The sequence below is a fragment of the Nicotiana tomentosiformis genome, chromosome 8, assembly GCF_000390325.3.
Source record: "Nicotiana tomentosiformis chromosome 8, ASM39032v3, whole genome shotgun sequence".
NCBI classification, from domain to species: domain Eukaryota; kingdom Viridiplantae; phylum Streptophyta; class Magnoliopsida; order Solanales; family Solanaceae; genus Nicotiana; species Nicotiana tomentosiformis.
In genome coordinates this window covers 93,259,839-93,375,055 of record NC_090819.1, presented here as the reverse complement: position 1 = coordinate 93,375,055, position 115,217 = coordinate 93,259,839, and the positions used below count along the sequence as shown (strand labels likewise).

Below are 115,217 nucleotides of genomic sequence, written 5' to 3'. Positions count from 1 at the left end.
GATAATCCTTCCTAATTTGTGTTTGACAGTAGATTAATTGGTCAAACTTCTCAATCCAACAAATATAAAACAAAAATAACATTTTTTGTTTAATAAAATTTATGAGTTCCTACAATAATTGTGTAATATATGTAAATAATAATTAAGTTTATAATCAAATATTTAGGAAATTTTTTAAGAATAAAACTACTACTATTTAGATTCTATAGATCTGGCCCTATATGGGTCCCATCAGGACATGTTCAAGGACGCTCCTCCTTGAGAAGAAGAATTTATTGAACAAAAACCAAAAATTTGAAAAGGGAGCAGAAGCGTTATTGGGCCACGTGGCACGTTACCAAAAATATGACCGTTGTAAAAGAACAAAGAGAAAAATCTTGCCCCCTCGGCCCCTCTCTATATTCAAATCTAAAAATTCAAAGAAGTCACCGTTCATTCATTTCCCGTTTTTAGCCGTCCACTCTCTTCTTCTTCTTCTTCTTTTTCTTCAATTTTTTCTCTCTCTTTTTCTCTAGGGTATACAGAAATGGGGATCGCAACGGAGAATCAACCACAGCAACAACACAAGGTAATTAACAACTCAGAACAAAATACAAAAATCAAATTAATTCATAATTTTTTTTCCTTTGATTTTCTTACGTAATTTAATTGATGTGATTATTGTCCTCTTTCATTTCGAATTTAGGACTTGAATTTGAAATGTATTTGAGTTATCTAGGGTTTTACATTGGACAATAGCTTGATTTGTGCTTACATTTTTTCGTCTTAATAATTGGGGAAGATTTATAGAAATTCCCAGCTTCGGCTCCAATATAACTAGGGTTTCCTTTTAGATGATATGAGAAATATTTTATGCCTTGGTGGTGGTAATGGTGAAACGGTATTATTAAACTGCTTCTAGGATTTGAAATTTTCGTTTATATATAAGAATTTTGGGGGTGAATCTTCACACAGCTCCAAACCATAAAAAGAAGTTAAGATTTTGGACTTATGACTTGGTCCTGGATTTATACTGTTTCTGAGTTTTTGTGCGGATTTAATTCAACAGAAATTAATGGTTATAACTGCGTTTTTTTTATTCTTAGTAAACTGCTCTTTTTATGGACTACAGAATTTTCAACTTCTGCAGGCGTCACCAGAGGCATCATCAGAGGCAGATAAAAAGAGGTGGATGCTTAATGATTTTGACATTGGGAAGCCTCTTGGAAGAGGAAAGTTTGGTCATGTATATCTAGCTAGGGAAAAAAGGGTCAGTGCTTTAAGAAAGATACAATGTTTTTACTATCAATTGCTTCAGATTTATGCTTTGCTAGTTGGCTCCTTCAATATATTAGTTTTGCCTGCTATAACAGTGCCTGTTTATTTGGGGGTTCTATATCAGTAAATTTCTGTAGCATCTAATGCTATCATTTAATAGTGATAGTTAATGGGTGAGAGGTTGGGGATGATATCTTATGGACATGAGATAAATGATTTTTCGAACTCTATTAGACAGACATTACATTCTGCAATCACATTTCCAATACTTAAGGTTAGTTGTTTCGTGAAAACAGAGCAATCACGTTGTCGCATTAAAAGTGCTGTTCAAGAGCCAGCTAAAACAGTCCCAGGTTGAACATCAGCTTCGTCGTGAAGTTGAGATACAAAGCCACCTTCGTCATCCAAATATTTTGAGGCTTTATGGTTACTTTTATGACCAGGTAAATTAAGGTTCCTTCTATAACCTCTTCTGCATTGCTTGTTCTCATTTTTTGTTCTTAAGATTAACTTCCAGGAGACTGATGATAGTGCTTACTATTGCAGAAACGTGTGTATTTGATCCTGGAATATGCTGCCAAGGGTGAACTCTACAAGGAGCTGCAGAAATGCAAATATTTTAGTGAACGGCGTGCTGCAACTGTTAGCTCTTGTTGATTTACAGAACTGCTTATACATTTATTATTGGACTTGTAGGATTTCCTTTTTTCAAAATCTTTAATTTGAGAATCATGAGAAATCAAGTATCCGAAGTCTAAAGAAAAATCATTATTGATGATCCAAGACCATACATATTGATAAAAAGAACTGCTATTTATTTGCTGAATAGACAGGCAGATTGAAAAAACCATGACTATGCTTAACAATAAAACACTCTGAAAAGCCCACATACGGCGAAAACTTTTTGTTGCCGTTGGAAAAAGAATAAGTCCCGTAAATGAGCAGATGTGAAGTTTTTCTTTCAAAATTTTCAGTTTTGGTCTCATTCTAAATAGCCTTGAGTGTGAGCAGATTTATTTATCTTCAACATTTAATTACATTCATGCCCTCACCATCCTAACTACTTTTGAACTGACCAACTGACCATAAATTTTCTTATTTTTCTTTATCTTGGGTCTTGGAGCAGTATGTTGCATCGTTAGCCCGAGCCCTAATATACTGTCATGGGAAGCACGTAATACACAGAGATATCAAGCCGGAGAATCTTTTGGTTGGTGCACAGGTATATATTTGGCAATAACAATTTATAGTGTGCATTGCAGTTATAAAATGATGGAGCTTGAAATAGTTTTTTAAATGTTTCTGCTTTTAGGGTGAACTCAAAATTGCAGACTTTGGGTGATCAGTGCATACCTTTAATCGGAGGCAGACTATGTGTGGCACTCTAGACTATTTGCCACCAGAGATGGGTATGTGTGTTCTATGAGATATACATTGTGTGTTAATCGAAAGCGGTCTATGTGTGGCACCCTAGACTATGTGTCATGTGCAAGAAGTTACAAAAGCATGGTTCATGTTATACGAGATATGTTGGAAGTTTTATTAGTATCTTTTTTTCTTCTTCTTTTTTCAAAAAAAACTTCTTCTATTTTACGTTTCTGTTTCATGGCATGTATGAGAATATAGCTTAACAAATCTTTTGACTGCTTTTACATGTTTTATGATACGTTGGTTGCTGAACTTGCAGTGGAAAGTGTGGAGCATGACGCAAGTGTGGATATTTGGAGCCTGGGTATCCTCTGCTTTGAGTTTCTGTATGGGATGCCTCCATTTGAAGCAAAGGAACACTCAGACACATATAGAAGGTGCGCTTTTCTCCCAAACGTAAACTAAAAATTTCATGAGAAACTTAAATAGGAAAGCACAAAAAAGGAAGAAGACTTTAGAAGAAATAGTACAATTTATGCACAAGTCTTCCTTTTAGAAAAATAGTGAATTCTTTCATAAAATGCTACAACTAATGTTCATGGTACAATTTTCAAATTGTGCATGGATAAGTATGAAATGGCAGAAGAAATTATTACACATACAATGAACACAAGCAGTACAATTTTCAAACCTTCCGTCATTAGCTAAATCTTGGTATGCATAGTTTGAAATGGCAAAACAACTTTTATGAATATTACCAGCTTAACACTGGTAGGTATATTGATAAGGTTTCCAATCGCACAGGATTGTGCAAGTGGATCTCAAATTTCCTGCCAAACCAATTGTCTCATCAGCTGCCAAGGACCTCATTAGTCAGGTTTTTCTCTAATCCATTTGAGATGCTTTGAAAAACTGCAGCATGTAATCTCGGGCCTGACTTGTTCTTTATAATTTATTATGTTTGTGGGATATAGATGCTTGTAAAGGATTCTTCTCAGCGTCTGCCCCTGAAAAAGGTCCTGGAGCATCCTTGGATTGTGCAGAATGCAGATCCTTCAGGTGTTTATAAGGGCTGATGAAGACATCTTTGTGGCGGACTAAATTAATCTATGTGATCTTAAAACTGTGACGTAAAATAACCACACCCACCATGTAAAACTGTGATCCCCCTTGCATTGCCTGGAAATGAAAGGGGTTTCTTTACAAAAGATATGTAGTCATTTTTTGCATTCTTTTCTCAATGTTGTATGTAATCGTAATCTCTTTGTTGTTACTCGGATCTTGTCCTGCACTCTGATCTTGCTAGTGGCTAGACAACATTCTCTTGACTCCTGTAGTCCCGTTTGAACTCTTACCTACTCCTATTAACTGAAGCACCAATCCAATTAGAATGCAGCGGTAATTTTACTTCCTTTTAACCAACTTTGCCTCACAAAGCTATATGGAGTGAAACTGATTTCCTTCCAAAAGAACATGGGTAGGTTATTATTTGCATTATCGGCCATTCTTGTAAATTGGTAGGTTTTGCAAATATTTGGGTGGGGGTAATGTGCATTTCCTAATCACTAAGGCTTAGCGCTCTTTTCATTTCAGAATTACTTTATCATTTGCATAAATGAATAGATAATTTTCCCTAATCAAAGTTTATTTAAATTAAAATGCAATCAAAGTCTAGCTTAGATGTACAATCTAGTAAGATAATTCAATTGTGTTGTCTGGGAGTCAAACCAGTCTTTTGATACTTCAAATGAGGAGAAGTTTGGATTTTGCAATGATACGTTGAAAAGAATTTAGTTTGGCATGTGGTTTTAGACCTTTTCCTCATATCGGAGCATTTAAACGTTCAAACATGGGAAGGGTCCAAAGACTTGCCCTATCCAGTACCCGGCAATTTCTCAGCATGAATAAATTTAGGTGAACTCAAGATGCAACTTTGAAATTCTTGAATCAGTAGTTGATATTTCTGTAGGTACAGAAACTGAGACATACACAGCAGCATTTTTCAAGTGTAAAATGCAGAGAGGAGAAAACCAAAAAATTGGGAAGCAACACCTCCACAACATACAAATAAATATGGTTCATAAATCATGAATACAACGAAGCTTTGGCGCAACTTCACTAGATACAACAAAACCTTCAAAATACATCTGTTACTGCCCACAGCTGAGGCACGGTAACAGATCCAAAACCTTCAAATAAGTTCCTACAACGACCCGATTAATCTGACATTATGGTAAGCATTTGCAGATTCAAAGGTAGTAGAAATAGCAACTAGAGTGAGTACTGGTGAGAAAAGTTACTGCTCTAGTGTTATAGGATGCTTTTATTTCATGCCATGCTAGTGTTTTGTTTACCTGAAGTCTCACTGTCATTATTATCCCCATCTAGTAACTGAGTTGGTGGGTGCTGCCCCTTTTGCACTTCAACAATGTCTTTTGTGCTCAAGAAGCTTGGCTGATTGGTCGATGAAAGAAGCCGTGCCCACATCCTGTCAGTTATGACCACCTTATTTTGCTTCTCAGTAATGCGCTGCACAGCGAAGATGCTGGTTAAGCTTGTGAAAATGGTGAGTGAAATGGCTTTGAAAGCCGAATCAAAATAAAACGAGTGCTCAAGACATAATTTTTTGATAAGGTAAGGCCCACGACATAATTGATTGAATGGCTTTTGGTTCCCCTTTCTGCCACCAAGTCACACTAAAATGATCCGAATAGAGCATAATATTGCCAGTGACAAAACCAGCCTTTACATAACATGCACACAGCTGTTGCGGATATCAACTATGCCAAGAAACTAGATCCGAGATGCTTTGTCATATGGAGTCACCCCAAGAGCAAGGTGGAGAGTTCTTGGAGGGAGGGAGCCCGGGGTATATCGGAAACAGCCTCTCTACCCCAGGATATGGGTAAGGTCTGCGTACACACTACCCTCCCCAGACCCCACTAGTGGGATTATACTGGGTTGTTGTTGTTGTTGTTGTTGTTGTTGTTGTATGCTTTGTCATATGGGAGAGGTCAGTGCACCAGAACCATGAATACAGAACAATGGGTTGCTGATACCAATCTTAAAGAAGGTGCAAGTGCATCTTACTAAACAGTAGAGCATACTTTCCGGAGACTGTTTAACATACTCATTGAAAGGCAGCAAAAAATCTCCTCTGACGTTATGAAAATTCAAGAAAAACTAAACTGGATTTTAGACTCCAAATGGACGATGCCAGCGTTGGAAAAGTGATTATAGCAAGGAAATCAAACTTTTAAGAACATGAGTTGTTGCATCCTCAAGCTAAACCTAAACCCTAAAAGCAGTTATTGAACCGGAGGCTGTTTAACTTAAAGCAGCTAGGAACTAAGATTTATGCCTAGTGTGTGATAACTCACAGCCAAGTCCCAATCAGATTCCAATTGCCACAGGGACGGAAGTTGTCGATACCTTGGGGTTAATCAAGAAGCAGCGGAGATACAACTAGAAAGATCAACAACCAAACGTAGATACTTACATTGAATGGAATATATGTTTGACGACCATTGACAACCCCCGAGGTAAAGCCTGTATACCCTGCCATAGCTCCATGAACACAACTTTGAGCAAGAATCGTGCAATATACATTGTCAGATGCATTACTCGGAACAGCACGAATCATGTAAGTTGGGTCTGCATAACAATGTGATTAGCTGGTTAGCATCATAAGTTTTCCAAACTAAATCAGCCCTTCAGATGGTTGAAATTTTCTCACCTATATATTTAAGAGTAATGGGTATCCTAAGTTTTTTTTCAAAATGATCCTGCAAGAAGTAAAGAAATGGTGAGTAGAATGCTAATACATAATACTACCTAATATAAATAATTTCAGTCACAATTTCCCCATAGACTGCAAGAAAATACGAAAAGAAAAGTAGGATCAAGAACAATTTTCCATGTTGTTGGATCATAGCAATCTTAACAAAGGATAAGCGGCAATCTAAAACTCATGTGCTGCAGGGTTCTTTCAGTAAGAAGTTCAACAAAATATCATGACTGTTAGATAGTCGGTGTTCAAAAGAAGATTTAGGCGACCAGCCTCTGTACAAAATATATAATAACATACCATTCCTCAAAGCGATAGATAGACAACAATGCATTCAAAAACAAAAATAAAAAAACATATAAATATAGAATTATAATGCCTCACGTTTATTTCTTATGTTGTTCTATATGGTGTTTGCTTTATAAGATGCAAACCACTACTTGGTGGTTACATGCAGGGGCGAAGCTACATTTAAGGGTGGTTAGTTGACCACTCTTCGTCAAAAAATTACATTGTATATATAGGTAAAATATTAGATTTTAGAGGTATATAACATATATTGAATACCCTTTGTCAGGGAATTTTTTTCACTTCTTTCTAGTTTGAACTTAGAGAAATTCCTGGCTTCGCCACTAGTTACATGAATTTATTTGGTGAGTGTAGTTAAAAAGTACAAGTTCTTATTAGAGGCACATGAGCATTTGTGAATATCTGGTAATCATTCAGTGAATAATTCTGTCAAACAAATTCTTCCTCGTTTCCTTATCTTTTTTAGGAAGATATGCAGCTTATTTTCTGGAAAACATGTATAGTATGAACTTCAGTACATCTTCATCGACTGGAGCGGATGTAATTTTCTAAAACAGATTATATTAGCTCTCACAAACCCAAAAATGCGCATACTCAAGTAGAGACGAGCACACTTAATCACCTAAAGAGAGAGAGAAAGCAAGATCAATCAGTTCTGCATTATGTATAACTATAAGATTAGGGACAACTCTGTCTATAATGACCATTACCCTGATTTTCTGGGATACCCACAAACCAACATCTTGCAGAAGCTTGTTTCCTGAAGCATCTTGTTCGCTTCTAGCATGGGAATTTTCTTCTGCAAGAAGTTCCTGTCCAGCTCCTTCAGCTATCACAATAACCATGTGCCCATCTTCTCTGAGCCTTTTCTTAACGAATTCGAAGAGACCACCACTTCCTTCAAGATAGAAGGGTGACTCTGGAATCAAACAGCAATCAACATCTCTGCTCGCCAAAGTGGCATACATTGCAATGAATCCTGCACCAATTTTCCAGCAAATTGAACTGAAATCAAGACTTCTGTTGTTTGTTGAAAAGTACAATAATATATGGACTTTGGAAGCATGGAGAAGTTTGGGCAGTTAAGCATTGAGAATATGACTTGAAAAAAAAGAAGAAGCAATTTGTGGTCTCAAGGATGTGCTTACCTTTATTTATGTTTTCCAAGAAAATGTTGGACATATAGAAACTCACTTTAGTAATTTGTTATCAATAACAGCTATAGCCTATCAAGTGATGAGTTTTGCAGCTAACCATGCAGAGAAGAGCTTATTATTCAACAGCAAAATGAACCAACAATGAAAGTGCCTGATAAGATTTGTAGTGAAGATGGGCATAGAACAGTCTTTACGTGAACTTGGTAAGAGAAATTCTATACTGGGCAATTTGCTATGCATCGAAAGTTTTTCAAGACTTTGTAAAAGCATGTTACCACTATAGCGGCCCATTAGCTTCACCACACCGATACCGTTCTCAGCACTTTGAGCTTCAACATGCGCTGCATTGATGGCACGTTGAGCCTCCTCTACGGCAGTATCAAAGCCAAATGACTTGTCGATGACCTGATAAGAGAACAAACTAGTTTTCACATAAGAGCATTCCAAACTGAAGAGCACTATAAGCTACTAGTTGCTTAAGTCAAATGGGAGGGGAAACTACCAAAATGAGATCTCCGGATATTACACTGTACTTTTACTATTCAGTAAAATTTATGCTTTGCACTTTGCAAGAAACTTTGGAATAACTCCTTTAGGTTGCTAAATTGTTTATCACACCAGAACAAAATATAATCAATTATAATAAGAGGAAATGAGAAATACTGGAATATCATTGTCAATTGTCTTTGGTATCCCAGCAACAACAACTTTGAGACCACGCCGCCTAATTTCCTGCAAAAATGGAGTAGGATTATACTAAGAATGCTCGCCAGAACCAGTAGTAAGGTATATTCAAACATGTTGAATCTCTGTGCAGATGATGAAGCTGAATGCAATAATGTTGACATGGTACGACAGGCTTGGAACAAGATATTTGATTCAACAGTTGTAGAGTGATACAGAATCCCCTCAATAGACTAATTTGAAAGAATAGATTGTTAAGCTTTCAGCAAAAATGTAACTATATTGCCCTCAAGTTGAAAATTAACTCATGTTATCGGGTGGGTAAGTACCTGGCCTCTTAATTTGCAGAACCTAACATACCTCATAAATGACAGCGGCTCCTTTTTGAGTCCCATCGCCACCAATTATATAGACCTGAACAAATAAGATGCTCATTATATCAAGTGGAAGCTTTTGTGCAGGACAGTCGTCATCATAATATTTTTGCAATGAAATCAAAGATGCCTCAGACGAAGTCTGACTAGCAAATTGCAAAAATATAACAATGGATATTTCTAAAAGTCATTAATGTTGTTGTAACAGTAAAATTTATCAATAAGAATCTTTTCCTCTTTCCTTTTTATAGAAAACATACTACTCAACTTCTTTTTCAATTAAAGAAGATGCTTGTCTCCATGATACCACTTTCGTCAATTACACAAAGCTTTTTCTTGTGACCAATATATTAACTTTCTTCCTAAATAAGTTACTTTTGCAGATATTAGTAAATCCACCTCAAAGAGAGGAAGGGACCTAAAGAAGATAAGGTACTCCAAGATTTGACAGCAGACATATATTTGGACAAACTTTTGTAGTTGAGTACCTGATTTATTCCATGGTCCTGTATGCTGTCAACTATCTTTGTGGTATCATGGCCTCCTCGTGACGTCCCAAGGATTGTACCACCACGTTTATGAATATCATCTACAAGCTTTGGTGTCAAATTGATAGTATTTTTTGCGTAGAAACCTCTGTAGCCTCCCTATGAAGGAAAAAATGTACTGTTAGCTGCAGACAAAACAGCTTATCAAGCATAAGGAAGTTGAAATCAGCCAACTCACTTCTATTCCAAGGACTTTATCTACACCATACATATAGTCAAGGCTATGTACAATTTCTCTGATCACTGTGTTTAGACCAGGGCACAAACCACCACATGTAACAATACAAGCACGAACATCATCTGAACTGAAATAAACCTGAGATACATTGAAGCTTTCTTCTGAGTGAAAGATTGCATATCAATAGTTCTGCTGGTAAATGGCAACAGATTGCATATTTCCATCCTTGAAGAAAGTAGACATACCTTCTGACGGGGACCAGCACGCCGAAAATGTAGTCCTCGTGGACTGTCCTTATGAACAACAATCTACAAAGTGATCAAACAAATTCATAACAATTATGACAAGGAAAGAGCAGGGATTGATGAGCAAAGGAGCTCTCTCTAACAAAAATGTTTCCCTATTGGGGTAAATGGAAAGAGAAGCCGACAAGGAATATAATGTAAAATAAAGGGCTGATTGAATATCTTTGTCCACAAAAGACAACTAAAAAAAGAAGAAGCTCAACACACTTTTTTGCTCTTTCACTGCAATGGTGCAGGAGAATGGAAACTACTGCAAGACTGAAGAAATGATTCAGGATGCAAAGTTCACTTTGGACTCTCTATAGACACTCTAAGGAGTCAGCCACGTCTTCCTTTTCAGTAGCTTCTCTACCATATTTGCAATTAGTTCTTACTCTGTTTCACATGTACTTCAGTTTTTTGATCCTTTAAGGAAGACACTTTTATTATAGAGTACGTTTTTTGAGACATCATTGCTAGCAGTGGAATGAAAAGTGTCCGTAGAATCTTGAGAAGTGCTAAATCGACATAATTTGGGCTCTGTTGATCTCCAAAACCAACATCAGACAATGATGGTCCTCTACTCTTGCTTTCCAGATAGTTATATATAGGTCATTTGTATGACTAGCATCCCACTTTGCAGAATCACTAAGTCAATTTTCGCAGATCGATGTAACTATCTATTATCTGTCATCCGTTTTACCATTTCATTAACCATTGAAAAGGAAAGAAGGACATATTTATGAAAGATATTTATATATATCGTCAGAACAAGTTAAAAGAAGATTGCACCTTTTGAGGAACTGTATCATCCATGTCGACAAAGTACTGCCTGAAATCATGAAGACAGTTCATAACTTGTCAAGGGTCAATGCGTAATAACTGCCATATTGGCCTAATAGCATAAATACAAGAAAAGTTGATAATAGACTCACTTCACAACTGAGTATGCTGGATTAGATTGCAATGGGTTATCATAAGTCTGTCATCAAGCAATGGAATGAAGAATAAAGTCGAGTTAGTAGATACGCCAACATCTAGAGCAGAAAACATACATAATTGAGTATAAAGGCAACAACAACAACAACAACAACAACAACAACAACAAACCCAGTGTAATCCCACAAGTGGGGTCTTGGGAGGTTAGTGTGTATGCAGAACTAACCCCTACCTTGTGGCGGTAGAGAGTCTGTTTCCGATAGACCCTAGACCCTGGCTCAGGAAAAGCATAGTCATAGGGTTGAGCATAAATGCAGATACACATTTTAAATAGTTGAAATCAAGCTTTTTGTGTCTAAAAGATACAAATTTTATTTTCTGAGTGAAAAAGTGAAGACAACTCTTGCAAAAAGTAGAAGTGAATCACTCCAACAAAAAAAATATGAACGAAACAAAATGAGAGTATAGTAAGTATATGGACTCCGTATTAGAATCAACTTCAGAGAGAGAAGAAAGCAAACAAATAGTAGTGACAACATTAAAAAAAATGTTTCCACCTAGAAAAAGCTATGACCAGGGTGATAACAACGCTCATTTAAAGAGCTCTTATGTAAGAGAAAGCCGGAACCTCAACCATGAAGAGAAAGTGTATGTATAAGAAAAAGAGAAAATGCATTGTTTGTGTGATCTGAAAGAAACTTAAAGACAGTCTGAAATCTCAATTTCCTGCTCAATGTAGAACGTGAGAAGTTCATAGTAAAGTCTCAAATGGAATAAACTATAACTACTTGCTAAACATGCATGATGCTAGTGTGCCACAAAGCATAATAACTCAGGGTATTAAAATATTTCCACATGAGCTAGAGTTAACATCCTTTTTCTTCATGAGTCATTTGGTGTTGTTGAGGAATTTATTAGTATATTCCCCAACAGCTAATGCCTATTCCCTCAATGTCTCTCTCACTCTATCTCTCCATCTCAATCAAGATAAATAAATGTGGAATTTCTTTAGAAAAATGCTCCAGGTGGATGTCCACCCCTTTATATTCAAGAGCGCAAATCATCTGTACGATGTTAGATATTCCAATAATTAGATATCACTGAGTTGATACAAATATGATTTCAATGATCCCATGGTTTGCAATTATCTACAAACAGATTTGGATCTCGGAACTTTTGGACATGAATGTAAGTTCATATATCAAATCGTTCCACTCCAAGAACTCACTAGAATACAACAACGCGTGATGCATGTTCAAGCAACATCTCTTATTCTCTTATTCAAATTTAGAATTTCCAACAACACCTTGCTTTACAGTATATCCTCCAAACCATATATATGGAAATGCCGCGAAAACGTTCTTTAACATAAATGTAAGTTCATAGATCAATTCACTCTTCCTCAAGTCAGAATGTCCTTGAATAAATCAAGAAATGTAACAGCTCCTTATCTTCACGGAGTCAACTTCCAAAGGACAAAAATGATATCTCGATTTTCACCTTCATTTTATATAACTTTAACCTTATATCAGTTTACCCCCTACTAATTGAGAAGAGAAATTCTCTCTACATATTTTAACGCATAGCCTCATCTAACTTTCTTGTCAAAATATTGGAATAGTAAAAATCCAGAAACTGCCTTTGCTCAGTAAACTGTCTAGAGGACATGTGTTCCTCATGCCAACTATACTTTTGTTGCTAAAGCTCCACACACACACAAAAAAAAAAAAAAAATGTCCATGAGACTATGATATTAAAGTATATTTGGATGTCAAAAATCAACCTTTAAATTTTATGTACTGGATTCCATCAACCACCACATAGAACACATTCATGACTGTTATTCCCGGGGGGGGGGGGGGGGGGGGGGAACTAAAGAGTGCAATGATAGTAAAAAAGTTAAAGGTGCAGGCTTTTCATTTCAACATTAGTATATGTTTATGGCATAGTGTAAGCAGATCAAAGCTTGCAATAAAAGGTAGATCAACTCAAAAAGAAACATTATAACATGTAATAATTCCACAAATCAACGGATCCCCCTGAAGCAGAAAGACATACAAATAAAGCAGCCATTTTAACAAAAGCCATTGAATAGACATTATCAAGACTCAAAAGTGCAGCAACCAAACAAATACAGAAATGATAGATTTTCATAGTTAGAAAACAAAAAACTAAAAGAGGAGAAAAGAAAGTAAGTACGGGAAGATGAGGGATGTAATCAGTCAAGTGAGGGACATCTTCAAGTACGTAGCCATTATCTCCTTCTACCACCTTCATTTGGTATTTACTCTCTATCCCCATCTGATCTACCAGTTATATTAACACTACTTCAATGGTGAGTCCAAAAAAAGTTCAAAGTTTGTATTTTTAATTTGCAGCAGAAGTTGTGTTCAACCCAAAAAAAATCCAAGATTGGTTTTTGGTTCTAACTGTAAGAATGAAATGGGAAAAATAAAATGGATAGTTAGGAGTTAAGTGCGAGAAAGAAGGTATAAAAAGAAGACGAGAATTGAGGATTCCCTCATTCATTCAATATATGAAAAAGGAGCGAGTCAGAATGGGAATGTTCAAACTTCAAAATGACAAAAACCACAACGCTATGCCGACGGTATTGGAAAAACTGTATGGGAATAGGTGACTTCAAACATCTAGAATTCTGGTTGGCTGCTAGTATAGCGTTATATACTTTTCATTTTCGAGATCAAACTGAAGTTTAATAATATCATAAACTGTATTTTGCCTTTTCTTCTCTAAAAATAATAATTATAGAAAAAGAGAAAATTTAAACGATTTATAGCGATTATTTTTTTCAATATATATTGCGCTTTGAATTGTTACTACTCTATAAGATTGTAGTATTGTTTTCACATTTGCATGAAATCTATCCTTCTTCTTGACCCTTCGTAGTCTTCACCTTATTTTTCACCAACTTAATTTTGACCAAAAACTTTGAGGTGGTAAGTAGGAGGGTTAATCGTTCGGTTAGGCCGATTATATATAAAATAAAATTTATACGATATCAATTTTTCGATTATTTTATTTGTATAATTAAAATTAGACTTTTCGAAATCGTCTTTGTCATCTCGATTTCGTTTCGGCATTGGTACGGTTCAATTAATTTGAGTATCTTTTAAAAAACGTCATGCAAGAGTCACAAGTAGAAGTTAGAGTATGATACCATGCATACTTGTATAGGAGTTTGGCAAAACTTCTCTAGATATTTTTATTATTAAAAATGTGATGAATAAAGGGCACATGAAAGATGCCACGACCCGGAATTTTCACCTTCGGGACAGTGATGACACCTAACATTTCACTCGCTAGACAAGCTAACGTTCACTACTAGAAATTCGGCAAAAACCGACCGCGGCCGGTCAAAAAACCGGCCAAAAAACCGACCAGTCAGTCGATTTTTCAAAATATTTTATTTTTAATTATTTTTTTACGAAACCGACCAACTTTGGTCAGCTTTCTTTGGCGCAAAAATGCGGGAAACTATTTTTGAGTCCCGCGAAATTTATTTTTCAAGAAACCGACCAATTTTATTTCGTTTTTCATTTAAAATAAATTAAAATAAATATTAAAAAACCGACCGCAATCGGTCGGTTAATTCGGCCGGTCATTTTAAAAAACCGACCGAATTCGGTCGGTAATTTTAGGTCGGTTATTTTCGTGCGAAAATACAATTAAAGAGTATAAATGAAATAAAAGACAGTCTTAAAAAATGCACTAATGGTCTAGTGATAGAATAGTATCCTGCCACAGTACAGACTCCAGTTCGATTCCCAGATGGTGCATTTTTTAATTACATAATTAAAATACCGACCAACTTTGGTCGGTTTTTTCGGTAATTTATTTTTTGAATTTAATTGACCGACCAAAGTTGGTCGGTAATTTCCGACCAACTTTGGTCGATATGCCCTTCCGACCTTCAAAATACCGACCACACATTAATGGTCGCGTTTTGGACGGTTATTGGCCATTATCGACCTACTTTGGTCAATTTTTTGAACGGTTTTTCCCGAATTTCTAGTAGTGGTTAGAGAAATTCTTAAACCATTTTTAAACAGTTCAAATAAATAAACCAACTAAACTGAGATAAAACTAAAATGAAGTGTGAAGTAGCGTAATAACCAGCATATCTAAATACAACCCGGATCTGGAGTTACAAGTTCACGAGCTTCTAAAGGTTCTACACATAGAGCCTGAAATAAATACGACTGTTTCAAATGAAATGAACAGAAAATAAGGAAAGGGGAAGGGGACTTCAAGGTCTGCGGACGCTAGCAGATCTACCTTGAGTCTCCAAATAGGCCAATCTAAGCTGATGCACCTCACGTACAGCTGGGACCAGTACCAAAATCTGCTCAAGAAGTGCACATTGTAGTATGAGTACAATCGACCCAATGTACTCCGTAAGTGTAGAGCCTAATCTCGACGAGGTAGTGACGGGGCTATAATAGGACACACACGCAATTAAACCTGTATAAACGAAGATATACGTGTAACATAACAACAAATAGAGATTAAACACGTACTATTGGGAGGGAAAAGGCGAAATGGGTACAAGGTACGACAACTACAACAGGAAATGACAACATGAGACGGTCAAATAAACCATCAACCAATGAAAACGGATAAACATAATGAATAAAGATGGCACGATATCACCCATAGTGCTTTTACTCTCAGCCTCACCATGAAATAATAATAATGGCACGGCATCACCCTTCGTGATTTTACTTTTAACCTCTCCATGAAACGATAAATACAACACGATATCACTCTTCGTGCTTTAACTCTCTTTCTCACCATGTATTAATCAGTAAATGAAGCAATAAACGATACGACATCACCCTTCGTGCTTTATCACTCTCTCTTACTATGTAGCAATGAATATAAACATTTGGAAGATAGGATAAGCAAGAAGAAAATTTACGTCCACAACGATTCCAAAAATACCGAACCTCAACTTCCAAAAATACTCAATCATCACACATAGTTCATAAATTCGGAAAGAACGATCAATTAAGTAATAAACTAGTCTAAGCATGGATATCATAATCAAAGAAGACAATAACTTACAAGGAAACAAGTCCCACCCGCATGTTTTAACCCAACAATAACGCATAGTAACTCGTCACCTCAAATATACGTTGTACCCACACATTTAAACACGTAGAAAATAGGCAAACAAGTCCTAATCCCTCAAGTCAAGGTTAACCACGACACTAACGTCACTTCGCAGTCAATCAGAGCTCTACCAGGGCCTTCCTCTAGAATCCGCCTCTAAACCAACCGTAACTAACCACAATCGACTCGATAACTTCAAATAATGATAAAGAGAATCAATTACAATACATAAAGATAGAAATTTTACACTTTTCTTTAAAAGTCAAAAAACGTCAACCTCGGGATCACTTAGTCAAAACCCAAGGTTCGAACCAAAATTCGATTACCCATTTAACCCCGAGCCCGGTTATGTAATCTGTTTTGAAATCCTACCTCAATTCGAGGTCTAAATTCTAATTTTACAAAAATCCCTAATTCGACCCAAATTCCCAAATTCTACCATGAAAATCCTAGATTTAAGGTTAAAATCTTATGAAATATAGTGGGTAATTGAATGAAAGTAGGTTAGAGTCACTTACCAATGAGTTGAGGAAGAAAAGCTCTTGGAAAAATTGCCTCTAAGGTTTTTAGGGTTGAAAATTTAAAAGAATGAGAAAAATCTCGTCTATCTTAGTTTTTACCGAGCTACAGATGTCGCAATTGCAATATATTATTGGCAATTGCGAATATCGCAATTGCGAGAAAGAGGTCGCAAATACGAACTCCTCTCAAAAGCCCAGTCATCGCAAATGCGATATTTTTGGTCGCAAATGCGAACCCCCAGCTCTCGCAAATGCAGACCATTTCTTCGCAAATGCGAAGACTGTGAAGAACTATGCTGAGTCGCAATTGCGACTCTGCCTTCGCAAAAGCGGAATCAGCAAGTTCGCAAATGCGAGGACCCCCCCCCCCCAACCTGCCCATGCTCGCAAATGCGAGATTTGCAACAGAAACATGAAGCAAAAGGCATCAACTATGATTCTAAGTCATAATTCACTTTGTACCCTATCCGAAACTCACCTGAGCCCTTAGGGCTCCAAACCAAATATGCACACAAGTCCAAAAATATCATAAGAACTCGCTCGTGCGATAGAAATACCAAAATAACATCTAGAAATATGAATTGGACACCAAAATGAATGAAATTTTCAATGAAACTTAAGAGTTTTCATTTTAACAATCAGACGTTCGAATCACGTCAAATCAACTCCGTTTTGCACCAAAGTTTGCTGACAAGTCATAAATATAGTAATGAACCTATACCAAGCTCTGAAACCAAAATTCGGACCAGTTAGCAATAAAGTCAAACTTCAGTCAAATTCATAAGTTCTCTAAACCTTTAAACTTTAATTTTTTAGCAAATTGCGATAACTCGAGTTAGGAACCTCTGAATTCGATTCTGGGCATACGCCCAAGTCTCAAATCACGATACGGACCCAATGAGACAATCAAAATATGGATCTGGGTTCGTTTGCTCAAAACGTTGACCGAAGTCAACTCAAATAAATTTTTAAGGCACGAATTCACATTTTAATTAGTTTTTCACATAAAAGCCTTTGATGAAAATACACAGACTATGCACGGGAATCGAAGAAAGCTAAAAGGATCTATTTGAGGTTTCGAAATACATAATTTAGCGGTTAAAGCTCTAGATGACCTATCGGGTCATCACAAAAGACGGCTAGGATAGACATCTATCTAACTGTTCTATTATATGTAGTATAAAATAAATTAGGCAAAGACAAAAAATCTAACTCACAAGACTGAAAAGATATTAATCAAAATTGGATTCATGAACCGAGTATACTAAGATTAAGTATCTAATAAGAGAAAAAAAAAAGTTATCCAATACCTTGTGGCTCGCTACTCAAGATTCTATAACTGCTTTAGTTTTAAAATGAGCAGTAGAATAGTTTCAATAGGTTCCCAAGTTGGGCTTTGGGTGTCAGTTACCTGTTGGCCTGTAGCTGTTTCCATTACCCAGGCCAAAGGAAAAAACTTTTTATGCTTTATTATTTTGAAATTTGATATATGAAGTATATTTTATACATATAAATTTATTGGGTAGAGTTCAGTATTTTTTCGATTTACTTTTATAAAACTAAAAACTTACACTAATTATTCAATTAGTTATATATATAGATTTATATGAAAATATACAATTTTATTAAAGAAAACCTAATAATTGATTCGATATGACTCGATCAATTTAATTAATTCTTAAAGAACTATTAACACTCCTAGTTGTAAGAATAGACATAAATTTTGGAACATATATTTGCCACATGACTATAGGCTATAAATATCACGACCCGGAATTTCCACCACCGGGATTGTGATAGCGCCTAACATTTCACTTGCTAGGCAAGCCAACGTTAGATGTAATTATTAACCAATTTTAACAAGTTTCAAATACGATGTCAATAAAGGAAAAATTGAATAGTCTGAAACATGGTAAATAAACTAATAAGTGCCGAAATCCAAATACAAATTGCGGAACTGGTGTCGCGAACAAATGAGCGTCTAAGATACTACAAATAACGGTATGAAATAAAAATGAATGTCTGAATCAAATAAACAGCTAAAGGAAGTAGAAGGGGATTTCAAAGCTACGATCGCTGTGCAGCTATACCTTAAGTCTCCTCTAGATAGCTGGATCCGAGCAAGTCTATGGTACGCCGCCAGAACTAACTCCGGTATCTGCACAAGAAGTGCAGAGTGTAGTATGAATACAACCGATCCCATGTACTCTGTAAGTGTCGAGCCTAACTTCGACGAAGTAGTGACGAGGTTAAGGCGGGTCACTTACATGAACCTGTATGCAATAATAATAATAATAACAGAAAGACAGGAATGGAAGTAAAGCATGTAACTCATATCAACGAACTCAAATTCAACTAGCAGAGAGTCCCGAATAACCAATCATATAACTCATCTCAACAACCGAGACTAATCCAACAATCACAACAAATATAACTTCTATCAACATATTGCGGCGCGCAACTTGATCCCACAATATAAACTCTAATCAATCCGTTGTAGCGCACAACCCGATCCCACAATATAATCATCTGTCAACATCATAGTCCATCCTTATTCCGCCTTTTCAATTCATTTCCTTTCAATTTTCATTGCGGTGTGCAACCCGCTCCCCAAACAATGTCAATTAACAATAGTAACTCAGTAACTAAGATTTACAGGAAATCATACATCAAGAGAACAAATGTACGAGCAACTTGGAATAACATGATAATCAAAGAGACTCGAACTAGTCGGATGTCTCAACTTTATCAACTCAACGGTATCTACCTTTTAACAATTCATACAAGTGAAACTACATCAATGAAAGCAACAAATAATACGAAACTATAAGGCAACAAGGCATAAGACAATTTAGATATATGAGGGAAACAAGCAGAAACAAGTAGTGAATAAGTATGGAATCAGGGAGGGGATGGACAATCTAATACAAGAAATGCTAAATGGCTATTAGCAATTATGGTATGGAAGTCGAATAAGCATGTAACACTTAAGACATGAAACAACATATACTATGAAGCAATGAAGATAGGGAAAGCAAGTTATGTAACAGTTAGGACATGGAATAAAGTAATTAATAAAATACGGGAAAACATGGAAACAAGAAATTTAATGGCGTATATAAACTCGTCACCTTGCATATACGCCGTTGCACATGTAATTCACATAGCACATAGTTCAAGGGTTCTTAATTCCCTCAAATCAAGGTTAGACCTAATACTTACCTTACTCCGCAATCAACTTAAGGTTCAACCACGGCCTTGCCTTTTGAACAAGCCTCCAGACCAACCAAAATCTAGCAAATTATTAATCAAACGATTCAAAAGAAGCCTTAAAAACTACCCACGAATGAAAGAGGTTCAATTTAGATCATTATTGAAAACGTCAACAAAAGTCAACCCCGAGCTCGCTTGGTCAAAATCGAAATTCTGACCAAAACCCGAATACACATTCACCTCCGAACCCAGTTATGTAATTTGTTTCGAAATTCGACCTCAATTCGAGGTCTAAATTCCAAATTTACAAAAATTTCTAATTCTACCCAAATCCCTAATTTCTACCATGAAAATCCTAGATTTGATGTTGAAAATTTATGAAATGTAATGGGTAATTGAAAAGAAGTAGATTAAAGTTACTTACCAACGAATTTAGGAAGAATTGTTTTTTTGGAAAAATCACCTCTAGGATGTTTAGGGTTGAAAGTTTGAAAGAAATGAGCTAATTTCCATTTCCCCCCTCTTTTACCCAGCTGCAATTATTGCAATTGCGACACATAGTTCGCAGTTGCGATAATCGCAAAAGTGATCAACCCTTCGCAAATGCGAAAAAGTCACTAAGCCTGTTTTCGTCGCAAATGCGATAATTTTATCGCAAATGCGAACCAAGGCTGTCTGCAAATGTGAACAATACTTCGCAAAAGCGAAGCAGTACCAAGTTAGTCCGTAGTCGCAATTGCGACCAAAACCTTCGCAATTGCGAAGATACAGAGTCCGCAAATGCGAACTCTTCCCAACCCAACCCAACCCATGCTCGCAAAGGCGACTCATTGTTCGCAAAAACGATGCTCTCATTTGCGAGCTAGACCTCGCAAATGCGAGATTTGCAGTCCACCACTAGAAACAAACATGCATAAGCTATTCTTTTAAGTCCAAAATCACTTAGTAGCCTATCCGGAACTCACCGAGCCCCTCGGGCTCCCAACCAAACATGTACACCAGTGTAATAACATCATACGAACTCGCTCGTGCGATCAAAATACCAAAATAACACCTAGAACTATGAATCAAATACCAAAACGAATAAAATTTTCAAAGAAACTTAAGAACTTTCAATTTTTCAACCGAACGTCCGAATCACATCAAATCAACTCCGTTTTGCACCAAATCTTGCAGACAAGTCAAAAAATACTGAAATTAACCTTTACCAAGTTCCGAAGCCGTAATCCATATCTAGTAGCAACAAAGTCAACCTACAGTCAAACTTAAGTATTCTTTAAACCTTAAAATTTCTTGTTTTCAACAAATTACGTTAAATCAAGTTAGAGACTTCCGAATTCGATTTCGGGCATACGTCCAAGTCTCAAATCACGATACGGACCCACCGAGACCGTCAAAATACTGATCCGGATTCGTTTGCTCAAAACGTTAACCGAAGTCAACTCAAATGAGTTTTAACGCACGATTTCACATTTTCATCAAATTTTCACATAAAAACCTTTCGAAAAAAGACACGAAATGCACACGCAAATTGAGAAAGACTAAACGAAGCTATTCGAGATCTCGGAGCACAGAAATAAAAGGTAAAACTATAGATAACCTATCGCGTCATCACAATAAACCATGATGTGGACCTGCTACGGGGTGCATGTTTAAAAGGGCCTAAAAGAAAAAGCCTTAGAGGTGCAACTAAACCATTTTATAAGCAGGAATTGACCGGCATGCAAAACTCTAGAAGGCTAAGACTTGGATCTTTAAAAAAATTAAGTATGACATCCTAAGCTCCTTTTTTCAGGAATTAGAATTGGAACAACTTTATGAAAAGTCTATAGGACAATTTGTTTGAATATAGGCCAAGTACATAGTCAGCACTTAAACTTGCCTCTAAATATCATTTAGATAACTAAGCAAAACCTATGACCTATTGAACACTTGATCTAGGCTCAAACTGTTTCTATTGAACACAAATTTGACAATTATAAACCAACTTCAATGCGTGAATACACTTGCTATTGACATGGCAAACACAATCAATGAAAAAAAGTACATGTCACCAAATAAAAAGTCAAAGATTAAAAGAGAAAAGAAAGTTTGAGACTTGAGGAGTTGATTGGAAATGAAGATCCGATAATATTTTATCTTTCCAGCAACAACTTGTCTTTTTCGGCAAATGGCTTGACAAAGGCAATAAAAGGTAATAAAACCCGATAAAGGCTAATAAAGTCACGAGAAATCTTGGGATCTTATGTAACGTTAACGGTCATATCTTGAATTGATCCTTATCCGATCACAGGTTTGTATCCGATGTCAACATGATTGAATCACTGTTAACTAGTCATCTTTGACATGTGTTGCTTTCTAATTCACCCAACTTCTGAGATCGATTTTTACCATATACAGTATATGCTAATTGCAAACGATAAATTGACGAAACTAGCAAATATAGCAATATTAATTTCACATTATCTTCTTATAGGATAATTGAAGCACAGACGATCCATATTGGTGTCAACGACTCTTTGAGATTAAGGTTTAATGATGATGATATGTTTACTTATGCTCAGTTAATTAGTCAGTTCAGAAATTGTATGTCATTAATTAAAAAGGTAAAAAAAAAACGTCTAGTGTTAGACAATCTCAAATGATTGAATATTGAAATGAATGGGTTTAAATAATGATATCGATGATTAAAATGCCAAAGTTAGTAGTTTGGGATCGCGACATACTTATTGTTGTATGTTATAACGAAGTTCAAGTAATTTTATCTTCTCTAAGTCACATTTTCATAAGTATTCTTGAATTGATGTCATGAAAGATTTTTTATTTTTTTTTCATAAAGAATCTAAATCGATGAAATGATATTATAAGTAATGACCTACTACATGGTATAAGAGAAATCATACACATGTAATAAGAAAATTCTTTTAATTAAAAAAATCATCGCGCGTTGTGAGATCCTTCACAATAAAGTGAAATAATTTTATTATAAAGTGTAAGAAACTTTAACTTTATGACAACGCAAGGGAACAATAGTTTACTGTACTTATAGAAAACCAATCAATTCATTGAACCGAATAGTCATCCTTAACGCTACTAATCCAATTTATTTGTATTTCAATGACAATTCCAAACTTAAAACATAATAATTTACTCAAATAATACCCAACTTATATACATGAACAATTATAATGCAACACGTGTGTAAATAATCATAACATGTTCGTACGTAAACACGTGTTTATGTAAATATACATAAATAATCATAACATGAAGAAAATGATACATAAAATGTTCGCACTTTTGAATTACCATAATAAATATACTACAACGATTAATATGTGAGTGTACAACAATATATGACAACATGATATTTTAATCAAATACTAGCTAAGTGTTTATGTAAATATACATAAATAATCATAACATGAAGAAAATGATACATAAAATGTTCGCACTTTTGAATTACCATAATAAATATACTACAACGATTAATATGTGAGTGTACAACAATATATGACAACATGATATTTTAATCAAATACTAGCTAAGCACTTAACTACATAATTATATACAATATGTGATTCCAATTGATCAACGGCCTCTTCATCAGTGTAATTCCATCATCAATATTCAAATGAAAAAAACTAGCGTGTTCCAACGTATATTTTTTGAATGAGTATACTCGAAATAAAATGTTTGAAATTTAGACGAGAGAATCATTGTCACGTATATGTGTCCAGCGTATACAATTTTTTGTAAAATCATTCTACCTTCAGCTGCAATAGTTGGAAATATTGATCCCAAATTATGCAGAGGAAAAATTACCACCCACCATATGTATCATATATAACATCTAATTCAAGTTATGAAATAAAAAAGATAAGCAATTAACTCGTATGACAAGAGTGGGTTGCTCTAGTGATGAGCACCCTCCACTTCCAACCAAGAGGTTGTGCGTTCGAGTCACCCCAAGAGCAAGGTGAAGAGTTCTTGGAGGGAGGGAGCCGAGGGTCTATCGAAAACAACCTCTCTACCCCAGGGTAGGAGTAAAGTCTGCGTACATATGTTGTTGTTGTTGTAAGCAATTAACTCGTATATAGGGGTGTACATAGGTTGGGTTGATTCTACCTTTTCAATTACCAAACCAAATTAATTATGTCGGGTTATTATATCAAAAGACCAAACCAAATCAATAAAACTTGACTTTTTCAATCTCGATTTTTCCCAAGTTTTTGGATTTTTTTCCTGGTAAAATCTTCGTAGCACAAAACAAATAACTTGTGCTCCAAATATTTCTTTATTCTTAGTTAGATACAACTATATAAGGTGTTTTCCAAGAAAATAATACAAAATATGAAATGTGTTATGACATTATCCTAAAATATTCAACAATAAAGACAATAAAATCACATAATATAAATATTGCTAATTAAAAAATCATAATAAAAATAAACGTAATCTAAAAGTATTAAGTCATGCTAAAATAAGTAACTACTAAGGGAGTATTAATTACATGACTAAACGTTAAAGAAAAAATAAAAATGGGTTATGCATTTTTATCTAATTCATTGCAAAATTAAAAATAGATATCCAACACATTGTCATTTCTTTCGTTAGCATTAGTATTGATTTAATTTTGGTTTGGGCTTTTGTTAGCATTATTTGAGTTACTAACATTAATGGCTATAAAACTTATTGAAAAATTCAAAAGTTCTAAATCCAACTTTAAAATAATACCTTAAAAATAAAATTATGAAAAAGTTTAAGAAATATTTATAAATTACATCACAATAAGTATATTTATGTATTAAGTATATCTAAGTTTTCTACACATGTAATGTCGAGTTGGTTTGGTTTCGACTTGACCTTTTTTGGGTTAAAATCAAACCAAACCAATTATTGTCGGGTTTGTTTTCCAATATCAAGCCAAATCAAATCGAATCATAGTTGGTTTTTTTTTTATCGATTTGACTCGAATTATTGATTTGGTGTGATTTATCGATTTTCTTTATACACCATGCTCGTATATCCTTCCTACAAATACCATCAGTAAGCTAGTTTTTCCAGTATCAGATATGAGAATTAAAATTTACAAGCATAACATAGGTGATAACTTTTCATCCGGATAACTTAGTTTCTGCGCCTAAAATAAATGATTTCCTCATTTACTTGTCAGATGCATGTGGTTTGGAGACTCGGTGGCGGCTTAAGGTAAATCAACTAAAGCGAGTAATTTAGGCCCCTTATATTTTGGGTCCCCAATTTTCTAATAGTAGGTTTACAATTGTTTTATTGTAACGATCCGACTGATCGTTTTGAGTATTATAACTCCGTTTCCCTATTTATTACTTCTTCTATACTCATTTGTTGTTATGTGACTTGCCGGGATGGTTGGTTTGGTTCCGGGGATGCTTCAGAATGAATTGGGACACTTAGTCCCAAGGTTGAAAACCGAAGTCGAAAGAGTTGACTGGATATTGACTTATGTGCAAATGACTCCATAATGGAGTTTTGATAATTCTGATAGCTTCGTATGGTGATTTTGGACTTAGAAGTGTGTCCGGATATTGATTTGGAGGTCCGTAGGCGATTTTGGCTTAAATTGGCGAAAATTGGGAAAATAGAAGTTTGGAGAGTTGAGACGTTTGACTGAGAGTTGACTTTGTGGTTACTAGGCTCGGATTTTGGTTTCAAAAGTTGGAATAGGTCCGTTGTGTCATTTATGACTTGTATGCAAAATTTGAGGTTAATCAGAGTTGATTTGATAGGTTTCAGCATCAATTGTACAAGTTGGAAGTTCATTAGTTTCAATAGGCTTGAATTGGGGTGCGATTCATATTTTTAATGTTGTTTGATGTGATTTAAGGCCTCGACTAAGTTCGTATCGTGTTTTAGGACTTGTTGATATGTTTGGTTGAGGTCCCCGGGGGCCTCGGGTGAGTTTCGGGTTGATTGCAGATTGAATTTGGCCTTGTAGAGCTGCTGATTTTCTTGTGTCTAGTGTTCTTATACACATTCGCGAGAGAGGTCTCGCGTTCGCGAAGAGTACCTGGGAGGCAGGTGAAGTTTGTTCTTCGAGTTCGTGAAGAAGGCCACGCGTGCCCGAAGGTATTTTGGGTTTGTGAATCGTGATCGCAAGAAGGGAGCCGCGTTCGGGAAGAAGAGAGACAGGCTGGGGGACCTCACGCGTTAGGTCTACGCGTTCGCGAGGGGGGTCTTGCGTTCGCGTAAGAGGAATTTTGGCAGCTGAACATTTTGTGCTTCGCGAAAGCGAGACACTTTCCGCGTTCGCGAAGAAGGAGCATTTGGGAAGAATATAAGAATTCAAAACGAGGGTTAGAGTAAAATTTTATAATTGAACTTTGGGAGCTCGGATTGAGGCGATTCTTGGTGGGATTTTCAAGATTTTGATTGGGATAAGTGATTATAACTCGGATTTGGTTAATACACATGAATCTATCATTGTTTTTATCATTTAATTAGTGTTTTGAGTTGAAAAAATTGGGAAAATTTGTAAAAACTTCATAGGCTTTAATTTGAGGATTTGAAGATCGAGCTATGATCGGAATTGAGTAATTTTGGTATGGTTGGACCCGTAGTTGAATGGGTGTTCGGATTTTGTTAGTTTTGTCGGATTTCGAGATGTAGGACCGGGGTTGACTTTTTAAGTTGACTTTTTGACTTTTAAAAAAAAATAGCTTTATCATATGTAATTAATTCCTATAGCGTGTGTTGATTTTAACGAGTTGTTTGTGGCTAGATTCGAGGAATTTGGAGGCCGATTTGCGAGGCTAGGGCTTGTTGGAGTATAGATTTACACGGATTGAGGTAAGTAACACTTCTAAACTTGGTTATGAGGGTATGAATCCTTGAATTACGAGTTATGTGGTTGGTGTTGAGGTGAAGCACATGCTAGGTGAGGGGCGTGTGAGCGTGAACTGTAAAAATTGTGACTCGGTCGATTCCGTAGAACTGTGTAGTCATATAATCTTGTTATTATTCATGTATTCTCCATGTGTTAGTGAAATTGAGCTGTGATTTATGTTAGAAATCATGTTTAGTCTATATGCTGGTACTGTTGGGACCCACAACGGTTGTTCTTTTATTGTTGAGTTATTTGCTTAAATTGCAGTCATGTACTCAGTGGCATTCATCATTTGCCTATCATATCTCAGTCTTTGTTACTATTTATTATTACATCATTTATCATTATTTTGGACTGATTGACATGAGTGTTGTGAGCTCGAGAGACTGGAGAGATTGATACCTGAGTGAGACCGAGGGCCTGTTTGTGAGCGACATTGATGGGATCGGGCTGCGCATCGCAGCGAGTATTATTGATTCATGATGGGATCGGGTTGCATGCCGCTGTAGGTATTACTAATTCATAATGGGATCGAGTTGCACGCTGCAATAGGTTTATTAGCGCTTGGGCAAGATCCGCCCCTCCAGAGTCTGACATACCAACAGTGAGCGCGAGTAATGCACAATACTGAGTGACTGAGTGTGATGAGTGAGAGTTGAGGCAGACATATTGAGTACTCTGAGAGTGGAAGTACGTGAGGCCATCATTGTGATGCGTTACATGTGACATGCACATTGACATGTAGATATAGAGATGCAACATTTTTCATATCAGTCATACTTGGCATATTTCATCCGTATTGAGCTTAAACTGTTAATTACTTGAAATCATGTCTCCATTTATGAACTGTCTATAAATTAATTATTGGATTTCCTTCCGAGTTATTATTCTGATTGTATGGATTTGGACTGTACCTTTCTGAGCTCGTCACTACTTTCAGCCCAAGATTAGTCTTGTTACTAATTGAGTACATTGGTCGGTTGTGCTTATACTACACTCTACACTTTGTGTGTAGATCCATATACCTGGCATGTCGGTTGCTAGCATTGGAATTTTATCAGTTCGGAGACTATCTAGGTAGCTGCCTTGGCGTCCACAGACCTTGACTTTTCCCCTTTTTCTTTTTAGTTTATTTATATTGTTCTACGTTCCTAGACAGTGTTTTAGTAGTCAGACCATATTATTATATAGACGCTCATGTACTCGGTGACAACCGGATTCTGGGGAATTTTGTAATGAGTTGCTGTGTTTTCTTCCAGTTATTTTGAGATTTTTATCATTCAATCTTATTTCAGCATTGTTTTAAATTAAAGAGTGTAGTTATTGTGAGTTGTCGGCTTGCCTAGTATAGCGATATGTGCCATTACGACATGTGAGATTTTAGATCGTGACAATTATTATATATGTTAGTTTCTTGCCTTAATTTTCCTTAAAAATTAAGTACTTAGTAACTAAAGGAGAAGTACAATTATGTGGGACTATTTAACATAACTTGGGAAAAAGAATCTTTATTTTGCTAAATATATCTTTATGGTAATCACTCTAATGGCAAATATTTTCTTGCCTTATTTACACTTTGACCACTAACTTCATCAATGGACGCAATTTTTTAAAATCCTTTTTTGATTTCTCTTCAAAGAGTTGGTATTACACTTTCATATTCTCTTTATCCAAGTTTTGGGAGTACGATTCTTAAAAATTAGAGTCAAGAATCGTAAACATCTTCTTACCGAGTCTTTTCTTTGTTTTCCTCTACGTTTTAAGCATCGCTAATGTAACGATCCGATCGGTCGTTTTGAGCTTTAACATTTCATTCGATGGTTTAAGACTTTGAGTAGCTTCATATCTTTAGCATTCCGTTCGATGGTTTGAGACTTTGAGTAGTTTCATATGATGTATTATGACTTGTGTGTATGGTTGATTTTTTGAGTGGTTCTGGATTGATTTGGAAGAATGACTCTCGATTTGGAAGCTTTAAGTTGGAAGAGTTGACCAATGTTTGACTTTTGGGCAAAAGGACTCAGAATTGGGTTTTGATTGTTCCAATAGGCTCGTATGATGATTTTAGACTTGTACTTATGTTCGGATTTGATTTTGGAGGTTCCTAGAGGAATTTGACTCTATTTCTCAAAAGTTGGCAATTTGAATAACTTAAGAGTTCATAAGTTTGACTAAAAGTTGAATTTGATATTATTGAACTCCAATTGGTGTTTCAAAACTTTGGATAGGTCTATATAGTTGAATTGAACGTGTGTGCAAAGTTTGGAAGTAATTCGAAGTGTGGAAGTGTGATTCAGACACTCTTTTGAATGAATAAAAATTTAACAACCTAATAGAAATTCGTGTGTGCAAAGTTTGGAAGTAATTCGAAGTGTGTAAGTGTAATTCAGACACTCTTTTGAATGAATAAAAATTTAACAAACTAATAGAAATTCTATTCGGTTTGAGCCTCGCTTCTTTGTTGTATTGTTCTTGTGGGTATTTTGAGGCTTTGGATACATTTGAAAATTGAATTTGTACTTGTTGGTATGATTGAATAGGGTCCCGAGGGGCTCGGGTGTGTTTTGGATCATTAGTTGAAAGACTAGTTAAGTTGAGGATTTGGAGTTTGACCATGATCAATATTGGGTCAAGATGACCTCTTTTCACTTCTCTTCCCTGTCAAATCAGTCTCTGCGACTCTTCCCAGTCTAATCACTCTTTATCTGCAGACACTGAGAATCATAATTCATCCTGTCAAATCATTATCTCAATATCATAATTTTCCCCATCAAATCAGTCTCATTCAGCGACTTTCACACAATCATACTCTTTCTGTGAATCAGTTAGTCCCAATCTTTTAACACTTATGGCAAATAAAAAAAAACAATGACCCAATCTGTGGTGCATGTTTACATGAAGGGAATAGAGATTGCCCAGGGTGTGAGTTAATACCAATTTTGCCTAGAAGAATTCGACTCTATTTCTCAAAAGTTGGCAATTTGAATAATTTAAGAGATCATAAGTTTGACCAAGTGTTGACTTTGATTTTATTGAACTTCAATTGATGTTTTGAGACTTTGGATAGGTCTACATAGTTGAATTGAACTTATGTACAAAGTTTGGAAGTAATCCGAAGTGTGTAAGTGTGCTTTAGATACTCTTTTAAATGAATGGAGATTTAACAACCTAAGAGAAATTCTATTGGGTTTGAGTCTTGATTCTTTATTGTGTTGTTCCCGTGAGTGCTTTGAGGCTTTGGATACGTTTGAAAATTAGATTTGTACTTGTTGGTATGATTGAATAGGGTCCCGAGAGGCTCGAGTGTGTTTTGGATCATTGGTTGAGAGACTAGTTAAGTTAAGGATTTTGAGTTTGACTATGGTCAATATCGGGTCAAGATGACCTTTTTTCACTTCTCTTCCCTGTCAAATCAGTCTCTGCAACTCTTCCCAATCTAATCACTCTTTATCCGTTTCATGTTTTGGACTTCAACGCGGTTCAGTTGGATGGTGATTTGACTTATGATGTGGAGCCGGTGGCCATTTTGGATCGGCAAGTTCGAAAGTTGAGGTCAAAGAGCATAACATCAATGAAGGTGAGGTGGAGAGGTCAGCCAGTCGAGGAGGCTACTTGGGAGACCGAGCGGGAGATACAGAGCAAATATCCATGCCTATTTGAGACTCCAGGTATGATTCTAGTCTCATTCGAGTATGAACATTTGTTTAAGAGGGGGAGGATGTAACGACCCGACCGGTCATTTTGAGTATTATAGCCCCATTCCCCAATTTATTGCTTATTCCATGCTCATTGGTTGGAAGCCTAGGTTGAAAGAGTTGACCGAATATTGACTTATATGTACATTTCTTCGAAATAGGGTTTTGATGGTTCCGATAGCTCCGTATGATAATTTTGGACTTAAGAGCGTGTCTGGATATTGATTTAGAGGTCCGTAAGTGATTTTGGCTTGAATTGGCGAAAGTTGGAAAAATAGAAGTTTGGAGAGTTAAGAAATTTGACCAAGAGTTGACTTTGTGGTTACCGGGCTTAGATTTTGGTTTCGGAAGTTGGAATAGGCCCGTTGTGTCAATTATGACTTGTGTGCAAAATTTGAGGTTAATCGGAGTTGGTTTGGTTTGTTTCGACATTAATTTTGAAAGTTAGAAGTTCATAAGTTCATTAGGCTTGAATCGATATGCGATTCGTAATTTTAGTATTGTTTGATGTGATTTGATGCTTCGGGCGAGTTCGTATGATATTTTAGGACACGTTGGTATGTTTGTTTGAGGTCCCGGGGGACTCAGGTTTGATTCAGATCATGTTCGGCGCATTTCGAAAATTAAAGACTGCTGAATTTTGTTGTGCTGGTTTCCTTGTATGCAATCACGTGTGGGGGTTTGCGATCGCGAAGAGCTATTTGGCGACTGGTGGAAGTTGTTCTATGCGATCGCGAGAAGGTTTATGCGATCGCGAAGCTTGGGGAGTCAGTGAATCGCGAACGCATGAGCTTGGTCGCGTCTGCGAAGAAGGAAGGAGAAGACTGGGAGTCCACGCATTTTGTTCTTCGCGATCACGTGAATGGGTCCGCGATCGCGTAGGTTGACGTGTCTGTGAAGAGCGTTCGCGATGGTATATTCGCGTTCGTGAAGAGTACTTTGAGGGCAGCTGAATTTTTGTTCTTCGCGATCGCGAAGAGGAACATCTGGGCAAACTTTTAAATATCAAAAATGCGAGTTAGAGTTATATTTCATAATTTGATTTTGGGAGCTCGGATTTAGGCAATTCTTGGAGGAATTTTCAGGGTATTGATTGGGGTAAGTGATTTTAACTCGGATTTGGTTAATATACATGAATCTATCATTATTTGTATCATTTAATTAGTGTTTTGGGTTGAAAAATTGGGAAAACTTTTTAAAAACTTCATAGGCTTAAAATTGAGGATTTGAAGGCTGAGTTATGATCGAAATTGAGTAATTTTGGTATGGTTGGACTCGTGGTTGAATGAGTGTTCGGATTTTATTAATTTTGTCGAATTTCGAGATGTGAGCCCGGGGTTGACTTTTTGAGTTGACTTTTTGACCTTAGTTAAAGATAGTAGATTTATTAATTGGAATCGATTCCTATAGATTTTGTTGATAGTCTAACGTTATTTTTTGCTAGATTCAAGCCTTCCGTGTCGTTACGCATGGGAAGGGCTTGCTAGCAGAGTGATTTGATTTTCTTGAGGTAAGTATCTTATTTAAACTCGAATGAGGCACTAGTTTCCTGAAATGTTGTGATAGCTACGTGCTATTGGGTGCGCACATGCGTGGGGATGAACCCACGTGCGAGCATTGGGATAATTTATTCATGTTCAGATTGTGCTCAGGCTCTTATAAGCCTAGGATTGACTGTTAAGCTTTAAGCTATAATATTTCTCATATTTGTTTACACATTTGTGTGAACTATTTGAGCCATGTTTGAGGCTATATAGAGGTTTAATCCCTAAACGAACATGATAAATATTTTTCTGTGATGAAATTTCCGATTTAAGCTATGATAGAACACTTTGCACATGCCTACACTTTAGCATGTCATTTATACCAGTCTAGGAGCATGAGGATATTTATTCATTCATCAAATACATGTATACTTATTTAATTGCTCATGTATGATATGTTTGGACTGAAGGCGTGTGACCACGCCGGGCGGATTGTGCTATTGTGTCTGTAACCACACCGAGCAGATTGTGTTATTGGCACGTGAGTTGTTGGTGCAATACGTGAGTTGTTCGTGCAAACCCATATATTGATATTATTGGCACGTGAATTGTCCATGCAGCATGTGAGTTTTCCGTGTGGGTTCTATTTTTAGCACGTGAGTTGTTCGTGCAACACGTGAGTTATCCGTGCAGCGTGTGGATACGGATCCATCCCCCTAGGGTCACCCTCTCATGTTTCTCTCTTGATGGTGTACACACGGTTATTGAGAATATTGATCAGTGGTTTGGAACAGATATGGAAGGTGGAGAGAATCTGGCTAATGTTGTGTTGGATTTTACATTTCCTTGATCATTTATATGATTTAACTACTTATCACCTCTACATGCCATGATACTGTCTGAGCAGAGTATTTGAGAAAATGTACACATGCACACACGGATGTTTTCTCACGAAACTTGATGAGTTAGTTTTCAATATTGTTCTGTGCCAGTTTAAAAGATGGAACTACACAGGTGATAGCTAGTATCATTAAAAATTTATGCATATACTTCTGGGCACGTCGTTTTTTAGCTTTGGAGCCTTATCTATTTGGAGACTATCGAGGTAGCTGCCTTGGCGTCCGCAGACCCTGATTACTCTTCTTTTTAGTTTTATTTATATTGTTCTACATTCCTAGACAGTGTTTCAATAGTCAGACCATGATATTGTATAGATGCTCATGTACTCAGTAACACCCGGATTTTGAGAAAATCTGTATTGAGTTGCGGTATTTTCTTCCAGCTATTATGAGATTTTACTTACTTAAGCCTATTTCATTATGTTTTAAATTAAAGATGCATGTTATTTGTGAGTTGTTGGCTTGCCTAGTATCGCGATAGGCACCATCACGACACATGTGATTTTGGGTCGTGACATAACACTTAGGCAAATCAAGAAAACCACCATCCAATTTGTGGTTCATATTTATATGAAGGGGATAGAGATTGAACAAGGTGTTGGTTAACACCAATTTTGCCTAGAAGAATTCGACTCTATTTCTCGAAAGTTGGCAATTTGAATTACTAAGAGTTCATAAGTTTGACCAAAAGTTGACTTTGATGTTATTGAACTACAATTGGTGTTCTGAGACTTTGGATAGGTCTATATAGTTGAATTGAACTTGTGTGCAATGTTTGGAAGTAATCTGAAGTGTGTAAGTGTGATTCAGACACTATTCTGAATGAATGAAGATTTAACAACCTAAGAGAAATTCTATTCAATTTTAGCCTTTATTCTTTGTTTTGCTATTTCCGTGGGTGCTTTGAGACTTTGGATATGTTTGAAAAATGGATTTGTGCTTGTTGGTATGATTGAATAGGGTTCCGAGGGGCTCGAGTGTGTTTTGGATCATTGGTTGCGAGACTAGTTAAGTTAAGGATTTGAAGTTTGACTACGGTCAATATCTGGTCAAGATGACCTATTTTCACTTCTCTTGCCTGTCAAATAAGTCTCTTCAACTCTTCCCAGTCTAATCACTCTTTATCTATAGACTCTCAGAATCATAATTATTTGGTCAAATAAGTTTCTCGGAATCATAATTCTTCTCGTCAAATAAGTAGCATTATGTTACTCTCACACAATCATACTCTTCATGACAGTTAGTTAGTCCTAATCTTTTAACACTTATGGCAAATCAAGAAAATAACGACCCAATCTGTGGTGCAAGATTACATGAAGGGAAAAGAGATTGCCCAGGGTGCCGGGTAACACCAATTTTTCCTAGAAGAATTCGACTCTATTTCTTGAAATTTGACAATTTGAATAACTTAAAAGTTTATAAGTTTGACCAAGAGTTGACTTTGATGTTATTGAACTATAATTGGTGTTCTGAGACTTTGGATATGTCTATATAATTGAATTCAAATTGTGTGCGAAGTTTGGAATTAATCCGAAGTGCGTAAGTGTGATTCAGACACTTTTTTGAATGAATGAAGATCTAACAACCTAAGAAAAATTCTATTCAGTTTGAGCCTTGATTCTTTGTTTTATTGTTCCTGTGTGTGTTTTAAGGCTTTGGATAAGTTTGAAAATGGATTTGTACTTGTTGGTACGATTGAATAGGGTCCGAGGGGCTCGGGTATGTTTTGGATCATTGGTTGAGAGACTAGTTAATTTAAGGATTTAGAGTTTGACTATGGTAAATATCGGGTCAAGATGACCTCCTTTCACTTCTCTTCCCTGTCAAATCAGTCTCTGCAACTCCTCCCAATTTAATGACTCTTTATCTGCAGACTCTCACGATCATAATTCTTCCCGTCAAATAAGTCTCTCAAAATCATAATTCTTCCCGTCAAATCAGTCGCATTCTGCGACTCTCACAGAATCATACTCTTTTTGTCAGATAGTCCGTCCCAATCTTTTAACACTTATGGAAAATCAAGAAAACAATGATCCAATTTGTGGTTAATGTTTATATGAAGGGAATAGAGATTGCCCAAGGTGCCTGTTAACACCAATTTTGCCCTGAAGAATTCGACTCTATTTCTCGAAAGCTGGCAATTTTAATAATTTAAGAGTTCATAAGTTTGACAAAGAGTTAACTTTGATATTATTGAACTCCAATTGGTATTCCGAGACTTTGGATAGGTTTATATAGTTGATTTGAACTTGTATTCAAAAATTAAAAGTAATCTGAAGTGTGTAAGTCTGATTCAGACAATGTTTTGGATGAATGAAGATCTATCAACCTAAGAAAAATTCTAATCGATTTAAGCTACGATACTTTGCTGTGTTATTCACGTGGGTGTCCTGAGTCTTTGGAAAAGTTTGAAAAATGGATTTGTATTTATTGGTATGATTGAATAGGGTCTTGAAGCGCTCATGTGTATTTTGGATCATTGGTTGAGAGACTAGTTAGGTTATGGATTTGGAGTTTGACCATGGTCAATATCGGGTCAAGATGACCTCTTTTCACTTCTCTTCCTTGTCAAATCAGTCTATGCAACCCTTCCCAGTCTAATCACTCTTTATCTGCAGACTCTCAGAATCATAATTCTTCTGTCAAATCAGTCTCTCGGAATCATAATTCTTTCTGTCAAATCAGTCACATGCTACAAATATAACACAATCATACTCTTCATGTTAGTTAGTCAGTCCCAATCTTTTAACACTTATGGCAAATCAAGAAAACAACGACCCAATATGTGGTGCATGCTTACATGAAGGGAATAGAGATTGCCCAAGGTGTCCGTTAACACCAATTGTTTCTAGAAGAATTCGACTCTATTTCTCGAAAGTTGGCAATTTGAATAATTTAAAAGTTCATAAGTTTGACCAAGAGTTGACTTTGATGTTATTGAACTCCAATTGGTATTCTGAGACTTTGGATAGGTCTATATAGTTGAATTGAACTTGTATGCAAAGTTTGGAAGTAATCCGAAGTGTGTAAATATGATTCAGACATTCTTTTGAATGAATGAAGATTTAACAACCTAAGAGAAATTCTATTCGATTTGAGCCTCGATTCTTTGTTGCGTTGTTCCCATGTGTGTTTTGAGGCTTTGGATAAGTTTGAAAAATGAATTTGTACTTGTTGGTATGATTGAATAAGGTCCCGAGGGGCTCGAGTGTATTTTGGATCATTGATTGAGAGACTAGTTAAGTTAGGAATTTGGAGTTAGACCATGGTCAATATCGGCTCAAAATTACCTCTTTTTGGTGTTTTGAGTGCGCGAGCAGGTTCATAGCGTATTTTATGATTGATGCATGATTTGTGTCTGGGAGGTTCCAAATGAGTTTGGGGTACTAAAACGAAGATTTTTTCGTTGCTGATTTTTTTGGTTTGAATAATTACCAAAATATCATTTATGTCCCTGAAGTTTTCAAATTTTCTTTAAAATTTCAAAACATCTTATCTGCCTCATTTCAAGGCCAAATTTGGTGATTCAAAAGGCTATAATATTACAAGGATTACGTTGGGATTATCAAATATCAGTTTCAGTGTCATGTAGAATCTGATTCAAGTTGGAACAACTGCTGCATTTTTTTACTTGTTCCCAAATTTAGTCATTTTTTCTCACAAGGTTTTGGAACTCGGATTTGGGCGATTTCTGAGGAATTTTTCATGATTTTGATTGGGGAAAGTATTTTTTGACTCGGATTTCTTTATATTTCACGATTACAACCTTCAATTTAGCGATTGTTTGATGAATCAAATTAAGAAATTTGGGAATTTAGTCAAAACCTTTCTAAAACAGAAATTGATGATTTGAGGATCGATTTGAGGTCGGATTTTGATGAAATACATATATTTGGACTCGTATTGGAATGGGCGTTCAGAATTTATGAGTTTTGTTGCGTTCCGGAGTGGGGGCCTAGAGTTGACTTTTTGGGTTGACTTTTTGATTTTAGTTAAAGGTTGAAACTTTATTATTCGGAATCATTTTCTCTAGCTTTTATTTATGATATTAAATTTTTTTGGCTAGATTCGAGCCGTCCGGAGGTTGATTTGCATGGGAAAGGCTTCTTAGAGTGTTGATTTAGCTTACTTGAGGTAAATGTCTTGCCTAGATTTGTTGAGGAATTTTTCTTAATAAAATAATACTGTTTGCTACATACAGGGTGATGTATATGCGAGATGACTAGTGTATATGCATGTGCCAGAGTCATCCATGCTCGGGGTAGATTATACGATTCTTTGTGCCTTGTAGGACTATGTGATTTTCTTGTCTCATATTTTACTTGACTTCTATAATAATATGAATATGAATTTCAATGCTAGAAGCCATGATTCAGTTTGTCATAACTAGATTAAATTTGACAACCTCTTTGTTAAATTATTGATGTACTAAATTCGGTTATCACTATACCTAATTACAAAATACATGTCTATGACCGTAATTCTGAGGTACTTAGGTTCCATACTTTTTTTGAAAAGTATTTTGAGCTTTGTCAAGATATTTGAACAATATGGTTCTTGAGGTTTATTGAATTGTTTATTGGTTCTAGAGTTGTGATTTATATTCACGTGGTATATTTCCTTAACCAATCTTTTTGATGATATCTATGCTTCCTACCTTACTTGTCATTGGTATAAATGTGGTTGGTGAGGAAGAGTGTAAAGCACAAAGGGTGATGCCATGCCATTGCATATACATTATCATGTAAGGAAGAGTGTAAAGCACTAAGGGTGATTCCGTACCATTTCATATATATTATTACACACGAAGGATAATGTCGTGCCATTATTTTACATTATCATGTGAGGAAGTGTATAAAATACGAAGGGTGATGCCGTGCCATTATATATACATTATCATGTGAGTAAGAGAGTAAAGTATGAAGGGTGATGTCGTGCCATTGCATATACATTTATTTCTTCATTCCAAGTTGTCATTGTTGCACCTATGCTTTCTATGTGACTTCTTATTGTTGTCACGTCTTTGCCTCCTACCTTAATTATTATTGTTCTATCCACGCTTTCTATCTGTTTATCTAGTCACCATCATGCTTTCCGTCTTGTTTGTTATATTTACACCTATGACTTTTCTCGTTGCTGTGCATCTAAACCTTCTACTTTGCTAAATAGTGAAATTTATGTTCTCCTACCTTAATTGCTATCATTACTTCTGTGCTTCCCACCTTGTCTGTTACCATAATCCGTATGATTTGCCTTATTCGATATTGCTACCTGTGTATTTTCCACTTTGTTTTTACTGTTATTGGCATTTATTTTACTTTGTTGGTACCGTTATACATATGCTTGGTTAGGATGAGATAAATGCACGAAAGATGTTGGTGTACCAATTATTTTGACATACATTTATATATTTGGTGAGGATGAGATAAATGCACGAATGGTATTGCCGTTCCATTTGACTTGATATCTTGAACACATTCCTCATACTATGAAGATTTGTTAATTTACTATGTTGTTTGGCGGTTACCTCTTTAAGAAAAGGATGGGTTGTGATATTGAGAAAACTAACTGTGATTTTTTTAGTAATCATTTACTGCTTCGAATATTTATTCTTGTACTCTTCTATGTTATTTGTAGTGTTGTTTCTATTGCGAATCTAACTGAACATGTTATAATCGTGAGTATCTTCTGACAAAAAAATCTCGCCACTATTTCACCGAGGTTAGTCAATATACTTACTGAGTACATGGGGTCGGTTGTACTCATACTACTATTATGCACCTTGCGTGCAGATATTCAACGAGGGGTAGCTACAGAGTTCGTGGGCCTAGTATTGAAGACGTATCAACACTCCAGATACAAGCTACCATTTGTTCGCAGTAGTTTAGGATTTCTATTTCTGTTTATGTAAATTTCAAACATATGATGTATCTTTCCTCAAACTGAAATTGTAATCTTATTTGTAGTCACTCGTGACTTGTACTACCAGTCCTTGAGAAGTTATACATAATTCAGTTATTTTATTCTTTTTGTTATTGATCTTTCATTTGAGTTACCTTATTCTATGTCAGACTTACCTAGCACTGGGTTAGGCGCCATCACGACTAGATGGATATATGGGTCATGACAAATAAGGAGCGTCAAATCAATTATGACATCAAGATTAGCATCTTGATTCAAATTTTATTGTTTTAATTTATATTATTTTTACAGCTAAAATTGGATAAAAGTTGAATGTTCTTTAAAACGTAATAGTCATACCAATATTGATAGCGTAGACTTATTTTTCAACTTAAAATATAAAGAAAAATAGTACAAGTAAAAGATAATACAAAAAATTAATTATTTCCAAATACCTATATGGCTTATAGAATAATATTAACAATTTCTACAACAATCGCCACAATGGAAAAATATTTTTCAAAATTAAAATTAATAAAATCTTACCTAAGATCAATATTATCTAAAAAACTAAATAGATTAGCTATATTATCACATGAAAAAGAATTATTAGAAGAAATCGGTAAATTAATTTTCCATTTAAAAAATTTAAGACAAATTTAAAGCCTCTTATTGAAGTTTGGCTTTAGGCCACCAACTATATTGAGCCGGCCTGGGTTTGGTCCTCTCTTTTTTCCAAAAGTATCAACTTCGGTGCAACAAGCTGTCGTTACTCTCTCTCTCTCTCTCTCTCTCTATATATATATATATATATATATATATATATATATATATATATATATATATATATATTAAGAATTTTAATACAAATTTTGGGGTTTCTTTTGACGTATCCTCCCCAACACACACACAAAAAGAAAGAGATAAGTCAAAACTCAAATGCAATAAATTTTGTGAAAAAAAGAAACATAGGTATGATATTTTAGTTTAAGATATTGTTATGTCACAGGTTTATGGAGAGGTATATATATATATATATATATATATATATATATATATATATATATATATATAGAAACTTAATTACTAGTAATAGCAGTTGATAGAGAAATTCAACAAAATTTGCATGCGCGTTCCAATAGAACTTGGTTGTTCCAAATCATAATACTGCCAAATTCAATAGGATATTAGAGATATCCGTAGTGCGATGTATATTGGTTGGCAATTGGCATATGCAATTTTTGTGATGTCCCGAATGGCCATTTTGAGTTTTAGCTTTTATTTTTGCGTTCCGAGACCTCGACTAGCTCCGTTTAGGGTCCCCCGATTTGCGTGCGCAGTCCGTCTCTTAAACCAGAAAGTTTTTATGTGAGAAATTAAAGAAAATATAAAAATGTACTTGGATCAGTATTTTGTCGATCCCGGTGGGTCTGTACCGTGATTTGGGACTTTGGCATATTCCCGGAATCGAATTCGGAAGTCCCTAACTTAATTTAACGTGATTTGTTGAAAACTAGTAATTTAAAGGTTTAAAATTTTTTTTAAGTTCGACCGTAGGTTGATTTCGTTGCAACCGGGTTCAGATTTTGGTTTCGAAAATTGAAATGGGTTCATTTCACCATTTATGACTTGTTTGCAAAATTTGTTGCAAAACGGAGTTGATTTGACGTGATTCAGACGTCCAGTTGTAAATTTGCAAGTTCTTGAGTTTCTTTGAAAATTTCATACATTTGATGTTTGATTCGTAGTTTTAGGTGTTATTTTAGTATTTTGATCGCGCGAGATAGTCGGTATGATATTTTTAGACTTGTGTTGATGTTTGGTTTGGAGCCCCGGTGGCTCGGGTGAGTTTCAGACGCGTTTCAGAGTGTTTTGGAGAGTGTTAGTGTTGTTGGTGCTATCAGGTACTGCAGGCCTCGCAATTGCGAGGTGGGAGATAGCATTTGCGATGTTTGACCTTTTCTGCTAGGCTCACATTTGGGAACTCTGTGTTCGCATTTGCGAAGGTGTGGCTGGGTGAGCTTTCTCGCATTTATGATCAACCTGGTCGCATTTGCGATGTGCCAACTGTTCGCAATTGCGAACATTAAGTCGCATTTGCGACTGTAGCAGGGATGTGGGTTCTTCGCTTTTGCGATGGATCTCTCACATTTGCGGAGTTTGCAATTGCAAACCCTAGGTCGCAATTGCAACAACTACGACCGGACAAAAGCTGAAGGACGGGATTTTTAGCCTCATTTTCATATTTTTGAACCCTAGGCTCGGTAGGAGGCGATTTTAAAGTGAATTTCATATACAAACTTTGGGTGAGTGACTTTAATCCATTTTTAATCATATTCCATCAATTTATCTTAGATTTTAACACCAAAATCATGTGAATCAAAGTGAAAAATTGTGAAAACTTCTCAAGTTTTTTTGAAAAATAAGAAATTGAGTTTTGAGAGTCGATTTGGACTTAAATTTTGAAACTAATCACATATATGAACTCGTGGGGTCATGGATAGTCGGAATTTACCATTGGACCCGGATTTTGACCGGGCAAGCCCCGGGTTGACTTTTGTACACTTTTTGGAAAAGGTGTAAAGATCTTAACTTTATCTATTGTAATTGATTTCCCTAGTATTGTTTGATGATAATACGTCAATTTTGGTTAGATTCGATTGGTTTAGAGGAGAATTTTAGAGGGAAGGCCCCAGTTGAGCTTTGATTTAATTGCCGAACCAGGTAAGTGTTGGGTCTAACCTTGATTTGAGGGAATAAGGGACCCTTGAAATATTTGTTATGTGAATTACGTGTGTAACGACATATATGCGAGGGGACGAGTGTATATACGTCGTCAAAATATTTTTTTCATGTCTTCTCATATTTCATGAATTATCTCATTCCATGCCTTATCTGTTATATGCTTTAATTGCCTTCCATGCCGTAATTTGTTACTTGTTATTAATTTTTCTTGTATGAATTGTTCGTCCTTTCTATGACTCCGTGATTAATTTCTATTTGCCTTAATTGTCTTACTTGCACACCTTAATTGTCGCATACTTGACTTGCCTTGTTGCTTTTTGTATTATTTGTAGCACTCTTTTGATTTGGACATGGTTCCTTTATCGCTTTGCTTTCACATCCTTTGATTGTAGACATTCTTGTAAATTGAACTATTGGATTGGTTACGTTTATTGATATTGTTTGTGGATCAAGTTGCATGACGCAACGATTGTGATATGGTGTAATAAGGGAGGATTACAGCATTGATTCTGATGCTATGGTGGGATCGGGTTGCGTATCGCATTGGTTTACACATGATTCTTGCTATTGATAAATGATAATATGGTGTAATAAGGGAGGATTATAACATTGATTACGATGATATGGTGGGATCGAATTGCGCGCCGCAATGAATTGTATACGTGATTCTTAATATTGATAAATGATGCTATGGTGAAATAAAAGGAGGATTGTGTGTGCATGGTGGGATCGGGTTGCGCGCCGCAATGGATAATGTACGTTATATTTGTTGTTGTTATTGTGTTGGTTTCCAGCATTTTTATATAAAATCATAAGATCGGTTATTCTATGTTCTCTGATTTCGAGGATTGAGTTCTTTTTCATAAATTAACTACCTTACTTTAATTTCCTGTTTTCCTTCCCTTTTATCGTTATTATACTGCATACAGGTTATTGTAGGTGGCCCGTCTTAACCTCGTCACTACTTCGTCGAGGTTAGGCTCTGCACTTATAAAGTATATGCGGTCGATTGTATTCATACTACACTTTGCACTTTTTGTGCAGATTTCGAAGTGGGTCCTAGTGGTGTTCAGTAGATTTCCTCGGATCCAGTGTTGTCGGAGACTTGAGGTACAACTGCTTGGCATTCGTAGCCCTGAAATCCTCTTCCCTTCTTTCTTTACTGTTTTCTGAGTTCTAAAATAATATATTTTATTCAGACCATGTTTGTAGCAATATAGATGTTTATGTACTTGTGACACTAGTTTCTCGGTTATGTTTAGACTCGTGGTTCCATATTATTATTATACTAGACTCAGACTTGTTCCGTTTTCATTGATAATAGCCCGACGAAAATGGTTAAAATTAGTTAATTTTCTGTTCACGTCGGCTTTCCTAGCAAGTAGATGTTAGGCGCCATCATGACCCCCAGGCTGGGATTCCAGGTTGTGACAAGTTGGTATCAGAGCACTAGGTTGCTTAAGTCTCACGAGTCATGAGCAAACTTAGTAATTTCTGGAGGATCGGTACGGATACGTTGTACTTATCTTCTAGAGGCTATGAAGTTTAGGAAAAAAATTTAACTTCTTTATTTCTCTATCGTGCGATTTCATTCTATCATTGATGATTGAACCATTCTATTCTTGTTCTCTCGCAGATGGCGAGAACACGCACATCATCAGTTGCCGGACAGGAGCCGGAGCCCCCCTGTTGCAGCTACAGAGGTTGAGGCCGAGGCAGAGGTAGAGCTCAGCCTAGAGCTCGAGCAGCAACACCCATAGTGGATCCTCTAGTTGATCATGAGGAGGAGGTTCCGGCTTAGACCGTACCCGTCAGACCAGCTCAGGTTCCGAAGGGATTCATACACAGTCTGGTGCTTCAGGACGCTCTAGTCTACTTGTTGGGCCTTATGGAGAATGTGGCACAGACCGGTGCATTTTCAGTGGAACCAACTGTCTCTCAGGCTAGGGGAGGAGCATAGATTCCCGCTACTCACACTCCGGAGTAGGTAGCTCCCTTATATCAGACCCAACAGCCCAGCCGGTTGGGGTAGTTCAACCGGTTGTGGAGGCACAGGCTGGGGATAGGCCTTCCATGTCGTCTGAGGCCTTATTGAGGCTGAATAAGTTTACCAAGCTCTTTCCTATTTATTTCAGCGGTGCTTCTTCTTAGGACTCACAAGATTACTTGGATCGTTTCTGCGAGGTGTTGCGCAACATGGGTATTGTTCAAACCAATGGGGTCGACTTTGCAGTGTTCCAAATGACTGGCTTTGTCAAGAGACGGTGGAGAGATTATATGTTGACTAGACTAGCCGGTTCACCTGCACTTACCTGGGATCAATTTTTATAGCTATTTCTCGAGAAGTTCATTCCTTTTACTCCGGGATAGGATTACCGTAGGCAGTTTGAGCATGCTCAGCAGGGTAGTATGACTGTTACCCAGTATGAAACTCGATTTTTGGACCTAGCTCTCCATACCATTGTTTTACTCCCTACTGAGAGGGAGAGAGTGAGGAGATTCATTGATGGACTCACTTTTAGTATCAGGCTACAGATGGACAAGGAGATTGGAGATGATATTTTTTTCCAGAGGGCCATAGATATTGCTAGAAGGATCGAGATGGTTCGCGGTCAGAAGAGGGGGCCGGTGTCTTATAAGAGGCCTTGTCATTCTAGTAGTTTCAATGGCACCTCATCTGGACATAGAGGTACTTTTGGTAGAGGTCATCCTCCTAGGCCATTTCAGTCAGCGCTTCAGGCATCTCACAGTGCCTCGGATAGTCGTGATCCTTATGTATCTCATTTTGGGCAGCCAGCCTATAGTGCACCATAGGCTCCTATGAGTGCGCCTCCGATACAGAGCTACTACCGTGGTTATCCTGCCCGTTCGGGTCAGTTTTAGCTTCATCAACCACAACAGTAGGATAGGTGTTTTTAGTGTGGGGGTACCGGTCACATCAGGAGGTACTGTCCGAAATTGTAGAGCAACATGCCACAGTAGAGTTCTCATGCCATGGTTGCTTCACTGCCCACTCAGCCAGTTAAGGGCAGGGGTGAGGCTGCCAGAAGTGGAGGTTAGGCCATTAGAGGTGGAGGTCAGGCCATTAGAGTTGGAGGCCAATCAGCTAGAAACCGTCCGAGAGACGGAGGTCATGCTGGTGGGGGCCAGCTCTAATTTTATGTATTCCCAGCTAGACCTGAGGCAGAGTCATCTGACGCTGTTATCACGGGTATTGTTTCAGTTTGCCATAGAGATGCTTCAGTTCTATTTGATCTGGGCTCTACTTATTCCTACGTGTCATCCTATTTTGCTTCATATCTGGTTGGGCCTCGTGATTTTTTGGGTGCTTCTGTGTATTTGTCTATGCTTGTGGGAGATTTTATCATTGTAGACCGTGTCTATCGCTAGTGTGTGATTACTATTAGGAGTCTTGAGACTAGTGTAGACCTCCTACTTCTTGATATGGTAGACTTTGATATTATTTTGGGCATGGATTGGCTGTCACCTTAGCATGCTATATTGGACTATCACGCCAAGACGGTGACCTTAGCCATGTCGGGGTTGCCTCGATTATAGTGGAGAAGGACTCCTGGCCATTCTACCAGCAGGGTTATTTCATATGTGAAGGCTCGGCGTATGCTCGAGAAGAGGTGTCTAGCTTATTTGGTCTATATTCACGAGTCTATTGCGAAGTTTCCTTCCATGGATTCGGTACCTGTTGTGCGTGAGTTTCTAGAGGTGTTTCCTGCAGATATGTCGGGGATGCCACTGGACAAAGATATTGACTTCTGTATCGATTTGGCTCCAGGAACTCAACCCATTTCTATTCCACCATACTGTATGGCCCCGCATGAGTTGAAGGAACTGAAGGAGCAGTTGCAAGACTTTCTTGATAAGGGATTCATTAGACCCAATGTCTCGCCTTGGGGTGCGCCCGTGTTGTTTGTGAAGAAGAAGGATGGTTCAATGAGGATGTGTATAGACTATCGGCAGTTGAACAAAGTTACTATCAATAACAAGTATCCGTTGCTGAGGATTGATGACTTATTTGATCAGTTTCAGGGTGCCAAGGTAGTTTTGAAGATTTATTTGAGGTCTGGCTACTATCAGTTGAAGATTAGGTCATCGGATGTCCCTAAGACAACTTTTCGGACTCGATATGGGCATTATGAGTTCCTAGTGATGTCATTTGGGTTGACAAATGCCCTAGCAACATTTATGGATTTGATGAACCGGGTGTTTAAGACCTATTTGGATTCTTTTGTGATCGTATTCATTGATGATATCTTGATCTACTTCCGCAGTCGAGAGGAGCATGAACATCATCTTTGAGTTGTGCTTCAGACTTTGAGAGATAATCAGTTATATGCCAAATTTTAAAGTGTGAGTTTTGGTTAGACTCGGTCACCTTTTTGGGGTATGTTGTATCGGCCGAGGACATGAAAGTGGATCCTAAAAAGATTGAGGCAGTTCAGAACTGGCCTAGACCTACTTCAACTACAGAGATTCGGAGTTTCCTACGTTTGGCGGGTTATTATCGCGTGTTCGTGGAGGGGTTTTCATCCATAGCAGCCCCATTGACTAGATTGACCCAGAAGGTGATCCATTCAGGTGGTTGGATGAATGTGAGTTGAGATTTCATAAGCTTAAGACTGCTTTGACTACATTGCCAGTGTTGGTGTTTCCCAAAGACTCAAGATCCTACATGGTGTATTGTGATGCATCACGTATTGGGCTCGGTACAGTATTGATGCATAATGGCAAGATGATTGCATACGTGTTGTGACAGTTAAAGGTTCATAAGAAGAATTACCATGTTCATGACCTAGAGTTGGCAATCATTGTTCATGCATTGAAGATTTGGAGGCACTATCTCTACGACGTGTTGTGTGAGGTGTTCACGGATCATCGGAGTCTAAAATATTTGTTCAAGCAGAAGGATCTCAACTTGAGGCAGCGAAGGTGATTGGAGTTGTTGAAAGACTATGATATCACCATTTTGTATCATCCTGGGAAGGCCAATGTGGTGGTCGATACCTTGAGTAAAAAGGCTGTGAGTATGGGTAGCCTTGTATACATTCCAGTTGATGAGAGGCCGCTAGCATCAGATGTTCAGGCATTGTCCAATCAGTTTGTGAGGTTAGATGTTTCGGAGCCCAGTAGCTTGCACAGTCTCTCGGTCTTCTTTGTATGAGCGCATCAGAGAGCGTCAGTATGATTACCCACATATGCTTGTCCTTAAGAATACGGTGTGGCACGGTGGTTCCAAGCAAGTTACCATTGGAGATGATGGGGTGTTGCGGATGCAGGGTCAGATTTGTGTGCCTAATGTGGATGGGCTTCGTGAGTTGATTCCTGAGGAGGCCCACAGTCTGCGGTATTCCATTCATCCGGGTGCTGCCAAGATGTATCATGACTTGAGGTAGCATTATTGGTGGAGGAGAATGAAGAAGGATATAGTTGCATATGTGGCTCTGTGTCTAAATTGTCAGCTAGTAAAGTACGAGCATCAGAGGCCTGACGGTTTGCTTCAGAAGCTTGAGATTCCCGTGTGGAAGTGGGAGCGTATTATTATGGATTTTGTTGTCGGGCTCCCACGGACTTCGAAGAAATTCGACACGATATGGGTTATTGTGGACAGTTTGATCAAGTCGTCACATTTTATTCTAGTAGCAGTTACCTCTTTTTCAGAGCAGTTGGCTGAGATCTATATCCGCGAGATCGTTCGTCTCCACGGTGTGCCGGTGTACATCATTTCAGATCGGGGCATGCAGTTCACATTGAACTTTTGGAGGGTCGTATAGCGTGAGTTAGGCACGCAGGTTGAGTTGAGCATAACATTTCACCCAGACGGACGGACAGTTCAAGCGCACCATTCAGATATTGGAGGATATGATTCGCCCTTGCGTTATGGATTTCGGTGGTTCTTGGGATCAGTTCTTGCTACTTTCAGAGTTTGCCTATAATAACATCTACCAATCGAGTATTCAGATGGCTCCTTATGGGGTATTATACGGGAGATGGTGTCGTTCGCCAGTTGGTTGGTTTGAGTCGGGGGAGGCTCGGTTGTTGGGTATCGATTTGGTTCAGGATGCCTTTGAAAAGGTCAAGATGATTCAGGATCGACTTCACACAGCTCAGTCCAAGCAGAAGAGTTATGCAAATCGTAGAGTTCGTGATATTGCATTCATGGTTGGAGAGAGGGTATTGTTCTAAGTTTCACCAATGAAGGGCGTGATAAGGTTCGGAAAGAAGGTCAAGTTGATTCCCAGGTACATCAAACCCTTTGAGATTCTTGAGAAAGCGGGGGAAGTGGCCTACAAGCTTGCATTATCACCTAGATTATCAGCAGTTCATTCGGTGTTCCATGTGTCCATGCTTCGGAAGTATCACGGTGATATGTCCTATGAGTTAGATTTCAGCTCAATCTAATTGGACAAGGATTTGACTTATGACAAGCAGCCGATGAAGAGGTCTAAGGGTTATCCTTAAGTTCCAGTGTAATGGAAAGGTCAGCCGATCGAGGCAGCTACGTGAGAGTCTGAGTCCGACATGCGGAGTAGGTACCCACACCTTTTCACCAGTTCAGGTACCTTTCTATGTCCGTTCGAGGACGAACGTTCATTTTAGAGGTGGAGAATGTGATGATCCGATCGGCCATTTTGAGTTTTAGCCTTTATTTCTGCATTTCAAGACCTCGGCTAGCTCCATTTAGGGTTCCTCGATTTGCGTGTGTAGTTCGTGTCTTATTCCGAAAAGTTTTTATGTGAAATATTGAATGACATGTAAAATTTTGCCTTAAAACTAATTTGAGTTGACTACGATCAACGTTTTGCATAAACGAACTCGGATAAGTGCTTTAACAATCCCGGGGGGTCCGTACCGTGATTTGAGACTTGGGCATATACTCGGAACCGAATTCGGAAGTCCCTAACTTGATTTAACGTGATTTGTTGAAAACTAGTAATTTGAAAGTTTAAAGAATTCCTAAGTTTGACCGTAGGTTGATTTTGTTGCTACGGGTTTGGATTCAGCTCCGAAAATGGAAATAGGTTCATTTCACTATTTATGACTTGTCTGCAAAATTTTGTGCAAAACGGAGTTGATTTGACGTGATTCGGACGACCGGTTGTAAATTTGCAAGTTCTTGAGTTTCTTTAAAAATTTCATACATTTTGATGTCTGATTCGTAGTTCTAGGTGTTATTTTTGTGTTTTGATCCTGCGAGCGAGTTCGTATGATATTTTTAGACTTGTGTCGATGTTTGTTTTGGAGCCCCGATGGTTCGTGTGAGTTTCGACCGTGTTTCAAAGTGTTTGGAGAGTGTAAGTGTTGCTGGTGCTATCAGGTACTGCATGCCTCGCAATTGCGAGGTGGGAGATCGCATTTACGATGTTTTACTTCTTCTTCTAGGCTCGCATTTGCGAACTCTATGTTTGCATTTGTGAAGGTGGGGCTCGGTGAGCTTTCTCGCATTTGCGATCCGCCTGGTCGCATTTGCGATGTGCCAGTTTGCAATTGCGAACATTAAGTCGCATTTGCGACTGTAGCAGGGTTATGGGTTCTTCACTTTTGCTATGGATTTCTCGCATTTGTGGGGTTCACAATTGCGAACCCCAGGTCACAATTGCGACACCCGTGACTGGACAAATGCTGAAGAACAGGATTTTTAGCCTCATTTTTATATTTTTGAACCTAGGCTCGGTAGGAGGCGATTTTGAAGATGGAATTTCATCTACAAACTTTGGGTGAGTGATTCTAATCTATTTCTAATCATATTCCATCAATTTATCTTAGATTTTAACTTCAAAATCATGTGAATCAAAGTGAAAAATTATGAAATCTTGTCAAGTTTTTTGAAAAATAAGAAATTGAGTTTTGGGAGTCGATTTGGACTCGAATTTTGAAGCTAATCACATATATAAACTCGTGTGGTCATGGGTAGTCGGAATCTACCATTGGACCCAAGTTTTGACCGGAGGGGCCTCGAGTTGACTTTTATTGACTTTTTGGAAAAGGTGTAAAGATCTTAACTTTATCTATTGTAATTGATTTCCCTAGTATTGTTTGATGATAATAAGTCGATTTTGGTTAGATTCGATTGGTTTAGAGGAGAATTTTAGAGGGAAGGCCCCGGTTGAGCTTTGATTTGATCGCAGAGCGAGGTAAGTGTTGAGTCTAACCTTGATTTGAGGGAATTAGGGACCCTTGAACTATATATTTTGTGAATTACGTGTGTAATGGCGTATATGCGAGGGGATGAGTGTATATACGTCATCAAAATAATCATTTCCATGTCTTCTCGTATTTCATGAATTATCTCATTCCATGCCTTATCTGTTACATGCTTTAATTATCTTCCATGCTGTAATTTGTTACTCGTCATTAATTATTCTTGTATTGAATTGTTCGTCCCTTCCATGACTCTATGATTAATCGCTACTTGCCTTAATTGTCTTACTTGTACACCTTAATTGTCGCATACTTGACTTGCCTTGTTGCTTTTGTATTATTTGTAGAACTCCTTTGATTTGTATGTGGTTCCTTTATCGCTTTGCTTTCATATCCTTTAATGTTAGAGGTTCTTGTAAATTGAACTATTGGATTAGTTACATTTATTGAGATTGTTTGTGGATCGGGTTGCACGCCGCAATAGTTGTGATATGATGTAATAAGGAAGGATTATGGCATTGGTTCTAATGATATGGTGGGATCGGGTTACACACCACAACGGTTTGTATACTGACGAGCGCCAAGCACAACATGAAAATTAATGTTCGCTAGCCAAAGACAATATAGTAAAAAAAGGGGGTTGGATTTAAATAATGTTCGAGTAATTTCTGGCTTAATTGCTAATCAGGAAGATCAACACTTAATTTTGAGTAATTACTACTATAATTAACTACTAAATTAAGATTACTAATAATTAGACCCCATCACAGAGAATGAAAGTTGAACTAATAGGTGTAAGATCGATATTCAGGATTTAACTCTGTTTAAATTCACTTCTAATGTTCTAATGATTCTCACAAATTCACTCGATGATTAGTTTAAACGTAAGGTCAAGATTCCTCTCTCGATTAAATCTGAACTCTACAAAATAAACTAATTGAAGCACTGTGAAGATTTGCAAGAACACGTTAATAGACTAGTCTTTAGGAAAACGTCTCTCGAATATTCTCCTAACTTGGTTTAATCAACAATTCAAAAATCTCTCTCGATTACTTAGAAGAATCACTAAATTAAACCAAACCAAATAATGCATAATTAATCACCAAAATATTTCTTTTTCGATTAAATAAACTGGTAAACAAATTTGCAATCAATTCAAAGCACCATAAACGAATTCATGCAATTAAACTAGATGTGGAGAAAGTCATCACAAATAAGAACATAGAAAATATCAAAGACAAATTTAGAATACAAACTCTCGTTTTACACCGCTTGTTGGCAATGAAACGAAGTAGAAAACAATTGGCACGATATTGAACTGGTTGCGCCGCACAAAGCGACACACCTTGCGTCGCGACACACCTTGCGTCGCCCCTTTGATGAAGGATTAGGCAGCCACTAACTTTCCAAAGCGACACACCTTCACTTTTGTCTCGTATGATGAAGGATTAGGCAGCCACTAACTTTCCAAAGAGTTTGACATTAAAACCTTTGCTTAATTGCACTTTTTTGTGCCTCACGTCATCAGTCATGGCATCTTAGGCAATAATTTTGGGGCTTTGAATATTTTTTTTGTTCATTTTTCATGTACATCTCAGTCCTCGACTTTCGAACTCGATGCGGCTTAACTCTTGAACTTTTACTCAAAATTCGAAGTTTTTTTAATTTATTTTAGCTCCAAATTTTTTTCTGTGCCCGCATTCTTAACTTACACAATAAAAAATATATAATGAGTATATATTGTCTATATTTTAGCTCAAATACAATTAACGTGTCAAATAATAGGCGTAAAGTAACCAAAAATTCATATTTCTAGCCTACCATCAATACCCCACACTTAAATCATTGCTCGTCCTCGACCAATCAAACTACACTTCGCCTAAAGATGACCTTTTCATCAAACAACTTCCCTAACCCATCATGCCAAGAATATTTAAAGCAGACTAAGCACCATACCGTAACATCCTAACCTCAAGACTTAACTCACAAGCACCACGTATTTTTCAAAACTTGCTCACTTACTCTAATACAGAGGCCAAAGACGTGACCTTTCCTTTGCAAATCATGTGCCCTCACAACACACATAGAGATAAGTTCCACATACAATAAAATTCAAGAACAAATAGGAACTCAAAATTGAAAGAATTCACTCACTCTCAGAATTAAAATTCATGTGCCACAGAAGACGTACCATAGGCTTGCCCATAGTGTAATACTCTACTAATTTGAGCTCATTCAGTCAAAGATCAAGTAGGACTTTAATTGGTGGTAATTAAGGCTGCGGAACAGGTATGATACATATTGATATTAGTGACTACACCGCCTTAAGTATTTTAATACATACAATTTCACAATCTAAATCACACACTCACGTTGAAACAAACTCCAACCTTTACAATATAATAACATCAAGCTCCCAATTTCTTTAAGCACAAACAAGATGAGAACTATCACTAGCAAGGAATTAATTTTTTTTTCTTTTTAATACATACACAATTTTTTTTCTTTTTAAGGTCTATTTTTTTTATCCTCACGCAACTTCATTTTTCTCTTTCTTTCAATTCCTTACTTGGTAGCTCTCACAAATTTTCAAACAATGTACCTTTCTCCATTTTTTCTCAGTTCCACTCAAAAACCCAATCATACCTCCACTTAGCTTTTAACAAGTTCATAACAATTTCATGCGCTTAAGAGAGGTAAAAAAGTTCAAACAGATAGTTAATTCAAACAAAAAGGGATCAGGTTTGTAGTGTAGTTGCCAACCAAAATAGGATTACATGCTCAAAGGGCTAACTAGGATACACACAATTAGGTGGATAAAATATATATTTGGCTAAACAAAGAAATACCTCTATCATATCCTAGACTGAACAAGACTGCTATTTCTCTTAGCAAACACACATGACAAGTTCCAGACATCAGCTAACATGTACAGAATATCAACAAAAACCTCACACACACATATTGGCACATAACTCACTCAGGGTCGGATCTATCCTGACTCTCTAGTCAAAGCAGTTAAACAGAATCAAAATCAAACAATTTAAGGCAATTATACACGGGTCAAGAATTGAGCTTAGGTGTCATAAATAAGGCAATCACCGCTCTCAAGGCACAACAAAGTCAAGAAAATTACTTTCAACTAGCACTAACAACACAAGATTTTTTACTCCTAAGAAAGGACAAAAAAACTAACTACACCTGGTTCAAGTAAAAACCTTTGGAAAAGAACTGTGGCACAAAGAAAAATCAAGGGGAAATTATTACACTATCTAAGAAAATAAAATAAAATAAAATAAAAGACATATTTTTTGGATTTTTTTTGTTCGACTTTAACCCTCAAGAAGACGGTCGAGAAAATCCATCGTTGCGAAAAGTCTAATTTTTTCTTAAATTTTTTTAAAATAAAGACAAAAACACACCAAAACAAACATAAACTCATATTTACACCCTCCACCCCACACTTTAAATTGTGGCATATCTTCATGACACACAAGTAAAAAGCTAGAGGTAAAGAAACTTACTTGAATTTTTTTATTTTCTGAGAACTTATGAACTCCACCCTTAATTCTAAATTCATTCTTAGTTTTCGCTCCTTGGAATTATTTATGGAGCTCATTAAGCCAAAATCCTCTGAGAATATCTGCAAGACATGCTCTTTTCTTTCTTTCTTGGTCTCTTTTTGAGTGTTGAATTGTTCGTTCATGATGATCCTCAACTTGTTCCTGCATTTCACAGGATCAATCCATGCATTTTCCTGTAAATTCTCAAAAATAAAATCCACATGATCAAGGTTAGAATAAGAAAATAAAGAAGAAAGGTCATGTGAATATTCATGTGGTATATCCAAGACCATTTGTTTCTCATTATCTTCTACTAAAGGATGCAATATGGGAAGGTGGATTGGGATTTGAACTCTTCTTCTATTGCGTTACACTCAACCAAAACCTTATTTCAATCATCTCAGTTGAATCAGAGTGTTCTTGCAGAGTGACAAGTTCTCTTTGTGGATACTCATCCTCTTGGGTAGGCTCATTCTCACAGGGTAATTCCTCCATATATTCACGATCACAACGCAATGAGCATTCTGAAAGTATACTTACTATTTGACTAAGTTGCGCTGTTAGGTTCTTAATGGCTTCATCATTTTATATAAATCTCTCTTCAACATTGTTCATGAACTTATACATAAGCTCTTCTAAACTACCATTCTCTTCTTGAGGTGGTTATCTCACTTCGCTTTCGTTCCAGTCATAATCAGAGTATTCGCTCCACCCAGAGTTAAAATTGTGCCCTTATAAAACCTCATACCTGTACGAACCCGAAATAGAGTAAGACTCTTCAAAATATGAATCACGGGAGGAATACTAACCTTCTTGACAATCAACCCATAGATGATTTTCCCTATATTTAAAACAAATAGCATACTTATGATAATGTTCAACTACTAACTCTGCTACCGTTTTCTTAAGCTGTTTGTGCTCCATCTTCAACAACAATTAGAGTTCAATATCAAGAATATTTTCTTAAAATTTTCACCCTAGCACTTATTAGATGCTACAAAAAAATCTTAAAGAGAAGCTAACTAATAAAAAAAATTATAAGGAAAAAAAAATAATTCCCGAATTAGCACCAAAATTTTTTTTGAACACTATTGATTGCCAATCCCTGACAACGACGCCAAAATCTGATGAGCGCAAAACACAACACGGAAATTAATGCTTGCTAGCCAAAGATAATATAGTAAAATTATCGTCTCTACAAGGATTTGATTTAAACAATGTTCGAGTAATTTTTGGCTTAATTGCTATTCAAGAAGATCAACACTTGATTTCGAGTGATTACTACTACAATTGACTTCTAAATTAAGATTACTAATAATTAGTCCCGATCACAGAGAATGAGAGTTGAACTAACGGGTTGTAAATAAAATGAGAATTAAGGGTTACGACAGGATAGGTGTAAGATAGATATTCGGAATTTAACTCTGTTTAAATTCACTTCTAATGTTCTAATGATTCTCACGAATTTACTCGATGATTAGTTTAAACATAAGTTCAAGATTCCTCTCTCGATTAAATCTGAACTCTACAAAATAAACTAATTTGAAGCACTGTGAAAATATGCAAGAACACGTTAATGGACTAATCTTTAGAAAAATATCTCACGAGTATTCTCCTAACTTGATTTAATCAACAATTCAAAAATCTCTCTTGATTACTTAGAAGAATCACTAAATTAACCTAAACCAAATAATGCAGAACTAATCACCAAAGTATTTCTCTTTCGATTAAATAAATTGGTAAACAAATTCGCAATCAATTCAAAGCACCATAAATGAATTCATGCAATTAAACTAGAGTTAAATCTACAAACAATACTCAAAACACCATATCCGTCAAAATCCTAAGGAAGAACTACTCCATAGGTATGGAGAAAGTCATCACAAATAAGAACATAGTAACGACCTAGCCGGTCATTTTGAGTATTTGCATTCCGTTCAGCTATTTGAAGTCTTGAGCATCATTGTATGAGGTATTATGACTTGTATGAATCATCGGTTTTGGTTTTCATGTTATTCGGAATTGATTTGGAAGAATAGTTTTCAATAAATAAGCTTTAAGTTGGAAGAGTTAACCAAGTTTAATTTTTTAGTATTTGACCCTGGATCGGAGTTTTGACGGTACCGTTAGGTCCAGATAGCGATTTTGGAATTGGGCGTATGCCCGGATTTGCATTTGGATATTTCTAGAAGGTTTTGGCACTAATTGGCGAAAGTTAAAAATTTGAAGGATTGAAATGTTCATAAGTTTGAGCGAGAGCTCACCTTGATGATATCGGATTCGGATTGTGGTTCCGGAAATTGGAATAACTTCGTTATATCATTTGAGACTTATGCGCAAACTTTGAGTTCATTCTGAGTTGATTGATATGTTTCGGCATGAGTTTTGGAAGTTGAAAGATTCAAAGTTTATTATATTTGATTTGAGGTGTGATTTGTCGTTTCGATATTGTTATGCATGATTTGAGGCCTCGAGTAAGTCCGTGTTATGTTATGGTACTTGTTGGTATGTTCGGATGGGGTCCCGAAGGGCTCAAGTGAGTTTCGGATTTGTTTGGGTTGTGTTGCGCTCGTTTTTTATGTTTTGACGTCGTTTCTTCAAGCATAAATGGTACCACGTTAAGCAAATGAGTTCCAATTTCTGTTTTGATTGAATCAGTAGATCCGTATCGTAATTTTGGAACCGTAGCAACTGGAATCATCAAGTTTTGACATCGTATGAGGAATTTATGGTCATTTTACTAATAACTGGGTTGCCAGATTTTTTCAGATTAATTATAAAATTGCCACTACTTTGTATTTAAAAATATGCTCTATTTTTAAATATTAAAACTAACATATATCCTTCATTATAAGATCAAATGGAGTTCTTCAAGAGCCTAACTGGATTGAACTTTCACAAGAAATCCATTGGAGGCATCAAAAGCGAGTTTTGGAATCGTTTGGAATGAGAAACGAGGCAGAACAGACATGCAAAAACATATAATATCAATGGTTTGTTCATTTGGTCATATTTTGAGTTGGGGAGCTCGGATTTGGGCAATTTTGGAGGCGATTTTCACCACATGGATTGGGATATGTATTCTATAATCGGTTTTGATTCTTTTTTGTGAATTTATCTTCGCTTTTAGTAATTGGATTATGAATTTTAAAGAGAAATTTGGGGTATTTTTTTTTATCTAATTGGGCTTGTAATTGAATGTGTTGTTGGATTTTGTGAGTTTTGTCGGGTTTCGAGATGCGGGTCCAGGTTTGACTTTTTGGTTGACTTTGGATTTTTATTTATTAAAGATTCGACCTTTATCAATTGGATTTGTTTCCTTTGGCATTATTTGATGTTCTTGAGTTTTTTTTGACTAGTTTTGAGTCGTTCGGAGGTCGATACGCATGAGATGGCACTTTTAGAGTATCGTTTAGCTTGCTCGGTATTGGATTCGACTTGTTCGAGGTAAGTAACACTTCTAAACTTGATGCTAAGGGTATGAATCCCTGAATATACGTGTTATGTGTTTGGTGTTGTGGTGACGCACATGCTAGGTGACGGGCGTGTGAGCGTGCACCGTGTGAATTATGACTCAGATAATTCTATAGTACCGTGTAGTATTCTATATTTTTTTTATCCATGAAATTCCTATGTGCTAGAATAATTGAGTTATGATCCATGTTAGAAATCATGTTTAGGCTGTGTACTTATTCTGTTGGACCCGCAACATGCACCGTACAGTGCTGAGTGACTGAGTGTGCTGAGGGATTTAGCATGAGGAGTGAGAGTGCGAGACAGTGAGATTGAGTACTCTGAGAGTGTGAGTACATGAGTTCATCACTGTGATGCATTGCATTGACATGTATATTTGACATACATGCATAGAGATGTATTTCCTCATGCTACATGGTATTGTGACATTCATGATGTCACATGCACATTGACATGTGGGCATAGAGATGTACTTTCCTCATGCAATTTGAGATTGATATATTTTTATCTATTGTTGAAAGGTTTTGGGAAAATCACAGTTTTTCTGATATACTCACATTTTGGTGAATTCGATGAAAGATTTAGGTTTTACTGTTATACTTGAGAAGCATGTCTATTTCTCTGTAACTGTAGACGAGATGAGCATCATATCTTTGAGTTGTTCTTGTACTACTTTTATTATATTATTATGAGTTGTTGTTGGCTATTGGTGTTGGACTCTGACCGTTTGTCCAAGCTCGTGACTGCTTTCAACCTAAGGTTAGATTTGTTACTTATTAAGTACATGGGGTCGGTTGTACTCATACTACACTTCTGCACCTTGCATGCAGATTTTGGATGGTGATGTTGTTATGTGTGGTGGGAGCTAGCATTGAAGACGTACCTGCGTTCCGGTTATAGCTGCATCTTGTTCATGGTAGCTTTAGACTTATGAAAATCTGTTTATGTACATTTCAGACAGATGATGTATTTATTTCATACTAGCTTTGTAAACTCTAAATCTTAGAAGCTCATGATTTGTACTACCAGTCCTTAGGAATTCTTGGTATAATAGTTCAGTATATTATCATTATTTCTCTCAGTAAACCTCATTTGAATTGGATTGTTGCTAATTGGCTTACCTAGCGGGTTGAGCTAGGTGCCATCACGACTAGTTGGATTTTGGGTTGTGACAAGTTGTTATTAGAGCTCTTGGTTTATAGGTTCTATGAGTCACAAGCAAGTGTCTACTAGAGTCTTGCGGATCGGTATGATGACGTCCATACCTATCTTCGAGAGGCTACAAGGCATTTAGGATAAACTTCAAATCTTTCTTTCCTTATCGTACAACATTGATTCAGCTTGAAGCATATCTCTTTGAATTCCTTCCACTCACTCGTATGCGCATGTGAGCGCTCGGTATTAGCTGTACATCAACGGCTTGTGGATTCCATAAATAAGGTGCGAGATGTGTTTTAGTGATGGGCCAGTCTGGAGGACTTGAGGCCTAGGTTGGACCGCAGCTTAGGCTCGGTAGTTTCAATTATGTAAGCATGTAATTTTGGACTTCTATGTCTAGTAGTGTCCCTATGAGTGGGACCGGTGGCTCGGTGGTGGTTGGATGGCTAATGGATTCGGGGTGTGTTCAGATGGTTTGAACATGACGGAAAAAGTTTGCTTGAGATGTAAAAAGGACTATTAGGTGCTTGATTTCAGTCTTGACGTGACGTACAATCTCGAGTTATGAGTGTATTGAAGGATCTTTCATGTTGTTCAATTGTGAAACGAATTAGATTCTCATGTCTCGTTGATGAGTTCAGACTCAGGAAGATTAAGTGATTGCGTAGTAGTTGCGGCTGTAAAAGGGTATAGAGAGATGTCAGTTTGAGGCTAAGCAGGGGGTTGTCCCTACGGGATAATCTACGGATGTGCGATCCTTATGATGTTATGTGAAGGCTTTCTTTTCTACCAGTGGGTATAGGTGTTGCGATTTGAGTTTGGATTGGTTGAGAAAGTTGACCTGACTGTCACAAAGATGATTGTGAGCTTAGCAGATGATTTGAAGCATATATAGTTTGTGTTACACGAGCTTATGAAGGATTTAGTTGAATCTCACTGCGGTATTATGGCAGTAATATAGTATGGGCATTGTGAGTTATCGAGTGTTTTGATCTATGGCTTTGAGCCAAGTGGAGGATTCTGTTATCGACGATTTGATTTCATGGTTATGTGTTGTAATGGTTTCGGTCTGAGGAATACTGTAATGGTAGGTCAGTTATGACTTGCGGAGGTAGGTTCTGAGAATGACTTGAGTGAGGAATTTCTAGGTGCATGATGTAATACACCTTATGGTATATAGGAGTCTTGGAAATGGTATAGGGTTGTTGTCAGTGATGGATGTAACGTACCATGAAAAAGGATTCAATCGGTTGCTTAGAGGTGTGGATTACTTCTTGGGTGTTGTTGTGCTAATGGGGCACGGGTCGTTCAGCCCGTTGGGCGGTGCAATTGAGAGTTGAGCAACGTGGATGACTCTCGAGAAGGTTCTAATGGATTCAAGATTTATATGTAATAATTGAGAATTGTTTGGATTTGTATATGGCTAGAATATGAGATTTACATTTGATGGTGTCGAGACTCGCGGTATTTCTATATCATTATGGATTCTACATTTTAGTATCAGGAAGGTAAAGGAAATAGCTTTAGGTTCACAGAAGGTTTCTTCAGAGTTGGTGTCTCGATCGTGGTACATTTGGGGTGCTAAGAGAGAATACAGTGGCTTATGGGCCTTAGGGTGGTGTGGTTTTATGCTAGGATCTCTTATGGTGAGCTTTGGGTAAGGATCGTGGTGTTCTGGCAGGGAGAAGTGCCAACTTGAGAGTAATCGGAAGGAACTCGGAGAAATATGACAACTTGATAGTAGATTGGATCAACACGGTAATTGATATGACCGGTTCTTTGGGTATTTATGATGTGGTGAGTCTCTACAGGTGTTTTATGGCAATACTCTTGGGTTTGGCGACATGCGTGGTTTGGTTGAGTTAGAGAGATTAAGTTCTGATGGATTGGTTATGTGCAAATGAGTTTCGAAGAGTTCTTGATGGCTTCTACCACGATTTGAGATGGATATTTCCTACCGGCGTGAAGAGAATATTGCATATTGTGATTTTCTCCTGGATAGGATCAAATGGAAGGTTTCTGACTTATCGGGTTTGTATTCTGCTGGTGACTCAGAGTTAATTATGAGATTCTCGTGCTTTTCATATGATGGCATGGTAGATGCGGTGTGTTGTGTGGGATTGAGATTTGCATGTGCAAGGTCACAATTCAGTTTTGAAGGGAAGGTCATGAATTCTTAGATAACACAGACGGTTTTAGATGACTAGATGAATGTTATTACTACTTGGTATTGCCTGAGAAGGGTGCGCATTTCAGAAGGCGCACTATGTTTTGACTTACATATGCTTCATTGGTATTGCGGTACTCGCCTGGTTGATCGACTGTTGATGTTCAGATTTTGCTATGTGGCATGGAAGAATTATAGAAGTATTTCTCGTGGGGATGATTATGTATGAGAGATACGTTAGTCATTCGAGTGGTGGAGTTGGTATTGTCTATGGTGATTCATGTGTTCTATGGATTTGGAGACTGGGAGTTCTCAGAAGCAGATTGTTTTGGGGTTGCGGACTGTGAAGATGTGGCCAAAATTAGCTAGATGGTAGTACGTGCTATGGTTAGGTCATTGTAGACTTTTGGAGGGCCATTTATCTATTTGGGGATGACCTGAGTTGATTTAGGGGGCCATTGGTAGGCCCAATGAGGATGTGTATTCTACACCGGGTCGGATTTGTTGACTCAACACCGTTATTGCAGAAAGGTGTGTCATTCAGTTAGAGTGAGCTTGTTCATGTTATGATATATTCTATGTGTTACTCTTCTATGCTATGAGGGGTTGTGATTTGTTGGCTATATGTATACTCAATGCGGTTATGTTTGGGCCTTGTAGCGGAATTCGAGTGAAATTGTTATTGGGGGGTTGAATGGTTGATTGTGCCTTGGTTATGTTCTTTTCGGGCTGTGGTATAAAGTGTTATTTGCTTCTCCATAGTTAGGGTGATGCACTTTCGTGCTTGATGTCGAATTGCTTGTGGTTGTTGATTTGAGCATTTGGGGCTCAAAGTATTTCATATGGATTGGTGTTTGCATGGGTCACGTATTGCAGCGGGGTTATTGGATATGATCCTTTGTGTTGGATTCGTGTGTTTTGGTTCTACTATGTATGATGGGTTCATAGCATTGCGGTTGTGGTGGTACTTGTTGAGCTTGCAGGATGATTCTCTCATTTGAGTCATTTTTCATTTTTGGGTGCATTTGAATTGTAGCATATTGATGCATGGATTGCATGGTTTGTGGCTTAAGGTTGTAATGGTGTAGCATGCTAATAGAATAGTTATGTTTGAGGAGATTGGGTCATTAGACCTAGAATGAATACTATCAAATTTGATTACAGTATGTTTGGGGGAATAATTTCGGAAGTCAACTTAAGGTTTGACTTTGGTTTTGTCGGACGAGAGGGAGCTCCACGACTTGTTGATCTAATGATTGGTTATGAGTTTCTGTGTGTTTCTTTCATCATCGGTAGTGTATGAGGGTTTTAGAACGAGGTTTTGTATGATATGAGGTTTATTACCGGTACCGAGTTTGTTTTGAGCAGTTATGGTGGTTGGCAATTATCACTATGAGTATGTGAGTTATGTGATATATCATATGATTACATCTTGGGTTATGGATATGACTTGATACAACTTGTTCAGACTTAGACAGTGTGTAGGTGCGAGATTCAGGTCTTGTAAGGAAGTTCGAATGATAGAAATTGGGTTCCAAAGTTTATGGACTAAGGTTGAATTAAGAATCTTCAGTTATGTTATGTCATCAGGCTTATATGGATTGGGGTGACGTGGGATCACCCCCGGGTATGTGCATGGAAAGGTTACACGGCGATTTGATGGCTTTGGAACGACCCTTGGCACGTTCGAGGACGAACGTATGTTTAAGTGGGGGAGAATGTAACGACCCAGCCGATCGTTTTGAGTATTTGCATTTCGTTCAGCTATTTGAAGTCTTGAGCAGCATCGTATGAGGTATTACAACTTGTCTGAATCGTCGTTTTTAGTTTTCAGGTTATTCGGAATTGATTTAAAAGAATGGTTCTCAACTAAGAAGCTTTAAGTTGGAAGAGTTGACCAAGTTTGACTTTTTAGTATTTGACATTGGATCGGAGTTTTGATGGTTCCTTAGGTCCGAATGGTGATTTTGGACCTGGGCGTATGCCCGGATTTGCATTTGGATATTTCTAGAAGGTTTTGGCACTAATTAGCAAAAGTTAGAAATTTGAAGATTTGAAATATTCATAAGTTAGACTGAGAGTTGACTTTGATCATATCATATTCGGATTGTGGTTTCGGGAATTGGAATAACTTCGTTATGTCATTTGGGACTTGTGCGCAAACTTTGAGTTCATTCCAAGTTGATTTGATATGTTTCGACACAAGTTTTGGAAGTTGAAAGTTTCAAAGTTCATTATATTTGATTTGAGGTGCGATTCGTCGTTTTGATATTGTTATGCGTGATTTGAGGACTCGATCAAGTCCGTTTTATGTTATGGGACTTGTTGGTATGTTCGGATGGGGCCTCGAGGGGCTCGGGTGAGTTTCAGATAGGTTTGAGTTGTGCTGCGCTCGTTTTTTATGTTTCGACGTCGTTTCTTCAAGCCCACATTAAGAAAATTAGCTTCAATTTCTATTTTGATTGAAGAGTAGATCTGTATCGTAATTTTGGAATCGTAGCAACTGGAATCATCAAGTTTTTACATTGTATGAGGAATGTATGGTCATTTTACTAAGAATTGGGTTGCTAGATTTTTTTCCAGATTAATTACGAAATTACTACTGAATTCGTATTTAAAACTCTGCACTATTTTCAAATATTGAAACCAACTTATCTCCTTCATTATAAGGTCAAATGGAGTGATTCAAAAGCCTAACTTAATATGCTTAATGGATTTTCTTCACATGTTTGGGAGATACATAATGATATTCTAAAGATGAAAAAGATTATTCAGAGACACACTTTCAATGGCAGACACACTTTCAAAATATAGTGCTACATTGGATATTCTACTTATTGCTACCATCTTCCTAAATGTCTAAGATCTGCCTAGGGAGACTGTAGGGGTATATCAAATGGATAGGAGGCAAATGCCTTTATTTAGATTCCGGAGATTAAAAATGAAGAAGCTTCGGCTAGATAGAGTAGGATGATAGTTAGATTGTATATATGTTGTGTTTGTACATTTTTGTAAGCTCAAAAGTCATAGCATCACATGTACATGAAAGACTCACTTCATGCAATCATAGTAGTGCTAACATAGCTGGCCATTTTTGATGTTAACTGATATTGGATTGGGCATATCTAGTCCTTTCTACTTCATAGAGGAACATAGGCATTTGGTTCCTTTTGTTGTATGTTTCTCATTTTGGTTATTAATCTACAGGTAAGGGTCTGCCTACCCCCCCCCCCTCCCAACCACCACCACCAAAATGATGGTCTTTACAAAAAAAAAAAAACCTAACTTGACTGAAATTCACAATGAATTCATTGGAGGCATCAAAAGCGAGTTTCAGAATCATTTGGCATGAGAAACGATGCGGAACAACTGTGCAGAAACATATAATATCGAGGGTTTGTTCATTTGGTCATATTTTGAGTTGGGGAGCTGGATTTGGACAATTTTGGAGGCGATTTTCACCACATGGATTGGGGTAAGTATTCTATACTTAGTTTGATTATTTTTCTTGAATTTATCTTCGTTTTTGGTAATTGGATTATGAATTTTAAAAAGAAATGGGGGGGGGGGGTGTCTAAAATTTCATAAAGTAAATTTTCGAGTCTTGAGTATCGATTCAGAGTCGGATTTGAGTGAAACTAGTATGGTTGGACTCGTAATTGAATGGGTTATTGGATTTTATGAGTTTTGTCGGGTTCCTAGGTGCGAGTCCAGGTTTGACTTTTTGGTTGACTTTAAAGTTTTGATTAAAGATTCGACCTTTATCGATTGGGTTTGTTTTCTTTGGCATTATTTGATGTTCTTGAGTTGCTTTTGGCTAGTTTCGAGTCATTTGGAGGTCAGTACGTACAGGGTGACATTTTTGGAGTATCGTTTGGCTTGCTCGGTATTGGATTCATCTTGTTTGAGGTAAGTAACACTTCTAAACTTGATGCTGAGGGTATGAACCCCTGAATATACGTGTTATGTGTTTGATATTGAGGTGACGCACATTCTAGGTGATGGGCGTGTGAGCGTGCACCGTGTGAATTATGACTCGGATGATTCTGTGGTACCGTGTAGTATTCTATCTTGTTTTTTTGCCATAAAATTCCTACGTGGTAGAATAATTGACCTGTGATCCATGTTAGAAATCATGTTTAGGTTATGTGCTTATTCTGTTGGGACCCACTGAGGTTGTTTTTTCTGTTGAGTTATTTGCATAAATTGTAATTACATACTCACTCATACTCATTCATTTGCATATCATATCTGAGTCTCTGTTATCATCATTGTCACATCATGTTATCATTGTTTGGGCTGATTGGCATGAGATTTGTGAGCCCGAGAGACTGGAGAGATTGATGACTAAGCTGAGGGCCGGATTGTGAGTGATATTGATGGGATCGGGCTGCACGCCGCAGTGGATGTTAGTGATTTATATCTGGATCAGATTGCACGCTGCAACAGACCTTATGGATATATGTGGATCGGGTTAATGGCCACAACAAGACTTATGGCTATATGTGGATCGAGTTGTACACCGCAACAGGCCTTATAGGCTTTATTACTATTGATAAGATCGGACTGCGTGCCGAAGCATGAACCATACAGTGTCGAGTGATTGAGTGTGCTGAGGGTGTGAGTACATGAGTTCATCACTGTGATGCATTGCATTGACAAGTGTACTTGACATACATGCATAGAGATGTATTTTCTCATGCTACACGGTATTGTGACATTCATGACTTCACATGCACATTGACATGTAGGCATAGAGATATACTTTCCTCATGTAATTTGAGATTGAAATATTTTTATCTATTATTGAAAGTATTTGGAAAAAATCATAATTTTTCTGATATACTCACATTTTGGTAAATTCGGTGAAAGATTTGGGTTTTACTGATATACTTGAGAAGCATGCCTATTTTTCCGTAACTATATACGAGCTAAGCATCATATCCTTGAGTTGTTCTTGTACTACTTTTATTATATTGTTATGAGTTATTGTTGGCCATTGATGTTGGACTCTGACAGTTTGTCCAAGATAGTCACTGCTTTCAACCTAAGGTTAGTTTTGTCACTTATTGAGTACATGTGGTCGGTTGTACTCATACTACACTTTTGCACTTTGCGTGAAGATTTTGGATGATGATGTTGTTGTGAATGGTGGGAGCTAGCATTGAAGACGTACCTGTGTTTCGGTTATAGCTGTCTCTTGTACGTGATTGCTTTAGACTTATGAAAATTTGTTTATGTATATTTCGGGCAGATAATGTATTTATTTCATACTAGCTTTGTAAACTCTAAATCTTAAAAACTCGTGATTTGTACTACCAGTCCTTGGAAATTCTTTGCATAAAAGTTCAGTATATTATCATTATTTCTCTCAATAAACCTCATTTGAATTGGATTGTTGCTAATTGGCTTACCTAGTGGGTTGGGCTAGGTGCCATCACGACTAGTTAGATTTTGGGTCGTGACAAACATAGAAAACATCAAAGACAACTTTACAATACAAACTCTCATTTTTGCACTGCTTGTTGGCAAGATAATTGATGAAATCTTGTGTATTCAAGCCATGGTAACTCTCCAAAACTCTCCTAAGTCGAATATCTTTTTAAAATTATGTTTACAGTATAATTATACCGTGTTCAAACCACCCTAGTACCAAATTACCCTTAATGAAACGAAGTAGAAAACAATTGGCAGGATATTGAACTGGTTGCGTCGCCTTTTGCACTTTGTCTGCTGCTTCACTTTTGTCTCGTATGATGAAGGATTAGGAAGCCACTTTGTCAAGCACAAGTGCCAAGCTAACTTTCCAAATAGTTTGACATTTAAACCATTGCTTAATTGCACTTTTTTGTGCCTCATGTCATCAGTCATGACATCTTAGGCCATAGTTTTTGGCCTTTGAATATTTTTCGTTCATTTTTCATGTACACTCTCGGTCCTAGATTTTCTAACTCGATCTCGGTTTAACTATTGAACTTTTACTCAGAATTCAAAGTTTTATTTATTTATTTTTGAATATGGGTGAAATAAAGCCCGTGGGACATCTCGGTTTTTGATGAAGTAAATGGAGCAAGAGACGTGACTGCGAGGAACTGGGATCGAGGCAAGGAGTCCTCGAGTCAGGGTCCGGGCAAAACACCTGCCCTCAGAAGTATCAGGGCTACGACCCCTAGGTTCGATTTGAATCCCAAAAACCTCGCAGAGCATTACCAGATAATCGAGCACCACCAAAAAAGGGACGTGATATCCGCGACCAGCCGGATATCACAACGTGAATCTCGACACGTATCGACAGAAAATTGGTGATTAGTAAGACGGAAGATTTTTATCTTTTATGAAATTATACTTAGGGTAAAATTCCCCTACTATATAAAAGGGGTCTGATTATTCATTAGAAATTTTGTAACACGCATATCAAGGCAATATACTCTTATTTTCTATATTATTCAAAGATCCCACTTTTGTTTATTAGTTCATCATTAATGTGAGCCCGAGATCGAAGGCAGGCATTCCATTAAAGCTATTACTGAGTCTGGGATCACTTCCCTTAATTGGTTTGACAATTTGTTACGTCCTTTATCTGTTTAATCTAATGCAATTCATCATTTGTATTGAATTAATCTGCGTATCCTTAAAATCACTTATAAATTTAATTGTTATCCATTTTTTAGGAAAAATAATTTGGCACCCACTGTGAGACTAAGGATAATAGTGGCAATTTGATACAGATTTTCATAACACACTCTATTTTACACTTGTTCTTTGAGTTTTTAATTTCGGGACAAAATTAAAAATATCGAACTCCCAATCTGCCTATTTGAATGTGGATGTTGAGTCCGACCACCATGCGAGAACAACAACGTGGTACCCAGCAACGAGGTGCCATTTGTTGACCCCAATGGAGTCCCTATCGCTGATCCAATCGAATCTAACTAATACGTGGCTATCAAAGCAAACTTGCCTACTGACCCCGAAAACAGCATACGCGGGGGAGCCCGGTCGATAGCCCGGAGTACACACGATGGCGAAGGTGATGGGATCAATTTGCGTGTGATCTTCGAAATGTTACAGGCTCAACAGGTAGCGATAGCCCAGTTGCAGAACTAAAGCCGCATCCCCAGCAGGGTTGAGACCGAATCATCCCGAAACGTATTTTTCAATGACGAGGATGTTGAAGGTATCGTGCAACCACACAATGATGTACTGTAATATCTATACTCATAAATAAATCTCGAGTTAAGCGCGTGTTAGTTGATCGAGGTAGCTCGACTAATATCATCAGATTGAGGGTCGTGGAACAGCTGGGTCTACAAGACCAAATTGTGCATGCGGTCCGAGTTTTAAATGGGTTTAACATGGCATGTATGACCACTAAAGGTAAGATAACCCTGCCGGTAAACACTACCGGAACCATTCAGGAAATAAAGTTTTACGTGATCGAAGGAGATATGAGATAAAATGCTCTATTTGGGAGGCCGTGGATTCACAACACGAGGGCAATACCCTTGACACTACATCGGGCGTTGAAATTCCCCACACTATGAGGGATCAAAACAATTTATGGAGAGCAACCGGCTGCAAAAGAGATGTTCGCGGTCGATGATCTGGTCCCGATATCCACACTCTCAAAATTGAAGAACCCTAGTTCGGTCACCAAGGAAGAAACCAAATAGCAATCACTGATACCAGCCCCGGCCGAACCAGAAAAGCAAGGGACGAGCGAGGATGACGATTATGGAGTCCCTAGGTCTTTTGTAGCCCCTGACGATTCTGATGCCACCAACTCAACGGTTGAGGAGCTGGATCAAGTCATATTGATCAAGCACCTACCCGATCGGGAGGTATACCTGGGCATGGGGCTAATTCCCGAGCTCAGGAAAAAACTCATTAAATTCCTTATATCTAACATAGATTGTTTCGCTTGGTCCCATCTTCATATGACAGGGATCCCGCAAAATAACTACTCACAAGATGATCTTGGATCCAAAGTTTCACCCGGTTAAACAGAAGAGGAGGCCCCAGTCCGAAGTCAAACACGCATTCATCAAAGACGAGGTATCCAAACTCCTTAAAATAGGTTCCATTCGGGCAGTTAAGTACCCAGACTGGGTAGAAAATGTAGTGGTAGTACCTAAAAGGGGAAATAAGTTAAGAATGTGTGTAGACTACAAAGACTTGAACGAGGCATGCCCTAAGGACTGTTTTCCTTTGCCTAATATCAATCGCATGATCGATGCGACAGCCGGCCCCGAGATACTCAGCTTTCTCGACGCCTATTTTGGGTACAACCAAATGCAGATGGATTTGAGCGACCAAGAAAAGACTTCCTTCATCACTAAATATGACACCTATTATAGTAACGTAATGCCATTCGGGGTAAAAAATGTTGGTGCCACTTACCAACGCCTAGTAAATCGGATGTTCGAAGAGAAAATAGGAAAATCAATGGAGGTTTACATTGATGACATGTTAGTTAAGTCACTGTGAGCAGAGGACCATTTGGAACATTTGCAGGAAACCTTCAACATACTGAAGAAATACAATATGAAGCTGAACCCGGAGAAATGTGCATTCGGCGTCGGGTCCGGGAAGTTCCTTGGATTCATGGTGTCCAACCGAGGGATCGAGATCAATCCCGAAAATATCAAGGCCATAAAAGACATCACCGTGGTGGATAACATCAAGGCCGTTCAGAGGCTAACCGGGTGCATAGTCGCCCTAGGTTGGTTTATTTCGAGGACCTTTGATAAGAGCCATTGGTTCTTCTCGTTATTGAAGAAGAAGAAGAAGAAGAAGAAGAAGAAGAAGAATAGCTTCTCGTGGACCCAGAATGCCAGCAAGCTTTGAAAGAACTCAAACAGTTGTACCTGTACTTAGCGGTATCCGAGAGAGCGATAAGTGGAGTCTTAGTCCGGGAAGAAGAAGGTATGCAATTTCCTATATATTATGTTAGCAGAACTCTAGGCAAGGCCTAAACGAGGTATCCTCACCTGGAGAAATTGGCGCTTGCTTTGTTAAGCGCCTCCGGGAAGTTGAGGCCATACTTTTAGTGCAATCCCATATGTGTCGTGACTACTTACCCATTGAGGAACATAATGCACAAGCTCGAGCTCTCGAGACGATTGGCCAAATGGATCATGGAAATTAGTGGGTACGATATTGAATATGGACCCCGAACCGCCATCAAATCTCAAATTTTGGCAGATTTCATGGCTGACTTCATGCCGGCCTTAATACCCGAAGTCGAGAGGGAATTGTTGTTAACCTTGAAGACCTCCTCGGGGATCTAGATCCTCTTCACGGATGGTGCTTCGTATGCGAAGGGGTCCGGACTCGGCATCGTGTTGAAGCCTCCCACGGGTCACGTAGTTAGGCAATCTATTAAGATTGTGAAATTGAATAACAATGAGGCCGAGTTTGAGGCCATGATTGTAGGTCTCGAACTGGCTAAAAGCCTGGGGGGCGAGGTGATCGAAACCAAATGTGATTCCCTCCTTGTGGTGAATCAAGTCAATGGGACGTTCGAAGTGAAAGAGGAATGAATGCGAAGATACTTGGATAAACTACAAGTAACACTACATCGATTAAAGAAGTGGACCCTGCAACATGTACCCCGGGATCAAAACAGCGAAGCCGATGCTCTGGCTAACTTGCGGTCGTCGTTTGATGACGACGAATTCAGTTCGGGAATGGCCGTACAACTCATGAAATCGATAGTGGAAGAAGGTCACGCCGAGATAAACTCGAAAAGCTTAACCTGGGACTGGAGAAACAAGTATATAGATTACCTGAAAATCAGGAAGGTGCCCTCGGATCCTAAAGAATCAAGAGCTATGTGCATGAAGGCGTCCAGGTTCAGCCTATCCGAAGATAACACCCTGTTTAGAAGAACGTTCGATGGCCCACTTACCATATGTCTGGGACTGAGAGACACCGGATATATTTTGAGGGAAGTTCACGAAGGTAGCTACGGGAACCATTCGGGGGCCGAATCGTTGGTTCGTAAGATAATCAGAGTCGTCCATTACTGGATCTACTTGGAGAAAGATGCGAAGGAGTTCGTGCGGAAATGCGACATTTGTCAGAGGCACATACCGATGATCTATCGGCCTGGGGAGCTACTACATTCGGTCTTGTCACCTTGGTCATTCATGAAATGGGGAATGGACATCATCGGTCTCCTGCCATGGGCACCCAGTAAGGCTCAATTTATATTATTTATGACTGACTATTTTTCTAAATGTGTTGAGGCTCAGGCATTTGAGTAAGTCAGAGAAAAAGAAGTTATTGATTTTATTTGGGACCATATAATATGTCGGTTCGGGATGCCGGCCGAGATCGTATGTGACAACGAGAAGCAGTTCATCGGCAGTAAGGTAAGCAAATATTTATAGGACCATAAGATCAAAAGAATCTTATCAACACCCTATCACCCTAGTGGGAATGGGCAGGCAGAGTCTACAAACAAGACCATACTTCAAACCCTTAAGAAAAGATTAACCGATGCCAAAGGAAAATGGAAGGAAATTTTGCCTGAAATCCTATGGGCATACCGTACGACCTCAAAGTCTAGTATTAGGGCCACTCCATTTTCGTTGGTCTACTGTGCTGAAGCACTAATACCAGTTGAGGTAGGAGAACCGAGTTTCAGGTTCCGATATGCGACCGAAGAGTCGAACTGTGAGGCTTTGAGCACGAGCCTAGAACTATTGGATGAGAGGCGCGAGGCCGCGCTAGTCCGGTTGGCCACCCATAAATAGTGGATCGAAAGATATTACGACCAGAGGGCCAACCTCTAGAACTTTAATATCGAGGACTTGGTGAGAAATGTGACACTTAACACCCGAAACCCGAACGAAGGGAAGGTGGGACCGAATTGGGAAGGTCCATATTGAATTATCGAGATTACCGGTAAAGGTTGGTACAAACTCGAAGCAGGGAACGGTGAGCGGCTACCGAACAACTAGAACGTGACCTATTTAAAACGATACTACTGCTAAGGTATGACCCCATTCACTCTTTCTTGATATATATTGCAAATTGGACTCACACTTGCAGGCAACAACCAAAGGATGATGTAGTTGTCAGGCGTGAAAGCACGCATTGCACTCTTTTTTCCTTGAACCGGTTTTGTCCCAAATGGGTTTTCCGGCAAGGTTTTTAACGAGGCAATAGTGGATCGTGCTAACTTAGAATTGAAGACTGGTTTTGAATCGGAATCGATGATCACCTCAACAGTATCTAAGCCCTCTCGACGATCGACCTCGAATACTGGGGGCCATCACCCTCGGGTAATTATTTTTAGCAAGGAAGGAAACTTTATGCTTGAACAATCTAGGCTCGATGGATAGGATTTATTGTAGGGGCCAAACGGTCAAATGAACCGTGCCCGCATAGACCACATAAGCCATAACACAAAGCTTGTACACACTTACAATCTTGTATATTATGCAAAGGAATGGAAGAAAGTTTTTACCTTGCAGATACATATTTTGTCCCTTAAGATTATTACATTTTGTTCCTTAAGGGTATCGAGCCCAAGGGTACGACCACCCCTAAAATGGCTTAGAGACGTCCAAAGCCCGTAATTAAAACATAGAGCAAAAAACATAACTAGGCAAAATTATAGAAAATATTTCGCTGATGTAGCAGCATTAGGTCTTTTACACATAAGGCAAGAAAATATTTATATTCCTAGTCAAAATTCTTTAAACAGTGTACCTTAAATCACGCATCATTCATAGTTTCAATTATCTACTTCTCCTTAATTAAGATAATTAGTCCTTAGTGTCAGACAATCTTCATATTCATAACTGTCATATTCCATATGCCATCTATTATTATATAAAGAGATGAGAAGCAACTAATAGGAAGCACACAAATGAAATATCTCGTATACTTCTTAGTACCATGAAATATCTCGTAAATATAAATTATTTCATGTATAATTACACGTAATGTATAACATGTATAAATTATACCCTAAATAATCCGACTATCTTGATGGTATAACAGCTCTACATGTAGTATAACATGTATCTTTTTAGTATAAATCATGTATAATTTATCATATCGTTGTACATAACATGTAATTATACATAAAATAATTTTCTTTTAATATTGTGGAATGATTGAGAGAAATATACATGCCTAATTGATTGCGTATTGTGATAGATTAAGTTATTGGTGAAAATAAGATGAAAGAAGGAGATAATACGAAAAGAGCAGAGATCTAATTTCTTTTGACGATGAGAGAGAGTGTGAAATTTCAAAGATCCCATGATTTGTGCATTTTTTCATGGTCATTAATTATTTGCTTATCTTTAAGATATGCTCTAAATGTAAAAAGAAATCTTACGTTTATGTAAAAAATAAAGATTGCTAATATTTTCTTAAATATTTTTTAAAAAGTGCTCAGCCATATATATTTCTCTAAAACATAAGGCCTTCAAAATTCCAAACCGGTTCAACGGTTAACCTCAGCAAAATTATAGTCTAAGAACATTTAAACAAAAACTTTGGGGAAAAGCTTTCGTTCATACCGAGCCCCCACAAGTTTCAAACAAAAATTACGTTGAGAACAAGTATTGTTCGGACCTCCGAACAACAACTTATTACTACGTTTTACTCCGTGCTAAGGAATTTGAAATCTTTGCAATTGTAAAAATATATGCTAAAAGTAATACACTTGAAAATTGCCAAAAGGGAAAAAACCTTAGATATACGTTCCAAAATATCTTTACAAAGGTCGATAAAAATGACCTCAACAAAAAAAACGTACAAAATGCAAAAACAAAGGCAAATATTCCTAGGGCACCTATGCCTAATCTCCATCGGAACCCGCCTCGTCACCCGAGCCGCCGAGGTCTTCTCCATCTTCGGGTTCGCCGGAGCCCTCGGAGCCTTCTTCACCCTCGGGCTCAGCCAACTTCTTGGCCTCTACCTCGAGCCTCTTCGATCTCGGCTGACAGGTTAAAACCTCAGGCATGAATCTCCTAGAGGGTCTCCCTTCAAGACAACCGCTTCACGTACTAGGCCACTATCTCTTCAGCATCAGCCCCAGATATTTTCGACTCAGACCTCATTATTTTGAGCTCCTTGCCAAGGGCATCCCGTTCAGCAATGGCCGAGCCCAATTGAGCTTGGAGGTCCTCGATTTGCCAAGCCCGTGTATCGGCTTTCTCTTTCGCCACTCGGAGTTGGACCTCTAATGATTACAGCTGCTCCCGGGCGGTCTCCTTTACCGAAGACAGTTTGTCCATTTTTCCCTTCCTGACATTGACCAAGGCCTGGACCACGTTCATTTCAGCACGGAGCTAGTCGATCCGATCAATCTTCTGTTGGACCTATGAGGTTTGGTCATTAGTCACCATGGTTAAGTCGTCATTGCTAACTTTAAAAAAAATTACCTGTTCCACCAAGTCGGCATGCTCCTTCTAAGTCGCATCCAACTCGGCCCAAAGACTCTTGATGGCACCTTCGTGTTGCTCACTGATAAGCTTATACGTGTCACTCTTCTCGGAAAGCTCCCTGACCTTAGCCTCGAGCTGGTTAACCTCAGCCCGATACCGGAGAAAACTTTCATGATGGAGTATCGAGGCCTGCAAAAAGATAAAAGAGAGAAGACATGAGAAATATCAAAAACTAAGTCAGAAGATGGAAGAGTGTAATGATGCCTTACCCGGTTCAGCGCCTGTTGCGCTTCGTTGAACAAGCACGACACATTTACCTCATTCATTCTCGCCTGCTCTTCTTCGGTTACCAGGCACCGGAGGTAACTCGCTACTCCAACAGGGGCAGAAAGAACTCGGGCATCCTATAGGACGGTGATAATTTTTGACCTCTTACGGCTGGGATCCATGCTCGGGGCGGGAAACTGGTTGATTAATTTTGGGCTTAAGTTCAGCCCGCTGACCTCTGAAGACGGGTCTTTCCTCGGCACCTCCATGTCACCCAACACAGAGAAGTCTTCAAGAGCGGTTGAGTCCACACCTTCGAAAAGCGAACGAAAGGGATCGTCCACTCCATGGGCCCCTTCGTTGGATCGCACCTTTGTCGCTCGGGCTTCGTCAAATATGGACTCGGTGAATGAAGGCCACCCTAAAATCTCTATGACACCGGGCGGAGCATATGTCGGCATCTCAAGAGGTCTCAGCCCTCGTCTCTACATCAACCTCCCGAACCTGGGGGGATCAGGCTTCGTGTTTCTCCCTCGGATGCCGCTCTCTCTTTGAGGAAGGTCAGATTACGGGCCACAAAAATATCATCTTCCTCGGGATCATCCCTGAGCTGATAAAGTGAGTCCGAGTCGGGTACTCGGGAGTTAGAACACTTTTTTGGCTTACGGGCCAACCTTCTCCTTGGCTTCTTTTTCTCTGAGCTCGGGGAGCCCAGAGCCTTCCTTTTCTTCTTCTCTCCTGCTACAGCCCTGAGCTGCCCCGAAGCAGTAGGATCAACGGGCAGGTCCCCATCCCATACCGAAGGCCTAAGCTCAATGGTCTTAGGCAAGCCTGTGAACAGAAAAGAGAAGAAATGAGAATATGATGCTAAAAAGGGAGCCTAATGTTTCTTATTCGGGAGAGAGATATGTTTCTCCCAAATGCATACACAAGTATACGTGGTCGTACAAGTAATAAAATGATAAGTCGAGTGTCGAACCCACAGAGACTTGTATAAACTACCCACTAAATTCACCAAGATTGTTATTCAGTCGAGCCAATTCGAGTTCAAGAGTTTAACTATACTAAACTATAATTCTAAGTAGTAACTAAATTATCAAGCAGTAAAATGGTTGTTGTGTATTCAATAGAGACAATATTCCAGGGGTGTGATCGATTCACCACTCCTATTGTGTTCTAGTTAACTCTCCCTTTCATATAATTCACTCATGATTGCTAATTAATCGAACAATTACTCTCATAGCCTTTTCCCGAAGTACTACTCGCCTATTCAAAATAGATTAACGCCTATATTCCTATGAAATCAACCTATTAAGAATGCATTAAGATTATGATATTTAATTAAGCACGGTGACTAGGTATATTTCTATCCTAACCACAAATCCGCCCCCCTCAGAGTTAAGATTGTGCTCTCTTCAATTCTTCTCTAATCTAAACATGGCTTTCCTAATCATAGCATAGATAGTCAATAGAACCTAACTGTTGGCCAGACAATTAAGCAATTAATAACAGAATTGAAGAAATAACCATATATTTGTGAATTGCAATCAAGGTTAAGTCAACATTAAACAACAATATTCATGGCTAAATCACAACCCCAAAACTATGGGTTTTAGCCACTCATGATAGTATCAAACAAATTTATAAGTGTTGGGTAATTGAAAATACTAAGAAAATATGAAGAAATTTGAGATATCCTTGCTCCCGAATGTTCCTTGTGTGTTTCTAGGTCTAAAGTGTGTCAAAAGTCTAGAAAATAATATTTTTCCATGTATTTATACCAAGTAGGGTCGGACCTAGACGAAATCTCCCTTTCCTAGCCGAAATAGGAAAACTTGCAAACTTAATGCTTTCCATGTGTCACACTAATGCTTTTTCCTGTCATACCATAAAAAAACTCAGTCTCTGAACTTTGGAAATTTCTGACAAAAATTTGCCCTAATGCGTCGCACAGTGCCTCGCACTAGTGTATTTCTTCAGCAGTTGCTTCTTCCTTGAATTTTGACGTCCAGAATTGATCCTCGACCCCCGAACATGATCCCGCCTTAATCCCCTGGGCTTTTACTCAGACTTCAAAGGTCCACATAGCTCGAATTAGTTCCACAACATCTACATAACTCGGAATTGCTCCAACAAGGCATAAAACACACAATAAGTGCAAAACACTAGCGGTTAAAGCTCAAACACAATAAAAGTGCAGTAAATTAAAGTGCGATAAGCAATTAAAATACGCAATTATAGCCTACCATCAACACCCCACACTTAAACCATTACTCGTTCTCGAGCAATCAAACTATACTTTATATAGACACAACCTTTTTAAACAATCCTCCTAACTCATTACACCAAGAATATTTAAAATAGACTAAGCACAATAGTGTAACATCATCACCTCAAGATTTGACTCACAAGCACCACGCATTTTTCATAGCCCGCTCACTTACTCTAACGTAGAGGTCAAGCATTACCTTTCCTTTATGAATCAAGTGTCCTCACACAACAAAAGAGAGTAGTTCTACACTCAATAAAATTTAAGAACAATTAGGAACTCAAGATAGAAAGAATTCTCTCACTCTCAGAAACAACATTCATATGCCATAAAATATGCACCATAGGCTTTCCCGTAGTGTACTGCTCTACTAATCGAGCTTATTCAGTCTAAGATCAAGTAGGACTTTAATTAGTTATAATTTAGGTTGCGGGACAGGTAGGATACATTTAGATATAAGAGTGACTACACCTCCCTAAGCACTTTAATACATACACTTTAATATTTAAAACCACACGCTTATGTCAAACCATAACTCCACCTTCACATCAATATACATCAACTCCCTACTTCTTTAAGCATAATTACATCAACAGTTACCACTTTTAAGGAATATTTTTCACAACAATATAACTATTTTTCTTTCTTTTCTTTTTCAATTCAAGTGGCTCTCACTTTTTCAAAACAGTACAACTTTCTCCTTATTTCATTAGTTTCACTGAAAAGCCAAACCAACTACCCTACACTTTAACTTTTACAAAGTTCATAACAATTCCAAGTGCTCATGAGAGGTGAAAAGGTTCAAATAGATGGTTAATTCAAGCAAATGGGCAATGTTTGTAATGTGGTTACCAAAGAAATAGGATTACAGGCTCAAAGGTTTAACTACGATACATAACAATTAGGCGGGTAATATATATATATATCTGGCTCAACAAAGAAACGCCTATATCACTTCCAAGACTGAACAAAACTACTATTTCGCTTTGCAAACACACGGGGTGAGTTCTAGACATCAAATGCAATGCACAAAATAACACACAAACCTACACATACATGGCACATAACTCACTCGGGATTGGACTCATCAAGACACTCTAGTCAAAGCAGTTAAGCAAAGTTAAGATCATACAATTTAAGGTACTTATACAAGAGTCAAAAACTAAGCTTACACGTCACAACCAAAGTACTCACTATTCTCAAGGCATAACAAAGTCAAAAGATATTGCTTCAATTCCAATCACAGCACACTAGCTCCTACTCCTAAAAGAAATACATCTAACTACACCCGGTCCAAACAAAACCCTTGGAAAAGAACCGCGACACAAAGAAAAACCAAGGGGTAATTGCTACAATACCTAAAAAAGAAAATCTTTTTGCCTTTTTCCTTTCGACTTAAATCCCTCAAAAAAACTGTTTAGGAGATCCATTATCGGGAAAAGTCCTAATTTTCTGATTTTTGTTTTTGCAATCAAAAACTACTACACTAAGCTAAGATAGCACAGAAAATCACCCAGACAATCTCCTCACCCCACACTTAAAATTGTGCAATATCCTCAATGCACATTATAAATAACAAGAGGGTAAAAAAGACTCTCAGGTAGGCCAAAGGCCGAAGAATTAGCAGCTCACGGATACTCATACTTCCCCCAGGTATGGTCCTTTGTGCGGCTATATCACACTTAGTTTTAACCACCTGCTCGATTTTTTGCACCCTTCCAATGGCTTTGCTTCCTATGCTTATATTCCACAACATCAAAACAACCACTACAAAAATAATATAATAAAAAAATAAAAACAAAAGAAAGCAGAAAGTTGGGTTGCCTTCCAACAAGCGCCTGATTTAACATCGCAGCACGACGCAGGGCCTCGCTTACTCATCAGCGAATACAACATTGGTCTTCTCACGATCAATTATTCCTCCCCAATGGTGCTTGACTCTTTGTCCATTCACTAAAAATTTCCTTTCATCATTTAAAGCACGCAACTCAATTGCACCATAGGGAGTGATTCTCACCACCTCAAACGGGCATGACCATCTTGATTTTAACTTCCCAGGAAACAGCTTGAGCCTAAAATTGAACAATAATACCTGTTGTCCTGGATCAAAGTGATGTGGCTTGATACGCTTGTCATGCCATCTTTTCATTCTCTCTTTGTAAACTTAGCATTTTCATAAGAGTGCAGCCTGAACTCATCTAACTCATTCAACTGCAAGAGTCTCTTCTCACTTGCGACTTCAAGGTCCATATTCAACTTTTTAATGGCCCAGTATGCTTTGTGTTCAAGTTCAACAGGCAAGTGACATGCTTTTCCATAAATGAGCTTATACGGTGATGCCCCAATTGGCGTTTTGTATGCAGTTCTATACGCCCACAAGGCATCATCTAACTTTGCAGCCCAATCCTTCCTATTCACACTCACTGTCTTCTCTAAGATTTACTTTATTTCTCTGTTAGACACCTCAACTTGTCCACTTATTTACGGATGATATGTCGTAGCAACTCTATGGTGGACTCCATGTTTAGATAGAAGGTTATTCAACAATCGATTGCAAAAATGTGTCCCTTCATCACTAATCAAGGCATTTGGAGTCCCAAACCTCGAGAATATGTTCTTTTTCACAAACGCAGCTACCACCATGGTATCATTTATTGGCAATGCGATCGCCTCTACCCATTTTGACACGTAGTCAACTGCTAGCAAGATGTATTTTTTTCCTATGGACAATGGGAATGGTCCCTTAAAATCTATCCCCCACACATCAAAAATCTCGACCTCCAGGATGTTATTCAAATGCATCTCATGCCTCTTTGTGATTGTTCATATTCTTTGACACTGGTCACACTTCTTTACAAATACATGGGCATCCTTGAATAATGTTGGCCAAAAAAAACTAGATTGTAATACCTGTGCAGATGTTCTACTATGATGGCCATCATAAGGTGATGCATGACAATCATACAACACTAATTCCACCTCCTTTTCTGGAATGGATCTCCTCATCAACTAATCAGCACACTGCTTGTACAAGTATGGCTCATCCCAGTAGTAGAAGTTCACATCATGTAAAAACCTCTTTCTAGCTTCAGATTCAATTTCAGGAGGAAGTACCCAAATCACAAGATAGTTCACATAGTCAGCGTACCATTGGTAAGGGTCTTGGGTGATAGTAAAAAGTTGCTCATGTCTGCCCGAAATTTTTCAAAGGCCCACACGACGACTAACAACTCATTTTTAGTGGTGATGTAATTTAGTTGTACATCATCAAGAGTCTTACTCGCATAGTAGATGGAATAAAACATCTTGACTTTCCTCTGGCCTAGCACTGCCCTAATAGCATGGTTACTTGCATCACATATAAGTTCAAATGGTAAGGACCAATCTGGTGCCGCAATAATGGGGGCAGCCACCAACTTCTTTTTGAGCTCTTCAAATGCTTTCAGGAAGGCATCATCAAAATTTAAAGTTATGTCCTTTTCAAGCAACCTGCACAAAAGGAGTAGCAATTTTTGAAAAATCCTTTATAATGCGCCGATAGAACCCCACGTGTCCCAAGAAACTCTGGATACCTTTCACAGAAATGGGTGGAGGTAATTTTTCAACCGCTTCCACCTTCGCCTTATCAACTTCAATGTCGCTTCTAGACACTCTGTGACCCGACACGAAGCCTTCCTGCACCATAAAATAGTACTTTTCCCAATTCAACACTAGATTTGTTTCTTCACAACGGGCTAACACCTTGCTCAAATTCTTCAAATAGTCGTCATAAGGAGACCCAAAGATTGAAAAATCATCCATAAAGACTTCCACAAATTTTTCCACCATATCGGTGAAAATAGCCATCATGCATCTCTGGAAAGTGGTTGGTGCATTACAAAGACCAAACGGCATACGCTTGAAGGCGAAAGTGCCATAAGGACAAGTAAAAGTGCTCTTTTCCTGATCCTCTGGGCATTTGACAATCTGGTTATACCCCGAATAACCATCATGAAAGCAATAATATTCATGCCTCGCCAATCTCTCAAACATTTGATCAATGAATGGAAGTGGGAAATGGTCTTTGTGGGTTGCTTTGTTGGGACTTCTGTAATCAATGCAAACTCTCCACCCTGTTACGGTGCGAGTAGGAATTAGCTCATTTTTCTCATTCTCTACCACATTCAACCCCCCCCCCCCTTTGGGCCCATATTGCACTGGGCTTACCTAGTTGCTGTCAGAGATAGGAAAGATGATACCTGCATCGAGCCACTTGATTACTTCCTTCTTCACGACCTCTTTCATAATGGGATTTAAACTCCTTTGCTGCTCAACACTGGGGCGGTGTCCATCTTCCAGAAAGATTTTATGCATTCAAAATGATGGACAGATTCCCTTGATGTTAGCAATTGTCCACCCAATAGCCTTTTTATGTTCGTGAAGTACTATGAGCAGTTTTTATTCTTGTACATTAGTCAAGATGGATGAGATAATCACTTGCAATGTCTCAGATTTCCCCAAATAAGCACAGCGCAGATGCGCTGGAAGGGGATTAAGTTCTAGATTTGGAGCTTCTTCAATAGATAGCTTAGGAGGGGTCAGAGTGACAGGCCTGTCCAACTCCTCAAATCTCCCAAACCCATGGACATAACTGCAAGACATGTCAAGTACTTGCTCAATTTATCCCGTCATCTCATCTTAACTGTCTTCTTCATCCCCAATCAAAGCTCGTTCAAGAGGATCTAAGGGGCTCATACAAGGCACCAATGACGTAACACCACTTTCCACCACAGAAATCATGGATAGCTCTTCATAGTGGGCTGGCAATCTAAGTGCTTTATACATATTGAATACCTCCACTCGATCACCAACTCTCGTCGTCATCTTTCCTTTGCATACATCAATAATAGCTCGGTCCGTGGCTAAAAATGGATGCCCCAAAATATATGGGACTTCGTGATCAGGCTCGTAGTCCAAGATAATAAAATCAGCAGAGAATATGAAAGAACCCACTTGAACTAACACATCTCCAATCACTCCTTCAGGATGAGCAAGGGAGCAATCAACCAACTATAATATTACCATTTTTGGGCGTGGCTCACCCAACCCCAACTGTCTGAACACAGATAGCAGCATAAAATTGATGCTCGCTCCAAGATCACACAAAACTCGCCCGACTGCATGCTTACCAATCGAGATTTGGATAGTGAAACTACCCGGATCCTTCAATTTCTGAGGTAGCTTGGTTTGGATTCTAGAACTACATTCCTCAATGAGTGCCACAGTCTTGAATTCATTCAACCTCCTTTTATTTGCCACTATGTCCTTGATGTATTTTGCATATTTGGGCACTTCTTGCAGGATGTCTACTAGTGGAATATTGATTTGCACTTGCTTCAAAATATCAAGAAACTTTTTATACGAAACATTATCCTTCACTTTCTGCAAATTTTGAGGGAACGGAGGTGGTGGCCTCGCAACTAATGGTGGAGCTGGCTTCTCTAACTCCTTTAATTTTTCTAATTCCGACTCAATAATGGTCGACTCCTTATTAAGGTCACTTGTTTTCTCTTTTTCGACTAGACTTCTTCTAAATGTCTCTCATTCCTCAATGACACATCATTAATAGATGCCTTAGGATTAGCCTCAGTGTCTCTTGGAAGAGCTCCAACTGGTCGAGTATTTTGGGCACTGGCAAGTTGTCCCATTTGTCGCTCCAAATTTCTCATTGTTGCTGCTTGGGCCTGCTGATCACCCATTAATTTTTTCATTATATCCTCAAGGTGACTCGTTGAGTTTTCACGTTGTTCAGCCTAAGGTGGTCTATATTGTTATTGAGGTGCTTGAGGCCTATATTGATTCTGAGCACCTTGGTTTCCACCCCAAGAGAAGTTTGGGTGGTTCCTCCAATTGGGGTTGTAGGTATTCCCATACTGGTTTGTCTAGCCCCTATTTGCATTACTACAGACAGACTCTGGATTAACTGGGCATAAGTCGCTTGTATGACCCTCTCCACATACTTCACAAAACAATTAAACTTATTGTACTGGCTGGGTTTGTTGCTTGTTAATAACCAAGGTTATCTGATTGACTTGGTTGGTCAATGTGGAAATCTACGCTGATAATGCAGAGACGACATCTAACTCGAGAACCCCTGCAGATTTTTTACATTGTGTGTCTGCCCATCTCTCCTTGCCAATCAGGATTGCTTTTGGAGAATTTGTTCAATAACGCATATATCTCATCAAAGCTTTTCTCCAACACTTGACCTCCAGTTGCAGCATCCACCACAATCTTTGTTTCGGGATGTTGCCCTTCTATGAAAGTGTGAGCTAACACTCCATTTGTCTTATTGTAATGAGGACAGTCTCTGAGCAGCCCCTTCAACCTCTCCCAAGCTGAGTATAAAGACTCCCCCATTTTCTGTTTGAAGGCGACTATCTCACTTCTGATCTTTGCAGTTTTGCTTGAAGGGAAGTACCTTGCCAAAAATTTCCTTGCCAGATCATTCCATGATATAATAGAATTAGTTGGTTCTACCTTCAGCCATCGCTTTGCTTCGCCCAATAGAGAGAACGTGAAAAGTGTGAGCCTCACATAGTCTGGAGTGACTCCGTTGGTGATATAGGTATCACTAATCTACAAGAAGTTTAGGATGTATTGTTCTGGATCATCGTGTGGAAGACCCATAAACTGTCCATTCGCATGTGGTAGCTGGATCATGCTCTGTTTCAGCTCAAAGTGCCTAGTGATTCTGAGTTTCACAATGCTGGAGGTGACATTAGCAATGCTGGGCATCGCCACCTCTTGAACAACCATATGTTGCTCCTCTACCATGTTCATAGGAAATTGATCAAGTGTCTGAAGATTATTTGTATCCCTTGCTTCCCTCAACCTCTTGTGAAATGTTCTCTCAGGTTCGTGGTCAAAGCCTTGAAATCTGTCTTGGCTTCTGACCCTGCGCATTCAATCAAAGTTCGGAAGATCAAAGCAACAATCAAGTAACGTTAGACTTGACGAAATAAACAATGAAAGCAAAAACTAGAAAGTAGTCAATATTCAAGTCCCCAGCAATGGCGCAAAAAACTTGTTGCTCCCAAATGCACACGCAAGTATACGTGGTCGTACAAGTAATCAAATGATAAGTCGAGTATCGAATCCACAGAGACACTACCCACTAAATTTACCAAGATTGTTATTCAGTCGAGCTAATTCAAGTTCAAGAGTTTAATTATATTAAACTATAATTCTAAGTAGTAACTAAATTATCAAGTAGCAAAACGGTTGTTGTGTATTCAGCAGAGACAATATTCTAGGGTTGTGATCGATTCACCAATCCTATTGTGTTTTAGTTAACTCTCCATTTCATACAATTCACTCATGATTGCTAATTAATCGAACAATTGCTCTCATAGCCTTCTCCCGAAGTACTACTCGCCTATTCAAAATAGATTAACGCCTATATTCCTATGAAATCAGTCAATTAAGAACGCATTAAGATTATGATATTTAATTAAGCATGGTGACTAGGTATATTTCTATCCTAATCACAAATCTGCCTCCCTCAGAGTTAAGATCGTGCTCTCTTCAATTCTTATCTAATCTAAACATGGCTTTCCTAAGCATAGCATAGATAGTCAATATAACCTAACTTTTGGGCAGACAATTAAGCAATTAATCACAAAATTAAAGAAACAACCATATATTGGTGAATCGTAATCAAGATTAAGTCAACGTTAAACAACAATATTCATGGCTAAATCACAACCCCAGAACTATGGGTTTTAGCCACTCATGATAGTATCAAACAAATTCATAAGTGTTGGATAATTGAAAATACTAAGAAAAGATGAAGAAATCTGAGATATCCTTGCTCCCGAATGTTGCTCGTGTGTCTCTAGGTCTAAAGTGTGTCAAAAGTCCAGAAAATAACATTTTTCCATGTATTTATATCAAGTAGGGTCGGACCTAGATGAAATCTCCCTTTCCTAGCCGAAATAGGAAAACTTGCAAACTTAATGCTTTCCATGCGTCGCACTGTCCCTCGCACAGTGCGTCGCACTAATGCTTTTTCCTGTCAGACCACAAAAAACCCAATCTCTGAACTTTGGAAATTTCTGACAAAAATATTCCCTAATGCGTCGCACAGTGCCTCGCACTAATGCATTTCTTCAGCAGTTGCTTCTTCCTTGAATTTTGATGTCCAAAATTGATCCTTGACCCCCGAACACGATCCTGACTTAATCCCTTGGGCTTTTACTCAGATTTCAAGGCTCCACATAGCTCGAATTATTTCCACAATATCTACATAACTCAGAATCGCTCATACAAGGCATAAACACACAATAAGTGCAAAACACTAGCGATTAAAGCTCAAACACAATAAAAGTGCAGTAAATTAGAGTGCGATAAGAAACTAAAATATGCAATTATAGCCTACCATCAAGATCTTACCATGAGAATGGGCCTCCCAGTGGCCCTTCGAGAGATCGCGCCATGTGCCATCAAAATAAGGCATCTACGAACAAATTCCTTCGATCCACTCCTTGAACCTAAGAATGGCGTTTGGGACTCGAGCAGCAGCTACACCACCACAAATACTAGTAAGGAAAAAGGAGATGAACGTAAAATCGACGTTTAAAGGAAAGTTGTGCTTACATGACACATTCCACTTCTCGAGGAATGGCATAAGCTCAAAAGGGATCAAGTCTGTGGTCTTCACCCGGACAAAGCATCCCTGCCATCCCCGATCCCAGTCCTCATCGATGCTCGAGAATGTGGCTTTGCTAGCCCGGCGTGTAAGATTTATCTGTCCCCCTCAAAAGATTCGGGGACTGTTTAGGCAGAGAAAATGATCGATGGTAAACCGACGGGATTCGGTCTTGTTCACAAAGTATCGAAGAAGGATTACGATCCGCCACAGTGACGGGTAGATCTGACCGAGACATACTTCATACCTCTTGCAGAAGTCCAAAATAACCGGTTCTACTAGGCCCAATGTGAAGGGATAAGTGTAAACACTCAGATACCCCTCCACATGGGTAGTAATAGCATCCTCGGGCCCGGGGACAACTACGTCCTTATTCACCCAATCGTAGTCCTTTCGAACCATAAGGAGAAAATATACCTAGATACCGCCTCACATCAGCCTTGCACCGACGAGGGCTTTTCAACTTTAAAGTCATCGGCAACCAAGCACCCCCCCGGGAACAAACATTTTCAAGGGAAGCTCGGTAGCCGATTCATCGGTAGCCGCACCAAGAATGGATCTCTCGAGGACGACCACATCGGGAGTGGCCTCGTCGACTTTAGCGGTCGGTTGTGAAGAAGATGAAGTAACTTTTTGGGGAATAGTTTTGGAAGTTTTAGCCATTGTTATCCAGAAAAGGCTTAAAAAATATGAAGAAAGGTTGGAAGATGAAAGTTCAAGTGCATTGGTTTGAGTAGAAAATAAGTAAAAGCTTGTAATTTACTGAGGAGTCTTGAAGAACGGAGGTAAAAATGTTAGAGAATCAAGAAGGGCAGTGATATCCTGAAGAATCGAAGGTAGAAGCTTGGTCAAAAGGTAAAAAAATGAACGAAGGAGGGGAGTATTTATAGAGGCTTCACGCTGTTTCACATCCAAGGATGACCAGTCGATGGCTGGCACGCATTTGAATTCATAATGACACAACTGATAAGATGTGTCAGATTCTTTATCGTTTATGTCACGGCGTATTGAATAAGGAATCAAAGTGCACATGTCATTTCTCATCATCTCCGTAAACTTACTCTCCAAGAAATAAGGGGACTATCTGTATACGGGTGAAACTGAGCTAGTGGGACACCTCAGTTTTTGATGAAGTAAACGAAGTAAGAGACATGAGTGCAAGGAACCAGGATCGAGGCAAGGAGACCTCGAGTCAAGGTCCGGGCAAAACACATGCCCTTGGAAGCATCGGGGCTACGACCCGCAGGTTCGATTCGAATCCCAAAAACCTCACAAAGCATTACCAGATAATCGAGCACGACCAACAAAGGGACGTGATATCCGTGACCATCCGGATGTCACGGCGTGAATCTCAGCACATATCGACAAAAAATCAGTGATTAGTAAGATGAAATTTTTTTACCTTTTATGGAATTATACTTAGGGTAAAACTCTCTTATTATATAAAAGGGTCTGATTATTTATTAGGAATATTGTAACACGTATATCAAGGCAATATACTCTTATTTTCTCTGTTATTCAAAGTTCCCACTTTTGTTCATCAGTTCATCATTAACGTGAGCCCGGGATCGAAGGTAGGCATTCCATTAAAGTTGTTACTAAGTCCGGGATCACTTTCCTTAATTGGTTTGACAATTTGTTACGTCATTTATCTGTTTAATATAACGTAATTCATCATTTTTATTGAATTAATCCGCCTATCCTTAAAACCACTTATAAATTTAATTGTTATCCATTTTTAGGGTAAACAATTTTAGCTCCAAAAACTTTTCTTAGCCCGGATTCTCATCCTACACAATAAAAACACATAATGAGTATATATTGTCCATATTTTAGCTCAAATACAATTAAAGTGTAGCAAATAATAGGTGCAAAGTAGCCAAATAATCATATTTCTAGCCTACCATGATATACGTGACTCTTGCTATTAATAAATGATAATATGGTGTAATAATGGAGGATTATGACATTAATTATAATGATATGGTGGGATCGGGTTTGTAAGGCCCCGTAAATATTTCACCTAAAGTAGTAGAGGAGGATAGCTTCAATAGTACTTCTGGTGGTGGTGGTAGGACAGCTTTCAGGGGAGGATCATCAGGGTCATCCTAGTCTTTTTCTCAGTCTTCAGTCAGTGCACCGCCATCGGGACCCAGTCAGCAGTAGGGGAACCGTTTTAGGCCTAGCTAGGGAAACAGGGGATCTTACCAGCAGGGCCGGTCTGGTGGGAGATTTCAGTAGCAGCGGAGGCCCCCATGCCCTAGGTGCGGGAAGATGCACTTTGGGATCTGCTACATGGACCAGCCCATATGTTACGGGTGTGGAATGGGGGATCACATTCAAATGGATTGTCGTTCGTCTTACCAGAGCATGGGCAGGGGTGCAGCTCAGCCAGCCAGTTCTGTAGCTACTACATCCACAGCACCTCCTCCAGCTCGAGGCACCCCAACAATCGCAGGGTGTGGTGCAGCTAGGGGTGGCGCACAGAGTTCGGGAGGACCCAACCATTTTTATGCTATGAGGGGTCTTCAGAGTTCAGAGGCTTCTCCAGATGTTGTCACAGGTATATTGACTGTCCAATCTCATGATGTGTATGCTCTTATTGATCCCGGTTCCACTTTGTCCTATGTCACTCCCTATGTTTCTATGGAATTTGGGATAGATATGGAATAACTCCATGAGCCGTTCTCTGTATCTACCCGGTTGGTGAGTCTATTGTGGTCGTGCGGGTTTATAGGGATTGTGTTGTTACGGTGTATGGTCAGGACACCATGGTCAATCTCATTGAATTGGGGATGGTTGTCTTTGATGTAATAATGGGGATGGATTGGCTTTATTCATGTTTCGCTAAGCTTGACTATCAAACCAGAACAGTTAGGTTTCAATTTCCAACTGAGTCAGTGATTGAATGGAAGAGGGATGATGTGGTGCCAAAGGGTATGTTTATTTATTACCTTAAGGCCACAAATATGATTAACAAGGGGTGTATCTACTATTTGGTCCGGGTTACGGACATCTGCAGAGGCACCTACACTTGAGTTTGTGCCTATTGTGAATGAATTTCCAGAGGTCTTTCCGGATAAGCTCCCTGGGATCCCACCAGACATGGAGATTGATTTTGGGATTGATATGATGCCAGGCACGCAGCCTATATTAATTCCACCCTACAGAATGGCACCAGCAGAATTGAAAAAGCTAAAAGAATAATTGAAAGATTTATTAGAGGAGGGTTTCATCCGGCCGAGTGTGTCGCCTTGGGGCGCACCAATTCTATTTGTAAGTAAGAAGGATGGGTCGCTAAGAATGTGTATTGACTATCGGCGGCTCAACAAGGTTACAATCAAAAATAGGTACCCACTACTAAGGATAGAACTTGTTTGATCAATTGCAGGGTGCTAAGTACTTCTCCAAGGTCGATTTAAGATTCGGGTATCACCAGTTGAAGATCAGGGAACAGGATATTCTGAGAACAACTTTCAGGACTCGGTATGGGCACTTTGAATTTCTGGTAATGTCTTTTGAGCTAACAAATGCCCCCGCAGCTTTCATGGATCTTATGAATCAGGTCTTCAAACCTTTCCTCGACTCCTTCGTAATAGTGTTTATTGACGATATTCTTGTTTATTCACGGAGTCGGGAGAACCAAACCGATTATCTCAGGGCAGTTTTGCAGACTCTATATCACCACCAGTTATATACGAAGTTTTCAAAATGTGAATTTTGGCTTGAATCTGTCATGTTCTTGGGTCATGTCATCTCACGAGAAGGGATTGAGCTTGATCCTCAGAAGATTACAGCTGTGAAAAATTGGCCTAGACCTACTACCCCAACAGAGATTCACAGTTTCTTGGGCTTAGCTGGATATTACAAGAAGTTTGTGGAGGGGTTCTCCACTCTTGCCTCTCTATTGACTAAATTGATGCACAAGGCGGTTAATTTCCAATGGCCAGATGCTTGTGAAAGGAGCTTCCAAGAGTGGAAATCAAGATTAACTATGGCATCGGTGTTGACTCTACCAGAGGGTACGGATGAATTTATGGTATATTGCGATGCTTCAAGGATCGGTCTTGGGTTTGTATTAATACAACATGGCAAGGTGATAGCTTATGTTTCTGGGAAACTAAAGAATCATGAAAAGAACTATTCAACACATGACTTAGAGCTCGCGGCAGTGGTATTTGCATTGAAATTTGGTGCCATTATCTATATGGGGTCCATGTAGATATATTCACGGACCATAAGAGCATACAATACATTTTCAAACAGAAGAAATTGAATCTGAGGTAGAGGAGATGGCTTGAGTTACTCAAGGATTACGATATCGATATTATGTATCATCCGGGGAAGGCTAATATTGTGGTGGATGCTCTTAGCCGGAAATCTATGGGTAGTTTGGCTCATTTGGAGGCATATCAAAGGTCGTTGGCCAAGGAGGTTCATCGGTTGGCTAGTTTGGGAGTTCGTCATGCAGACTCTAGTGAAGGGGGGGGGGGGGTGATTGTGCAAAATAGGGCTGAATCGTAGCTTATGGTAGAAGTCAAGGAGAGGCAATTCAACGATCCAATGTTGGTACAACTGAATGAAGGGATTCATAAACATAAGACCATGGCCTTTTCTCTTGGCGTGGATGATGGTACCTTAACCAAGGGCGTCTATGTGTTCCAAATGTGAATGGTCTCCAGACAAAATCATGATCGAGGCTCACACTTCTAGGTATTTCGTGCACCCGGGCTCTACAAATATGTATCATGATCTTAGGGAAGTCTATTGGTGGAATGATATAAAGAGGAATATAGCGGACTTTGTGGCAAGATGTCCAAATTGTCAGCAAGTAAAGGCCAAACACTAAAGGCCCGCTGGGTTGGCACAGAACATAGAGATTCTGATGTGGAGTGGGAGATGATCAATATGGACTTTGTGGTAGGGATACCTCGCACTCCTCTCAAATTCGACTCAAGTTGGGTGATTGTGGATCGACTCACGAAATCAGCACACTTCTTACATGTTAAGGCTACCAACACACCAGAACAGTATGATAAATTGTACATCACGGAAATAGTCAGGTTACATGGCACTCCAGTTTCTATTATCTCAGATCGAGGGGAATGGTTCACGGTTAATTTTTGGAAGAAATTTCAGTAAGGTTTGGGTACCTAGGTGAATCTTAGTATAACCTTTCACCCGCAAACTGACAGACAGGCAGAGCGGACTATTCAGACGCTTGAGGATATGTTGCGCGCTTGTGTTCTTGACTTCAAAGGTAGTTGGGATGATCATTTGCCGCTCATAGAGTTTGCCTACAATAACAGTTATCATGTCAGCATTCAGATGGAATCGTTCGAGGCTTTATATAGTAGGAGATGTAGATTTCCTATTGGGTGGTTCGAGATTGGGAAAGCGGAGTTGATAGGGCCAAACCTCGTGCATCATGTTATGGAAAAGGTTAAGATCATTAAGGAGAGGTTGAAAATCTATTAGAGTCGTCAAAAGTCCTATTTAGATGTTCGTCGTAGAGATTTGGAATTCAAAGAAGATGATTGGGTATTCTTGAAGGTTTCCCCTATGAAGGGTATCATGCGGTTCTGTAAGAAAGGAAAATTGAGTCTGAGGTATGTCGGACCGTACAAAATCATTCAGAGGATTGGTCAGGTGGCATACATGCTAGAACTACCTCTAGAAATGTCTTTAGTGCACCCGGGGTTCCACGTGTCCATGTTGAAGAAGGTGGTTGGAGATCCGTCGCTTGTTGTTCTGGTTGAGACCATTGAGGTTAATGAAGAATTTACTTATGAAGAAATTCCAGTTGCCATCCTTGATAGGCAAGATCGAAAATTGACGAACAAAGAGATTGCCTCCGTGAAAGTACTATGGCGGAACAAACAAGTTGAAGAGGCCATCTGGGAGGCCGAGGAAGAAATGAAGAAGAAGTACCCTCATTTGTTTAAATAGCCATGTATTTATAACATTGTGTTCTATGAAAATTCTAAGAGTTACCTTCTATGAATTATGTATCATTTGTACAGTTGATGCTAAAGGTGTTCCTTTTTGGTAGTATACTGCCCGTGAGGCTACAGTTGGCATTTTTTTTAATGTTATGTTGCGTCGTTGGTTCCTGTATATATTTTTAGGACTAGTTTTGGGATTCTCTGGCAGGTGGATAGGACCAATTACAGGGGAGACTCTGGCAAAATTTTTAAAAATTTAGGGAGTTAGCCAAAACAATTAGAACTGTTGGTGTGTGTTGTAGCAACTGAGTCATATTGGGCGCTAATGTTGAATTTTGACCCTCATTCGAGGACGAATAATCCTAAGTAGGGGAGGATGTAAGTCCTCATAAATATTTAACCTAAAACCCAGGTTTTCACTTAAGTTGGGTTGAACAGTGCGTTGGGGAGTTGAAGAAAATTTTTGAGAAATACAGGGCATTTCTGCGGTCCATTCTATAGTCGCAGAACTGTCTGCGGACCGCCTATCATCCGCTGACTAAAGCAGAGAACTAGGCAAAAATTTTAGACCATTATGCAGTACATTATGCGGCCGCACAATCATTTTGCGAGCCGCATAACTCATCGCAGACCCCGCATGAAAATTTCCAAAGGGAAGTTCCGTGGCGCATTATGCCACTCTAGAATAGGTCTGTGGACCGTAGACTGGTCGCAGAGTGGGGCAGACTTGTCCAGTTCCAGAGGGCCATTATGCGGCCCATTTTGCGGACCGTAGAAGCGTTATGCGGTCGCATATGCGACCGCATAACTGCATCGGGCTTCATTTTTTCTAATTTTTTGACCTGACCCCATTCTTATAAAACAGCCTTGGGGATCATTTTAGAAGGTTAAAGACATATATTCTAGAGAGAAGGAGTGCCAAGGAGTGAGAGCGGAAGTTCCTAAGCTCATCATCCATCAATGTTTGCTCAAAGTTGAAGAAATAGCAAGAAGAATTTACTAGGTCTTCATCCTAGAGGTAAGTTTCTATTCCATAGCCCTCAATTTCGTGATTCTAATTGAAATAGGTAATAAGCCAAGCAATTCTTGGGTGTAAGAGTTATGTATTTTTACATGCATGTAGCATCAAGGGTAGTGGGAGGATTGTTGAACTCTTTGGGTGAATTTTGGGTAGTGGGGTGAAAGAATCCACCATAGGGGGACCTTGAAACCTTAATGCACACCTAGTGTTTGATAAAATACTCAAGTGAGCTGGAACTATGAACTCCTTCCTAATTTGTGTTCAATTTTGCTATATTTCTAAATAGATCGATGAGGCTAAGAATTCCGGAATATTATAGTAATTTTAAAAACTCGAGGCGAGGTATGTTGGATATACTCTTCTCTTAGAATTGAACCCTATAATACCCTTGTAAGTCCCATGATGCTTATTATAAATTGAATTATTCCAAATAAGTCTTATGTCAAAATAAATATACGTTCAATATATATTCCAAAGATTCTTGTTATGCTGAGTTGCCGTTTGAGAATGTGGTTTAAGCATGGGTTGTGTGTTATTGTGTTATGATTTAAAAATGTGTTCCTAGCGGAATTTACCATGTCAAATTATGTAAAAAAAAATCACATGTGCCTAAGACCCTAAATTTCTCAAGTATGTGTTAAAGTCTTAATTTGAAGGGCCTTGTTCTTGATTACCCATAATGATGTTTGAAAGTGAAATAGTGAGAATGAATTATGAAGCACGGCCAACGTGCCAAGAATGGTATTGCGTTATGGCCAATGGTGCCAACAAAATGAATGACATGTAAAAGAATGTGAAATGAGTGTTAAATACTTTTTATAATAAATGCCTTGGGAGCATCGTATAGCCACTGATAAAGGGTAGGTCGGAATAATCTAACCCCAAAACTATACGTGCCAGTGTAGGAATGATTGAGGGGTAAATCTTCGTGTTAATGTGATGAGATTGTTTCCCCTTAAATAGGATGAGCTATTGCCAGCAAGATGTGATGTGATGTCGATCCACACGGCATGGTGGTGAGACAGCTTAGCTGATCGGGCTGAAATCGAACACCATACCGCACACATGGTGGTATTGTGAGTGTATGTCTCAAGGTGAGATGACTTAGCCAGTCGAGCTGAGATCGGACTCCGTGCTAAAATATGGTGGTGTATCGATGCTAAAGTTCTCCTAACTTAAAATACTGAAATTTACTTGTCCCTAAGTTGACACCTTGTTACTATTTGATCCTCTTATTGATGTCCTGTTTCTTTCTCTGTTTACTGTTATTCGTTCTATTGATAGGGTGTTTAGTTCTACATACTAGTACTATTCCATATGTACTAACGTCACTTTTGCTGGGGGCGCTGCATCTTTAATGGATACAGGTGGTTCTATAGCAGGTGGTATTGATTAGTGATAGCAGCACACCCTCTCCTCAACTGACTTGGTGAGCCCCACTTCATTTCGGGGTCCTGTATTTCCTATCCTTTGTACATAGCATTTTGAGGTATAACCGGGGCCTTATTGCCGGTACTGTCATAGCACTCTTTTGTTCCCGTTAGAGGCTCCGTAGACATAGTGTGGGTTGTATCTATTTTTGGGAAGGTTAAACTAAAAATATTGTAATCGTATAATCTGTTCCACTTTAACTATGATTGTACAATGTACTGTTTTGAAGACTTGTTAATGACGTAATTAATGGAAATGAACGAGGTTTCTTCACATGACTTCTTACTAACTAATTAATGAGTGTATTCTTCTCTTTATTTATGGGTGAGTTGGGTAGACGGCACTGTGTAGGCTTGCTCGACCGGGGTAACTCTGTTGAGCACCGGTTGCGCTCCCCGATGTCGGGGCGTGACAGGGTTGTGCGCCGTAACAGATTGTATACGTGATTCTAGGTATTGATAAATGATGCTATGGTGAAATAAGGGAGAATTGTGTGTGTACGGTGAGATTGGGTTACGCGTTGCAACGGATATGTACGTTGTATTCGTTGTTGTTATTGTGTTGTTTTCCAATATTTTTATATGAAAATCATGAGATCGGTTATTCTGGGTTCTCTGATTGCGAGGATTGAGTTCTTTTTCATAAATTAACTGCCTTAGTTTCATTTCATGTTTTCCTTCCATGTTAGTGTTATTATACGGCGTACAGGTTATTGTAAGTGGCATGCCTTAGCCTCGTCACTACTTCGTCGAGGTTAGACTCGACACATACAGAGTATATGGGTCGGTTGTACTCATACTATACTTTTCACTTCTTGTACATATTTCGAAGTGGGTCCTAGTGGCGTTCAATAGATTTGCTTGGATCCAGTGCCGACGGAGACTTGAGGTACAGTTGCACGGTGTTCGTAGCCCTAAAGTCACTTTCCCTCATATCTTTACTATTTTTTGAGTTCCAATTAGTGTATTTTATTCAGACCATGTTTGTAGCAATCTAGATGTTCATGTACTCGTGACACCAGTTTCTGGGTTATGTTTAGACTCGTGATTCTGTATTATTATTATTATATTAGACTTCAGACTTGTGCCGTTTTAATTGATAATAGCCTGTCAAAAATTGTTAAAATTAGTTAATTTTCTGTTCACGTCGGCTTGGCTAGCAAGTAGATGTTAGACTCCATCATGACCCCAAGGCTGGGACTCCGGGGCGTGACAACTTTTTAAGGTGTAGATCTAATAGTTTGCTATGGGTTCAATTAGCCTCATAACATTTACCCTGGATCTCAATTTTAGTATAAAATTCACTAATATTATTGAAAAAATTGAGCTATGGCCCTGCCTTCGTCATCCTCCTCCTTCCGGTTATGAGCCCATAACTCAAATAAGGTTGATTCGCTTAGTGGTTCAATCAAAATCTTAAATCAATAAAATTAAATTTTTGGATCCGCCTTTACTTTTCATGTTTGACTTTATAATTTAATGTACATAAAAAAATGTAGTCTGCTGCACAAAGTATCCCATTCATGCAGGGTCCGGAGAAGGACAACACTCCAAAGGGTGTGATGTAGACAACCTACCCTAAATGCAAGTATTGGTGGCTTCTTTTATGGTTCGAACTTGTGACCTATGTGAATTATGTAATTTAATGTATATAATTCACATAAATTTTATCTAGTAGATTTCGTCCTTCTCTAGAAGAAAAGAGGAGAAAATTTCATGAGTGGTCATTCAAATTTATTTTTTAGTTTTTTCAAATCCTGGTTATGTTTAATGTACAAACGTCACATAATTGTTTTTATCACATAAAAAATATTTTTTTATTTTTAGTTTTTAAACTCATTGTCTCATCGAAATAGAGTTAGAGCATGTTTGACCAAGCTTCTGGGAGGCCAAAAGTACTTTTCGCCCCCTGAAAAAGTACTTTTTAAAAAATTTAAGTTGTTTGGCCAACACGGAGAAGTACTTTTGGCCAGCAACAGAAGCAGTTTTTTCTGCTTTTGGGAAGTACCAGAAAATTCTAGCTTCCTCCAAAAACCAGAAGCAGAAAATTAATCTATTTAAGACAAAACTATCCTCACTATAAATTTATATTTTCCAAATTATCCTTTATTGAATTTTTTTTTCCATTTTTTTTTCTTGTTTTCACCATTCTTTTAAATTTAAAGATATCATATACATGAATCATATTGTAACTTTCCAAATTCTTTATTGACTTTTCTTGTTTTTATTTTTCTTTGTGTAATGTCTTATAACTTTTCAAATTTTCTTCTTCTTTTTTCACACTAAAGCAAATTATCTACATCCTTCTTTGAATTATCAATTCTCTTCTTACAAATAATCATTTATCATTTCTTCTCTTATAAGCTATTAATTCCCGAATCTTTAAAACAGTTATCAAATTTAATTTATGAAAATTACCTACAAATAAGTAATAAATTTATAATTGCCTCGCATAATCTATATATTATTTAAAAAAAAAAAAACCTCCACATTACGCCAGCTGGCAGCCTCACAATAGGCGACTTGGTAATTAAGGAAAAAGTTAGTTATGATAGGTAATAATTAGTTTCTTTTCGAATTTAATTTTTTTTAAAAACATTATGCATTATGTGTTGTTAATAATTAGTTACTCTTTTTGAATTTGAATTTAAACATACTTAACTATTTTTTTTACGAAAACAATAATTTTTAATATATTTAAAATTATTTTTGTTTTACGCTCAATGTCATCTTTCAAGTTTGACACTCATAATCATCTTGTTAGAGCTACCATAGCTATACAAAATTTTATCCGACGATATTTTTCTACCGATAAGGAATTCAATTATTATGCTAATGAAGACATTACTGCTGAAATTGAGGAATGAGATGGGCCTTCTGGTATTCCTTTAGAAATGCAAGACAAGCCTTCTGCTAATATGAAGGCATTGTGTGATAGAATTAGAGATGAAATTATTGAGAAATGTTATCATGTGTGAGTGACTTTACTTATTATTTCATGGTGAAATACCAATATATAGTGATTTGTGGAATAGACTTCTAATTCATATTGAATGATGTATTTTGATTATTCAAATCATCATATAAACAATAAGTAATTATACTAGATAATATTATGCTTTGGTAAAACTTTATATGTTATATTGATTTAAATCTTTAATATGTATGTTTACTTTATGTTTTAAATTTTTATTAAATAAAATAAAAAATAGTAAAAGTCTCTTACGATATATATATATATATATATATATATATATATATATATATATATATATATATATATATATATATATATATAAGTTCATTTTTCATATTAAAAATAATTATATGACTTTGATAGTATTCTTTTTTGGTAATTTGACACTCAAAATACTTTTTAGAAAGATCGGTCAAACATAATTTGTTTACCAAATGTTATAAAAAGTACTTCTTAAATGAATTGGTCAAAAACACAAATAAATAGTTTTTGAGTGTTTGGCCAAACGGGTCTTAGTAGTACTAATTTAAGGACAAAATTCATAAATTAATCCAAATTAAGGCGATTATACGTCAATAAAGTGTCCGCTTCAAGTCAAAAGGTGATTTTTTTAGTTGTCCGAATCTTCTAGTCTTATTCCACACCAAAAGAAAAAAGAAAGAAAGAAAAGAAATTGACCATTTATTACTATTAAAGAAGAAATTAAATTCAGCTTAACCTCAACGCAACTTCTAGAAAAGCCATTATCACATTTATCAACCCATATTCTTTACTTATTTTTTCTCAAGTAGAAGTACACAAGCAATATATCACTGAACCATAGATCTGGGATTCGGAGCAACTTTTGAAGAAGAAGAAACTTAAGGTGAATCACTGAAAAAGCAGAAAAAAATGTCGTGGCAAACATATGTAGATGACCACTTGCTGTGTGAGATTGAAGGTAACCATCTCATTTCTGCTGCTATTATTGGTCAAGACGGCACCGTTTGGGCTCAATCCGCCAATTTCCCTCAGGTTTCCTTTCTATGCCCACTTCCAATTTTGTTAGATTTCACATGGCTTCCTTTCTTTTTCTGCTCTTACTCAGATTCAAGCGGTTCAGATTTTTCTTATGTAGATTTTTGGGTAATTTGTTGAATTATTGCATATTTGGCGGACTGGAATGAAAACAAATTCGTGATGCCCTTGCAGAAGGTTCTGGTGCTTTATTTATTTATTTATTTATTGGGGGGTAGCTTACAGACGTTGGGTTAAAAGAAAGGAGAAACAAAGTAGTTTAGATGATTATTTATTATTGGAATGAAATGGATCTGAACGGAGCAGAGTGGATAGTCATACAGAGGATTCATATAGCTGACCTCAGCTAATTTGGGATTGAGGAGTAGCTGACTGATATTTGTGTACCTCAGCCTAGTTTGCTCTTGGGATATAAGTTTCCTTTGTTTAGTATCTATGTTGATTCTATCTATTTACTGATCACTGAATGTGGTTCTAATTAGGACGAATATAGAGAAAAATTATTGAAGTGGAAGTACGCAGAAAAATATTTAAAAGTTGAGGTCACACAGAATTTTGGAAGCGTGCTAGGAAGGAATATTAGGTTATTTGGCTCTTCTAGTGCCCTTTAGGTGCTTAAAACATTTAGAAGAAAACCAAGATGATTTCTTCCCGCCTAAGCCTTGGTGAGCAGAGTTACTCGGTATCTGTACTGGTTGGGGGAGGGGTGTAGGAGGTATCCGGTGGAATTGTCAATGTCCGGTAAGCTGGTCCAAACACCACTGTTATAAAAAATTCAGGAAGTTTCCGAGGTTGGGACCTTCTCTGTGAAAATTGAGATGTGAAACCTCATGCAATATGGAGAGGAACTGCCTGGAGTGAGGTTAAGAAAGCTTCAAGCTTAACATTTTCCCTATACTTTCTAGTTGTTAAAGCTTCTGTTAGCTTCACTCCAGTTGATCCTATCAGTGAGAAGACGATTGTGTGCCAATCCAACATAGTGCGGAACGAACCCGTCTCCCGTTTTTATATTTTCTTTGGAGAGTGTGATAAGAGAGAGTGTAGTCTGGTGAAGAACATGTCAAAAAACAAGAGAGAATGGTGAGAGCCTACCTAGTTGAAAAGGTTAAACTAAAAGATGGGAGCAAGCGGCCCAAAGAAGAAGAAGAAGGTTGACGTGAAAGAGAATGCTAAGCCAAAGAAGAAAAATATAAAGGGATAACTCAATGACTATTTCTCTCCAGTTAAACTTTTATTAAGAGGTCTAGTCCGATTAAACCCCAAGATTCTTAGGAGATTTTTTTTGGCTGGAAACAATGGGGATCGGAGGAAGGGGATATAATTTCTGATTGATTGTGCTGCAGTTTCAGGTTACAGCTAAACCACTTTAGCTGAGTAGTTGAGAAACTTAGCTTTTGCGATTGCTGTTCTCCACTTGTTTTATGCTAGTGCGTGACGGTTTCATCTTATAAGTGTGGTTAATGTGATGTTGTATGTGGAAAATTGAAATGGTGTTTTTTTCTCCTCTTTCGTTTTGCGATCTTTTCTCTTCATTTCTCTGAACTGCTCACCACCATTCCCTTGGACGGGTGAGGAGTAAAGAAGGGATGGGTGGACATAACTGCCTGTGGGTTTTAAGTTGTCTATTATTGGAGTATTTGTTAACTCATTGATTTTATGTATTATGGCAGTTCAAGCCAGAAGAAATAACAGGCATAATGAATGACTTTGCGGAACCTGGAACACTTGCTCCAACTGGTTTATATCTCGGGGGAACAAAATACATGGTGATTCAGGGCGAGCCAGGAGCGGTGATCAGAGGGAAGAAGGTACATGATCTTTGTTTTTTAAAGCTTGAATTACCATTAGTCTCCTTGCATACATATCTTATCTAAAGCGGGCATGGAAACTCTGCAACTCACTTGCGCCCCTTGAGATGTTTGAACGACCTGCTGGGTTGAACAAATCTTTATCCCTTTTCCCAACTGATACAAGCTATCTACAGATTTCCCTTGAATGTTAAATAATTAGTTATCATCCTGGTATCTTTTGGTGATAGTAATGAAATAAAGGGGTACTTGTCGAGTTCCTTTGAGAATGGAGCAGCTTGAGGACCTTCAGTTTCTGTTAATGTTCATTATTCAATGCGAGTTTTTGTTTACTAATAATATAGTATGCTTCCATATATATAGACTTTGTGGCAATTCGCTCTGGATTCATTGTTATGTCATCTTGGCTTTCTGCTTGGTTATTTTCAGGGTCCAGGTGGTATCACTATTAAGAAGACCAACCAGGCTTTGATCATTGGAATATATGATGAGCCAATGACTCCTGGCCAGTGCAATATGATTGTTGAAAGGCTTGGTGACTATCTTGTTGAGCAAGGTCTCTAGGCATATTATTGGTAGGTTGATTTCTGGACCTCTTTTTCGCCATTAATATCAATTCCCTTCGTCTCTTTTATCACCTTGTGATGAGTTGAAACTTTTGCAGTGTAATAGTATTCTACATAATTGTGGCTGTTAAGAAGTCATGCTTGCTGTTTACTTGAGGAGAAGTTTGTAATCATCAACTGCTCTATCATTGTATTTCTTTTTTCTCTGGTTTTACTGATAAGCTTTTGTCATTGAGCACTTGGTTATATATAATGGAATGGCTTAAATTTGGATTTTTGATCTATTGGTTGACATTGTTTGGTTGTGTTGTTTATACTTCGGCTATAAATTTGTTAGTAGTAAAAATTATGTGCAATGTGCTCAGCGGCTTCTTTCTAGCAGATTGTCGGACTGGTTTTTGAGTTGCAGCGGAATGTGGGAGTTTTAACCTTTACTAGTTGGGTCAGCCCGGGCTGTGCCCGGTCCCAATCACCACAGCTAATTTCAAATGTTTAAGAAATTGCCCAAGATGATTTTCTAAATGTTTATACAATCAAACACTAAACAGAACTAATAGGAAGGAAGGTCTACTTATAATTAGAGTAAAATATGTCATAGCAAAACCAAGATGTAAAATATTTAATCTTGTGCATATAGAGAAATCACAAGGAGTAGTTTCATTGAGCAGAATTTTATTACTGACATATATGTACGGAATATACATACAATGTATTCCATCATATCCAAAGATGCAGAAATTCGATTTCGGTAGTTGAGTTGCTCTGTCAGATCTCATAGTACTAAGGCCAATGAAACCAATTTTCTTTAATTTGATTGGTCAGTTCCTCAAGTTGTAACTTTTAGTTGGTTGCATCAGCTATATGTACTCGAGTAAACTTTTCCAAACCTGTAGCACACCATGATATCTGTGGTAGACACTGCAAAAGCAATCACGTGAATTTTTTTGCAAAATATGAATAATGAAGCAATCACATCAAATGTTTGGCCAAAAAACACATAATACCTACAAGAGTCAAATTTGTACATCTTGATCATTACATAATTATAGACGTATCACCATAAATTGCAGAAGAGAGCTCCTCCTCACTGTTAGCTACAGCATTGCCACGCCCATCATATGCCAGCCTCCTGTTCTTTATCATCAGAGGATAACCAAACAGATCCCCTGCTCGTTTAGCACTTTCAAGATTATTAATCTGTTTTAAGCATATGTTTCCATCAATGGTAAGAAAAATATTGAAAATGTATTAGAAGGGGTATGGTCTGCGTACACACTACCCTCCTCAGATCCCACAATGTGGGATAATACTGGGTATGTTGTTGTATTAGAAGGGGAAGAAAATTTAGTACAGCAGTTTTATAAGCCCACCTGCATAATCTAGGAAGTGTAATTGCATGTTGAGAAAAGTGGATCTTCTGAAGATATTTATCATGTTACAAAATACAATAATTGAACCAAACAAAGATTGATAATCCTAGGAGTAAGAAAACTGAATAGTTAAAAAGTAAAAACACTGCAAGAAAAAACTGTTGTTTCATCCAAATTTATAGGATATAAAGACTAACCTGGATTATACGAATAGTATAGGCTTTAGGTTCACAATCCACACCTTGACGTTCAAGCTTCTCAAGTGTACCCACATCAACATGCTCGATCTCAACCATTAGAACTCCGCACGTAACTTTAAGCTAGCGTTTGGCCATAGATTCCCAAATTTGTTTTGAAAAATCTGATTTGGGTGAAGTTTGGTTTGAAGATGAAAATGTGTTTGGACATGATTTTTCAAAACATATTTCACTTTTTATTTGAAAAAACATGAAACATGACTTATACCCACAAGTTCTAAAAACTATCACAAATACCCAATAGTGCCAAACAAACAAACTTGCTATTTTGTATATACAGAACCTTCATAAATACCATTCATTATCATTATCACAAACCATAGTCCTGAACATAAATAAGTTTAATGAGAGGCAAGTGAGCAGATATGGTTTAGTTGGTCGTAATAAATGTGGGCTCTTTTACAAACTATAAAAGTTTGGGGTAATATTTAAAAATTTTAAAAAATGACTGTCATGTTTTGGCCCAAAATCAGCAATTGAGGTGATTTTGGGATTTGGGATTTGGCATTTGGGAATTTGCCAAAATGTGGGCAAAATTTATGGCCAAACATGTGTTTGCCAAATAAATTCTAAATTTATTTTGGCAAAACTCATGGCCAAACGGGTCCTAATATTCAAATTAACTTGCAGAATAGTCAAAACAACAACAACAACAACAACCCAGTAAAATCTCACTAATGGGGTCTGGGGAGGGTAGTGTGTATGCAGGCCTTACCCCTACCCCGAAGGAGTAGAGAGGCTATTTCCGAAAGACCCTCGGCTCAAAAAAAAAAGACAAAAGGACAAAAAGGAGACAATATTAGTATCACAACAACAATCATAGGATAAATAGAAACACCATGAAATTCAGAAGAAGGATGCAAAGCATAGGGAGACAATATTAGTAAATATTAGTATCACCACAACAATCATAAGAACAATAGGAACACCATGAAATCTAGAAGAAAGATGCAAAGAAAAAGCGATTGCTAGTAAATAGGACATGCACTGAAAAGCGAAATAGTAAGCCACAACATTGCCACTAGCTATCTTAGACAAAAACCCTACATGGCTAGTCCCACAATGGTACGAAGTAAGGCACGATTCAACTACCTCCTAACCTACAACCCGAATACTCGACTTCCACATCTTCCTATCTAGTGTCATGTCCTCGGAAATCTGGAGTCTCGCCATATCCTGCCTGATCACCTCTTCCCAATACTTCTTAGGCCGCCCTCTACCTCTTCTCGTGCCCTCCACAACCAGCTGCTCACACCTCTGTACCGGAGCATCTAGGCTTCTCCTCTGAACATGTCCGAACCATCTAAGCCTCGCTTCCCGCATCTTGTCATCAATGGGAGCCACATGCACCTTCTCCCGAATATCATCATTCCTAATCTTATCTATCCTAGTGTGCCCGCACATCCACCGCAACATCCTCATTTCTGCTACTTTCATCTTCTGGATATGTGAGTTCTTAACGGGCCAACACTTAGCCCCATACATCATGGCCGGTCTAACCACCGCTTTATAAAACTTACCTTTGAGTATCGGTGGCACTCTCTTGTCACACAGGACTCCAGATGCTAACCTCCACTTCATCTATCCTACCCCAATACGGTGTGTGACATCCTCGTCGATCTCCCCTCCCCCTTGGATAACCGAACCAAGGTACTTGAAGCTGCCTCTTCTCGGGATGACCTGCGAATCAAGCCTCACATCCACGCCCACTTCCCCTGGCTCAGCGCTGAACTTACACTCCAGGTATTCCGTCTTCGTCCTGCTCAGCTTGAAACCCTTAGACTCAAGAGCCTGTCTCCAAACCTCCAGCCTCTCGTTAACACCGGCTCGCAACTCATCAATCAGAACTATGTCATCGGCGAATAGCATGCACCATGGCATATCCCCTTGAATATGGTGTGTTAACGCGTCCATCACCAGGGCGAATAAGAACGGACTGAGCGCAGAACCTTGGTGTAAACCCATTACAACCGGAAAATGCTCAGAGTCGCCTCCTACTGTCCTAACCCGAGTCTTAGCCCCATAATACATGTCCTTAATCGCCATAATGTACGGAACCGACACACCTTTTGCCTCCAGGCATCTCCAGAGAATTTCTCTAGGAACCTTGTCATACGCTTTCTCTAGGTCAATAAATACCATGTGCAGATCCTTCTTCCTCTCTCTGTATAGTTCGACCAACCTTCTAACAAGGTGTATAGCTTCTGTAGTCGAACGACCCGGCATAAACCCGAACTGGTTGTCGGATACAGACACTGTTATCGTCACCCTCAGCAAACATATATTTGACCAAAAAAAAACCCTTTTTTCCAAATTCAACGGTGACACTATCATCATAACTTCTCACCACATGATCATGTGCTAATGCACTTGCCGGGCAATTCTCCATCGGGTCCAAGACAATCACTTTGAGTGCTATTTGGGATGCTTCTTGACACAACATACGACCCAGCTGCCCTCCTCCCAAAACACCTATAAGCATATCAGACACTCCATGGATTGGTGAACCACTGCATTATTCGACATATTCCAGCACTCTATTAACATTATTAACCAGAAAATGCAATAGAACATCATTGCACTCGCATAAAGTAATTAACTATAATTTAAACTACATACAATAACAACTACACCGCCTCAGTCCGAAACAAGTTCAGGTCGTCCTATGAATCCTTACTAACCATGTTTCTCTAATTAAAATCCATCTAAATGAAACCACATAAACTTTGAACATATATTTATCCAAACAACAATAGGAAATAACCTGATCCGAATACAACAACAGTCAATTTATGTCCCAAATAAGGAGTTGGAGACCTAAGTCCAGTATTGAAATTGTTGTCTAGCTACTAATTCGCCCGAGTTGTCGTCAGCATCACAAAGATATCTTAATTTTTTAACAGCTTTTGTATTTATTTCTTTAGATCTATGCAAGTAGCATTTGAATGGTAAGGTACATAGTTTTAAACTACGCCTTCTATGTCTGTTTTTTAAGTCCCTGCATTTAACATTTTAGCCGTAAGGCACAAAGTTTTCAACTAATTTTGTTGGGCAGAGAAAGAGCAGATACATGTTTTGTCAGATTTTGTCAAACTCTTCCCGGATGAAAGCTCGAATCATTGAAGAATTTTGCCAAGCACCTACCAGAAAATGAAAAACAAAGGCGTCTCTAACAATTTACTGATACAGTAAGGCAACACATATAAGGAATATCACAAAGATATCAAGACTATAGCCTCTCTGTGATGTTGTAGAAACAATATTCTTTTAATCTTATTTTGCCACTTTGCTTCTTCACTATGTTCTACGCTCCTCACTTTTCCAACATATAACCGCACTACTAAAAGCAGGGAAATCAATGGTTTTGTTCAAATATCATATTAACCACAGAACAACGAAAATCAACCAAACTATTATCAGAGAAAGCGATTAGCAATTAAAAATACAAATTTAGGCCTTTTTCAATTGGAGTTACCACTCTTAACCACATAACAACTAAAATCAACCAAACTTATTATCAGAGAAGCGAGTAGAAATTAGAAATACAAATTTAGGCCTTTTTCAAATAAATAACCAACAAAAAATAAAATAAAGAGGAAGGACAATACACAGTGCAGGGTAAGCAGTTCACAGGTGTTGCGAGAGAAGGACCTAACCACAGAAATTGTCAATCGCTCAGTTGAAATTTAGAAGCAGCAGAAGATCAGAAGAAGAACAGGTGGACTGATATGTTTTCATAAACGGTGAAACTTATCAGAAATCTCCTAGTGTTTTAATAGGAGATGTTTTAACAGGAGAAATCTGAAATGACCAAAGTACCCTAAAAGTGACAGCGGCTTGTTGATGATACAAGCTCCTGAAGGACCTAAACTCTCGCGTCTTTATTATACAAAACAGACCCACCAAAGTGAAGACCATTTCTCTCTTCTTCCCAAATCAATTGTTGTTGAGTGCTGCTAGGGTTCAAGTCGCCAGAGACCTCCAATCCTCCAGGTAATGTTTCTTCTTTTTTTCTTCTTTCTTCTTTCTTCTTCTTCTCCTTTCTTCTTCTCCTTTTTTTCTTTCTTCTTTCTTCTTCTTGTTCCCGTCAAGGCGTCTTCTCGCAGGCGCGATTTTTCCCCTTTTATTCTTCTTATTTAGTATTTTAGCCTTTATTTATTAATTTGTATGTGTATTTTAATTTATAAAGTTAATTTTATATATATATATATATATATATATATATATATATATATATATATAGATTACAGTGAAACACCCAAAAATATTACAGTATATAAGATTAATCTAATCCTTAACAGAATTACAAGACAAAAATATCATCTTACTAAGGTGTATTTTCAAATATATATATATATATAGATTACAGTGAAACACCCAAAAATATTACAGTATATAAGATTAATCTAATCCTTAACAGAATTACAAGACAAAAATATCATCTTACTAAGGTGTATTTTCAAGTTATTCATTTTAAAGGTCATAATACGCATGGGCGGAGGGAGAGTATAACTTACGGATTCGGCCGAACACATGAAGACAATGATTAAAACTGCTCTTATTCATTTCATTAACGTTGGCGGTCATGGTATTTACAAGAAAAGAAGTGGAAGAATCAAAATTACTAAGGTCAGCTGGCTGAAGAATGTATAGCCCCTTCTGAAACTTACCAAGAACCAGTGGCTTTTTCAAAAAAGGGTCATGCAGTAGAGCACAAGCATAATGAGTAAAGAAAGCATTACACTTAAGCTGTACCAGCAACTGATGCAAAGAAATGAGGTTATAGTGAAATGAGGGAACAAGTAAGACATCAGGAAAAAACATGGTGGCAAAAAGGAAAAGAGTACCAGTACAGGTTACTTTAACCTTATAACCATTAGGGAGTGTTACAAGATAGGGTAAGGGCAGAGGTTTAATATTAGTGAGTAATGTTGCATGAGGAGTCATATGATTAGTTGCACCTGAGTCTATAATCCAAAAATTGTCTTCTACTCTAGACAGATTGAAAGTATGAAAACCACAATTATCAAAAGCAGTATTAGCTATCAAACCCGCAAAGTTAGCTGAAACATATATAGTATCCTCAGTAGTGGATGAGAACTTGGATTGTTGAAGTAGAGTTAGCAGCTGATCATACTGCTCCTTTGTCAAAATATTCCCTCCAATGTCAAGTGGAATTGCTTTAGATCCTTTAGAACCAGAAATATCAGGCTGCCCCATGTTGGTTGAGTTTGACACATAAGCATAAGCTGCAGACCTCTCGAATTTAGCTCTAAATCTAGAGGGATAACCATGTAGTTTGTAACATTTATCAATGAGATGTCCTGGCTTCTTACAGTATCTACACACCAAATTGGAGTTGCCCCTCTTTGTGGATTCAAAATTTACCCTTGAATTGAAAGGCTTCTGAGTAGTAGCCTCTAAATTGTAAGTAGAGCTGAAGGGCTTCTGAACTCTAGTAGCAAAAGAAGCAGAATCTGAAACAAAAGCTGGATTGGAAGGCTGACTCTCAACCTGACTCTCATTTTCTATAAGCATTGCATATACACTATCAATGTCAGGCAAGGGCTTCATGAGCAAGATATTTCTTCCAACTCCAGTATAAGTCTCATTTAACCCCATTAGGAACTGGTGAACCTTCTATTCTTCTTTTATTCTTTTGAAATGCTTCCTTACACCCACAAGTGCAGTCTGGATATGAAATAGAGTATGCTAATTCATCCCAGAGTTTTTTAATACGGTTAAAATAAGATGCAATGCTAGAGGACCCCTAGGAGATGAAAGCCGGGCAATTCTCCATCGGGTCCAAGACAATCACTTTGAGTGCTATTTGGGATGCTTCTTGACACAACATACGACCCAGCTGCCCTCCTCCCAAAACACCTATAAGCATATCAGACACTCCATGGATTGGTGAACCACTGCATTATTCGACATATTCCATCACGCTATTAACATTATTAACCAAAAAATGCAATAGAACATCATTGCACTCGCATAAAGTAATTCACTTTAATTTAAACTACATACAATAACAACTACACCGCCTCAGTCCGAAACAAGTTCAGGTCGGCCTATGAATCCTTACTAACTATGTTTCTCCAATTAAAATCCATCTAAATGAAACCACATAAACTTTGAACATATATTTATCCAAACAACAATAGGAAATAACCTGACCTGAATACAACAACAGTCAATTTATGTCCCAAATAAGGAGTTGGAGACCTAAGTCCAGTATTTAAATTGTTGTCTAGCTACTAATTCGTCCGAGTTGTCGTCATCATCACAAAGATATCTTAATCTTTTAACAGCTTTTGTATTTATTTCTTTAGATCTGTGCAAGTAGCATTTGAATGGTAAGGTACAGAGTTTTGAACTACACCTTCTATTCCTATTTTTTAAGTCCCTGCATTTAACATTTTAGCCGTAAGGCACAAAGTTTTTAACTAATTTTGTTGGGCAGAGAAAGAGCGGATACATGTTTTGTCAGATTTTGTCAAACTCTTCCCGGATGAAAGCTCGAATCGTTGAAGAATTTTGCCAAGCACCTACCAGAAAAATGAAAAACAAAGGCGTCTCTAATAATTTACTAATACAGTAAGGCAACACATATAAGAAATATCACAAAGATATCAAGACTACAACCTCTCTGTGATGTTGTAGAAACAATATTCTTTTAATCTTATTTTGCCACTTTGCTTCTTCACTATGTTCTACACTCCTCACTTTTCTAACACATAACCGCACTACTAAAAGCAGGGAAATCAACGGTTTTGTTCAAGTATCATCTTAACCACAGAACAACGAAAATCAACCAAACTATTATAAGAGAAAGCGAGTAGTAATTAAAAATATAAATTTAGGCCTTTTTCAATTGGAGTTACCACTCTTAACCACATAACAACTAAAGTCAACCAAACTTATTATCAGAGAAGCGAGTAGCAATTAGAAATACAAATTTAGGCCTTTTTCAAATAAATAACCCAAAAAAAGAAGAAGAGGAAGGACAATACACAGTGCAGGGTAAGCAGTTCACAGGTGTTGCGAGAGAAGGACCTAACCACAGAAATTGTCAATCGCTCAGTTGTAATGAAGAAGAAGCAGAAGATCAGAAGAAGAACAGGTGGACTGATATGTTTTCATAAAAGGTGAAACTTATCGGAATCTCCTAGTGTTTTAATAGGAGATGTTTTAATCGGAGAAATCCGAAATGACAAAAATGCCCTAAAAGTGACAGCTAAGCTTGTTGATGATACAGGCTCCTGAAGGACCTAAACTCTCGCTTCTTATATAAGAGAAAATGTGTGAGAAATAAGTGACTTTTGTGGATATAAGAATGTGAAACCCCAAACAAAGATTTTTTTTTTGATAAGTAAAACTCAAATAGAGATATTACCCTACAAAGTTAACAGCCAAATTGTCTATTTTGCTTAATAGAAGGGACTTGTACAAACTTGCACATGAAAGATGAAAGCTCATAGTCCATTTCGAAAAAGAATTTGACATGATTCAAAATTATGAGGTGTATACGGTCGAAATTGATTTCGGCCTTCGTACGACTGATCGATATGGGAACATAATGGACCGAAGAAAGTCTTCATAATATCGAAATGGGATCCGAAGAAGGTACAAATGAGCTTCGAGTTTCAGGGACAGGTCAAATACCGAGCTCGAAGTCATTATCAAGTTCGGGTCCAAATCAAACTATGATGAGAAATGGTGGAATCGAGCTTAAGGGCCAAAGGCCAACCAATACTGGCCTAATACTGGGCCCCGAGCCAACATCGAGCTCTAAAACTGAAAATCGACCAATACTGACCAATACCGAGTCCGATCAAGATCGAGCTCGTAGACAAGAGCCGTTACAACCGCACTAAGGGAAAGAATCTCAGCGGGAATTAAGAAAAAGCTGATTTATCATGGGTTCCCCACTATGTATTCTTTTTATATACCTAAACTAGGATCCCTCCACTATAAGGGGGATGGCTATATTTCTGAAAAGAATGAAGTTTTGGGCATACATTGTAACTCAGATATCATACACTTCCATATTGAAGAATTATCTTTTTTTTAAGCTTCATAAGATTGATTCAGCTTACTTAATCACATACACTTAGAATTACGTACAAATTCAACTATATCCATTTTTCGGGTAAACTATTTGGCGCCCACCGTGGGGCTAAGGATAATAGTGATTATTTGATATGAATCTGCAAAACGACACCATTTTACGCTTGTTTTCGGAAGTATCTTTGATTTCGGAATAGCAACAACGAGTTCTCAATTTAATGGCCTTACCTATCGACAACGAAGCTGGCCTTCAAGGTGAGAACAACAACTTGACGCCCAGGGCCAGAATGCCACTTGTCGATGCCGTTGGAGCTCGAGTCGAAGTACCATTAGACGTTAATTCGCATGTGGCCATTGAGGCAAACCTACATTCTAAACCTGAAAATAGCATTCATGGTGGTACTCGATCTGCAACTCGAGAAACCCATAACGTTGAGGAAAACGGAATCAGCTTGCGTATGATTTTCGAAATGTTGCAAGCTCAACAGGTAGTGATAGCTCAATTGCAGAGTCAAACCCAGGTACCAAGCAGACCAGAGCCCAGTCCACCCCGAGAAATCACCCACAGAACGGAACCAGCTATAGTATGGTCAAATGAGCAAGAATCAGGGACTAATCCCGAAATTGCTAAGATACTCGAGGAACTCAAAAAACAGATCGAAGCAAACGATAAAAAAATGGAAACATATAACTCAAGGGTCGATCAGATCCCGGGGGCACCACCAGTGTTGAAAGGGTTGGATTCCAAAAAATTCGTGCAAAAGCCTTTTCCCCCGAGTGCAGCTCCAAAACCGATCCCTAAAAAATTTTGCATGCCCGAGATTCCTAAATATAATAGGACGACCGACCCTAACGAACACGTCACCTCTTACACGTGTGCCATAAAGGGTAACAATTTAGAAGACAACGAAATCAAATCTGTGCTGTTGAAAAAATTCGGAGAGACCCTTTCGAAGGGAGCAATGATTTAGTATCACAACTTGCCACCAAATTCCATCGACTCATTCGCCATGTTAGCAGATTCTTTCGTAAAGGCACACGCAGGGTCCATAAAGGTCACAACGAGGAAATCGGAACTTTTTAAAGTAAGACAAAGGGATAATGAAATGCTGAGGGAGTTCGTGTCCCGATTTCAAATAGAACACATGGAATTGCCACCGGTCACAGATGATTGGGCCGTTCAAGCTTTCACACAAGGGTTGAACGAGCGGAGTTCGATAGCATCACGTCGGTTGAAACAAATTTTGATCGAGTATCCGGCCGTGAACTGGGCAGATGTGCACAATCGATATCAGTCGAAGATTAGGGTCGAGGACGATCAACTAAGAGCCCCCTCTGGTTCAGTACATCCAAACAGGTCGGTAGTTAAGAACCATTGGGACATCGACAGGGAATGAAGTTCGAACAGAGACCAATATCAACCATATACCACAGATCGAAGGAACAATGGTTCGGGATGCAATTCCACCCGAAACAATCGAAGAAGTGATCAAGGACAGAGTTCTCGGGGACTTATGAGCAAAAGTGATTTCGACAAGTATGTCGATCCCATAGAGGCACCTCGATTATCAGAATATAACTTTAGCATCGATGCATCAGGCATTGTATCGGCAATCGGAAGGATCAAAGATACTAGGTGGCGCAGACCCATACAGACAGATCCTTTCCGAAGAAACCCAAATTTGATGTGCAAGTATCATGGCACGCATGGTCACAAGACCGACGATTGCAGACAATTAAGGGAGGAGGAAGCCCGTCTATTCAACGAGGGCCACCTTCGAGAGTTCCTCAGCGATCGAGCCAAGAATCATTTCAGAGAAAGAGACGCCAACAGGAAAAGTGAACAGGAGGAACCCCAACATGTTATTCATATGATCGTCGGTGGGGTCGACGTTCCACAAGGACCCATGTTCAAACACACTAAGGTATCAACCGCTAGGGAAAAACGAACCCGAGACTATGTGCCCAAAGGTACTTTGTCATTCAACAACGAAGAAGCAGAAGGCATTTCTCAGCCCCACAACGATGCTCTGGTAATTTCTATCTTATTAAGTAAAGTTCAAGTTAAGCGTGTTTTAGTGGATCCAGGTAGTTCGGCGAATATCATCCGATCGAGGGTCGTGGAACAGTTCGGTCTACAGAATCAAATCGTACCCGCAGCTCGGGTTTTAAAAGGCTTCAATATGGCCAGTGAAACAACTAAAGGGCAAATTATTCTACTGGTGAACGTGGACGGATCGATTCAAGACACCAAATTCCACGTAATCGAGGGTGACATGAGATACAATGCCCTGCTCGGAAGACCTTGGATCCACAATATGAGGGCAGTCCCTTCGACCCTCCACCAAGTGATGAAATTCCCGACGCCGGACGGTATAAAAATAGTATACGGGGAACAGCATGCTGTAAAGGAAATATTTGCGGTCGACGAGGTAATACTGACATCGACACTATCAAACTCGGAGAGGTCGAGCATCAAAGAAAAAGAGGAAGTCAAATAGCAATCACAGCCATCAGCCTCGACCGAATCGGGAAAGCATGAGATAGAAGAAGAAGATTAGGACTTTCTGACCCCTCGAACTTTTATTGTTCCCGAAGATTCTGACGCCACCAAATCAACGGTCGAAGAGCTGGAACAGGTTATATTGATCAAGTACCGGCCCGAGCGAAAAGTATACCTGGGAACGGGATTAACCCCCGAACTCAGGAAGAGGCTTATTCAATTCCTTATTGATAACATATATTGTTTTGCTTGGTCCAATTTAGACATGACAGGAATCTCACCGGAGATAACGACGCATCAGCTGAGCCTGGACAACGGGTTCAAACCGGTGAAGCAAAAGAGGAGACCCCAGTCCGAGATAAAGCACGCATTCATAAAGGATGAGGTAACTAAACTTCTCAAAATAGGTTCCATTCGGGAGGTGAAATATCCCGAATGGCTAGCTAATGTAGTCGTAGTTCCTAAAAAAGGAAGCAAACTTAGAATGTATATAGATTATAAAGATTTAAACAAGGCGTGCCCCAAAGATTCTTTTCTACTACCTAACATCGATCGCATGATCGATGCCATGGCCGGCCACGAGATCCTTACTTTTCTCGATGCCTATTCCGAGTACAATCAAATCCAAATGAACTCGGAGGACCGAGAAAAGACTTCATTTATCACCAAGTATCGAACCTATTGTTATAATGTAATGCCCTTCGGGCTAAAAAATGCAGGAGCTACTTACCAACGCCTAGTAAATAAAATGTTCGAGGAACAAATAGGTAAATCAATGGAAGTTTATATTGATGACATGCTAGTTAAGTCCCTGCGCGCAAAGGACCATTTGGCTCATTTGCAAGAAACGTTCAAGATTTTAAGGAAATACAACATGAAGCTCAACCCCGAGAAATGTGCTTTCGGGGTCGGTTCGGGCAAGTTCCTTGGCTTCATGGTATAAAATCGGGGGATCGAGATAAACCCCGATAAAATTAAGGCCATCGAAGACATCACCATCGTAGACAATGTAAAAGCCGTACAGAGGCTAACCGGAAGGATAGCTGCCTTAGGCCGATTCATTTCGAAGTCGTCAGATCGAAGCCACCGATTTTTCTCTCTACTCAAAAGGAAGAATGATTTCGCCTGGACCCCGGAATGCCAACAGGAATTAGAGGAATTGAAGCGATACCTATCGAGCCCACCGCTGCTTCACACTTCAAAGGCAGATGAGAAACTTTACTTGTACCTGGCGATATCGGAAATAGCGGTAAGTGTTGTCCTAGTTCGAGAAGAGCAAGGTACGCAATTTTCTGTTTATTATATAAGTCGAACCTTAGGGGAAGCAGAAACTAGATATCCACACTTAGAGAAATTGGCATTTGCACTGATAAGCGCCTCTAGAAAGTTAAGACCATACTTTCAATGTCACCCCATAGGCGTACCAACCACTTACCCAATTCGTAATATTTTGCACAAGCCCGAATTATCACGCCGATTGGCCAAATGGGCCGTCGAACGCCGTGGGTATGATATCGAATATCAACCCCGGACGGCCATCAAGTCTCAAATTTTAGCGGACTTCGTGGCCGATTTCACGCCAACCCTCGTACCCGAAGTTGAAAATGAACTCTTGTTGAAATCGGGTACATCATCGGGGGTATGGACCCTTTTCACAGATGGGGTATCGAACGTGAAGGGGTCCGGGCTAGGCATCATTTTGAAGCCGCCCACGGGTAGCACTATTAGGCAATCTATCAAAACTACTAGGTTGACTAACAACGAGGCCGAGTATGAGGCCATGATTGCAGGTCTCGAGTTAGCTAAAGGCTTGGGAGCAGAAGTCATTGAAGCCAAGTGTGACTCTTTACTGGTGGTAAATCAAGTAAATAAAACCTTCGAAGTTCGAGAGGATAGGATGCAAAGGTATTTGGACAAACTACAGGTAACTTTGCACCATTTCAAAAAATGGACTTTACAACATGTACCTCGAAAACAAAACAGTGAGGCCGATGCACTTGCAAATTTGGGGTCATCGGTCGAGGAAGATGAGATCGGCTCGGGGACTGTCGTTCAACTCTCGAGATCCGTAATCGAGAAAGGTCATGCCGAGATAAACTCTACAAACTTAACCTGGGATTGGAGGAATAAGTATGTTGAATACTTGAAGAACGGAAAGCTCCCATCGGGCCCTAAATATTCGAGGGCCCTGCGAACCAAAGCTGCTCGATTCACATTGACTGCAGATGGGACATTATACCGAAGGACATTCGATGGACCATTGGCAGTGTGCTTAGGACCAGGAGACACCGACTACATCCTACGTGAGATTCACGAAGGTACTTGTGGAAATCATTCTGGTGCTGATTCATTAGTCCGAAAAACAATCAGAGCGGGATATTATTGGATCGATATAGACAAAAATGCAAAGGAGTTTGTTCGAAAGTGTGATAAATGTCAAAGGTTTGCACCGATGATCCATCATCCCGGAGAGCAACTTCACTCAGTCCTATCCCCATGGTCATTCATGAAATGGGGAATGGATATCGTCGGCCTTCTGCCATCGGCCCCAGGTTAAGCTAAGTTCATTTTATTTATGACTGACTATTTATCTAAATGGATTGAAGCACAGGAGTTCGAGAAAGTAAGAGAGAAAGAGGTTATAGACTTCATCTGGGATCATATCGTATGTCGATTTGGGATACCCGCCGAAATAGTGTGTGACAACGGGAAATAATTTATCAGCAGCAAAGCAACGAAATTCCTCAAATATCACAAAATAAAAAGGATATTATCAACACCATACCACCCTAGTGGGAACGGATAGGCCGAATCGATGAACAAGACTATCATTCAAAACTAAAAGAAACGGTTGAACAACGCTAAGGGAAAATGGAGATAAATTCTACCCGAAGTTCTTTGGGCATATCAAACAACATCAAAATCCAGTACATGGGCAACCACGTTCTCCTTAGTATATGGTTTCGAAGCCTTGATTCCAGTCGAAGTCGGGGAAACCAGTGCCAGGTTTTGATATACAATAGAAGTGTCAAATCACGAGGCTATGAATACTAGCCTCGAATTATTGGATGAAAAATGAGAAGCCGCTCTCGTCCAATTGGCTGCCCAAAAGTAGCGGATCGAAAGATACTATAATCGAAGAACCAATCTTCGCCATTTTAAAATCGGGGACTTAGTGCTAAGGAAAGTCACCCTCAGCGCCCGAAATCTAAATGAAGGAAAATTGGGTCCAAACTGGGAAGGACCGTATCAGGTACTCGAAAACGTCGGTAAAGGATCCTACAAGCTCGATATTATAAACGGCAAACAACTACCAATAAATTGGAATGTGTCGCACCTAAAACGATACTACTGCTAAGGTACGACCCTCCCATGTTCGTTTATATTTCGAAACTAACCCTTGCATGAGTTCGATCAGGAACAAGGATGGATTATTCAACACGAAGCCTTAGGTCTGAAAGCACGAGTTGCACCCTTTTTCCCTTAGACCGGTTTTATCCCAAATGGGTTTTTCAGCAAGGTTTTTAATGAGTCAACTATCGATCGTGCTAACTTAGAACAATTCAACAGTATTCGAGGCCTCTTTACAATCAACCTCGAATACTGGGGGGGCATTACCTTACCCTCAAATATATCAAGTTCGATGCAAGAAAGTTGCTTCATAACAACAGGATTCCGATAGGAAAAATTGTAAGAGCCAAATGGTCAAAACGAAGTTCAATGCAAGAAAGTTGCTTCATAACAACAGGGTTCCGA

At 38.4% G+C, this 115,217-nt stretch overlaps 4 protein-coding genes and 1 non-coding gene across 6 annotated transcripts; 4 read left to right on the top strand and 1 right to left on the bottom strand.

Annotated features, from left to right (window-relative positions):
- The first annotated feature begins 420 nt into the window (after positions 1 to 420).
- LOC104097874 (serine/threonine-protein kinase Aurora-2) lies at positions 421 to 3,898 on the top strand. The gene is given in 9 exon segments (XM_070182509.1): positions 421 to 568; positions 1,112 to 1,249; positions 1,554 to 1,700; positions 1,804 to 1,899; positions 2,384 to 2,479; positions 2,570 to 2,666; positions 2,945 to 3,062; positions 3,430 to 3,502; positions 3,600 to 3,898. Coding segments are annotated over 9 exon segments (909 nt in total). The 5' UTR covers positions 421 to 526; the 3' UTR covers positions 3,702 to 3,898.
- A 63-nt stretch (positions 3,899 to 3,961) lies between these two features.
- Positions 3,962 to 13,507, bottom strand: LOC104097873 (ATP-dependent 6-phosphofructokinase 6). Of its 2 annotated transcripts, none has more exons than XM_033656541.2 (14): positions 13,085 to 13,506; positions 10,882 to 10,928; positions 10,739 to 10,778; positions 9,908 to 9,970; positions 9,663 to 9,800; positions 9,425 to 9,583; positions 8,923 to 8,976; positions 8,542 to 8,610; positions 8,154 to 8,283; positions 7,432 to 7,700; positions 6,362 to 6,410; positions 6,125 to 6,279; positions 4,980 to 5,154; positions 3,962 to 3,993 (listed from the first exon to the last, which is right to left on the bottom strand). In XM_033656541.2, the coding sequence occupies exons 1-14, from the start codon at positions 13,184 to 13,186 to the stop codon at positions 3,977 to 3,979; spliced, it is 1,467 nt and encodes a 488-aa protein (XP_033512432.1). In that variant the 5' UTR covers positions 13,187 to 13,506; the 3' UTR covers positions 3,962 to 3,976. The 2 variants fall into 2 exon arrangements, with proteins under 2 accessions (XP_033512432.1, XP_009602786.1); XM_009604491.4 differs by lacking the exon at positions 3,962 to 3,993 and adding an exon at positions 4,565 to 4,828 and having other exon boundaries at positions 13,085 to 13,507.
- A 30,243-nt stretch (positions 13,508 to 43,750) lies between these two features.
- Positions 43,751 to 44,155, top strand: LOC138897840 (uncharacterized). Its single transcript, XM_070183858.1, has one exon. The coding sequence runs from the start codon at positions 43,751 to 43,753 to the stop codon at positions 44,153 to 44,155; it is 405 nt and encodes a 134-aa protein (XP_070039959.1).
- A 37,980-nt stretch (positions 44,156 to 82,135) lies between these two features.
- LOC117277135 (small nucleolar RNA R71) lies at positions 82,136 to 82,240 on the top strand. The gene has a single exon (XR_004507419.1). It is a non-coding gene; the product is annotated as a small nucleolar RNA R71 (small nucleolar RNA).
- A 14,267-nt stretch (positions 82,241 to 96,507) lies between these two features.
- On the top strand, positions 96,508 to 99,540 carry LOC104097872 (profilin-2). The gene is made up of 4 exons (XM_009604490.4): positions 96,508 to 96,881; positions 98,555 to 98,692; positions 99,122 to 99,267; positions 99,357 to 99,540. Exons 1-3 carry the CDS (start codon positions 96,759 to 96,761, stop codon positions 99,254 to 99,256), a joined length of 396 nt encoding a protein of 131 aa, XP_009602785.1. The 5' UTR covers positions 96,508 to 96,758; the 3' UTR covers positions 99,257 to 99,267; positions 99,357 to 99,540.
- The last annotated feature ends 15,677 nt before the right edge of the window (positions 99,541 to 115,217 follow it).

What these genes read in the sequence shown, in the direction of transcription:
- LOC104097873 (XM_009604491.4), bottom strand. Translation starts at nt 13,186, where the DNA reads ATGGGGATAGAGAGTAAATACCAAATGAAGGTGGTAGAAGGAGATAAT. An exon ending in ATGATACAGTTCCTCAAAAG is followed by an intron (nt 9,971 to 10,738) that starts GTGCAATCTTCT and finishes ATCACTTTGTAG; the next exon opens with ATTGTTGTTCATAAGGACAG. An exon ending in GGGTATCCCAGAAAATCAGG is followed by an intron (nt 6,411 to 7,431) that starts GTAATGGTCATT and finishes TACTTCTTGCAG; the next exon opens with GATCATTTTGAAAAAAAACT.
- LOC138897840 (XM_070183858.1), top strand. Translation starts at nt 43,751, where the DNA reads ATGACTGTTACCCAGTATGAAACTCGATTTTTGGACCTAGCTCTCCAT.
- LOC104097872 (XM_009604490.4), top strand. Translation starts at nt 96,759, where the DNA reads ATGTCGTGGCAAACATATGTAGATGACCACTTGCTGTGTGAGATTGAA. An exon ending in AATCCGCCAATTTCCCTCAG is followed by an intron (nt 96,882 to 98,554) that starts GTTTCCTTTCTA and finishes GTATTATGGCAG; the next exon opens with TTCAAGCCAGAAGAAATAAC. An exon ending in CGGTGATCAGAGGGAAGAAG is followed by an intron (nt 98,693 to 99,121) that starts GTACATGATCTT and finishes GGTTATTTTCAG; the next exon opens with GGTCCAGGTGGTATCACTAT.